The 144179-nt window shown below is 41.4% G+C and overlaps 1 protein-coding gene across 1 annotated transcript; it reads left to right on the forward strand.

Annotated features, from left to right (window-relative positions):
* Nucleotides 1–14757: 14757 nt before the first annotated feature.
* LOC118773304 (ephrin-A2-like) lies at nucleotides 14758–119117 on the forward strand. Its single transcript, XM_036522175.1, has 4 exons — nucleotides 14758–15609; nucleotides 110847–111139; nucleotides 115449–115514; nucleotides 118439–119117. Exons 1-4 carry the CDS (start codon nucleotides 15470–15472, stop codon nucleotides 118561–118563), a joined length of 624 nt encoding a protein of 207 aa, XP_036378068.1. The 5' UTR covers nucleotides 14758–15469; the 3' UTR covers nucleotides 118564–119117.
* The last annotated feature ends 25062 nt before the right edge of the window (nucleotides 119118–144179 follow it).

Consider the following 144179-nt stretch of genomic DNA (forward strand, 5'->3'; position numbering starts at 1 on the left):
TGCTTAAGGAAGATTGGCTTGTCTGAATTGACCGAGCTGAACGCGCGGACGGGAGGTGCTCCATCACGGAGGCAGCCGACAGAGGCAGCGGCGAGGAAACGGCCTCTTCATCTTTATTGATTTATTTATTTATTTATCGAGGGAATCGGCCATCATATGACAGATGATGGGAGAGTCTAGGTAACATCACTCAACCCTATGACACAAATGGTTGTGCGAGACTGTAATCGTCTTACTAAGGCAGAAGTTAACTAATTTGCAGCACTTCTCGTGTGAATAACGGGAGTGCCGTCATGGCAATGTCGCGCTTCCCGGGATCATCAATTTCTCATTTTCAATTCCTCTCTCATCCTCGACTTATCTTGGCCTGAAAATGGGAGGCACACGAGCTATGATCGCGGCTCTTCCTCATTTGCACAATGTGCATTTGCTCTCTCTCTCTCTCCTCCCATCCCACTTTGTAGAAAACACTTGTGATAGTCTCTGTAATGTAATTACCAGTGAAGAACTCTGTTTAATTATTGCTACAGAACATTTATGAATGGTGTTATGTGTGCCATCAGCGCTGAAATCAGCATGGCTAATTAAGAATGAAGGCACGAAGGCACACTTTAATGATTTAAACTACCAAGAACTGTTTTAGTCCATAATAGAAAAACTGACATCTGAAATTGACTGTACAAAGGTAAAATTTCTCTTACTTCCAGTATGAAAATGAAATATACTGTAATATACTGAGAAATATGTTAAGCTCAAGAATATATTGAAAATACAATCAAAATATATAATGCAAAAATATACTGCGATATAACAAAACAGCAATCATTTAAATATTGCCAATATATTTACTGAGTGAAAATATAGTATATATTCTCCATATATGTAGTTTATTATCGTTTATATAGTTACATAGTTTTTATTTATAGTAAGTTTTATATGGGTTTTGATGTTAACTTAGATTTCACTGTAGTTTCCAAAGAAAACCAGCAATAGACAGTGTGCTGATACAGGTTATGCTGCAGGAAAGTGCTGTACACCCACATGGAAATGAAATATATCACAATATATTGAGAAATATGTTGTACTGCCCAAGAATAATTGCCCATCTCTGCTTTTCAACATAGATTCCAGAGATCACACAGACAGAGGGACACAGACTCTTTCTATGTTGACACTGTTGAAAAGCAAGGGGTATAAGGTGGAGCAGGGAATTCTGGAATACTTTTCAGGCTGGAAAGAATGTTAGTCCATTACTGGGTAACCCTGGTAAAGTGGCCAAAGTGGTCAAAGTAGCTGGTGGAGGGTATACAGAATCCCATGTGGACGTGGTGAGAAGGTACAAACCGCACACAGAACGGGCTGGAAATCGAACCCTGGACCCATGACCTGTGGGTGAGAGACTGTGAATGAGTTTCTTGATTCAATTCTCAACCTCCATCCCTCTCTTCATCCCGGCTCTCTTTGAAACAATACCCTCCGTGGTTTTATGTCGCCAATGTCACAGTGACAACGCACAGGGCTTCCGCTGCAGCCAAGGAGACATCAAAGAGGGAGCTGCCTCCATTTAACCAACATCTGACTGCGGGAAGGGAAGCCCTGGAACGGCCCTGATTCCATCCAGCTGGGGTGAAGCAGGTCCAGGCCTCACCATGTCAATTATTTACTCAAATATCGAACCTTTAAATTAAATCCAAAGAAAAATATGCATACATATACAGGAAAACCACAAGCACGCAAGCTAGCTCTGGCATAATGAGTCAGGGAGGTGAACAGAAAGGAAGACGTCTTGGCACAGGTTTTTGTTTATTTGGGTAAAGCTGGACCAACTAGGAGTGCACAAGCAAGGGAGAATTTTGAGATCCTCTTACGGTCTTAAGATCCCCCTGGCAGGAGGACACACCTGCAGTTCTGAAATCGGCCCCTCTCTCTGTCTACTGAACGCTGTGCATCTGCCCTCTGCTGCTCACAGCCATTTATGGGCTCATCTGGAAAAGCGCTCAGACATAGCCAGCCTGGAGCCCCAGAAACACGCCACTGCGTCCTAAAGAGAAGACAGAGGAGAGGCCATTAAACTCATGCGGACCAAGGAGAAATGGAGCGCCGATTCTGATTTAAAGTTTGGCCCTCTGGTCGGCGGTGACAAATGCTCTAACTGGTCCTCTGGTCTTTTGAATCTTACCTGAGCTACTCATTACCTAATTGACCTCTGGGTTTGTTTAACCACGCCACATTAGGCTGTCCCTCTTAGGTCTGCAAAAGGCGATGATTTAAAGAGAACTATAAAGACCACTCGACCGCTGCCATCGAGAACCGAGGCGGGAAAATCCCCCGTTTATAGTAAATCAATCATTTTATCATGGGCTTCAGGAAACGAAATATAAGAAGACAAACATACACCAATTGGAACACTATTTTTCATTGTGGGACCTGGAAACCTTTCAGTGCAAATGGAGAACAGGAATGGAAATGAAAGTCTCACACAAACTCTTGAGAAGTTGGAACGGTTTGAGAGGCTGAGGCAGAAGTTTTAAAAGGGCAGCAGGGAGGATATTGGCTGAGTGCACAAGGTGAGGTAATGCCTGGTGGGCAAGTACTTTAAATGCTAATTTCTTCTCCACCCACACCTCACTATCCACCCCCCCCCCCACCGCCCCCCAAATACAGCCCCCCACACTTTACCCCTACGGTGCTAACTACTTATGAAACAATCTCTGTCTCTGCATCTTACAAACACTAAATGCTGTTCACATCACACTGCTCTGTTGAGTGATCACAGACGTTCCGCAGCTGTCTGAATGATTAATATAAAGTGCAGTCCACTGCCATTAAAGAGAGAGGAAGAGGGGAGTAAGGCAAGGAAAATAAATTTGATGTGTTTGTCTTGTAAGCAACAAGAGGGGATGAGCAGCCACGCATGGTTTGACATGTGAAAGAGAAAAAGGAAAAAAATAGTAAAAAAAAAAATAAAAATAAAGCTAATGGCATGGCCTCTTTGACAGGTACATCATGTTTTTATCCAGGTCTGAAGTTTGGATTTCTCTGACAGCTCAGTGCTTTTCCCTAAAAGCGGTATTATGCAAAGCTATGGTTCAACGCCTCCCGTCACAAGTGCCTCCTCTAACGGTCAGAATCGCCCCACCTGCCAGTTTGGGCCCATGCTGTTGTTTACCTCCCGGAGCCCCCCTCCTGTGCGGAGCTGATAGATAATTGCGCTGGCATGTGAGACGTAAATAATGGCCAATTTTCCCCCCTCTTCTGCCTTCCGCTAACTGCTTCCCATTGCGGCTGCTCTCTCCTTTTACCTATTAATTGGACACATCTTCTGTTTTCAATTACCCTAATTGGTTGCACTCGCAAGAAGGTGCATTTCCATGTCCAACCTGCTCTCTGCTGAGGCAGCGGAGGCCAGGCTGCCGCGGTCGTTGCTACAGATTCCCCTATCCTCCACTCAGATCTGAAGGGCTTTTTTGCAATTTTAAATGAGTGCCTGATCCTCTTTCAAAAAATATAATACAGTACGAGCCAATAAAGGGCTGATAGACACTCAGAGTGAATACTCCATTAAATGTGTGTGCCACTGTAGCGGACAGCTGCAGAGTGATGTGGCTCAGACAGTGGTCTAGCTGTTTCACTCAGAAATCTAAACGTGAATGACTCTCCGAATGCACCCCAGCCCTTGTCTCTTTGCCGCACAATACCATCTTCAGACCTTATTTATGAGATGTAAGACAAAAGCACTCGTGTTGCCTCAAGTGCCCTGTGTTACAAAGTTTTGCTGGATGAGTTACTTGATGATGCAGAAAACCTGGTTTTCTCACGCTTGAAATATGGGGTCTGCTCTTCCTGGGCTGTTGGAGGCGTGTTAGTATCTGAAGCGAATGGGTAGTGACGGCTGCATGCTTGTTGCCTGATGGCTGATGAGCAGATCAGTGACTGTCAGACACCTCTACAGGCCTGGTTCGGTGTGTGTCTCCCCATCAATATTCCTCCAGGTAACAACATCAATGTCGACAACAACAGCAGCAGCAGCACGCACAGCTTGCAGGGAAAAAAAAAAAAACAAAAAAAAAAAAAAAACGACATGCTGATGGTAGAGAGCCCAAATCAGAAAGCCTGATGGAGTGTACTTGATTCCAAGCTGGACGAATTTCCATGCAAAAGAATAATACAACAAATGCAACACAAAGGCGGTGAGGATGGTTTCATAAGCATTCAGGCACTGCATGCTCCAGCACTATCAGCCTTCTGTTGCTAACCATCCTGTTCTGACAGGGAAGGATTCTGGTTTTCCTCCACAGTCACATAACTGAATAAATAGTTCATCACCATCAGCACCATTACCCAGGTCTTAAACATACGGCACTGAGACTGTCTGGATCACAGCTCCATAAATCAGACGTTTAGATCCCTCTGATGAAGCACATGAAGAACATGTGTAACATGTGGTTATCACCATCATGCTCAATTAGTCACACAATCTTGGAAAGAGTCCTCCTCCACGGCACGTAGACACCCAGTCTCCACATTCTGAGAATTTGTACACTGAAATGAAAAAGAATTAGTTGTAAAAAGTACTAAGAAAAATGACAAAAATAAATAGACAAAATAGACCTTAATTCATGAATATCTGAGCGATCAGAAAAAGTGCAAATATTCCTCCTCCTCTTCCAATTTTTTTACTCAAAACTGACATGAGGACCGAAAACAGAATCACTTCAATGGTTTGAGGAATACAATGTGTGTATTTTTAAAATTGTAACAGAATATACAGTTTGTTGGTCTCTTTTTCTTTTCTCCGAGCTCCATGGATTGAAAGCATATGTAAAACAGTAAGTGGGTGTAAAAACTCCAAGTTATGTAAGTTGTTCTGGTTCCTGTGTAGATATAATTGTGGACTCAGACTTCTTACCCTCCTGAAATAATTACATTGGATTTCCTGTATGAAGCACAGTGCTATTCCCTTCTTGCATTATGTACAGTTGACACCCTGGAGTAAATAAGACCAAGACAAACAATAAATTCCAATTGTTTTGCCATGGACAGAAGCATGCAGTTATGGTCTGAAGAGCATTCATTTAGTACATTGAAGCTGCCATTGTCAAGGCACCATTGCATTTGTCCAATTAATGCACACCATGCCAGCTTGTAGCCCCTGTGGAATCAAAGGCATGGTGAAGCTTCCAGCTTACTGTTTTATGCAAAGGGGGAAGGTGTACCCTCTCCTGGCACAATGGGCAGTATCTGTGTCCACTATTGCTTGAACAAAACCCCTGTCATTTGTCTCTTTTCCTCATGCCAGCACCTCACTGTTTCTAATCATGCTGTCTGTGGTCATGTTCCCATCTGGTAGCAATTGTGCGCTGTTTTAATTCCCCCCACTGTGCCAAAAATGCTGCCACCCGGGCACCCAGAGCCAAACTTGATGATGTCATCACCTTTTTTTGCCTCTCCTCTCTTTCTTTGTGCCTGTAAGCAGAGACAGTCCATTAGTTCATCTTCCGTAACATAAAATCTGTCTTTGTGTATGCATGAAATATGTATCTCTGCTGAAAGCGCTTTTTTTTCGCTTTTTCTCCCACAGTGATCAAGAAAATGGGGAGGATTCCATCCTTTGTAGTTTTGAAAAAGAACACAATTTATTTATTTAGTCTTGTATGTGGGTGTGCCTGAGATCACAGTCATTATAGGGCTTGCAGAAAGCTATAGCAGCAGCAAAGCAGGAAGGCGTGGAACGTCAAAACAGCTGGCTTTGGGTCCCACCAGGACAATGCCCTTGCAATTAAAATTCATGGCTAGCAATCTGAGATAGAGCCAGTATTGTTTTCCCTGCGCTTATTTCTTCGTCTTCTTTGGATCACGGCCATAACAGCGGAATGCACAGAACCGACTCCACTTCATTACTCGGCCTGACGACAGAGTTGACATTTCTGATGCATACCTACGAAGACATTTCGAGCCCTTGGTAGGCTGCCGGGATCACTTTTGTGGGTCTGAAGAGGAGGAGGATGAGACAAGCTTCTAATATGGGGTTTTCACTGCAGCTCTGAATCAGAGGGTTTTCATGCTGACTCAGCAAGCCCTACTCTTTCCTGCTAGTGGAGGCTTTAAGATGAACCTGGCAATGCTGAGATGAACCAAGCAGATTTATTTCATTTCTCCCTCTATTCTTTTCTGGCTCCATGAAAATATTGACATCTGGCAATTGCAAAATCAATCCAATTCTACCTTATAAATAATAACCTTTTAAAAGAGAGGGAATGTGAGGTGGAAAAATATATGTCGTTGAGCTAGAACACATATATTAATAAATAGATGTCTTTGTATGTAAAGGATGTGTCCATTTCTTTTTGCTGTAGACTATATCATCTTCATTTGTCATAAAGCGAAATAAAAAATGTAGCCTATTTGTTGAGTCCCCCCCCCCATCCTGAGCAAAATGTTTCAGGCTATTATGCACATCAAAAAGAAAAAATTGTTATACAGTATACAGTTCAACGTAACCCAAGCTTTGAAACTTGACCTGTCAAGGTTTAGCTGCCAAAAACCACTGGAAAGGGGTTTTACAACTTCCAAGTGTAAAAATATTTATTACAGCCATTGAAAGGAGGATCTGAAGAACAGAGACTGGAAAAACAATGAAACGTCTGATGAACCTGAGAACTACCAATGGACAAATGGAAACAATCGGACTCTGGAAGTGATGAGTCCATAAAGAGGCAGTGCAGGCACACCTGGAGCCCAGATATGTATTGGTACCACCATAAATAAAATGCATTTCTTATTCTCCCTTTCTTTCTCCATCTCCCTCCTGCTCTATATCAACTAAAAATAACTCTGGGACTACATCTGGGCCCATTTTTCTCCCTTTTCTCTGCTTCTATAGCTGTCCTCTCCTTCTTGTCGACAGCAACATTCAACACACTTTCTAATCATTGTATCAGATTAGGGCCTTGGATCCCCTCCAGGAAAGCAGATCCTGGGCAGATAAGTGCTGTTGGGCTCTGTCTGTGCATCTAACACTGACAAATGGAGGAATTAAAAGGCCAAATGGTACAAAGCATTGGACTTTCCAAGCTATCACAAAATAACTTGGAGGGCATCAGCAGGACTGTATGTGTGTGTGTGTGTGTGTTTGGTTTTGTTTGTGTGATGAACAAACAGAGGAAGAGTAGTGGTAGATGTATATTTCTACAGTTTGTCAAATGACTGCCTGTTGTCCTCTGTGGACATGTCTTATTCTTAGCATGAACAGTCAGTAAAAACCTGGAAAGAGTGAGCTACTTAAGGGTTACCCCAGTTAACTAACCTATAGGCTCACCTGGAACTATGCAACAGAAGAGAGCAGACTGTGTAATTGAAACCTTTTTTTCTGAAGTTGCAAATGGATCTGTGGTTAGCTCAGATTTTGGCTGAGAGTCGGACAAACAGCAGCTGTCCATGCAGGCCAGAGACTACAAAAGAGCTGAATGCGGTGGCAGGTGGGCAAATCACCAGTGCACCTGGCCAGGGCCCTCTCTGGCCATCAGCTATGCAGGCAGCATATAGGCCACTAAAAATGACCCATTCATGTCTGTCTAACTGTACATGAACACCTTCTCTCCCTCTTTATTCTTCTAGTCTTTCTCAGCAGAAAGAGATGTTCCAGAGGTCAGATGAATTAGTGGTGAGGCATCAGGATGATTATAGATCAGGAAACTTTAAGAAGGTCTGCTGCTGCTGCTGTGCTGCCTGACATCTGCACAAGATGACCTTCAAATCCACTAGTATGCAGTGCCAGGCAGTTCCCAGCTGAGGGGCTGTGGAAGGCTCTAGCCTGACGGCATGAGCTGATGGGAGACCTGGCATAGATGCAAATTATTTTATATGTGCACAACTGGTGAAGGGCAATGCTACTTGTGATGACTAAACGGAGAACAGAAATGCACTGATGCGCTCAGGTGAAATTCAAAACAGATGTACCCATTGCACTGATGCATTAGGTGGCCCTGTAGTGAAGCCTGGGCACAGAGTTAGGAGGCATACAGATGGCTTACGTAGCACTGAACATTCAGACAGTTTAAAATTGCAGAGACCATTCGTGATTGCCTCGTCGTGTTTCAACGTCATTGCTTGCTCGCAGCCGATAGTGGAAACAATGAATCTAATTTCATTTAGTTTATACTACAGGGCTGAAGAGTTGATTTTAATGGTCCAGATTTTCCACTGTAAGAGCCCTGCCCCTCCTGTCCATTTATCAGGCGCTGGGCACTCTGCCTTTGATTCACTTGTGACTCAGGATGACTTACAGAGTGAATGTTTTCTCTTTTCGTTCCTGCCTCCTGCTTTGGGAAACAGGTTTTATTTGCTTGTTTGTTTGCGTTCACCAAATAAAATGTACCGTCGCTATGCTAATGCGCAGCAGGCCTGTAAAAGTCCTTGTGGGTGTCCTGCCGAACTGCCTCTGGAGCTGTACTGTGGGTGGTTCGCTTAAAAACAATTACACACAAGGCGGGGGGAAAAGAGGTTTGCATTTGGCAGTGTCTGCAGTGTTTCACTCATGGGGTTAAACTTCCAAAGAGGATAATCAGGAACAGAGATGCGGATGAAGGCGGAGGGGATCAGGCAATACAGTCATCATTATTAATGGCAGTCGGTGTCGATTTAGAAAAACACATGGCAAATTAAGCCTCGATTGGCATCATGATTTTTCTCTTAAACTTCCACTGAACCTCAATCCACCATTTCCCTCTCATGGGTTTCGCTCTTCATGAGCCTGTTTAGGACTTCCCTTTTTTACTGTTTGAACGAGGAGCCCTTGAAAGGAAAAAAAAAAGACAGAAAAACTGGACTACCAGCCCTAATGAAATGCAGGCACACACATACGCTGACAAAACGCGACACAACAGCAGAGCCCACACAGAACATGCTGCTTTTCTCGGGGCTTGTCTGTGATTATCTGCAATAAGATCTTCAAAGAGAGGCGAGCGCACCAGACTAAATGCGGCCGAAATATAGAGCACGCACAAATTCGATTGAGCCCACAATGATACTCATTACTAAGAGCTGCCTCTGGCTCTTGTCCCTCTGGTTGTGACTGAGCACGGTCCTGCAACTCAGAGCTGCCTAATCTAATGGTGTAACAATCGTGCCTCAGCCTCAGCTCATATGAGGAGGGCTAATGCAATCTGTGAAAGCCCCTGGAATCAGAGAGTAATTAGATTGCCCTGTTCTTGATGCACACCACACTGACTCATTCCCTGAAATTGAACTGTGCTGGAATGGGCCAGCTTAACCCCGTCTTCGCCACGGCTGTGCCCTTGAGTCCTGGGGCTTCAAAAGCTGAGAAGGCACCAGAAGACGAAATGAAAAATGCTAAAAACGATTAGAGTGGCATTAAATATTCATCGCAGCTTTATTTTTGAAATCAAAAAAGATATGCCACATACAGGGTCCTCAACAGATACCTGATTTTTGTTTCTCATGTATTTTCAAATACCCACAGGAGGTCTGTATTCTAGGCACCACTTCATCATTTTTGATGTGAAGAAAATCATTGTGTTTTGAGCTTTCCAATATTTGTATTCAGGAGTATTTCAAAAGCTGCTAAAAGGGGTTTGAGTAGAGCTTATCTCTTTTTTGTCTCAGTCTGAATTACTTTTGTGAATATAGTACATGGTTATGTATGAAAGGATGATAATGTGTAAGTATTGACAAAAAGAATGTATATTTATTCTGACTACGAGTTTCCACAATCTGGCATATGCTGAAGGATAATCTTGATTCTGGTATTAAAAAAAACTGTTATATTTGAAAATAATAGATAAATTATTGTGATTGTATGTAGTTTTAAAATATAACCCATTAATTAATTTTTTCATTGAATATTCAGAATTTTTCAACCAGTTACTGCTGCTGAACACTTTTAAATTCCTGCTATACCTCTGATGCTCAGCAGGGGGTGTGCAATGTTAAAAATACCCTTCAGTGACAAAAGAGGTTAAAATGTAAATTGATCTCATGCTAGAAAGCATAGGGGGCTATAGCCAGCCTTTTAGCTTATCTGAGATGAGCAGATATATTCAATTAATTTGCGAATATCAACCATTTTATTCTCAGTATCTATAATGCAATTCTCGATATCAACGATGGCAATGGCAGATATGTACAACTCAGTTGCCAAGATACAACTAATTTCACATCTATAACTTGAATGCAGATCACAAAAATCATAATTCCAGATATCTACAATGATTGTGGATATCTCTAATTCACCTAAAGATATATAAAATGACGAGTGCAATTTTAAACGGGACTGAGGCAAAGATATCTAAAAAACAATGGCTTGCTGTAGCTGTTCATATCTACTAACTGTAGACTTCAGCAAAACATGCACCAAGACAATTGAAGATGTATCTGAACTGATGAAATAATTACTACCTTCTTAATCCATCTTTAATTGCTGTAAATGCTTCAGTTATGCTAAACGAAGGGGAAACAGATGAAATTAATTAGTATGGCTGGCAGTTTGTGACCCGTGCAATAAATAAAAAGCATAAGGGATTGTTTGTCAGCACACTTCTTGACATGCTGTTTTTCTGAAGTACTCTATAATTATTTTCATAAACTATGATTTTCACTTAATCAACTGAGTTATTAACTCAGTGGCTAAATATTTGCCCATGAACAGTATTGTGTACATGTACTACGCTAATGGGTGCATAACAATTATGTCAAATTAAAAATGTAGTGTTAAAATGTCATAATATGGTTTTTACTTCTCCATAACATTTCTGTTTTAATTGGGATTTGGAGCAGCAATATGGGGTATTATATTTAAAATGCTTTAAAATTGTTCTCACTATAAAAAGACACTATAATTTTTTGAATGAAATTAATAGCAGGCAGTCTGTTTCTACACTTCTTGGTTGCAGTTCTCTATATCCAGTGGTGCCAACATGCGATTGAAGTTTACACCAAAGTGCTTCACCAGTGACTGTGACCCTAACACACAGTAACGCAGGGAAACTGCCCCGCATTGTACTGGAATGTTAAAACTGGGGCATGGTTAGTGTCAGTGGCACTTATGTTAACAAGAAACAGGGGATAGCAGTTTCTTTGGTTACAGTTCCTTTTAAGTACTTATGTGGAGACACGACACTAAAAGGACGGGTCAAGACTGCATTTGATTTCTTTCATAAAACCCAGATCAAAGCACCTGGTGCATAAATCTTTACACAAAATCCTGTGTCCAGTAGGTTTCAACATGCAATGTGTAGAAAAAGAAACAAACTAAGATGGAGTGCATAGAGTTATCCATGCTAGAGACAAAGATAGCTTGAGATACGAATGAAAGCTTTTTGCCCTGTTAGATCAGAGGCTTACATCAGATCCTTGAACAGCCTGTATGGTGAAGAAGTATTCTTGTAGGGTGTGTGCTCACTATCCCTCAGCAGACTCTTACCACTCTAGCACAACCCCTTCACCACACAACTAAACAATGACAAGCTTTTGTTTCTGCTTTTATTAAAAAGGTATGCGTGTTCCCTCCAGTATTGTTTTACACACTGCAGTTGCTGGCGTGTGTTGGATCGTTTTGGAAAGAAAAAACAGATGTGGCCTCCTGTCTCCCTGCTACCCATTTCTCTCATCAGGGCTATTTACATTTTAGACTTGCTGTTGCTGAGCAAGTGACCTATTAAGCTGCCAGTTTTTAAAATGATCATTGTTTAAAAATGTCAGTTTCACTGACACTTTGCATGCCAAAAAATACTTTAAAGTATACAGTCCATGATGGAGCTGTATACATCAGTTGCATACATCATGATAGAGCTTTCATCAATGTCTGAGAAAATGTACAGTGGGAAAAAAGATTTAAGGCTTTCAGTGTGCTTGTTTCAGTGCTAACTTGACCAAAGATTTTATGGAGAATAATAACATAAAATAATTAAGTACCTTTGCAGACTTTCAAGCCTGTCTGCACTTGCACATAATCAAGTAAGACCTACTAATCTATAGTACATTTGAATGTCATCCTACAAAAAGACCAGGTTTCCAGCCAATGGACTGGAAGTTAAATAAACATTTAAAAAAAAAGTACTCAGTAAGGCAAAATGTCATTTGAAGCTAATGTACCAATGTGGGCCACAGTGACCTCTGCTGGTCATCTGTTGACACACAGAGCCCCTTTAAACATAATTACCTTATCTGGTTTCATCAAACAGTATTTTACTTGTTAATGTGTTGACAAACCACTTGAAAGTTAGAGGTTTTGGGGGGAGACAGTTTACAGTTTAACAGTCACTTCAATTTGAAACCATTTTATACTATATCTGCTATTGATGGCTCTACTTGCCCTCCTCAACAGGTGGCGTTGTAGGAATTGAGATGGCTATCACATCAGGCTTTGAGAGGCCTTTTCCAGAGCAGGCCCCGGGGCAGAACAGCATGGGGGCCTCATTGGAAAATAATTTACAAAGCCACTGCCCCTTCAGCTCATGTAACCCCAGAACTGATGTAATTAGTCTCGTAAAGCCTTCAGGGCAAGGGAAGTGGTGGGGAGAAATACGACCTCCAACACAGACGCCTGCCCTCTGCTTCTGTTGTCGGTGTGCTGCAAGCCACAAAGACTCCATGTACCTGGGGCACTGTGCTCCCTCTGTGGCATAGTGTCACTTCTCAATATTCATTTGTCTGTTTGCCTAAAAACATCGAGACACCTGGAAGTAGAAAAACCTCTCCTTCGAAGAGCACAAAAGTCTGCTCTGCACCACTCCTCATGTCAGTCCCCAGACACTTTGCAGGGGATCTGGGCATGCTGGAGCTAGCCCTAGAGTGCCCTCACCTGAAGGCAAGAGTGTGACTCTACACTCCCTGGTTTTGCAAAAAAAAATGGGCCTTAGGTTCTTCTCCTTCTCCTGTAAGATTTCCAAGAGGAGCAGCTGCTGAATGATTTTGACTGGAAGTGGTATGATTACATTTTTTAAAGTAGTGGAACTGGTCATTTCAGGGGAACTGGCAGTATCTACTTGCTGTGACTGGAAGCAGCAGCCCTTGCATCAGCAGTGCCCCTCTGTGACTGATTAGAGAGTCAGTCGCTCCCTCCACAGTTGCTGCAGTACCTCCCTTTGCCACTAGATGGATGATGAAAATGGCAGCAAAGTAGTTGTACCCATTGAGCAAAATCTGTTCACTTTGGTTTAGTTATACAGTATTAACAGAAAAGGACAACCTTCTTTTCTCTCACTTCTGATGCCTATAATTACAGTAGCTGAATCATTTTGCCCACAAGTTAGTCTAGCACATTTCCTTGTTTCCTCTTCTGTAGCAAAACTACCTGCTAGAGGGTAATCACTCCTATAGCCTTGGCCACATTGCAAGAAGTAGACTGCCCAATGGTCCATGCATTTATGCATGAAAACCTCTGAATCTTTAATAAGTGTGCACCATTAATCTATGTGCCATCTTTAAAAGCGGGAATTAAAGTTTCATTTGTATTTTTCTTCCCACCCCCTCTCTTCTCCTGCCCCTGTCCACCACCCGCTTCGCCGGCCAGTTAAATATTTATCAGTGCTGAATCACACATCATGGAACGTTCAGTCTCTTTGCCCTCAGCACATCTGTGTTCGCTCTCTGATTCCTGTCGAGGGAGACCAGAGAAGGACGATAGGTTCAGGAGAACCAGATCCTGTTACTGGCAAAACAGCCCTGGGGATTAAACATCTGCCAGATACACACCTAATAAAAACACAATATCACTATTATCACTTTGAAAGAACACTGTTCACATTTGTCACACACACACTGTATATATATATATATATATATATATATATATATATATATATATATATATAAACCCCAAATGCATGTAAATGTATATTTGCATTCAAAACTCTAAAATATATCCTGAAATATACTATACAACATATAAACATTTTAACATTGAACCGAAACATCTACAACTTTAAGTCAAGCGCAATCTCGAACCGTTGAATACAGCTTATACAGAAAATGCAGAATGCAGCTGAGAATTCACAAACTTACAACTGGGAACGATAACGAATGCCCAAGAAGTGAAGTCCCCAAGACCTGAAAGGCGTGTGAAGATATCCCAGGGCCCTCGCGCACAGCCCCGCCCTGCTCCGCGGAGCACTGGCTGTGAATGGAAGACTACGCAGCCAGGGGGAGTGAGACATGCGGTGAAAGACGGAGAGGGCGCGCAAGAGAAAACCACCGTGTCTGAAAAAAATCATGTCAGCTCCATTGGGCTGTACACCACACACAGGGATGAGCGAGGAGCAACGCTAGGCATGGAACGAAATTGGCCTTCTCTCAGCGGCAGCAGCAAAAAACATCGGAACAGCAACAACTTTGCAATTGATGCCGTATCCCCTTATCACGCTGTGCTGTTTTAACGACGTTGCGAGGACACGGTTAAAAGAACGATATATTGCTAACTTTTTTCATCGAGACAGAGAAGAGGGAAAGGAAGAAATACGCAGGCTAAAGGGGGAAAATAAGGAGATTAATGTTGTATTGCTCTCGCGATGTGACTAAAGCAGAAGGAAAAGCCGGACATTTGCAAACCAATGATACCCACTGGCTTGGATGTCGTGCTGCGGAAATGCTGTAGCGCTGTTCTGAGTTTCAACCCTGAGGACAAGAAAGGAGCACAAGGATTCTGAAGACTTTAACAAAGCAGTTGTGTATCTGTAAAAAATAATAATAACAAACCTATACATTTCTTCTGAATGTGGCACTGAAGAAAGCCCGTGAGGTGTTTCAATGTGTGGGATACACTTGTATGATCTTAAGAGATTGCTGTTCCCAGTTTGAGGACAAACAACTGAATGGATGGATGGTAGCGTCGGCTGCTTTAGACGAAAGTTTTAGCAAGTTATGCAGGAGAGGAATGGATTTAAAAGGCAAACTGTTCCACCAGTGAATTATTCAGTGCATTTTCAAAAGGACCCGATAGACGTCTTGCTGTGTTTTTAGAAATGCCTTTATCAATCATTTCAGTCCGGGAGAATGGATTTTAATGGATATTGGAACCACTCACTGTGCAACAGTAGAGTACCGCGTTAGCTGAAATACCGTTTGAATGAACAGGGATTGTTGTTTACTTATTTGAGGTGCTGGCGTAGTATGCAAGGAGTGACATATAAACAAAACTGTTTTACGGGCTGCTACACTGTCATTTTTATTACTATTACTGGAAGAAAAACGGGTGAGATTTAACCACGTTGTGAATTAAAAGTTGAAGAGCACCCTTATCTCGCACAACCTGGAAAACTCGGATTCAATGACACATCTGGATTCAAATTGAGTGGACTGGAATTTCCCACCTTTTCAATCTGCAACGCATCATGATCATTTGAGAGCCGAAAAAATAAAAACACTGGCGAATAAATATAAAAGTTATCAATAACATCTCAAACTGATCTTTTTAACAACTAGAAATACCCTCTCCCCCTCGCTTAAGGTTACTATGGACAAGAACTGTATAGCTTACCAAATGGAGTTGTCACTTTTGGTGGTAGCCCTCATATCTTGGGTCTCGGTGTGGGCGGACGATAGCAAGGTGATTTCTGACAGATACGCGGTCTACTGGAACAGCACAAATCCCAGGTAAGAATAAAGTCGAAAACTATTGTTTCACAAAAAGCACAGGAAGACTCAGGATGTAAACATAGTTACCCTCATGTAAAGACATTTAGGCCTAACCATTACGTAAATGGGGATACTAATGTCATCCGAGAGACGGTTTAAGTCGCTTTAAATGCATGTCCAGTAACTGAATTCACTATAATTTGCACAGATTGACTCTAGTCCATATTTCCTCGGGCTTTCGGACGTTATTGTAATTTGCGAAGCTCTGGGGCAAGAATATGGTTGTCTGCACAATTCAGTCTGTATCTGTACTTATGATGCCCGTGTTCTAAAGTTTTACGACCTCCACGGTCCTCAGAAACGTTCACAAATTCATTCTGTTCCGGTGATTCGACACTCGACCTCCTTGTTTTGGGACTTAATGGTTTCGGTTGGACCACGATTTTCATCAGTTCAGTTATAGTTATACCCGAGTGTCAGCGCTATGCGCCCCGAAGGCAATATTTAGGTTTATGTCATTCTCCCAGACAACTTGGGTGCCTGCTGTTGCTCGTCTTCCTTTTAACGCCCAGCGTGTCTTTCACGGCACAAACACATTTCAGTTTAATTGCTCGCAACATTTATTGCGTTTTACTCCAATCAGTAAGAATCAGGGTCTAGTTCTAAAATCAGCCATGGAATCTCACACTGTGTTTTCCGGATCATGTCAGAGGTACAGTACGCTTATGGCAGTGACTGAACTCTACTGTTATCGGTAGTCGGTTGCTCCATGGTGGCACAGCGCTTAAGAGTTGTTTCAAAACTATTGCCGGTCAGATTACTTAAAATACAAGTCTTTATGGTATTCCACGATTTAACTAAAGCAGACTTTTAAATGAGTGTGTGTTCTCAGTGTATGTTCTCACTCTCAGTCTGCTTGAGACAGTCGTGGACACTAACGGTAACTGGAAAGCCTACTTCTTCTTCAGACAAGTATTATTGCAATAAGATAGACTCCTGAAACAAACAAATGAGACATAAATTACTGATAGAAATTTTCACAGTAACTTACACCTCTTAAGCTTGTGTTCAAGCCCTGCAAACTGTTGAAAAGCACCAACAATTTAAAGTACAATGTCGTTGAAAAGTCGTAAATACGAATGTAGGTCTGAGATTTATCAACTCTGTGGTCTGTTTTGGCTGTGATATTCAAGCCAAAAAGTACTGAAAAGATGCTCCACGTCCTGCAATGTCCTCTGTTGGTATTTCCTTGATGTTTGAAATAACAATAACAAAAATGTTACTGGAGTATTTCTCTAAATGGGAAATAATGTTTTGAGGCAACACTGGTGACAACTGTTGTCCATCTAACTACATATTAAGGATTTTTATTTTTTCTTTTAGCAAAAAAAAAAAAAAAAAAAACGTGTCAGATTGATACTGTTCATTGAGTTTTCACTTAAAATGTTGATATTGTTTAATGTTAGTGTTGTAAAATGTTCCTTCCGTGTAGGCTTTACTGTGAACTGCAGAGCTATTTTAAGTTGTTATTTTAAAAATTTGTGTTTGAATCACTTTGTTTTTTTCTGACAGTTATCATGAATATTGCAATCTATCTCTGCAATTGCTTATTTTCTAACTTTCAACATTAATAAGAATGACTCCATGAATAGATATTTGTTTTAGAAATTAAATGAGATATATGCAGAAGCAGGATAATTCCATACAAAGAAAAGACATTTCCTTTCACTCACTGGTCGTGGGACTGCCCTCTCTGAGTGTGGAATAATCTGTGTCCAATTTTAAGACAAACTGCACTGTAGTTTGACTGTTAGGATACGTTGAAAATTTATGGAGCGCATTATAAAGTGGAAGAGTTAGTGGGGCACGTGGATTTTCATTCTGTGGTGTCCATGTGAAAGATGGGCTTGGTAATTTTCTGTTTTAGCTTTGTCCATGCCAGTGAATGGCAAATGAGAAGAAAATGAGAAAATGTTAAAGGAGAGAAACAGGGATTGGCCTCTGTCCATTTTGCTTTATGTCAAGTGAAAGCTTGATGTCAACTTCATCCTTGGTTTTATTCATTTTTATTTTCTGACAAAACAACAAAATTAGTCACAATTGATTTTAAATGTTTCAGAATAAACCCTGTCTGTGCATTTATTGTGGACAGAACTGAATCTCTTTTGCATAAAATGAATTCATACTGATTCTGGTTCATGTCATAACAGAAAGTTTGTTATTTTCAATTTATTGGTATTTTACACTTTTTGTTCTGGCAGACACACAAGGGAACACAATATTTGCCTATGTGAGCAGCCTATAGCTTCCATTTTGATACTCTTTTACACGTCTCCTCTGTGATAAAAGTTGTCTGGAACTACACCGTGCCATTTTGGCACGTTATTTTATGCTGCAGATCATTTTCACCAAAGTTATTTGCAAAGTTCCTTAACTTGCAGATGACTCAAAGGGAGTGAGTGAAAGAGAGAGAGAGAGAGAGAAAAACACCAGTGTATAGAGTAAATTAGAAAAAAAAAGTCAGAATTATAGGTGCTTAGAAACAATCGGTCAGATTTTGTGCATGTTAAAAGGAAATTTACTTTGTTTTTCTCTAGCCAATAGACAATTAGGACACATTAAATGCAGGGAAGCGACTTGTGTTGGTGGTGGAAGAACAGCTGAACTGCACTGCATAGGAATGAACCTGAAGAGGAAAAGTTACTCACGACAGCGAATGGAGAGGGTTTAGATGGAGAGCAAAAGGAAGCCCACCTCTGGTTAACATCTGCACTGTAAAAACAAACAAACAAACATTGCAATACATTTGGAATTTTCATTTTACTTATATAACATTCTGCCATATTTGCATCCTTGACAGTGTGTGTTACAAACTGAGCTTTGAAATGCTTCTCACTGATCCTTCACAATACAACTGAAATAACGTCATGTGGGTAGAACAACTGCTGCAAAACATATCTTCTGTCAGTATATACCATACTCATTCTATTACTGATCTTATTCATGCAGTTTATTTTGGTGATACAGTGGCAAGGATGAAATAATAAGTGAATTGAATTGAATTTCATAAAGAAAATACCTGAAAGATTCTGAAAAGTTGAGATTTATTAGAAAGCTCCATGCATTTGTCTGCTGAATTCAAATATGCAAATGAACAGTCCCGCACAACAGTATTAATTTTCCCACGAAACATTTTTTTTTGTTGTTTGCTGCCTTGCATATTCAAAAGGTTAATTAGAAGGTTAATGGGATGAATATGATTACAATGTATATTTGGAAGTTATTATGCATAAAATTGCTTAATCTCATGACAAAACTGATGAAAAGCTGAATGTCATTGCACCAAATGGTTTGCTATCATGCTTGAGATTCGTAAAAGATTTATCTCATAAACAGTGCACAACCATTTTATATCAGCTATTGGACGGATGGCATGAAAGCACCACTATTATGCCAGGTTGTCTGTTTGTTTGGCTGTGTTAAAATGTGCTTGTATAATGAGATTTTTTTAAAAACAGAATAGCACATCATATGCTGTTAGTCGATGATGACCCATTTTAATGGAAGTTGTCAAATTGCAGTCAAATTCAGGGATATCCTGGGATATATGATAAAGCGTATTTTTATGATCATGTTAACTGTAATTTTACACTTGCACATACAGAACAATCTCTAGACAGACTTCATTCCATCACTGACCTACAAGAGAGAGAAATACGATAACCCAGACTCCTCCAAAGGTTCGAATTCGTCCATGAAGCCCAGCACTGTGATGTACTATATGGCTCCAGAGTACATATTAGTTCTAATATAGTTCAAGAGACTAGTTACAGAGACAACTTAAAATGTGTTTTTCTGTCAGCTAGTTTAAGCATAGAAAGTACTTTGTATTGACAAAAACTGTTTTTCTATTATTTATTTGAAGTATTCAAAGCACTCGTATTATGCTTTATATTGTCTTTCTTCAGGTTACTAGATACAAGATAGCATTGTTTCTGCTGATGCATACATTACATTTTTTTTAAGTATGCCAAGTGGTTACTGCAAAACCAATAGCCTGAAGATAGATTACTTGAAGTGAACTAAAATAGCTGTTTCAGTGGTCAACATCTTGCATAATATATGTATATATTACTTGCAAATCTTAATATATATATATATATATATATATATGTATATATATATATATGTATATATATATAGTAATAATTAATATATATGTCTGATCATGATCTAGGCCTCACTGCCTTTTCTTTACACTTCACATCTATTGTTGTAACAGCTTAGATTTAGAATTTGGACACTGAAAAATATGACAGTGCAGTTTTTGTGTTTTGATTTATATTTGAGGACTTCCACTGAAACCTTCATTCATGCATACAGGTTCTTGTATGGCCAGTGGATTCCTAGACCCTGTGTGATTTAAGAGCTCTCTAAAATAGAAGCAAAACAGGCCTCAGCCACCCTGTATGCAGGTTGAACTGATGTATGCTAATTAACTCTGTTTTGGCAGCAGAATACTTCCTTCTCCTTGTCCGCTTAGTATTTTTTACATTCACTCTATGTCTAGTTTTTCAGTTTTATCATTTTTGTTTCCTTCTGCAGTTCTTTCCTCTTTCTACCAACCCCATTTTATTGAGGTTACTGGAGAACAAGTAAGAATTTGGGAAGAGAGCATTGCAGAGGACAGTCTAAATGGTATTGTTCTCTGTGATGCAATTTTAGGGTGGCTGTGATGTCAGTTACTGAGGAAGAGGTTTTAAAATCATGACTTTAAAGAAGGTTGACCATGGTACTGAAAATTAGTGGAATAACGGCACGAACACATTTATTCGTATATAATTCTCCACTAGATGGCGTTGCATTGTTTTTACGTCAGCCTATGACCCCGTCCGCCATTTTCTGACTCTTGAAAAAGAGACGATCTTTTTTAGAGTATAGGTGTCCACATGCACGAATGAGATGGAAGACAGTTCCAGTGTTTAAGCTTTAATCGAACGATTTAGCTATGTCGTTTTCTTCAAATTTATTCCAGAAATCACTTAAATTAATGTTAGTGGATATGGGGTATCGCACAAATGACTTCAGTTTAGGAATAATTTTTAAAAAATGAACCGCCAAATTAATTTTTTAAATGACATTAGTTTGTTGAATGATGTGATCCTTAAATTGAAGAAAATACATGCATCGACCATAAGCATGATGCGTTGTCTCAGAACTGAAGTCAAAGATTTGGAGCGCTACAAACAAGCGCTCCAAATACAAGTAATATTATTGAAGTCTATTTGTAAAGCGTAAAGCATAAAGAAATATAAATAAGATGATAATGTTGCCAGAACTTTCAAAATGTTGTACTTTAATTCCTGGCAAATTCCTGGCTTGATAGGTTTTAGAGTAAACCATAAAGGCATAAGAAATCAACCTTTTGCTTATTATTTATATTTGATGCTGGTATGAATATGCAAAGCACTATGAAAATATGTATTATTTGCAAAAAGCAAAAATATCTGGTAATGTCATATAGAATCTATTTGACATGGTAATTTAGTGATAAATTTTTGAAGAAGTACTTTTGTCAGGGTTTTTGTAACACAAAGGGTGTAACCATCGCATAGCACAAAGTTAACTGTACCAGGCCCTGTAGTTTACTTAGTCTCTTGGCTGTGAAATGGAGATTCCTAGTACTGGAAGGAAGCACCGGATAGAAGACACTTGTGCACATAGCGACTTTGTTACATGTCTCTAATGGTACTTCTAATGGGTTGCAACCAGTCTGTATGTAGCGGGATTGCTCTCTGGGCTTGGGAGCAGCAAATTGTCATAAATTTGTTTCCTGTTTATCTGGCTGGGTGCATGACGTTAATTAATTTTTCAAATTCAAATGGCCTGCACTTTGGGGTCACTCAGCCTGTGTGTGTACAAATCAGCATTCCCCATATGCAAACTTGTAATTAATTTGATGCATCACGAGAGCAGCATCTCCAGTGTAATTTCTTTAGTGTAAAGCATTGTAAAATCGACCTCACTTGGAAAAACACAACACATTGGTTATTGTGTTTTTACTCTTTGTGTCCAGTGGGAGATCCAATGTCCTGAAGGTTAAAAATGCAGAAGTGTCTTTTTTATAAGCTTGCCCAGACACAAACATTAACTTGCAAACATGCTCACAGCTACACATTTGCTGAGCCTGTATTCAAAATTGTGCTCAAAAATGTTCTGTGACTTTTCAGACATTTTCTCTTAGTGAAGTTTGCTTTTAGCATTTGAAGTACAACACGAGCCTAGATTGAGTGATCGTAAAAGCAAGGTCATCGTTTTGTCCAATTCAGGCACCCCATAATTTCTTTTTTGTCTTTTAATAAGAAATCACTCCCCTTGTTAGACAGAGAAAAGCCACTTTAAATGACAGAGTGCAAGGCATTGCATATTTGTAAGTCAAGGAAATCAGATTAAGATAAAAAATATTTGCCCTCAGAGTCCACTTGCCAAAGACACTGCATCCTTTAACTGAAGCATAATGTGGAGCCATGGAGACTTTACCATTGATACTATTGAATTTCAGGCCATTCCTTTTTGTAAGAGTCTGCAAGAAATTGATTATCACAAATGTTAGGTTCCCTAATAATTTTGTATGTTCCTGTTAAAAGTGTTTCATGGAAGAAGGGGCTATCAAGGTTGCAAAAGGTTACTAAATTTTTGGTTAAATTCTTGACATAGTGTGAAGCTCTCATGCAGAGTTCTCCTTCAATTGTTGTAATTTTCTTATTATGTTGGGAAAAAAAAGATAATGAAACACAAAGTAACAATTTGGTCTTTTACGTTGAGTTGCCAATTAACAATCTAACATATTGTAGTATTAAATGACCTTAACATCTCATTAAACATTAAAGTTGGAGCATGGTATCTTCAAAAGCAGTTTGTATAAAAGGAGAGTGTTCTAACCAGTAATCTAGGTTCAAAGCTTCATTAAATAAAATGACCCGTAGGTTGTATGAGCCATGAGCCAGATTCTCATGTCAGGACACAGCGTTTCATTCCCAGAGTTAATCAAGGTTGTGCTAACGCCAAATAAAACAAATGGAACATTTACACTCCTCTTCCCTAGCCTTAAAAATGCATTGGATGGAGGTATGAAAAAGACTGACCACATTTTTGTCTGGAGCTGGTTGTTGTCTAAATCTAATTGCCTATTTCGACCATGTGATTACACCCCCTCCCGTAACGTTGTCTGGATTTCACATGACAGAAAACTATTATATAAATTGTTCACTGATGTATTTTGGAAACAAGATTTACTTTTCTATTTTCTGAATGTATTTTCAATATGGCATTCTTAACTTCTTATTGGGGAAAAGACAGTTGTATACGTATATAATGTGAGAAGGGCTACCTCTGTAGAGGAGAAATAGGTAAATAAAATGAACACTTTAAATGTATTTCACTGTAAATACACCATCAAGAATGTGAAAAGCCCACGATTGTACACAAAAAAATGAGGAACACTTTCTTGCCTAGGAAACTGTGAGAAGTGATAGTTTGTTAAAAAAATGTTAAACCAAGATTATCTTGAAACTTACTATGAAATGTAAAAAATGGAGTTAATCTGTGCAGTGTAGTTGCATTATTTATGTTTACATTAAGGAATGAGCAAGATTCATTTTTGTTTGAGTCTATATTAAGATTGTGAATTTAAAAAGAATGAACATTTTAGTAAGAGTAAATGGTCCTGTATTGATCCCATGCAATGCTACCTCCAAATTCTAATTCAGATTTGAAAAGGAAATTTTATTATTCCAGGTGCATTCTATAGAAGTCACACACCAAGCAATATGCTTAAAAACTAATTAAAATCAATAATTTATGCAAATTACCTAAAAACAATACCTACCTTGAGGGTTTCTAAATCTTTGAGAAACAGGAATTACATAGTTTTTTTTTTTTCATTTGAATGAGATTTTTATCAGAAAATGACAAGACAAGAAGGCATCCCATTCTGTATTAAGATAAAAATGCAAATTACAGTTCAGCACTGTTATATATTAATGTCTAGGCTGAAGACCTATGCCTGTGCATGTTCTATACAATGGCCTTCTTCAGTAATGATTTGGGTGGTAAAACAAAAAATTGTTTCAGGCAGCTCAGAAGAGTTTATTCATCTTGTTTTTCACCAAATGTATGTGAAGCACCTTTCTGTTGTTCTCACGTGTACACGGACACCGAGTGCCGTCATTGTCCTCTTGGACATGGGCATGTCAGTGTGCACTGACACCAGTTCTCTATCCTTATACCGCATAGGGCAGAGCAGACCATCTTGTTGGTGTGAGCATAAATGTTGAAAAGCAATGAGTAAGGTGTTTTTGTTTTGTTTTACTTATCTATTGCTCTCCAAAATTTGGAATTGTGAGGTGAATGGGGCACTTAGGATGTGTTCAGTTTTTGTTCATTTCAGTTTGATTTTACCCCCACCCCACCCCACCCCATCAACCATCTTCTGCATGCACTCCTTATGAATTTTAATGGCTGACCCACATTCACTTTGCTCAGGAACACAGGCTTTCACGTGTACAGCGAGTAGTCAAAACTTGGGAAACAGATAGCTTGGCGATGTGCTCCAAAACCAACAGCACTACCTTTTTATTTTGTCAAAAACTAGGAAAGAAAAGGATAACTCTAGCTTAGCTTTTCAGACTTGGATCAAGGGAGAGGACAGAAAAGCATTCAACCAGATATTTCTGAAAGACCTTCTCATATCCCTGATCAGATGCTACAGTTTTTACACCTCTTTCCGTATAGTTCTGATAGACATTCTATTTAGTATGGCTCACAAACCCTACATATACCAAGAATTCTTTTGCGGTTTTCTCGTCTTTATTGGATATTGGGTGTACCATCTTCTTTGTTGCATACTGCCTGTTTCAAATTGGGCAGAGCGAAGTACTCTGTGCCATCTTTTGTCCCGGCTGTCTGTCTTGGTATTGGACCATTAGGGGAAAAAAGTATAATCACCTGTTTAAGATTACTGTGATAAATTATGAGTTACCAGTGAGACTGGTGTGGATTCAGATATTTTAGTAAAGCTGGTGTCTTTTGGCTAGCAGATGGTTGTAAAAATATAGGATTTCTCTTTTGACATTTTTTTCCATGCAAAAAAATAATAGTTACAGGGTTTGTGTTTTTTAAAGCTTTGCGAGGTACATTAATCTGAAAGCACTGCTAATCATTGCAGTAACACATAATATAATGAAACAAATGCAGCTCAGATAATTGTCTAAACATCCTAATGGCTTGTTGCTTGTAAAAAAGGACAGCCAGCATTTGATAAATTGATTGCATCTAGATGTACTTGGATGATCGCTCATAAAAGTGACGATGGTGTGTCCTTAATTGATCCTGAGCAATAGTTTGCCTCCGCACACATGGTACATTAAATCATTGTCTCCCACTTCATTACTGCTTCATTGCATTCTGATTCGGCTTTTATCGGCATCAAAACATTAATCAAATTACCGTAATGGAGTGCAGACTTGCTTCTTCAGATAATAAAAAAGTTTTTCAGTGCATTTTGAGTGCAGGCTTTTTTTATTCATATTTTTTATGCAATACGAACTTTGCAATATTGTTTTGTAATGGCAAAATATTTTGCTTATATCTTCTGTCACCATAGCAAACTGTGGGTAATGCATGTCATTCATGTCTATGGGCTGCTTTGTTGTTGCTGTATTGAAAAAAGCGAAACAATAACAGTAGCTGTAACAGGTTAATTACAGTCAGGTTAATGGACAGTTGAAGTGACCGTGTATGACCTCAGCAATGGGCTAATATTTTCCATAAAAGTTTTAATGACGATACTTACGGAGACATCTCACAGAATGATTAAGGCCATAAGGAAATAATACCTCCTTTATGGTTTTGGATGGTGGACACTTCCACTTGGAAACATGGTTGCCCAGCTCCAAAAAAAAAAGAAAAGAAAAGGTTAAAATGCACTCATAGCTAAATTACTAAATTGGTAAACTTTAAAAGGAGTACCTGTAGGTCTTGCAATACATCATGTGGTACATACCCACTGTGGTTTGAAATATTTAACAAAATCTTTGAGCAGTGGGAGTTAGTTTGCTGCTTTCAAAGCTTAATTTTGGCTTGTATGTTATTTCTTTTCTTCACAGCTGGATTTAATCAGATGAACAATTCCTGCTCGAATAGCCCTGCACACTGTATGTCTTGTTGCGTTGATGATGGCGTGTGGGAAAGATGAGAAACAACCAATTAAAAAATCTTAAAACCGGTAGATTGACCTACATATTAGATGAACATTGGGAAGAGTAAACATTATTGTAGTGGTAGCAGTTTGGTGGAAATTTTGGAAAAAGATTTAGCAACAGTTTTCAACCAACACTTGAGGGCATCCAATTTTTATATACGTGGACATTTTGTTCAGGGGTAGGACAAGTACCCAAGGACAGTTGATACTGTTAATAGGCAATATGGGAGCCAATGACTTGGTGTGTACTTGGTATGTTTAAGTAAATACTTTCCCTGGTATTCAGTTACAATTACTTATTACTGCCTTCTCAGACAACTTAAATTTATTTTCTAGGTATTTATGATAATTTTAATGTTAACTTGTAATTATGTTTCTGAGGACAGGCCTTGATGTCTTTAAAGTGAAAGTACCGTTACTGTTGGAGAGAGTAAATGTTTGTCTTGATGTCAACGTAACTGCAACAAATAGTAGAAATAATAATTAAAATAATAACAATGTAGTTTCTCTTACAATCTGCTTTTATCACAATAAGAATTATTTATATTGGACATAAATATGGACAAATTTGTGGTCTCAAAAGTAAATAAATATTTTTGATAGACTGTTCTCAGGAAAAATACAAATTGATTAACTTTTACCATAAAATTTTACAAATGTAAACTTTAGCTGCAAAAAATTAATTAACAAATTCAGCTGCGAAAATGGTTGTCTGTATCTCTACTAAACACAATCACACACTCAACAAACATAAATGGGTCATTTTGTTGTATTTTAGGAAAACATCCTCCATGGTTTAATATTGTCAGTATTGAACCTAGCTAGCCAGCTTGGTTATAACCTGCCATTTAAGATCTGGGATGTACACATGCAAATGCAATTTAAGTGTTTCCTAGAAGAGTTCCACGGTTCTATTGCCACCACTCAAATTCTGACATTGGAAATTAAGCTGCCCTTGTGGAAGACACACATTTGGGGTGGAGTTCGACCAACTGAAGGGTGTGTCTCTTTTATTACTAAGATATATGTGTACGTATTCTGGCATAACACTTAAATCAGTTTTATTCCTGCAATGCTTGCGCTCATAAAAAGGTGGCCTAAAAATTGTGCTACAGTTGCATCATCATTGTTTGTAATTTAGACAGGGTATATGCAGTTAAATTAAAAATAGAGAACTGAGTTTTTATTTGAACACTGCATTTTAGATTTTAGTTCATCCCATTCTAGCCATATATAACTACCAATAAAATGTTCAACATTCCCTTTCTTTAAACAAGACAGAATATTTTCTCTGAGGCCTGAAACTATGATCACATACAGCAGATGAAATGTGTGTACCCCATGCATTAATGGATGCACAAAAATCATTTGACCAGTATCATCAATTAATTTGGCTACCATAAAATGTGCTCATTTGTTATACATGATACCACACACGTAAATAAACGAACTCATGTAACCTCTCATGTATGGTATTACAAATCAATTGATGAAAATGGCCAATGTGCTTTCAGTCTTCACCATGGGTGTTTCAAGGTTAGTGTATGGTGATATCATCAACTTAACCATCAATGCTGAATTGACAGACTTCATTGCAGTGACCTGTACCATTCAGACTGGTGAGTAATGTTAGATCAGTAATGTTCTGAGTGCAAGAAAATTGTGTCATGTCTCTCATAAGATGGTACCTTGTCTTCCTCACTGCTCTGATCAATTTAACACTTGTAGCTACTATATTACTGTGGTGTGATCATTAGTGTGAGTCTGGGTATGAAATTAATACAATTCTATTACTTTAAATGTTAACTAAAATATAGAAATATTCATGTATTTGTATTCAGATATGTGACAGTGATCACCAAAATCTCTGTAATTTATAATTAACATTTCCTAAGCATATTTATCTCTTTTTACAGTTCAATATGAATAGCTTGCTACACAGTTGGTCCAAACCACTAGCTAGGTAGGAGTTGCTATATCAGCTGTACTACTACTGGTGCCTTTATTAGCAGCTACAAATGTATTGTTTTTCCTTTTATCCTATATTATATCTATAGACCAATAAGGTTGTGGTCCAGACGACTCTTGCCACTGTTCTGGAGCAGGAAGTTTACTAGCTAGCTAGCTAGCTAGCTTGTGGGTTGGACCAGTTGTCCAGGTGTTTGGAGCAAGAAATAAATGGTTTGGCCCAGGTATAATTTACCCTTACCATTTTCTCAGAAAATACAATAACTAACTAGCTAATGAGCAAAAAGTATTTCATTGTAATAAATTATATTTTGTCACTGCTACGCTGGAAAAAAGGAAAGTGAAGGATCCACTCAGTTACATGTGCTATAATTGAAATCGATATTATTTAGCTACCTAGCTGGGCTATGTAGAATAAATTTAATATATCCATGCGCACTGAAGATCACAACAGGACCATTGTGTAATGGGTGGGTTGTTGGCATTGCACAGCAGTTTCCTGGTGCTTCCGCCAGTTCTGGTGTGGGATGCTGTGGTGCACAAATGCATTCATAGTATTCCTCTACACTCAATTTTAAATTGACCATTTCATAGAAAGTGCTCAACAATATGTTTGAAGATTTTGTACAGCTGGTATGCTTCCATATCTTAGATCGCTTTTGCTACAATAATTATCTACCCAGTGGTTACTGTTGTGTGTTTCTCATTTTTATTCAAGTGTTTGTTATTGACATTTTACCATTTTATGCAAAAATTTTGAAAAAAGCTCATCTCGGTGTCATGACTGGTATAATTTCTCTGAAATGTCCACTCGGCTTTCATAATTATAGTTGCCAGTGTCTGTGATCTGAAATAAGAGCACATGGCTGCTCTCTCAGAAAGAATATGCTCTCAGAAAGAAGGAGCGGATTCCAGGGGTGAATTAAATTTATTCACTTTAAGCAGTTTTGTTTCTACCATTTTAAAAGATATGTGTCTGCTAAGTCGACTCTGAATTCCAAAATATGAAATCCAAGTAATTATGTGGTAGTGAAACACTCAGCGCTCATGAGAAATGGTCCCATTATACTTTATGCCACTATTCGTCATAAACAGACGCATAGATGGAAAAGCAGTGTGTAGTTACTGCTTACAGATACATTTAATAACATGTAACATCACCATTCTAGCTACCAAGCTAATGTGTCAGGAAACAAAATTAAAGGCGCCGATGGGTAATTTAAACAAGCTAAGTTAATAAAAGGTAAAATTCTTTTCAAACTTTAGTCTCTTAGTAGAGATTTCTACTTGTACACCAAAATATTGTTGATTTAATAGCTAGCACAGTTTTTTTTTTTTTTTTTTTTTTAAATGATAGGAAAACACAGTCTGAAGGTGTAGTGATCCCTACCATTTTTTCTTCAGGGAGAAATTGAGGTCGTTCAAAAGAGGTGTTGAGTTAGTGAAGGTCAGGGTTTGTTCATATGCGCTGAACAACCTCCAAGTCCGGGCCTAACCCTCCATTTGCAGGTCTGTAAAATATGACCATTTATGAACTGTCCAGATGAAGGCTGTGGTTAATAGAACAAAGAGAATATGTTAGCAGGGAATATGTGTGTGTGTGTGTGTGTGCACATGTGTGTGGGGGTTTTTGACTTTTTACAAATTATTACTTTCGCTAGATATAGAAATTTTGGGCTGGCATTAATTTTGTTACGGTATAACAGAGAAGAAGAGCGGGCACAGTGTGTTTTCATACTATGTTGAATTTGTGTGGTAATGTTCAGGTAAAAGGATGTAGAATTTGCGGGTGTGTTCCCTCTTGATCTTCGACTCTGGAGTTGAAACACACTTTTTAGGAAGATCCAGCTTGACGATCCAAACTTCCTGTTGAACCCAGTGTTTTTTTTTTTAACCAGCCCCATTAGTAGCAGTAGCCCTTTACATCAAAGGTTGAATACACATCCACGTTTTCTTTTTGGCTAGTTAACAAACGAGTCCAGTCAGGGTATGTCTGCACACAGTTGTGGTGAAATATGGACAAAACCAAGGTTGACTACCTTTCTGAGCAGTGGGTATCGGCAGAAATTATGGTAAAATCAGATAGCATAGTACCAAAGATGGCTCACACTGATCTATCCACAAAAACACCCTCTTTCTACCTTGGCATATGTACAGTATATGGTTAATGATATATGATGCATGTGTCTGTAAAAGAAAAAAAAAAACACTTCTGCTATGACTCATATACAAGTGCTTGTATTATAACTAGATTAAGATGAAATGGTAAGCAAATATTAGTGTTTGATTTGTGTTTCAATTCATTCATAGTAAATAAAGTAAAATAAGCTTTGTATCTGTTTTCAGAAGCATAAATAAGAGAATGAAATTTTAATTAATAAAAATTAGGCCAATTTGCAACAGAAAATTAAGTAGCCACATTTTTACAATATTCTATTTAATGCATATCACATTATGAGTATTTATAATAATGTGACGAATTGTAATCCAAGATCCATTAAAAGTGAAAAATACAGATCAAATATTGCAGTAAAGATGAAGTTTAACACTGACTCAAATGACAGTGGTATTATGCAGCTTAGTAGCTTCTTTGAGATAATTTGTATTAAAGTGATCACAGTAGAACATAGAGAATTTTGATAATGGAAATTTTTCTCAAGGACCTTTTAACACTGAGAGCAATTTCATTCTAGTCATTTTCTCTTGGCTTTTCACTTTCCCACTCTCTCTGGCCCACAGTAAATCTTTTTTTCATTCCACACTTCCATATCTGTACATACTGTAACTGCATTGTTCATAAGGGCAAGTGAGATATCAGAGTGCTTTGATATGTGCAGAAGTATTCTTTGTGCAGGGTAAATTCAGTATATTTAAAATGTATTCATGAATTGACACAAAACCATTTGAAGTGAGAGAATATGCAGAAACTAAATGAATTTTGCCTGAGCCTGAAATATATTCAAGCACACAATGAGGATGGATGTTGTATATATTGTATGGCATGTCTTTCATAGAAGAGTTACACATTCCCATTTGATGTGAGTTGTGCATATCATGAGAAAAGTATATGTGACCTACATTTACAGACATTTGAATAGGATTGTATTTTCCCATATGAGTGTAATGCAATGGGCAACATCTCTATTTTTTCTAAATGAATCTCTCTTTCAGAAAATTTCATATAAATATGCATTGGACAACAATAACCCAAAATTGTGTACATTCTTTGGTATTTACATCAATTTTTAGGGTTTTAAGAAAGCGAAGATTACTCAGTGATGTAGCACAGAATTTTTTCTATGGTTTCCAGAGACTGTTTGCGATTTTTCTGAATAATTTTGTGATTAACCCTGGGGTCCTTTTTGGGTTGTTAGCATAATTCTGACAGTCTGTTGTCAATCTGGCAATCCATGCACATAATCATTCTGACCATGTGTCCCAGATTGCCTCACCTGTTTCCCCACAGTAAAGCTGGGGCTTTTTGACTGTCGACAAGCGGTGGCTCTGGCACACATGTTTCTGTCTTCAAGTGAAGAAGTAGAGGGTGGAGAGTTGCTTTACCACAGTGCACAGTAAGCTTTGACCTTCAAATAACTTGAGATTTGAAAAAAAGAAAGAAAAGAAAGAGAAGGAAAAGCTTGTGAAATGTGTAGCATTGCTCCCAAGTCATCTGGGAGCTTTCTTTCCTGAATTGCAGACATGTCAAACCTGTCATTCTCTTCTTGCTCAAAAAAGCCTTTTGTCTAGAGAGTTGGGGGCTGGTGGTTAGTTAGTGAGTTGGGGGCAGGGGGTTCAGGGTGGCTGGGGTTAGGAACAGTCTGAAACAGGGTTCACCAACCTCTTTCCTCATCACTTACAGTAAAAAGGCACTAATTCAGGGGTAGACTAATTTGATGCAGAAGAGGTTCACAAAACCACTTTAAACTCCATGCTGCTGTTTCCAGAAACGTGCCTTAGCTGTGTGTGTGGTGTTCAAAGGTGACCCACCATGGTGGTTTGCATTTCAGTATTTCAACTAGTCAAGGGTTTGTTTGTGCTGTTATGGCATCTTACTCTGTTGACTGAGCTCAGTATATCAGCCAGTGCCTACTCTATACATGATCAGTGCATATTTGCAGAATCCACATAGCAGTGGTCCTAAAAACAAGCCACTGCTGCTAACCTGAATCTTCAGAGTTCAGTTTTTCTACTGTCTGCACCCACTCATATTGCATCTGAAGAATAAATAAATGTAAATAAATGAGTGAAATCAGTCATCATATGTGTTTGTTTGCTGATTTGCTTATGGTAGAGGAATAAATCTTAATGCTTTTAATTTTTTCTTCTTGCTGTGGAATCTTGTAGCACATACACGGACAAGATCATGCTATATAGTTAAGTGTAAGCTCAGTTAAAGAGACTCAGGTTATGGTATTTTTGTATTGAACTGGGTGAACGTACTGTTGAACTGGGGGTTGGCCAGTATACTGCTGACCAGGGCTGTATAAGCTTCTAAACCTGGCCTCAGGTATATCTGACCTTGAGCTAGGACAGGTCAGTGGAATTGCTGATTATGGGGGTGCACATATAGTACTTCTGAGAGCCAAAAATGGGAAGATAATTAGTTATTCTTATAAAACATCTCTTTTACAGGATTAATTGGGGTTGTTTTAAGATCTGCAGCTGTAATTTTTCACACTCCGCTCAGATCCTAAAAAGTAGTCGTTAGTCTGTAACTTGTGACCCATTACCCTATATATCAATTTAATTCAAAACTGTAAGTGATATGCTGGCAGTCAAGTCTGCGTTAATGCAGAACAGGCAAAAATAGTCAAACCGTGTCAATTACATGCCATTCTTTGTAAAATTTCAGGAAATGTGATCAATTTAACTACACAATTTTCAACCAGATAGTTATAGACTTATATGTAGATTGTAAATGTAATTTGAAAGAGGCCCTTTGCCTTGATATGGTGAAGGTCTGAGTTATAGTTAAAAAGAACAGGAAAGCCTGATAAAAAGTCATCCATCACAGTATAGAAATTGTCAAGTTGAAAGTGGGGCCGGATGTAGCCTCAGGGCTAGCAGTTGCTGATCCCTGCCCTCATGCACCAGTTTAAGCACATGCCATTTTTTTTAAACTTGTGTTCTGCCAGCTTAGTGGCAGCTAGAATCAATGTTTCACCAGACCATGCACCCTTATGGTGTGTAAGAATTAAAATGTCTTTTTGAACGGTATATACAAATGGTTCAATAGGTTGAGTCCTACAACAATCTCTGGGGGGGTTGGGAAATCACTGAACATTTTGTCAGATTTCAAATGTTGTAGATCTTTCTTACATATTTAATTGACAAGAGTTTGGCATTTTAGTTCAGGATGTAAAAACAAACCATATTTCCAACATACTGTAATGATTTTGATACCTGTATGACTAAAATAAAATGATACATGAGATCTCTCATCTGCACAACATATCAAACCATCAGATACTAACAGGCTGGAGATTTAATTTGTTTGTTGTGTGGAGATGGACAGGATGTGGTTTGCAGAAATTACAACTTGGCTTTAGCAGAAGATAGAGATATTGGAGGTTGTTTGGTACAGTTGCACACAGTTTGTAAATTTCTGCTCTTGTTTTCTGTTGCAGCTAAGTATCTAGTTAGCAGGGGACTTCCATACCCCTTTTGCAAAAGCAATTGTGTAACAACTTGCGAAAACTTGACATTTCGGAGGCCCTCTGACACTAAAGTTCTGAATCATGGTGAGACTAATGGAAGTGACCCTTTGACTGGCACATGTTAGTGGGCTGTGTGCTGCATTGGAGAGAGAGAGAAAAGGTAGGCAGTTTGGAGGGATAGAGGCAGGAACAGGAAGAGGTACATGACCAGTGTGACAATGAGAATACAGCTGGAGCTTTGCGCATGCTCAGTTGTGTCCTAGCGCTGGGGACAAGGAGTTCTAAAAGTAGGTTACAAAGAGAAAGGGTAGACATGTGTTTGAATGGAGGTATACTTATGCATTTTTTTATGTCATGAGCTGGTAGAAAAAAAAAGCTGATGAATCTATGCTTGCATGCCTTTTTCGGCAGAAATCCATGGTTCTTACAGAAATTACGCTTCAGTCTCTGAGAAATAGTAGTAAATTAAAAAAACAATAAATCAAAAAGACGATGAAAGATGGTTACTCAAATAAATAGTTAAATAGTAATAGTTATTTAAAAAGATGTTGTGCATACATTCAATATTATAACAGAAAATGGTTTTTATAGAATCGCAATTTAACATGTTACCGATTTAAATTTGGTACATTCTCAATGACTTACAGTGTGATGCCCGCTCATTATTGATGTTGCCCTGATTATTGTTGTGGGTTTAACTTTACCGCAATTTTTATTTAGCGATTAGATAAGTTTCTTTGTTTCAATATGATTTGACTAATACTTTTTACTTTAAAGTGTGTGGAGAAGCTGGCTGACACAGAATTTACATAATATCTGCGTAAAACCTTTTATTTTGGTCTTGGTAAGTCATATCTACAACACACATAGTCATGTTCACACCCATACGGCTATGCATTTGTGGTTGGTATGAACAGGCGTAGATAAGTAAGAATCATGTATGCGTGTGGTGTATGCCTGTATATGTAGTCTTTTCTGCGTGGAGTACTCCAGGTAGAGGTGTGATTTATTCCAGCGGCCCTCGCTTCCGTGTGATGATAAACTGCAGTCTCACCTCGGGGCGGCGGTGAAGCGAGCTGAACATCGGGATAGGGGGAGATTACAGAGCCTGTGCAGTGAGTTTAAACAGGATTAGCGATTCCAGCTCAGGTGCTGCGGTAATAGGATTAGGGACTCCCTTTTCTTGTTCATTCCACTGTTAAGACGAATTACGGGGCGAAAACAAAAGAAGGTGTGCTTTTTGGACTGCGCGAGGATGCACGGGAGATGACGAGCCCTTGGGACTGTTTGCCAGGAATCGCCACACACCTCAGCCTCAGGTGTGACCACACTGCTTTAGAGAATACCTGGATCTCAACCTTGACACCAAGATTATTACAAGATATATTCAGTTTATATGTCATGAATTAAGTAAATAAACATTCAAATTTTAAGTCACCAGAACAGACGTAATTACCCAATTTTGTTGTTATTTGCAGGAGCCACTGGTATAAAAATCAGAGCTGCTGAGCAGTCCCAAGTCTGCTACATAGGGAATATGCATATGTAAAGTTACAGATGGGTACCTGAAAGGTATACCGATAAATTATTTTCAGTACTGAAATGCTTGTGGCTAAATTTACTGGCTTGGGCAGTACCTAGCTGCCTTTTATATCATCTATTTGATTTAAGAATAAACTTCACTATACATGACAGTAGCACACACAAACAGAGACTATTGCAGGAGTTTTAGTTTGGTATTTAAAGAGTTCATCTAACAAAGAAAAATAGGTCCACGGGATATCATATTCACGGCTTTTCCAAAAGTCACATTTGTTAGAGAATTTTTGTTAAACCACAAAAAGGGTTAAACCACCCTTTATAAGAAAATATGCACTGATTTTCAGCAATTTGTGGAAAGTTTTTATATTCATAAACATAAATATCTCAAAAAGAACATCAAAATCTCATTGTTGTAACATATCCAGTGTCCACAATGACAAAATATTGTCACTGCTTTTCACACTGATGATCTACCTCACCCTAAGCAGTGATCACTGCATACTGCACAAAAGAAGTGAAATTACAGCTCCTGTGTTTATAACAGTTTTAAGTGCTGTGGGATCTGCATTGCTGTCAGATTGTTCCTTTAAAAGTACATAATACTGTTTATGCACTATCACCTTTGCTTTTTTTCTGCATGATGGGGGCAGTTTTTGTAGTCAGCTGTGAAAAGAGGCAGATGTCTCCTCAGTACCAGTCTTGTGAGGGCCCACAGGAAAAACGCCTAGCTGTCTAACCCAAAGGGATCTGCTCCTAATCCCGGGGTTTATCCTTCAAAAGCCAGTCTCTTTGAGGTTCTTCACAGAACTCTGTGCTCCTCAGCCTTTTCTAATAGGGGGGTGAAAGTTACCAGGGGTGGGCAGGGCTTGTATGTTGGAGGGGGGCGCAGAGACGTTGGCTTAGTTTCGATTCTCATAAAGATCCTGAAAGGAGATTCCTGTGAGGGCTGCGTGTGAAGTATCAATGTAAGATTGCTGTTCATTGTAGGTAGAATGGGCCGTGAGGATCCCCTCGACAGCTGAAAAAATTTACTGCAAGGAAGCTGCCATCTGCCTCTCGAAATCTTGTCTTTGCAACTGCCCTCCCAGGGATGCGGGCCTTAAGCTCTGTATTTACTTTAGATACACAGTCTTGCTCTCTGAAAGCACTTAACATCAGTGTTCAATGAGGAGCTATTTGCGCTGCTGTTCAATACTTGACTTTCATTGCTCTACACATCATTGTCTGCTGTGCACATTGTGGATTTTTAAGGCCATGATACTACTGAGCTCTGATGGGTGAATCTCCCAGAGCTGTTAGTTACAATGAGTATGGACTTTATTGAGTTTCCAGGAGGCAATTTTCATAAAATGGAGTAGTGGTATTACCCCCACCCCCAAGATAAAGCCTATACTCTACAGCCTTATTTGTTGCCTGTCTGCTAGACCTTCAGTTCTTTTGGCTATTCTGACAATTTCTACCTTGCAGGCAGGACAGCCTTGGCTGGGTTCCCAGCAAATGCCATCATGACAAGCCTAAAGACCCTGACTTTCCATTCCAGCAGCACCTCAGAAGAATGATAGCCCATATGGTTTAACTTTATGCTGTCAGTCTTTTGGTACTTCCCAGCTGTTCTAGGGTTAATCTTCTCCATTTTGTCCCCCATCCACAGTCAATAAGTATCAAGATAAGCCCATTCCGCAAAACAGTCATCGACTTATGAGGAAACAACATTGACAAAAGAGACCCTGAATACACCGAAAAGCCAATTTGTTCAGAATACATTTCATTCTTGCTAATTTGAGATCTTTCCAGTTCTTTGGGGTCCTTAAATGTCTGCCTTCAGATAAATTGCTTCTTAATATATACATCCCTGTAGTTGTCTGAGGATAGTACAAAAAGAGATATGTGGTGAGTTCTTGTTCTTCTGTCTTGAAACATGTATGCAATCAAATATAAGTAAAGTTAGTGGATCTATCTTTTTCCTTCCTTTTTCGATTAAAGAAAAGTAAAATGGAGGTTTCTATCAATTCTATCAATGTTAGTTGTGACCTTTAAAGCTTCAGATTGTGGTATTTTTGCATAATATAACGTTTGGCTAATAGTGTGCAAGTAAAATGTCCTTTTCTGTAACATTTCCCCTTTTGGGTACCATAGTGCTTATTTCAGCATACCTGTTTTTGAGCTTAGGGACTGTACAGTATTTATTGGGGATGAGGGGCAGTTTTACAACAACATAGTTTCTTAAAAAAGATCACAACCCTCTTCCAAGCCATAAAAATTTTTACATGATCTTCTCTGCAACATTGAAAAAAAAAAATAACGGACATGGAACACCCTGCAATTCTGCAAATACTAAAAAAAAAATTAATAGTTACCATAGCAAACACACTAACATAGATTTAGCTACTGGTGAAATGTAATTTTATGTTCCTACCTGACTTTAAAATCATATTTACTTGGTCATAGGGAATAATTATTCCAAAATCGCTTTTCATACAATGTCATTCATTGTGTAATACCATAGACTAGTATTGCGCATGATGAACCATGCCTATGATTAACAGGCTTCATTGTTCTGTTACATTTGTGCACCTCTCATAATTCTGCTCAGAGGACCTCTCATAATTCACATGCTCACTGCTTCAGCAGTGTTGCATGTGAACTGATCATTCATTGAGTACAAGCTCTTCACCTGTTGTCCAGGTGTACAAAATTACGAGAATTCCATGTTTGCCCTTAAGCCGCGCATCACGGAACCATACTGTATTCAGGAAATCAATAAAAATTATGAAAACTATTAAAACATGATTATAATTCAACCATTCACATGGGTACTCACAGTTGAGCATCAAGATGTTTGTTTTACAGGTGTGACTCTATAGTACAGTGGTAGTTTAATGTTACTTGACAGCAGCTAGAGGTGCTGGTTTGAATTCTTGCCTTTTTTTTCCCACATTTCTATATTATAGTCATTTCTGCCATAGCAGCGCACAGTTTATAACAACGGGTGTGGAAACTGTTTTCTGTAGTCAGTCATAATTGTGTAGGAGCTAAGCTGCACAGGAAATATTCCACAGAACATTATTCTGTGCTACTAATCTCTAAATTAGATATTATCTAATTATTTTTGAGACACGCTCTTGAAATAATGTGTTTAGTAATAATAATGAGGTAATGCATACACAATCTGAAAAAACTGAACCTGGTTCATCTGTGCACCATACTAGCAACCTAACTACTACGTAGTGGATCTACACCTCTCAGTTCAGCAGCTGCTGCTAAATGTATATCTTTTAACCAACTGCCCCCGCTGCAACTAACAAAGGCCAATACAAGAGCAGTCACCTCTACCGCAAGCTCTCTATTATTTTCCATGACTAATTGCTCATAAAGTCATAAGTGGCCTGTAACTACATCTCAAAGATAAAAATAAAGAAATAATCCCAGATGAAAATACTTTCATATACGTCAACAATAATAAATTAATGAATACAATTAACATTACATAATTACATAATTAACATTTAGTCTTTATGTCATTTGATATTTATTTTTGTGTTTATTTCAATGTTTTTTTTTTTTTTTTTTTGGGTACAGTCTAATTTTCAGGTTTACTCAGGTACGTTGGCAAGTCTTACAGCAGCTATCAGTGATGTCACTACTTAAATACATGTCATTGCTATCCAGATGGGTTATGTGGATAGAGGTTGAGATGAATACAGAGATGATGTCATCATCTTTGCAAAAATAATTATGTGTATGAACAATTTCATACGTATAATTGCGTTCATATACAGACACCTCCCAGAAAATTAAAAATTGTTGAGAGGGACACAGGTTCCTTCAGAAGTTCAAAATAAATAATTGACCCTCCCCTTTTCTAAAATAAATTGCACAACATTATCATATTTGGAACCACCACCCATCCCCAAATAAATATTGTACATTGTTGTGGTGCTGCTATGGGAGATGGTATATCAAATTAAAAACACATACAGACACACATACACAAAACCATTTACGTATGTATGAAGTCATGATAAACAGCTGCTTATTTTATTTTCCCAACTCACAGCTCGTACAGATTATGAACATTGAACAGTGAGGCACATTGAACAGTGCCTCATTTGTTGTGACCTGCATTCCCTGGACTCTTAATTATAACAGTAACCCTTTCAGAACTATTCAAGACTTTATAAAGAGTAGACATGCTAGGCTTATTTTCTGGATTGACTAGATGGTTACAGTTTACTGAAAATGCTGTTGACTGTGTGGGATCCTTTCCCGTTGCTCTCCCCATCTCCTTCATTATCCCACAGAAAGGACTCTGCAGCTGGAATTACTGAGAGGAGGCCTAGCACCTAACCTCTGTCTGTGATCAAAATTCAATTAAATACTTCCCGCCCTCAGGTTGTGCAGATGACCTGTTTTTCTAATGTAGTAGCACAGTATATTTCTATGCTGATACTGCTGTTGTTATAGAACACTCTATAACAGTTGTAAGACTATGGTGCAATAGTATATCTAGCTACTTACCTTGTAGCTACTATATTTTATTATTAATATTTTCCTCAGGGGTGTGAACCACTGTAGCACTCATGCTAAAAACTAGACCATTTTCAAATCTGAACAAACGGTACCTCATACCTCAGAAGTATCATATCTACAGAAACAGTTGTGGCTTGAATTTTTATTAATACATGCTGTGAGAGATGCCAAACCTTCCCAAATTTTTTTTTTTTTTTTGGATATTCTTTCTTCTGTGGTCATACCGAAATATTAATATGAATGCTTCAGCTGGAACCGCTTCACTTGTGACAAACCCTGGGATTTATGGAAATGAATGTGCCAACACTTAAACAAGAAAGTGGTTATTAAGATGGACAGAAAGACCAAAGTAAATGTATCTAATACACTGGTATTGGAAATCTTTAAAATTCAGTGTAAAAGTATAGGTGGTGTATTTTTACGCTACATTTATTATATATGAGTTTGGTCGTTTTATGAATTTTCAGTCACTCAGAAATTGTATGATCATATTAATCCTTTTTTCTGCTATTTGGGAGATTCGTAAACTTCAAGTTGTTTGTAGACTTTATGTTGCTGGCAAAAATGGGAAAAATATGAATACGAAATTTTACAAGGGGAAACAGTTACTCACACTGTAAAACAAAGCCGCGGGATAGTTTCCATATGGTGGTTCCTGATGTATGAGTCTAGGGGTGAAGGAAATTTATTAGCACAGACAATATGAAGTGTAGTTGTTCCAAGAAATGAACGCACAAAGACAATAATCTTGTCCTCCCAAAATGTTTTTATACTTTATTAGATTTTTTCATTACAGAATCATGAAAATTAAACAAGTAGATACAGACACATGTGTGGTATACACACACACACACACACACACACACGCACATACACTTGAACACAAATACAAATTGTTGGACAACTTCCTGTTGTGAGAATTGTTTCTGGAATGGCTTATTAGAATATTACGCATAAAAATTGCAACCACATCCAGCTATGTTGGTAAAGATCAATAGGATGTTGCATGGTCATTACATACTCACTACACAGTTTGATTGAATAATATTTGTTTACTGGGTCAGTAAAAACCATTTCACCTTAAGTTGTACATGGTGAATTCCCACCATAAGAATGCATTTTAATGGGGCCTTTGTGTTTTGAGAGAATATTGAATTAGGTTGGGCTTCAACTTACTTCTAGAATGAGCAATGGACATGCTGGGACTGCCATCCTCTGCTTTTCTCCTGTGTTCCATTGCAAACTGAATTGTCTTACCAGAACCATTCATATTCGTGTGCATGCATGCTGTACAGAAAGTGGGAAGTCATCCATCCTTTTTGTGTGTTTCTTTCAATAGTACCTTCAGTTTTCTGAGTGGTAGAGGCAGTCCTTTAAGTAACTGTGCACCATGTGTCCAAGTACTTAGTATTTTTGAATTGCCACTGTATATTGCTTTCACGTACACATGTGCCTGAGAGAGAGAATTTCAGGGGTCGTTACCATCGCTCATAACCACGCCTAATGTAAAGGATTTTTCAAGATGTGATCTTCGGGGGACCCTGTGAGAGACTGTTTCCGTCCGAGGCACTGGCGGTTAGGCCCAATATGAGATGAGTTACGTTTTGAAAACAAAACACAGACATGGAGGAAATGGAGGAGGTTGCGGCTGAATTGCGAGGCATAAGTGTGTGATAATGGGGGAGCGTGCGGGAGAATGGGAGTCATCATTGTGTGGAAATAAACCGTAAGCATAACATAACTGAGGCAGAATCAGTCTGGTGAGGCGAAGCTCCCGTGTTCCTTGCTACCACATGATGCTGACTGAAGGTGAAGTTCAAAGCTGAAACTCCGGGCCTGCAGGTGGGGCAATGTGGACAGAGCCTTCTCAGAGGGGCAACCCTGTTCCCAATCTCCTCGTCTGAGGGGTGGAAAGGGGGATTTGATGGCCAAGACTGTTTTAATCTGTCTGTGGAACGGGCAATTAGGGAACCCTCGGAAGCACCGGGCCACTGAGCCTTTTATTGCGAAGTTCACTCCGCACACAGGGATTAAACTGGCCAAGAGGGACTCCGCTGGAAGGGTCTTTTCTGCCACATTAGCTTTAACAAAAAGGATTACTGTGGTCGAGGAAAAGCACCCCCCCTCGCCAATCCCTGCCAGTGTTCAGTGGTTGCAATTAACTGACGTTCCCAAAGAAAGTAAATTTGAGGGGTCAGTCGGTATGAGTATACCCCCATCCCACACCCACACCCTTCAGAGGTGTAATTAGAGGGAAGAAGACTCTGAGGGTGGGAGAGACAGAGAGGGGTAAAGGGTCTTTGTTCCATTTTTGTAGGAAATGAAGGCTTGTTAGTTGAACCAGGCCGCTTGGCTGATCAGCCTGAACGGACTGTGAAGGTAGGGCTTTGGGTGGGATGTGGGGGGTGGGGGGGCACCAATAAGATGCTCTGAGCACTCCAGTGAACTTGAATGCTAAAAGCCCACACTTGATGATCAGACTGTATCTAATATGGCAGTAAAAGAGAATAGCAGCCCATTATATAGATTTCACTTGAATAGACCACAGAGTCTATTTGACTTGAAATCTAGATGCTGCCAGCATCGGATTGCACGGCCAAGTGCTTGCTTGAACATTACAGGCCATGGAGAAGGGCTTTGGTGCTTTAGCCAGGTCAGATTTCAGACTTAGAAACTGCTTTACAGCACAGCCTGGCAGGGTCACTGATACTGGGTGGAAAGCAAAAACACAAATGAATATACAAGGTCCCATTCGTTTTTTTTTTTTTTTACAACACCAACATTCAAGCAGGCCCTTGCTCTGTAATGGCAGCAGGGTCTACATGAGTTTGGAGAGCTTATTGGAGGTCTTTGTAAAGTCATTGCTAGTAGCCCCCCACCCACCCTGTCACCGCCCCACCCCCACTCCCCAACACTACCACCACCACCCCCTCTCCCTGCTCTGCCGCAGAGTGTAAAACGTGTTAAACGGCACTGGCCTCTCTGGAGCCCGGGTGGATCACAGCGGCGCAGAGCGTTTGGCTTGTTAATGCTGCCCTTAATCCCAGCTTCTCTGGGGGGGATCCTGCCCGACTTCTTGCCTGCTGATAGAAGAATCTGCAGCCACAGCTTTCTCGTGGTCTGCCTGGATGGCGTGTCACGGGGCAGGCGCCCAATGCCCCAAGACTTCTGTCCCAGCCAAGGTCAGACCCAGTCTGAACTGGGACACAAGTGTTTGGTCTCTCCAAGCAGGGCAAACCAGGTCTGCTTTTGGTTGCTTTGCAGTTTCCCCCCTGCCCAGCAACTGTCCAATTTTGTGAGAATGATCATTGAGTATTGTAACAGATTCTAATTCCCTGGCTCTGCAGCACAAGCTTTTTACTGTTGAAAGAGGATATTTTGATGGTGGGCCTCCACTGTATTCAAAAAAATAAAATAATTTATTGTTGTTTTGCTCTAAACATGAAGAGGGACCTGGATGGTGGCCTTTCCTTTGTTTCTTTTTTTACACTAAAGGAAGTGCTTATTGAAGTGCCTTTTTTATAACGTTCATAAAAAACAAAATACATTTCTGTTGTTTGTGTTTTCAGCTGCCAGTGCTTTGATAGGCCTTTTATAAATCATCTGAGCAATGAGGAATGTGTTGAAGGCAGAGAACATTTTTTTTTCTCATCTTGCACTATTCATTATTGATTACTTTAAATTATTGTGTGTAGCCATTTCATAAATCATTGAAAATGTAATAATAATGGTTGTACATATCCTTTCTGGCCCTTTGGGGGCAAGGACTTAATACATTTTCAGGAAAAAATAATATTTTTTAAATAATATTAATTCAACCCCAGCACTTTACCTCATGGACACTTAAGGTGATCAAGCAGAATTTAAAATTTAATTTTTCACAGCAGCAATCACTCTAACCCCTGCACTTCAAGTCCATTACCTTGAGCTCCTCTACCACATTTAAGTGATTGATGAGTATCGATTGCAGTAAACGCATGTGTACTGTACAGTGTATCATCCAAACATGGACACATCCATCATATAAGTGGGAAAAAAATCAGTAACATGAACTTACTGCTTCGAACACACGACCACCGTTGCTTTCTAGCCCCGGCCAGAAATCAGTCATGAGTCAGGCTGCATGAATTCCCATTTCTGTAACCTGAAGCTATAGGACAACATTCCTCACCATACATTACACAGGTAGCAGTTACTCCTGCATCGGCCTGTTGTTCCCTGAGTTTCTCTACTGCTCACGGTGGCGCCCACAGGGAGTCTTTATTAGGAACATTTTCACAGAATAAAACCTTAACAGATTGCTTATTGATCGGTCCTGGAGCCAAACAGTACAAAAAAAAGAAAAGAAAAGAAAATCAGCCACTTTTCCCTGTAGCAACCCTGAACTACCTCACGCCACATTCTATCTCCCACTCCTCTGCAATATCCCAGTCCTGATACCCTTCATCCCATCATATCCACACACAGGTGGCAGAGAGGCTTTCTCATATATCACACCCTTCAAAGCATGACTCCTTTCTTGCTGTCCTGAGTTTTGTTCCTAATTTTGTTGGTCATTATATTCATGTTTTCCATTGTTCCAAGTGGTTTCTTTGTTGAGGTCCCATTTGTATTGACTGATGTTTGGTGGTTTCGATGTAAAGAGTGTGGTCATTGTTATTTGATTATTTACATCCTATACATTCAATAAAAATTAATATTAAAATGGGCCTTTTAAACTTTGGAGCTATATGTTGTACTCAATCCAGCACAAGAGCCCAGAACAATTCTGTGAAAGTAAGATTTTCTGGTACAGTACTTAACAGATACAGGTGCTTGGTCAGTTATTCTTGGAGGGCCACTATATTTATATTTCTACTTTTTCAGCAATATAGTAAATTTATGTTGTATACATTATATGATTAGGGACATCTTGGCTTTTTGAATACTGTAACTCACATGGTTTGTTCCAAACAGGTCAGCATTTTTACACTTTAATCTCTGTGTTGCAATGTTGTAGGAGAGAAAACAACCATTAAATGTTGGCAGGGATAGTACCATTGATGTCCAGCTGCTTTTGTTTGATGGGTGTTTTGCAATATTTGTTCTAGAAAATTAATTCTGGCTACATTCGTTATTATTCTTTGTTCCTCTACTCTACACTGTTCAGTGATCTCATTTTTTTCCTTTTGTCTTCATCTGTTTTCATTGTTCTTTGTGCATCAGACATGGTGCCTTCATTTAAATGGCTATGTATCTTTCTTCCAAACACATTGTCAGTGTCACTGGCTTTGCTGGCATTACCATTGAAAATGCAGCCTTAAGTTGTTTGGTTGTTTTTGTTTTGTTCCTCTCAAACATTCTGACTTGTACATCTGTAAGGCATAGCATGTTTTTTTGTTTTTTTTTTTTGACCTAAGAGGAAATTCTGGATGACCATTTGTACAATTCTGGTTATTTAAATGATGTCTTCCCTGTAGTGTTGCTGGTAGTGTTTGATATGATTGTACAGTAGTGTGACTCAGCTCCTGCCTGCATACTGTCCAAATACACTGGTTAAGTTTCATCTTCTGGAACACTTTAATTGGCTGAATACCTCCTTTGGGATCCAAGATTTAAATATCTTCCGCTGAAATCCATTCCTTATTGATTGCTCGATCTGTGATGGATTGTTTAATTTTTGGTCTGTGTTACTGATGAAAACCTGCAGTATTTCAATCATTTGGCAAGGGAAAAAGATAAATGCAGAAGAGAACATTTCCAAAAGTACAATATCAACACAGAGTATCAAATAACATGCACAGTAGCGTAGTGAGATTTAGTAAGATCGCAGCAAGATTCTAGCGCAAATCCCTCTTGGACAACAGAATTATTTTAGGTATGATTGTATATCTATGACAGCTTCCAATTCTGTAAGGAAACCAGGTCTGAGTATGGATGTAAATATTTAACTGAGTCAGCATTGTTAAAATAAATCAAACTAAGAGAAATAAAATCATACTCTCTGTGCTTTGCTTTTTTCCTTGCTTTTTTTTTACAGCAATCAGAATGGGATTTTCCCACAAAATATTATATACCTTATTCAGAACATTTTTACATTTTATTTCCGACTTTTGAAATGTATGGATTTTTCTGCGGTTGAAACCTGATGTACTTTTTGTCTCCTATCAAAATTTGTGAATTAGCTTTTGAAGACAATGGAGAGAAAGTCAACACTAATGGAAAACAGAGTTTGTCAGAGGAAGGAAGGAACTGCACAAAAATGAAATATTCAGTTGAAAAAAAAAAAAACATTGTAGATGTAGAGGGAACTATTGACATTTTACCTCTTTTGAGTCACACCCAAAAATCACAGAATTTCTTTTTACTCATCAAAGTCATAAATGTCCAGTTGCATTTCTGCATGTATAAGATTATTTCATACAAAAGAAATTCTTCTCTACAGTGTTGTCATTGCTTTTGCAGTGGCTCAAAATCTACCAAGTTCTTTTTCTCTTTTCTTTTTTTTCCTCTGTGCGCCGAGCAGAGGATTGTAGTAAAGGCAGTGCAATAACTGCAGAGTTAATGGGATTATGCAAATTGGAGCACTCTTAAAGGGCCCATTTGAAGTGGTTAATGGAGATTATGGAAATGGTCCGCTGGCTAAGACGCTTGGAGTGGAAATGAAAGGCAGAGGGAGGGTTTTGGGGGGGGAAAAAATAAATAAATAAAGCGGCTATCCTTGTCAGCAGTGGAAAGAGGGTGAAGGAAGGGATCGCAGTGAAGGGGGGGTGTCTGGGAAAGTCAGAAAGGTGGGACGGATGTCGGGTGTAGTTTGAGAGAGAGTTTGGCCGAGTATTTGCGCTGTGTCCATTTCTGTTTAGCTTATTAGCACCTCATTCAGCCACTCTGGCGATTATGTTTCTCTTTGTGCTCTGGCTCTTTGTCGCCGGGATTGGTTGACGTTGAGGGTCGCCAAATCTTTCTGTGGACAGTGTAGGATTGCAAAAGACGATCAGCTCTTCCATGTAATAATATGCCTACAATTTGGGATTATAATAGTTGAGGAGGTTTATATAAGAAATATTGGTGTGGTGACCATATTGAAGTACACCTTACACTGTTCCTGAAATCAAAGAAAAAAATGTAATATATTCAGTGATATATTCAGTTTGTAGTCAATATTCACAATGTCCACACTTGAAGGAGCCAATCATTTTTTAATAAAAAAACCAAGCAAAATTTCCAAGATGAAGTTGGACACGCCAAATGTTTAAAATGTTGTACTATTGAGAGTGTGGTGTACAAAAATGGCCAACCTACGTAGTCCACGCAGACATCAGTCTGTCGGTCAAATGAGAACAGGAGGCCTTTTTAAGGCAGAAGTGCTACTTCGTCAGAAATAAGTATCTTAGAAATAATTTTGATGTCTAAAATAAATTATAAGAAAGATAAATCGCAATATGGAAAAATTGAGCTTAATTGTTTTTCCATTGCAGTCGGTCATGCATATGAAAAATGCCGTAGTATCCTTGTTTTACGTAGTAATATTTCACTTGTAATAAATTGTATTGTGTCATATTTCCCATTAAGTTGATACCATTTTTTGGAATGATAAATCCATACCAGTTAACACAGTCACGTGGTTGCAGGTTTTCAAAAATAATATTAAGGGAGCATGAATGTAAATAAATAAATGACCATAAATGTAATAACAATATATACATATTGTCACTCGATAATGACATAGCATACCAAATATGCAGGGGCAAATAATGCCAGTTAACTTTACAGATGTACATTTAGATTTTAAAAATCAGTATCAACTGTTCAACGAAGCATAAAAAGCCTATTTGGCTGCAAAGAGGATAACATTTTCACATGAGGCTGTTATGTGAAAGCTTACATTAATTTGTTAAAATTGTCCTTCCTTGCATAGCTACTCTCAGAAAAATAAAATAGGCCTGAGTAATGTTTATACATCACTGTGTCCTACCTGTAGAATTATCAGCCAGGTGCTGAGACAAATGCTCTTGTTTACCCTGTCAGGGGATAATGCTGCTTGCTCATTCATGCAAAATGATACTAAAAATGATAAAAAGCCGCTTGCTGAGCACTGTTGTAGCAGGTGTTGCTGGCTAGCTAAGCATTTACACACCAGAGGTCCTACATTTTAGGCACTTTGGTCCATCAGCCATGTTTTTCCCTCATCCTGGTTCCAAATAACTAACAAAGCTAAAATGCATCAGCAGGAAATGAGCACAGTGGAGGACAGAGGGCCAAAATAGAGCAGACTCAGATTCATGCACACAAAGGTGTTTATTTTAAGCATTAAAACAAAATTACATTCCCTTCCTGACCTCACCTCATGATGGTGTTCTCACACACTCCTGGTGACCATTGTTACTTTGCAGGATTTTTATTGGATAGGACAGGATATTTTATTGAAATTTGCGCTGTTGTCCCACCTCCCTTTTAATCACATTGCCAATCTTTTACCAGTGTTGACTTTTCTTGATGCTCCCTTTTCAGAACTATTTTTGGCTTTTGTTTATCTTAAGTTGTCAGTGACAAAATGAGAGAATTTAGCTGTGAAAAATAACAAAATGATTTCACCCAAAAGTGTTGAGTGGTGGGAAAAAATCAATATACATTAAAACAAAGGAACAGGATGCTTGGTTTTTAATCAGTTTTTTAAGACTTCTAACTAGGAATAACATCCGATTGGCTTTTGTTGCTGATTGCTCCTGCCTCATTTCCAAAGTAAGCACGTTGTTAATGAGGTTTACTTTTGGAAAAGTTGACTTTGCAGTTAGGTCTTTTCTGCTTGGCTGTAACCATCTATTGAGCAAATCTCAATGAGAAGTCACTGGTTTGTTTTGCGTTAATGCAGAGCTGGAACTGACACTTCCAAATTACATGCTTCTTACATATTATAACTGCCAAGAAAAATATGGTCTCTGTTCTTTTGCTGTGAGTTAGGAGTGATTTAAGGACAGACTGCAAATGAAGTTACAGTCAGCTCCCTGTAAATGTGAACACTGCTCAGTCCTTATAACAGTAGTGAAGATTACACATTAAGAACATGACAAGACATATTGACAGCATTTCTACTGCCAAATTTTCTATAAGCAGGAGTATCCTGTGAACAGTACAGTACAGTAATATTTAATTTGGTTACATTTATGAGGTTGTTGTCATAAGTAGAAATAAAAGTGGAAGGTGTAACCTGCTTTACAGAGATAAGACTTGTGTAAGATTACTCTCTGGGTTAAAATATTTGCTTCTTGTATCCGCTTGAAAATGGTCATGCTGGATTTTGTATAAAGGATGGAAACGGCCGTTATATGGTAGATGTGAGGTAGACCTCATTGTCATGCACAGGTCGATTGCTCACTGGACTGGAGAAGCACAAACAATTGAACATGCTGCAAAGTTTAAAAAGCTTTGTATTTCATTTAATTAAAGAACTAGAGTGGGCACCACACACATTTGCAAGAGAACTGAGCTGACTTGGCAGAAGTACAAAGAAATACAGAGGGGGAAAAAGACCGGAAAAGGGATTGAGGTCTTATCTGTTCATTTATAGGTACGGCGAGGGAAACCTCTGGCCTGAATTTGGAAGCTGTGATTTAATTCAATCCAGGTGTCTGATCCTTCAGTTGATCCAATGGAGGGTTCACTGCAAAGGAACTGAGGATCTGGTTAAAGTAAAATCCAAACCTGGGATAAGATGTGAAAGGCAGAAGTATGTGTCGACCTACAAATACAGAGGTCAGTTATGGTGGCTCTGAAGCACATTTAGTTGCAGCGAACCCAGCATTTAAACGTCCTGCTTGCTGTTCGCGCAAATGGCAGGTTTTTTTCCCCCTCACCTGCTATGGAATCAGAGGAAAATGACTATTTAAACATCTTGAAAATGAGGCCATACTTGAAACCTAATAGGTCCACCAAGTTTTATTTTGGTTTCGTTCCCTGAAATTTTTAGTCTCCACAGAGGCTCTTTAATTCTAAATTGCTCCTTTTGGCACCTCAGAACACGGGGACATAAAGGAAATAGTGCATTTTATTTTTCCAGAAGTGGTCAATCTTCATAACCCCTGAAATCATTCACAGTAGTCCTTGGAAGAGGTATGTAAAAAGATTTATTAAAAATGTATTTTTCATGCATGCTATTGATAATTTTTATGTTATTTTTGATGAACCTGGCCAGAACATTTCAGGGGTAATTGCTTTAATGGTAGTGATAGACAGCAGAACAGCTCCTTAATCCTGTAATGTAAGCTGTAATATCACAGACTATAACATAAACATCATCGCGTGACCTTGTTTTATAGCTACCCACTTGCCCTTTTTAAGGGTCTACTCCTGATGTAGCCAGGACATTAAAATCAAGTACTGCAGAGTGGCCAGCTCTCCATTATGAAGAGACGGGTCAATGGGATCTCTGCTGGACCATGTGACACATTGTACTGTTTCATACCATTGAGCTCAGGGCAGAAAAAAAGAGAAACATTCTCTCTACTAAAGGAAAATTGCATCAGTAGCAAGTGAGTAAGCATTTTTAATTTGCCGGAGTATATTTATTAATTTAAAGGACTTTTGTAAATGATAATTAACCCAGCTCCGTTTGCTGCAACAACCAAATATATTAAGTCTGGGAGTTTTGTGGCTTTCTCTTAAAACAAGCAAGCTTCATTATAGACTCTTAGTGGTTTGTGTTTATTGTTATATTGGTTGAGTTCTATTAATTATGTAGGAGAATGCATTATTTACATTCATCCTGGTGCTGTGCTGGCATAATGGAAGGTATGTCGTATCTGAAGTCAGTGGACATCTTTCAGCGTTTACTGTACATCAGTTACGACTGGATTTTTCTGTAAGGCTTCAAAACTCAGAGCTTCAGAGCAGCAATCTAATGCAGCGTACCGAGTTTTCAAAATTGCAGATCCACTTATTCGTTCAGTTCTGTTGGATGAAAACGAAGGAATAAAATTACATATTTATAATTACATATACAGGGGGTTGACAAAATAATGGAAGCACCGAATGAAAATGGACAAAAAAGTATTTTGAAGTAACTAAATCACAAGAAAAAAAGAGCTTACACATGTGTTTCATTCTGATGTCAATACTAGCATTAGTATATAAAAGATATTTTAAAATCAGCACTTTAATATGTGACCTTCTGAAGCAACATGAGAGATCAATCAGATTTTGAACGAGGTAAAATAGTTGGTGAGACACTCTGCATGGGCCTGAACCTGAAACTTCAGTCTGACCTTACCCGTGTGCTTTAATACTCGAACCGAACCCGACTTGAAGATCATAACTTTCTCTGTTACCTGAGTGGCTGAACCTGACCTGACGAGGGGGTTGGGTTCATTTGTGCAAAAAGGCTAGTAATTACCAGCCCAGCTACTGGTAATAATAAAATCAAATCAAAATCACTGCAGCTTATCAAAATTATTTTACCAAACCTCTCCTTTTCAGTAAAATACAGAGCACACAGTGAATAAACGTCCACACATAAAATCCCGCTGTATGTAACATTCAGCATCTTAACAAATGAACACACTATAATCCATCATTGTTGGGAAAACAGTGCACTATACGGTGAATGGAGTCCGTTCAGGTTAACAAATAAAAATAGGAAAATTCAACTCATTCGTTCAACAAAATGAACAGTGCTTTTTGGGAGAACTTGGGCAAAAATAATTTCTTCTTGTCTAAATAAGCTTTATATGTTCCGTAGCCTAAAAAAGCGACTGGTTGGGTCTTATTATTACTCTGCATGGTAGAATCATGGCCAAGGAATACAAAACCATTTAGGTGAGCAGCTGCACCCTGTGGTGCAAACATTGTTTTCTCAAGATGTTCCCATATTCCAAAACAATAAGGCCCCGAACCACGCTGCTGAACAGATTCAAGAGTGGTCTCATGAACATCAGGATGAAGTCAGACACCTGAATGACCAAATCTAAACATCACTGAACCTTTATGGAAAGTTCTGGAATGTAGAGTGCAGAGTAGATTTCCACTTCCTTCATTTGTCAAAGAACTGGAGGCTTTCGTTACAGAAGAATGGTCCAATGTACCCAATAGAAATAGTTAAAAACTTTGATTACAGCATTCCAAGAAGGACTGAAGATGTTCTGACTGCAAAGGGTCAGCCATCTCCATATCAGTTAATAAATATTTGTATATTGATTGGCATTTCCATTACTTTGTCAATCACCTGTATATCCATGTGGAAATGTCAATGTTTTTAAATTAGATGACCAGGCTGGAGAACAAAGGAACTCCAGTTTAAATACTGGTCCATTTTCTGTTGAGAGATTTGAAAAATCAGTGCCCTCTGTACATGTGTGGTGGCATCAGTCAGATTACACTATGCTGTCCTAACTGCCATCCTAGTGTACAGAGCCTAGTGTACACGATAAGGCAGAAGCCTCTTCCTTTGTAAGCCTCAGGGTAGGGCAGTTCTGAGAGCAGGACACCGTGGGCGACTCTTTAGTGCTGTGATCCACCGCTTTTGATTTAACTGATGAACTGACCACATTACTGTTGAGCTGATGTAGCTTAAAGAGGCCTGGCCCCGAGTTTGTAAAGAGCAGGTTGGCTAGCATTTTGATTTTCAGCATGCCAAAAACTAGAAAGCGACCACTCAAAGTGCTGCTTGAAGTGGTAGTGTCGTGGTTTGTTTTTGTTGTCCCTCCCTCATCAGTTGAATTACTGCAGAAGAGGAAAGAAGCATGTGTTCTTTTCTCTCAGTATGTGCACAAGGTTTCAGTTTTTCTGGACCGCTGGTGCTCACACTCCCGTCTGTGTGATTTGGCTGTGAGCTGCTCTACACAGCCACAAATAATTAATTGAGGAGAGGAGAGAGAGAGAGAGAGAGAGCAGCAGCAGCACCAGCAGCAGCAGGCCCCAATAGGCTTGGGTTGTGCAGCCCCTTAAAGTGACAGTTTGCGCTGCTTCTCTGTTTCTCTGGCCTCTCCCTGTGCCCAATAAATTAACACTAATCTCTCTGAAGAGAATATCAATGGGCTGGACAATGCAGGCAGGACAGCGTTGCTGAGTTTAAGACTCTGAGCTGGGCTGTGTTGGTAATTTAAAACAGCTCCAGACACCTTGTTCTGTCAGCTTCACTTCAAAGCCACTGCCTGTAAAAACAGGAAGGGTGAATAATATTGAGTTCATGAAGTTTTCAATAGCAGTCCTGCAAATAAAATCCACCTTTCTTGCCTTAAGCCGAATTTGGATAATACCTCAAAGAGTGAGCTGGCGCACTGTAACGTTGTGTATTTTTTCGACACCTGTACAGTAGATTGGCTTCGGATTGACGGCTTAAAAAAAAAAAAATCACAGAACAATGGAGCGCCCGTCAGAGGTAGCTGCCTCTCCTGTCAGCCTTGTTAGTGGCAAACTGTGAAGTGCTATTTAAATAAATAAATGAGTCAGCTGAAAGACCCCTCCCCCCACCTTTGCTGTAGTTTTAGGCTTGTATTGCTCAGTGCCGTCAGCCTGGCTGTCAGTTGCAGGGGTGTTTCTCTCCAGTTGCAGGAGGCTCATTGCTCTTAGTCTCTAGCGGGTGGAGCAAGGGGAGCAGTGCACTGCCACTGTAGCCCACGCTCTCGCTCCAGGGACACACCTTGTTCATTTCTTATAATTAATATTGAAAGTAATGGGCTAGGTGAGTGGTCTTTTGAGACTTGTTCCCTCCACTCTACACCTTCTCCCAACTCCCTGACCTCTACAAATGAACAGCTGTTAGCTGGCCCAGCTGTGCCGCTGGACACTTTTAGTCTTATTTTAGATGCTGTCTCTGTGTCTCTGGCAAAGCTCATTCAAAGAATATTTAAATCCAGTATTCATTATAACTACCCCTACCTATTTATCTAAGGGCAGGAACTTAGTTCTTCTTATTTGTCCCCTGCTTTCTGTCACCATCATTGTAGCATCAGTTCCACTTGCATTGAGCTACAACCATCTTCTCTCTGCACTTCTGTGGCAGAAGTGAATGTATTTTTGCCTGTCTCGCTCCTTTCCCTACCTTCCCAACCTGTTGAGAGCACAAATGCGGGCTGAAACCATTCCATTTCAAGATATCCCTCTCACTCCCCCTCTCTCCTGCTCTCCGACTTCGTGTTAACAAGTGCTCCCAGGTGGTTGTTGCCATGGCGATTTCCCCATGGCTGCCGTGGCGATGAGCTTGGGGCGGAACGGGGAGCAGGTTTGCTGAAGACAGCTGAAGCCTTTTTCTTCCCCTCCAGCTCTTGTGACTTCTCATTTTCTCTCCTGATTTTTCCTGTGCAGGGCAAAGTTGCTTCCTTCAGGCAAATAATCCTCTGCATTTTGTCTCCATCTGCAAAGCTGTATCACTGGAGGGAAATTTCATTTGTGATTTACTGATAGCTATTTGTTGCCTTTAAGTGGCTACTCACCAGCTTTCCTGATTTAGGCTAGTGAACAATATTCTCATGCCAAGCAGTTATAGGTGTGCATGTATCCGCATTTCCAAAAGCTGCCACTTGGGCACCATTTACAGAAGTGATGGCCTTCAATCAAACTTTTTTTTTTATCAGAATAGCAGCTCTAAGGATTGGTAAGGTTTTCTAAATGAAAATGAGGACTGCCTTTGGCTTTTAATTGCGGAACATTGGTAAGTGTGCAAGTGTCAACAATACTGCAAAGACACACACCGACAATTTTCAGAAACAAGTCTTTTGTATAGAGACTCTGATTGGTGTATGTTCTGGTGCCCATGCATTTTCTACAGCATATACACTTAACATAAAGGAGTAAGAAGCTTTGTTTGTCTGCTTTTTTTTGACTGTTCTTCCTTCAGTGCTGTTAACATATCTTTAAGTGTAGTATTTATTCACCCATCCTTGTGAGTGTGTGTGTGCCTGCACGCATTTGTTTAACTGGGTGATTTGTTGTATAGACATCATCTTAAACGTATCAAAGGCAAAGCACCCACATGGTATGACCCATCAGATAGATAATTGGCTAACACAGATCTGCTGTGAAAGTCGGTCTTCCCGCACTCTCTGAATAACAGCTGCTGTGTACTGCCTCCCCAGTACGCTCCCCCCAGGAGGGTATTGCTACGAGGGAGAGAGAGAGAGAGAGAGCCTTCAGCACAAATCTGCGTCAGCACTGCTCACAGGAAGCCTCTATATGGGCATGACCCCCCCCACAGGTGAAGGAGACAGAAGAAGGGAGGAACGCTCCAGTGAGAGTGACATCCCCACTCAAGTCACACCCAAGTGGAGTGGAGTACAGATTCACTGAGCCCTGCAAAGTGAGAGCACCCAGAGAGCTTTTCGGCCCACCGAAAATATGAAGTTCTGGTGGGCTGTGGTAGGGCAAGAGCTTGTCTGAGACACCGGGGTGCATTCAGTCCCACGAACGTGTAGGTGTCACGACACAGCAAGAGAGGCAAGTCTGTGTGCGCCCTCTGCGTGGGTTGGGCACGTTCACGGGGCAATTTACATACTCCAGCGTTCATCCCCCCCCCATATGAGCACTGTAGGCCACCCACCTCCGTGGCTGGCTTAGAGGAGCAAGGGGACAGGAGATTGGATTGTGAAAGAGATGGATTTGTGCAGCAGCTAAAAGCTCTCACAGGAGAAAATTGCATCAGGCTTCCTTTTTAGCCAAGAGTGGCTGTACGTGTTTTCTGCAGGCCTTGGCCTGCGCGGTGCATCACAGCTTGCTAATACTCCTGCCCGGTGTTCTCGCTGCATTTGTTCCAATGTCTTTCTTCATCCGATTTGGTCAGGCAGAAGGCCGGTATTTTTAGGTGTAGATCATGTAATATCGCAGAATATGGGACTCACGCGGTATGGAAGGACTCTTTAGTAAATTGCTCATGGAGAAATATATGCTCACATATCATCTTCGCAGAATTGTTCGATAGCTGCGTCGCAAATGTGAGGTCTTTTCATACTAATTGCAGAACGAGGGCACGTCTTGAAAAGTGAGGTGTTCGGTTCTGTGCAGTGAATGTAATCTTTTCAGAGACATGCCCACTCAATTCACAGGGAGGGAAAATGGAGCTCAAGCTGTGGTGAAAAGCATTCTCTCCTGGAGAGGGGGCAGGAGTGTCTGGGGAGCTCTGAGTCACGGCCATCCTCTGTGCCTCCCCATCAGAGCTCTCTGCTCCAGCATTTGAAACTTTGAAAGACGCTCTCCCAATGGCTGTTTCTGTTTTCTGTTGTTGTTCCCCCCCCCCCTTTCCAGCCTTCTTATTCCTCACAGTGTGTGAGGTGGACCTGCTGGCCAGGGGAAATAGTTTTTATTCAATGCATACATAAGTAGGCCCCCTGTCTGTCCCCTTACCTCTCTCACACAGGCAGTCTCACATCATGCACACACGCACGCGCACACACACACACACACACACACACACACGCACACAAGCATGCAATTACACACCCACACACATGCACATTCATGCACATGAATTTGTACATGCATGTATACACACATGTGCACACGCGCACATACAATGACCCTTATTCGCTAAGATACAAAAGTAACACCACATATAGCATGTAGGCACACACTCTCACACCACATAGATTCATGCATTACAAATACAGTTATACAGAGTCATGTAAATTTAGAAACTATATACATAATCACAGTCATACACATAAACAGATTCATATACTACAAAAATGTTACATTCGCACACACACTCGCACACCCACCCACACACACACACACACAATCTGTCTTCACACTGACCAGGCTCACTGGTGGCCTCCTCTGTCTGAGTCTGCCTAATGGGCCGCTCTCTCAAGACCACATTCCCAGGATGCTTTTAGTTTATTCTGTATTTGTCTCTGTTCTTGTTTCTTGTTTCCTCTGAAAAGGGTATTTTCAATTGAGTTGGGGCCTGTGGTGACCATTTTCAGACTAAGCTGGGGATTTGAGTCCCCTCCCATTACATCACAGAATCACAGTGTTCCTCTTTCTAGTATTATCGCTCTTCCTTTACTTCAAAATGAGAAATCATCCCTTGCATTTTCTTATTCTGTGTGTTTTGTCCTCTGGTTATAAACATTTGTATAGACATGCATATTGTATATAGCACTATTTTCCTTTTGTACTATTAAGATTATCATTTTAATGTAATTTAAAGTAGAAAAATGATTCATTTAAAAAAAGTTACTGTGCATTAAAATGACATTTCAATTAAATAAAATGTTTATATTGCCAGTGTTAATTAACACACAAAGGGCAGGCAGTTTATAAATACTGATGCTGTAAATGCCAGATTGGTATTTCATATTTTAAAACAGTTGGCTGGTTTTTGAGAGTGGAAACAACCGAATGGCAAAACACAATTCAACAGAGATTTGATCTGCAGCGTAACTATGGTGAAAAGGCTAGAGCACCAGCTGCCTGTTCTCCCAAAGTCTGACATGGTATGGCTTATATCTTTTCAAAGCAACCAAGAAAAGTTATGTCAGTATTGGTGTACCTTTAAAAAATGCTCAGTAGTTTTCAAAGTTAATTCAGGGCAGACTTTCCGAAGCACTCTTGGTGAAGTGATGCAGAAGAGAGAAGTGCACAGAAACGGAAATGAATCTGGTTCTTTCTCTTTTTTTTGGAGAGCAAGAGACAAGAGGTTGGGTGGGGGTCACACTAAAAATGGAATGGGCTCCAAAAAAGAGTGGGTGCTGTGTCAGATATCTCCCCCCCCCCCCCAAAAAAAAAAAAAAAAAACAACACATCATCCAACCACATCCACCCAACACTAATTTTCACCCTTCACCACCATCCTACAAATCTCCCTGCCCTTCCCCAGACTCCCCTTACCCCCCACCCCCCGCCCTTCTCCGCACCCCTTTCTGACTCGCTCTCTCTGCACCCCTGAGCTGCCACATCCCTCTCTGTTTACGTGGTACAATGTGAGGCTTTCAGCCTGCATGGTTTAATGCTGAAAGACAGGCCTCTATAAATAATTCATCCCTCCTTCGCCAGCCTTCTTTCTGCATACGGTACGAGTGTTAGTGACGGTCTGGGAAGAGGGGGGGGGGGGGGGGGGGGGGGGGATTGTAAGCAGGCTACAAAAGCGAAACTAACGAAAGCTGGGGCTGAGCAGGGCCTGCTGCTTAGCATTGTAGATGCACACCTCTGGAGGGTTGCTCTGTGTGCGTGTGTGTGGGTGTGTGTGTGTGTGGGTGTGTGTGCATGAGTGTTTGTGTGCCTGCCTGTGTGTGCACACCCGTGTGTGTGTGTGTGTGTGTGTGAATGCATGCATGAGTGTGTGTATGTTTGGGGTTGGATACCAAAGCCTCGAGTGTGTGTGTGTGTGTGTGGTTAGTAAAAGGTTTCATGGGTGTTATCGTTCTCTTGTCTTGATGAAAGACACAGTGAAATGAATGGAAAGCAAGGGATCTTCCTATAGGACTGACATCATAGGATTGTAACATGATATTAAGACCAGGTTTTCCCAAGTTAGTTGAAATTTCAACAGACAAGGTGCAGATCAAAGATCAAAGTTAGCGGTTAGCTAGGCTTTCCACTGATCCTCAGCTGCTACTGCATAAATATGATACCCGTGTATGATGCATTGTTTTTGGACATGCAAGAATTTTATAGGGTATAGGGAAAATCTGATCGGTGACAGCCAGCCAACCAAAGGTTTGTTCCACCTTCTTTACAAACACAGGCAACGTGAAAAGGAGGTAAACATGGTAGTTGGTTGAATTTCGTTACCCCTGTTTATAGCTCTCAGTGAAAATACTTCTTAGTTTTATATAAAACCTCGTCAAACTACATCACACAAGTGACACCATTTGTGGCTTCTGAACATTATCCCAGAATTAATCATCACAATTAGAATTCTCCTAAACTGATAGCACTAAATTATATGCGGTGTCTACATATATTAAGTAGTTTTTAAATAATATTAAAAGTATGCAAACATGGCTATCTTACTTGAATTAATCATAGATGATATCAGAAGAAATATTACTGAAGTGCTCACTTAATGAGGATATGAGTGTGAATGTCATGTACAAGTTACAAAAAATGTGAGGTGAATTTCTTACATTCAGAGAAATTTTTCTCTGGTGTCCAAGAAGTCTTGTGCTGGGCAGTGGTAGTGAAATTGAGATTGCTTCGATCAGGATCCATTATTTTGTTCATTGCAATTTGAAATTCAGCGCACAGCTGGTACTGATCACAGGATCATTCCATGGCAATGCACTACTTTCAGTTGGGTGCAAAAGTATACAGATGATCAGATGAGAAGCTTTATGCTTAGTCTGTTGAATTTGCTTTTATGTATTTACTTTCACACTCATTCCTCTACGTTGCTACTTATGTATGTTGCTACCTATGTATTCGTTAGTCATTTTCATCATGCAGGCCTCATTTTCCTTGCAGCTGGAGATGATGTATGTCCTCAGAATCACACTGCAGTGAAGAATCAGTTTCTCTTGTCTTCACAGCATTCGATTAACTGTGTTGAAATAAAAAGTATGTCTGTAAATTCAGATGATGTTGCACTTTCCTGCACTGAATTTATAACATTAGTTAAAGAAACAAGACCATTCTAGAAAGAATCAACATGAATTTAACAGTGTCCATCTGGACCCTAAACTTGTCCTCCCTGAGCTGGAGTTTTTTATTTATTTATTTATTTTTTATGGTACAGACATAAAGGGGAAGGGAATTTGACCTGTAAATAAACTTACACTGGTTGGAAGTGGGAGGTAACACTATTACATCTAAAAATAGGAGGAAGGATTTTTGAGTTCACATAGCATGTTTGCTCAACTGAAACACTGGCCCCTGTGGACCTGAAAAAGAAAGGGGAGGGGGGATTTCGGTGTAATGGATCATTGGACAATAACACCAAGACATCAACATTCCTGTAGAATCAAGCTAGCTATTCCCAACAGGATAGGAATTGTCAAAAGAAAAAAGCTAAGTCCAGAAGAATCTTGCTTTTCAGGCACTCCATCAAGGAATAAAAACAAAACAAAACACCGCAATTTACGTTTAAGCACGCCTTTTATCTGGCTAATGGTAAGGAGGCAGACGTGAGTAATGGGCAGCAGTATATTCAGTAGCTCCGCGTGTTGGACCTGTGTATAGCACTGTGCTCAGAAAAACTGTGGCTCGGGTTTCTTCCTGATGTACAGCCACAGAAATGTGGGGGGTCTGCTGTGGCCTGCTCTGCTGTGTATGCCATTGTCCCTGTGTCACGCGTGGGAGAGAGCTGTGAGGACCAGGTGTCAAGGACAGCACGTGTGACACACCCACTGCTCCCAGCCCTGCTCACCAGTCCAGCAGCCGTCAGTGATTAGGAGTGCATTAGCATCCTCCCAAGAGCAGCATTAAGTACTGGAGCTAAATTGTGCCCAGTCCCTGGCCATGTTCTACAGAAACAGAAAAAAAAACTGTTTTGGAACACAGACCGAGTTCCTGCAATTACAGGATCTGGCCCTCGCTGCCGAGGAAAGAAGAAAAAAAAAAAGCAAAAGCCGTCTGTGATTTTGTTTTAGTCTTAAAAATGACTCACTGCAATGACTTCAAGGGCACTGCTAAATAGAGTCCCCCGGTGGATGGATTTTTGTTCTTCCCTTCTTTTTCATTTCCTGGCCTGACCGCAGACCCCGGGAGCTGCGCAGTTAGCGGCGCGGTCAGAGCGAAGGGGGCGTCGTTCAGAGTGCGTGGAGGTGTCAGTGTGTGCCAGGGGCTCTGCGGTCACTCTGTGACTCTGGAAGCCTGGATGTGGAGGCCCTCCCCTGCTCTAGGGCCCGGCTGTCTGATTATGAGCATCAGCACAGAGTTAGCCTCCCCTCTCGGGTTGATGCGCACCCATACATGATGTCAGTGCATGGGATCGTACACTTAATGGTTTGATCGTACAATTTCGGCTCATTACCAAAGCTCACGTTCACCCAGGAGAATTCTCTCTCTGGGGCAGTGTTAATTGCCTGCATATTAATCAGCGCCCACCCCTGTTTTTCATTGATTTGATAATGTTTGAGTAATGGTTTTGATGACCGTTTGATTACCAATGGTTCAGCGCACACACCCATGCATCTGTCTAATTGGTGTGTTCCTGTAAGGCTACGTTTTCCAGCTGGATCCACATGTGAAGTGTGGCACGATCATTTACATCTACACCACCAATTGTATACCCCTAAAAATGCGAATGGAAAGGTCAAACGAAATGATGAGTGTTGTAATGCATTTTAAGGTCTTGTTGCTTATGAAAATGGATGGGAAAATGAATGAGTTGCCGTGACTTTCTCAGTGAACTTTTGCGTTCGCATCAATGAAGTGATCACATTAAGCTCATAATAGTTTCCAAGATGGGATAATAACTAGGAACAGGGACTAACATTTTGCTGGGAGAAACGTGCAGGTCAGAGTTAAATTGTTTACGTCATTTGTTTTAATTTTATTGTGCGTTTTTTGTTTATTTACAAAAGGATTGTTTGCTGGCGTTGGTCTCTGACTCATTGCAGTATCTAGTTGTTTGTGGCTCGCTGTTCTTGCTTTCTCCTTGGATCCGTTCCACCAGCATTCTTGCCACACACAAACACAGTTGTGAAAATTTATGTCAAAGAAGCATCTAAAAGCATCTAATGCGTTGTAAGGAGAATGCAAAGACTGGCACTGACAAGTCTGACAAGTGACACTGCGCAAGAGTGTCAGTAGAGAAAATCCATTGGCACGGCATTAAAATCTATTGACTTTGTTGCACAGACATGTCACTGCTCATCTCCCTTTAATGTAACTGTTACATCTGGTCCTGCATCTACCTTGTGTATTTTGTAGACATTAGCAAATATATAGGCCTGGTGCATTTCAGACTGATTTTGTGTGTGTGTGTGTGTGTGTGTTCAAGTATACTCATGGGCTTATGTCTCTCCGTCAGAACGGTTATTGAATTTGAATACAACTAGCAGCGACCTCAGGTGAAGGGGTCTGTGTTTGTCATCAGGATGAGTTAATGATAAAGGCTGCAAGGTTCAGAGGCTGGAAACCTAGATTGGTTTCTAATCATGCGGTCCAAAGTGGTGCAGGACTCCTGGCGACAGACAGATTGTAAGTGAGGGAGTAGGCACAGCCAGCCTCTCGCTAACAAGATGTCAGTAGACAAACCCGAACTGTCAGGTTCAAGGCTTTGTTTTTTCTCCCCCCTAAGTTTTTAACGGCTTTTTGTGGCACTAACAAAACAAAATCAATCCTTTGCTACCATCACCCTTCCCACTTGTGAAAGAAGTATTGACAAGGCTCTGTAAAGAAAACAGCTCAAGTCAGCAACTTAAAACAACCAAATGTGGTGGGGTGTGTGGGAGGGGGGAGGTGGGAGTTATTTATTTCCAGACATTTAAAGCCATGTGTTTCTAAAAAAAAAAAAAAAAATGAAAGGCATCAGCCATCTTCAGGAAAGCAGACTTGATGAATGTCCTACCGGCTGGTGCATTAGTAATCTAGTATTGGCACATCAGATAACACCATACGCACATCATACATCTTAAAGTCCCATTTGTAGTTGTGGGGTATTGGACACTAATGCCTAATGTGCTCCCTTCCTACAGAACCTTCAAGGCAAATTTGTCATTGTGAAATACAGCCGCCACGTCACATGCTTTGCCATCTCTTGCAGCTGGAAAAGGGAAAGAAAAATACTAATCCTATAGGAAAGCCAAAATATTATGTGGTGTGAGGTCTGTGGGGATTACAAGGCTTTAATTTTCACATAATCCCTTAAAGTGAATTCACTAATGACATTAGCACCCCTTTCATATGATGTGGGGAATAAAAGGCAAGGGGACATCGCTTAGAATGTAACTGTGTCAACAGAATTAAAAAGGAGGTAAGGAGCAGCGTGTTTCGAGGGAGAATATAAGGGGATTTAGATATGCAGTGTTTAGGGGGGAAAAAAACCGAAATGTATATTGATTTCGGAATCTCAATTACTGTGCAGCGCGGTCCCGTCTCTCAGCACCCTTGATGCCACGGCGTCCTGAGGGCTTTTCATTAATAAGAGAACACGTGTTTGGTTTCTTATTAATTCACTTGCACGTGTCCCTGTCGCTGGCACAGGACCCCCACCCCCCACCCCTCCCCACCCTTTATTGCTTTTCCTTCCCAAGCCCGCTGTGTTAAGTTGTATGATTTATAAGTCGGGCTCTCCGGCAAACAGACTTTCACGGCCCCTGTCAGACATGACGGTGGGAGAAACGGTGGGTGATTAATGAACTTGAGTCTGTTACCGACTTCAAAACCATCTCTATCAAGACATGAGCGATGCATATGGACTGAAATGAGACACTCATCCGACTGCCTTTTCCCCTTGTTTCTGTCTCAGGGCAGCCATGTGCAAGCCAACGGCAGGCACCAGGCATCTCGCGTTTACCATATTTTTGTATGGTCAAACAAACACAGATCAGTCAGTGCTTCAGATTACCCCCGCCAAGCCTGAATCACAAACATTTCGTGGAATCTGTCTGTTCTCAAGATCACAGTGCTCCTTTCTTTCAGCCGTAGAAGCACCAGGAGGTTGTTTAGCCCGTACTAGACTTGGGTAATTGTTCCTGGATTCTGTAAGGGTGCTGGGGATGTCTCTTTAGATTAACTCTGCCTGCTGATTTTTTTTTTCTCCAGGAAGCAAATGGCAAGAAAAATGGCCTTCTTTAACCCTGCGCAGATTTTCCAGGCCTGCTAAAGTGCTCTAATAAAAGAGGCCCCGTCTGCCTTGCACATAGCTCTGTGCTAAGTTTATGGCTGCTTGTAGATATGGATGACTAGCTGCAAGTGGCCTTGTTATAACAGCACTTGCCAGCTCCATTTCACTGTGTTTTGGAAAGCCTTTACCTGCTTTTCCCCACCACCCTGCCAAGCAGTGAACTCCCATGGACCACAGACAGAGAGGAATAACTATCTTTCATGTTCTTATTATTTTTATGTGAGTTTTCAATTCATTTCCCTGAATGAGATTTTCCTCCCCTTATTGCCATTAAATGTAATAGCACAGCACAGGAAAGAAGTAGGCCCTGTTTTGTGTATGTACATATGTGGGTTTGTTTATTAGCACGGCAGCGCGATGTAAAATAAATTGCACCAAATAAGAGAAGTATTTGTCCCTTGGTGCTTGTTCAGGCTCACGTGTTTCCAGCTCTGTTCCGTTTCATCAGACTAAATTCTAGCTCCCATTTCTCGTGGACATCCCTCCCACACACATACGGCCCTTATTTCAGCAGGCTTGTTTTTCTCGGCAAGTAGTTCTTTCATCTAGCTCTGATAAGAGCCCAGTAAATCACCATTTGTAATAAAAAGTTTAGTGATCTGCTACCCTCCTGCCCTCCCCCTCTTTATGGTTAACAGTTCCTCCTTCCCCTTCAGAAAAAGACTCTACTGTTTGTCCTGTCTGTGTTGTGATTCGTTCGCATAGTTTTTGAATCCACAGTTTCTTTAATAGTGCTTCAGCCTGTTAATGCTAACATGTTAATATCAATGCCAATCTCTACCATAAAATGTCTGAAACCAGCACCCGAAACATAAAGGGCGAAGGTTTCACCCTGATCAAGAATGTGTTTTCTGTGTTCACCCCTCAATGTACTCTAGCTCCCCATTTACAGTATTTTTTTTAGGTTAGTGTGATCTGGTCACCATTTAATCCGTTCAGACCAAGGGAGCCTTTTTTCCACAGAATGTGTAAGAGTGTTTTCAGCAAAGGAGGGACAGAATTTTCAAAAGCTATTTGAGCTGTTGATTGTGATGACTATGAGAGGAATCCTTCCGTGCTTCCATTTTTAATCCATTGCTTTATAGATCCCCAGTGCTTTCACAGCGAAAGGAGAGCGAAAGCTGGGTGGAACAAATTACTAAGCCATGTTGCGGCTGATGATTCTCGGGGATCTGTCAGAAAAAAGGCCTAATGAGCTTCTTGAATCAATAAGCTCCTAAGGATGATGAGAACTCTCTGATGAGTCTGAATGGCATCTTCTCCTTCAGAATTTCCTCCCTCTTTCCTGTTATTCACCTGCTCTCTGAATTCATGAGAGCCTGAAATCATCCTCGCAGGAGACGTCTTTTCACCGATTTTAATCAATAAGTTACAAAAGAATTGATTTGCAAGTATTGACAAGTGCATTGAGGAAGTCAGGGTGAAATGTCTGTTCCAACAGAGAAGTAAGACCCTGTTTTTCTTTATTTTTCAGCATCTCGATTCAAAGCGCAGCGCATTTTGTTTGCATTTACTACATATTCCGTTGCTTTTTTTTACCAAATTGAACATAGAAGATAGATGTACACAAAGACTAAAACAAAAGAAGGACAGAAACAACAGCTGAAGCATAAGACAAAACACGACATAAACTACACCTTCGTTCTAATAAATATGTTGTAGACAATGTGAAATGCAAAATGTTTCCAATATCAATTTCTGATTGTGAAGAGTACATTTTTTGGGTGCAAAGACAAACTGTGTTTTTCTGAAAGCTTATAATATTCACTTCATTGTGACCACAGAAAAGTGCTGAGTTTTCAGTGTTTATCATATTTAATAAAACACAGACACCACCATTGATTTAGATGTTCAAAGTGATTAATCAGCTAAAAGCTTCCTGTCATCTGTGTGTGTATATATATATATATATAGATATGTATATATATATATATATATATATATAATTTATATTCATGGCCTGTTGTGAATGAAGAATTCAGAATTTAAAGAATGAGAATACAGGAATGAATCCGTGAGACAGGCTGTCAGTCAGCGAATGTGCTCTTGAGCTGGAGCAAGCTGTGGCCTTGCGTCTCAGGAACGTGTCAGCGTGACACTGCCTTTCACAACCCTGAGTAAGGTAGTGGATGAGCACCAACATAAGCACATTGCTTTTAAAGGGCAGTAAAATAAGTGCAGACATGTGGAAATTGAACACCGTAGAGATATGTGGCTCTGGGAGCAGCACAGTACCTAGTGCATCAATAAAGTCTGAATATTTCAAACCTTAATAAAACATTTAATGAGTAACCTGTTACAAGAAAGGGATTAGAATAACTGGGAAGAAAAACATAAATGTATTGAGCAAAGTGTAAAGAATAGCATTTGATGTGCTCTGGTTTGAATAACAAGAGAAAAATGCACTTAATGCAGTTAAATTCACAAGCAAGTGAATTTAAATGTACTTGGCAGAGGAAAAAAAAAACACCATGCTCAGTATGTCCACCCAAGTCAGTGGACAAAAGGACTAGTAAATATATGTTACATGGAGTGAAAATTTTACTGAGAGGGAAAAAGAAATGAGAGAGGGGAGTACACAGCATGCTACCTGTCTACCCCAAACAGCCACGTGCAAAGGTTCAGAGGAGGACCCAGAATGCCTTGCCCTTCTCTGTTGGGGTGGTATCTTCAGGGCTTCAGAAGGGGCCTGAGGGGCATGTTCCTGTCAAAAGGGGGGTCAGCCCTTCACAGAGCCAACTGCCACTCATGAGCAGGCCAACGTTGCCCGGGGCAACACAACAAAGCCAGCAGTGATGAGGTCATCGGAGGTTGGAGGGAGCACAGTTAGGCCTCACTGCAGACTTTTTTCTCCCTGTTTTATATGAAAGGCTGAAAGAGGAACGGGGGGGGTCAGGATTATGGGGGCTCGTCCTTTGGAAACCTTTTCATTTTTTTTCAAATCTGATTAGCCTTTGAGCTGCGTATGGAGAGAAAGGACGAGGAGGGAAGGGGATGGGGGGGTAGTTCCCCTCGTCCGCCGGCTTTTGTGCCCAGTTGAGTAGAGACCTCAATATATCACGGCAAATTAGGCTTTTACATTTTTTAAGCAAGAGAGGAGTCCACTGAAGAGAATGGCCATGTTTCTGTTTACCCGTATTGACCCACATCCCAGCCTTTTAAAACAGGGGTCCTCAGAGAGTGAGAGAGAGTGAGAGGAGAAGAAGAAAAGAGGTAGATGGAGACCAAGTGAAAGGCTGGGCACAGAAAATGTTTTTTGTCTGTGCCTCTTTGCTTGCCAGCTGCCAGTGCTCTCACAATCAAGGTCTGGGCGCTAGCAGATTAGTAGTACTCCTACCCTAACCTCAGCCATAAAGAGAACATACAGTCTCTTAGTTTCCACTGTGGATAAACTGGGCGCACAGCCTGCCCTACAGTAAATTCATGACATGGGCATTTGGCCTACAATTTCCCACTGCGGGGGAATCAGGTCCAGGAAGCTGTGGAAGGCCTTTGTTCTTTTTCCCCTTCTCTCTGAGGTCTTGCCGGAATGCGTTTCGGTCACATGGCACATGATATTGCTGATACGCATGCAAAAAAGAGAGAGTGAAAAGACGTGTGAAATTTTGCACGCATGACAGATAAAAGATGCTAGACAGCTGCGGCCCAAGCCCATTTGGGATTGATATTTTATAGGAATACCCATTAAAGGCTGCACCCATAAGTGATTTCACGTAGGGAAGTCATATGGGATGATATTTGAAACGGGTAGAGTTCCCAAGTATTTCTTGCAATAATACCAGGTCTTTAGTGCACATAAGGATTTCTCTTCTTTGGCTGTGATTACAGTGTGCCACATCCAGCATGCTGTCGAATGCTGTTGTGCAAGCGTAGAGTCTTTGTGTCTTCCGTCCCCTCTCCCACATCTGTATTTAATCTGTGCTTGATTTACTGTCCTCATCAAACTTCATATTTTATTGATTTATTTATTGTTCTTAACCAGTACACGTTGGCTGACTAGACGTATCGCTAATTTAATTACACTGATTTAGTGAAAATGCTGTTCATGCAGTTGTTCCTGGAACATATCAGAAATGGAGCCAGCAAGTGTGCTGTTTTTTACATTCCAAGCTAATCCATATGGAAAATGTGCTAGAACTGGACTGGGCAAGATGTCTAGAGCCTGCAGAGCTGTCAGTCACTCTGGGGGAGAAAGCCAGGGCAGAATCCCTCGCATTTGATGTTATTCTTAGTACCAGCATTTCCTGACATTGTTCTTTGGATTTGCATGTGTGCATGCCATATTTGTGATTTTTTTTTTTTTTTGGTGTTCAATGATCATCGTTTTGAAATTACATCTGTAATAAACAACAGAGTATAAATATAAAACACAAAACCACATTTAAAGTGGAAGGAGTAGTAATGTGAGAATGAGTAACACCACATATTTCCACAGAAGCAGCCCTTGGCTGAATGTGCATGAAAAAACTGTTGCTGCTTCAAACTGGAAAAAAACATCTTCACATAACTGCTGAGCTTTGTCATTGTTAACCCAGACCTACATTCCTGTCTTTCTCTCTTCTTTTTTTCTATGAAGAGTAAAAACAAACTCCTGTTTTTTTGTGGAGGGTTTCTTTTTTTGCATGGAGCCTCCCACTCTTCCAGCCATACTTCAAGTGATTGGGCTTCTCTGGGACAACAATGGAATTCTGGGAGAACTGAAGAGGTTCTGTCTGGGGAGATCCTTCTTCTTTGTTTCACAGGAGACGAGCTCTGTGACCAATTAGTGTTTTATTGGACAGAACAAAGTTGGAGTAGGCCCTGTCGTATATATGGCCTTTTAAGGATTTCACTTTGTAACGTTCCACCCTCTCTGCAGTTCTTTCCACTTTCACAAAAAGACATACTTTTTACAGCAAGAGAGGGCACATTATAGAGGTACATTAATGACCTTTAAAATAAAATTTCGATAGACGCTCTAATTGAATACACAAAACTAGTTAGTCACTCATTGCTTATGTTAAAAATGCATAATTGAAGAACACTGGAAACGGATGCATTTAGCTGTTTTGTATTACTTTGAACTTAATAACAATCTAAATTTCACCTCAGCGTAAAAATCAGCATAAATCTATGGTTAGTTTGCCGACATTGTCATGTCCAAAAAGCATTTTCTTATTGAATCAATTTAGATGGGCTGCTTAGACTGCTTGGCAAACAGAACCAAGCTGGTGGTTTAGTCTCTGGTCAGATATTTCCCATTCTACTGCTTATCTCTAAATCTCTTGCAAACTTTGTCCCACTTTGCCCAGTTTGTAAAATGTTGTTTGTCACTGAGCATTTGAAGTGATAAGTTCCCTGCGTAACTGATCGATGCGTCATCATGGGGGTGGGGGTGTGTAAGATGGGCAGAATTGAGCTTCTCAGAAATACTGAAACAACTACAAAAAGACGGCTTCAAAATGAATGCAGACTGACAGAGGTGTGGAGGTAGAAGACAGAGAAAGGGCCAAAACGCTTTTTGGTTGGATTACCTGCTGTGAAGTAAAAGAAAACAGGACATTGCAGGGATTTTGTGGCTTAAAATAGCTTTCTTAGTAGAACAACAGACTTTAGATATTGACACTGAAAAATGAAAGGAACCCTTTCCTAACCTACCATGTTTTTTATACTCTCATAATCAAATGAAACAATAAGAGTATGTAGATTGACAAACGCCATAAGAATCAAGGAGATAATGTAGCCATTGGAATGCAGGACCTTCAGACACTGTGGACTGAAAATGATTAGAAATCAGTCTAATACAGATAAGATTTGAATTTGAATCTGTCTAATCATAAAATATTTGAAAATTGATGTTTCTAATAATATCTTTCTTTCTTTTTCCGGTTTGCTGATGCACAATGTTACACATTTGAACAGGTAAGCCCTTTTTATATTGTCTATTTTACTTTTATATTTAATTACTTTTTTTCTGTAAATATAATCTATAGAAAAACATATTTGGACACATGGCATCAAATTATAACATGGTGAGAGCAGCAGCATCATTATGTTTTTCTTCAAAAAAAAAAAATCACCATGTCTGCACTGCAGGTAATTACTCACTTTTATGTCTTATTTGAAATGTAAGCTTGTGCCTGCCCTATCCTTGACTTTGAAACAAAGGCAGGTCTGGGAAAACCAGTGACATATGATAATTATGTATTTGATTACTGTCCATAATGGCTCAGTTTGAACAAGTGACGACAAGAGCATTTTGCTAATTCGGTCTGACCTCATTTTACCTTTGTCATAGATTGTGGTGAAGGCTGTATAATGTTGGGTAGGTTCACTACCCCTCATCGTCCTCTGCTAGCCTCCAGTGCACTCCATTGAGCAATGTGGTTAACGCATGGGTCTACAGCAACTCTAGTGTGACCGTTAAGAGGACTGTGGACTTGAAGTGGTTTGGGAAGGCTTTGATACATTATGGAAAGAGGGAACGCCATTCTCCCGCCTCCACAATCCAGCCATACCTCACACAGTATTGTTTACTTAAACAGACTCCAGTTCGCATACCCCTTGGTTTCCAGCCTGTTGGTTTCTCTGAAGATTAGCCATCAAATTCCACCATGAAACAATGGAAGTCTGTTGTTCTGTTGTAAATTCACTGATTTCCTCTTTAACATTCTAAATAGTGCAATGCATGTTTGTGTGTGTGTGTGTGTGTGTGTGTGTGTGTGTGCATCTTTGTAATTTAATGAATATTGGGCTGTAGCTCAGCTGATAAACAGATATCAGTCTTAAATTGTCTGGTGTGATTTGCCTTAAAGGGAAACAACAGCAAAACAGTTTATCCTCACGTTAGCAATGGCTTCATTTTGTTTACAACATCAAATGGAAAATGAAGACAAATGACTCATCCGCAGTTTTTTTTTTCCTCCTCGACTTGTTTATGAGTTTTTGACAGTTGCTGATGCATTAATAAACAAACAAACCAGCCAAATAAAATGGGAGGAAAAACACGGATGGGGGTCAAACTGCTTGCAAATATTCAGCCGTGAGAAAATACTCATCCTAATTCACGTTCGTTAATAGTGTTGAGGAAGTGAGCAGCTTGTCTCTTATGGGGAAACCCGTGACTGGATTAATGTATGGTGTAATAGAAACCCCCTATCCAGATTACAGGAGTATAAAATATGCTGTTGTGATAGCAGTCTAATGAGGGTCAGGTGCGGAAGTGTTTAAGGCATGCAGTAGCCCTCATTCCCTATTCTCTGTGTCATTTATGTAAAGTGGATGCTGACTCCCAGTGGGATAGGAACAGGTACTCGTATTAATGTAACATCAGTGCGAGGCTCAGTCGAGACAGTAATATCCAAAGACTAAATTAAAGTTCAATCATCAGTCCATCTGGCAATATGGGCGTCTTTTTTTAAAGAATTTTTTTTTGAAGGACAATCTCAGATTGCACAGTACCATCCAAAAGTGATACATTTCCCTGTTTTTGGTGTTCCACCAGAAATCCTTAGAATTAGCCCTTAGTTTCATCATTTTATAGAGTAGCAAGGCAACAGCACTTCCCCCATTATTTCTTGATTATGCAAGTGCTGTAGGTTTCAGCTAAGTTAAGGTTATCACATCACTCTGTGAGTCAGCTGGATCTATCTAGGGCCAATCCACCCATCAGAGGCTACGTGCACATTCACACCTTTTATGTTGAATGCCATGCCGTATTGGCTACAGGTGTGTTGGTACACAGTCTCATATGTAAGTGATATTGAAACAGTCGTAATTAATATCAGAGGACGTGAATTGTAACTGATCTGTAAAATTGCAAGATTCTCAACTTTATGTTTGGCTGCCATTTCCAACACTAAGTTAAAAAACTAAGCTATATTAATAGCCGTGTTCAATACCGACTCTGAGCAGGAATAATTTATGCTGGCTAGTGAACATGTACAATGTTGCATTTTGGAATAAAGAAATTGAAGGAAAGAGGTATATGAGAGAAAGTGAAGTCTCCTGTATGTCTCTTATTGGTATTGGTGAGTACATAAAGTCTCTCTTAGACTTTATGTATTCACTCAGGTAATATTAACTCAGGTTTCAGAAAAGTACCATTACATGGATGACAACGTAGAGTCAAGTAGTGGTCTGCTTAACCAGATGCTATCTTTCCATCCACCTCCAAACAAGTAATTACCTGTGCCAAGTTGAATGGGTCCCCCCAGCCCCACCTCCAAAGCTCACAGAAGTCTGTTCTGCTTTCATTATGCTGCTGAAGAAGGTGTGGTAGATCACCCTCCAGATAGGCCTACATAAGCTTCTCAGAGGCCATAAGTGACCCATGGCACCTCTGTGACCCTACCAGACACTGCCACTACCCAGCCCAGGATCTTTAGGCTGTTGTCACTTCAAGGATCAGTGGGTAGCGGTCATCTTTACTCAATTGTCCAGCTTGAACTCGAAACCCGAGCTACATCTGCCTGGGTCAGCCCGAAGGCTGGAGGCACAGTTGCTAAGAAGCAGGGGCACTCAACTGGAACTACCAGAGTCTTGAACAGATGCCTCAAGGAATTCCCACGTCTCTGAGACTAAAACCAGTCCCCCTCCCGCCTCCCCGCCTATTAAAACGCATTGTTAACCTTTCATTAGGAATGCCCAGCTGTTGGTGAATATTCTCACCCCTCCTTCCCCTCACACATACCCCTTCTCTGTTTGCACTAACAGATTTTTGTGTGTTGCTGTTTTAGAGAGAAATTATGAATTCAGATGATATCATGGGACCCATTTTGTGGGTTTGTATTAGATGTGCTTTTCAAAAAGACATAGACCACAAAAGAGAATGTTTCAGGCATAGAGGACACCTGAGCTATGCCTTTAGTATCAGGAGTTTGTGTATTAGGTTAAAGAAGCCTTGCTTCTAAGTGCCAGAGTCAGTTTCCACTGTATTATTTTTATCCTTTAAAAATCGTTACACTAAGAGCTTTTTTCCTGTTGATTGATGACCCACACAAAGTTTAAGTTAATTCATGTATGTCAGCTTTTATTCACCATGAAAAGTCTACAGTCTAATCTGCCTCCTCTGGGCTGTATTTTACTGCCTGCAGTAACTGTTGTGCGGTCATACAGTATATTGCTTACCTTATGTTTATAGAGTTTGCCAATGTGGACACTATGGACTCCATGGCACGTTTATTGTCTTTCAATTTATTAGGAGCTACAGTCAACCCAGAAACACTTCTGGGTTTGAAAATATGCTAAATTATTATAATGGAATTTCTCCTGAAGAATCTGCATCAGAAACGTTTATCTTGGTATTTGAGTTTGACGGGGAGGGTTTTTGTAACAATAGTGCAGAGGAGAATTACTCAGAGTGTTGTGGCACCGTGAACGATTTATCAAAAGTGAAGAAGACACGTTCCCAACAGTCTGTCAGTGTGACAGGTTGGCGCCGGTGCCAGTCCAGCAGAAAGGGATTGTGAAGGTGCAGTGAGCTGCTTCAATGCCCTGGGAAGATGGCTGCACACTGACAGTGGCAAAGATCCAGTGGAGCATCTTCTGTAGAAAGGTTAATCGTGGCAATCTCTTTACAGCCTCTGTCTCTGCAGGATTTGCATGAAATATTAATGAGTGATTAGATTAACATTACTGGGGCCTGCTCCCAGCAGGCTGTGGCATGTAATTCCTGCAGTGACAGTGCTTTGATAAGGGCAGCCATTGGCCCTGTCTGATGACAGACAAGTCCTGCCCAATAGGAAGAGTGGCAGGGAGCAGGCAAGAGAGAAGTAAATGTTGACAAAGGGGCGCCACCTCAAACTTCCGATGGATCTCCCCCGTCTAAGTTACATCATTTATCAGGGATTGGAGAGGATTTTGATGACAACAGTGCTGTAAGATATCTGCTATTTCTTGTGAAAATATGAGTCTGTTGAAATGATTGTAATGTTAATGGTCATTCTTGATTCTGTCTCAGAGGAGGAAATAAAGTGGTAGATAAATTGATGGCTACCAACTAAGTGTTAGAAAATCTGGCCTCAAGAACTGTAACCACTTTGAAAAGGTCTTCTTTTCTTGTTATGTGGACTTTTTGTTCCCTTTTCAAAAAGGTTCTGATGATTTTTGGAAATCACACCACCTTTTAGTTCACTGTGCTATTAGCACCATTTTCTCAGGAAAAAGGGGGATAATAAAAGACATATTGAAAGCTAAATCTGTCCATTTTCAGGGTATTAAAGTCTAGTTCAGAGCACTAGTGGATTTCATGATGGAGAAAGAAAATCTTTGCTCAGCTACAAAAGAAGTCTTCATACTTTGCTCTGTAACAATACTCTTCACAGAACTTACAGTAGACAATTTCAAGGGATATAGCAAGGTTTCACAAAACCCCAAAAAATGTGTTCAGTCCATAAGAATGTAGATTGCTGATCAATATATATGTACACACACATGATCAAACTTTATTTTCATCTGCTGTTTATATGCTTTGTAAACTTATCAGCTGTAAATAGTTTTTAAACAGACTTTCGACTTTCTCTCAGTTTGCACGTGGCTGGTGTGCAGAAAAAGCAAAGAAGGGATGAAAAATTAGTCTGACTCCCTGGGGTATGGCACCGTCATTCTGATACAGTATGTAAATTCTCCTTGGGAAAATCCTTGGCTCACTCGTAGGGAAGTTTTATTGTTGTCCAGCCTCTTTGATTTGTCTTCCATATCCAACATTGACAGCCCGCCACCTCAGGGGTTACCCGGACAAAGCAGCAGTGCGCCCAAGCAGAACAAATCCCCCACGCCTGCTGTTTGCCGTTTTTTTTTTTTCCCCTTCTCAAGGAATCATTGCAGTTAGAAACAGTTTAGAGGGCACTGGCCACTATACACTCCCAAGTCGCTTGAGCAAAAATAAACAATGATCATCCAAAGCAACAAAACTTTCTGGAGTATGGAATAGTGCCAAAATGGTCTTTTTTTAATCTAATCACTTACACTCAAAGTCTATTAAATACTCATTTTAAATTTTCAACAGTGTAATGTTGAAATTTCTTGTCATTGTGACAAGTAGCCCTTTATGAAATGTATTAGCATATTTTGTTATTTATTGCTCTCTGAATTTTAATTGTTACAATAACTCTGTAGGACTTCAGAGAATCACTTAAAGATAGTGTAGAGAAAAACATGATATTGACAGTATTATTTTTGTGTATTTTGCTTAGTAAAATTTAACTGGCTGCAGCATGTTTGTTAATGTGATTCTGTTGAGATTCTGCCATTTTACCATGTCCATTTAAGAATGTCAGTCCTAGACTTTCCTATTAATAGAGGACAAGTGGAGATGAAAAATAGTGCTATGTGATAGCTGTATACTGAAGCTATAAAACATTTCCATTCCCTGAATTTGAAATTTAATAAAGTTCACTGCGTGCGGTCAGCAGTCTGAATCCGTGTGAGTTTCACTCACAGCCATGAATTACCCTCCAGGAAGGTCTTCTGGGTTTGGGTTACTCAAGGTAGTCTGGCATGGCAAAATATTTCTTTATTCTAGACACATAAAGTGGTACCCCCTGTGTGTCTGAAGTTTCTTCGAAAACATAGTCATATATAAACGAGACAGTAACACATTGCACTCTCACGTCACACTCCCATTCCCCATACACCAACAGAAACAGCACAGGTACCCTTTCAAACCAAGCACTCTATAAAGACACGTGGCTCCAAGGTATAAGGAGTTAACGTTGGAACTGGAACCATCAGAGTTCCCTGGCTTGTATTTGAAAGGGATATGATCTCCGAACAGGAAAGTCAAAGACATTTTTGAATATATTTAGATTACATTTGATTTGTACGAAAGAAAAATGAGGGTGGTTAGACGTTCATGTCCTAGAAAACATTTGCTCACTTGGGACGATGTAGCTTAATCAAAAACATAATTTAGGCTTTAGAGTTGTTTTCATAAACCTTGGATAAAAAAGCCAAATCTACCTGCTTGAGTAAGATTTTTCATTTTTTCATTTTTCATAGAATATGATCTCTACAGTAAGTTCAGTACATGTTTCTTGGAGATGATGTTCATGCATTCCAAACCACTGACAGAACAAAACACAAGAAAACAAACACCAGCCCTTGCTTACAGCAGGAATTTACTAAGACTGGAAAATCCCCTGATTCTTCTGTAAAATGATACAGTCCTCTTTGTCACTCAGTATGGTGTTCAGTTTTGTTACAAAAACATTCAGGAAATTCTAGCATTGTTTCAGTCAGAGATAACCATTAGATTTGGCTTATGGCTTGCCAGGACACTTTTTTTTTAGCAAGAAGGATGGTGCCCGGGTCAGGCTAGTATGCAGTAGTGAGCTTTAATGTGCATTTGTAACATTGTTCATTTGTAACAGTGTTCTCAGCAGAGGGATAATAAACATTGAATTGCTTTACTATTGACCTGTGACTGTCATTACTAACTGAACTGAAGTGGGTCAAGTATTTTACACAGTGATATGTATCACTTCTGTTCATGTATCTGAATGGCTCTGATGCACCCGGTATCGTTTGCCCTGATGAGTTAATGAAATAGATAAAATCTCCCTCTGCTGGATATTCAATGTCGTGTGTGTTTGTATATAATTCCCTGAATGTTTTTGCTTCATCATTTTTAAGTAAGCAATGAATTGTTGGTTTCCTTTGCTCTCCTCCCAAACTGTGGATGTCTTTTCACACATAAAGCAGTGAGAAGATGCATGCATTTTGGTTATGTTAAAGTTTGCTCTCTACCAGTGTTGTAGAATTGAGATTAAGGGAACTCGCTGTCTGCATTGTTTTACCCCAGATTGAGAAGGACAAAAACTTTGTGAACTTTAGCTTGTGTTCTATACACTTAGATGTGATCAGTTGTGAATTTTTGCCCATAAGTGTTTGCCTTTGAGGCTTCATATCAAGTATGCTCACTTTAAAATAACTGAGTATGAGAGGGTTGATGTGGAACCTTTTTAAGTAATTAAATGTCATGACCAATAATGGTAGATGCTTTCACCCTTCTTATTTTTCCAAGTCACTTTGACATCCAGTATGGTAAAAACCCTTCTCCTTGTCACACATGTCAGAGTGCTGGAATGCGGAATGCCCCTTAATCAAGACCAAGTGGAGTTTTGTAAATATATTCTTTTCACTTTGGGATTGATTTTCGGCCTTTAGAAATGACAGGTGCCGGGTGTGTGCGCGGAACATTTCAAAGGGCTCAACAGGAGCGCATCTCTTCTCTCCCACCATCAGCACGTAGTTGAACCCTAAAGTCTCCCTCTACTTCACCCTTTAAAGGGTTTATGGGCAGTTCACCCCATTCAGACCTTCCTTTGCTATTCACAACTGTGGATGAAAAATAGAACAGAATGAGGACTGGACCGTTCCACTTGTTGGCTGTTCATTTATTTACACAAATAAACGGAGGAGGAGTGGGGGGAGGGGGCCCCGGAGTGAAAAGGACAGAGGAGGGAGTCCTGGCAAAGCCTTTAAGGCTACACAGAAGGGGAGCGTGGTTCAGGAGTAGGACTCCCCTCGCTGCACACTGGGCTGTTGAAAGGCACTTGTCCTCTAGATAAACTCCCCACCCCTCCTTTCCTCCCTGAACCACCCTCTGTGGGAGAGAGGGGAGCGGCCTGGCCTGGTCTAGCTGCCGGCGCAGCAATCGATTGGTCATGGGCGCTCTGCAGGTTAAACAGCAGCGTGGAGCTCTGTGCATGCCCGCCTCCATGACAGATGTCTGGGATTCGTGGCAATGGAACTGGTAGGGGAGAAATGGGCCGTGGTGATAAGTTACCGGCAATTTCTTTGGGAGAGTCGTTGACAGTCGAAGGCATCACCATTTCAGCTAATAAGTCCTTGGATGGCCATGAGCTCAGGTGGTAGAGTGGGAGGAGAAGAGTGCAGACACTCAATGGTCTGCTCACCACAGGTTGTCTGCTCTTCATTACTTTTGTTGGACTTAATTGAATCCCTTGTTGAATTAATGAACGCTTCAGCAATGTTTCTCACCATGTCAGGGTACAACCAACACCCAGAATACCACAGCATTGTCAAATGGCCGCTTGTACTTAGACATTGTAAAACTCACATGACACATACATTCTTGTGTATGTTACACATTTGCATTGATGGAACTGTCATTGCAACATGGTGAAGTAACATTATGGTGTGACTTAGAAATGTCACATGTTTGCAATGTTTATTCTGGATTTCAGCCTGTGAGAACAGAAAGTTTTTGGGAGCTATTATCAACAGAAAAACCTTCTAGTGAGACATAATTAGGCCTTGCAGTGCTGTGCCTTACTTTGCGCTGATGTAATACATGGTATATTTTCACTAGTTTTTTGGCTTTGAGTTTTCCCAGCCACTGTCACAAACGTGTCGAAATTGCTTTTTCTTTCCTTCGTGTGACCAAAATGCAGCTTTTAACACAAAGTGACTGCAAGGACGTTTTGTTTACTTGTGTGGCTATAGATGGGTTTAAGTTCACTTTAACCACAGCCCTGGAAATGAATACCAAGTGCACAGAGTAATGACAGTTTTTTGATAGAAGCTAAAGGGTCAGCATTGTGGGCCTGAGGTTTCATTGCAAGGCTAAAAGACTGGAGAATTCGAACATATTGCAGAGCTAGATGGGAAGGCTGGCATATTGAGTTTGGATGAGGAGATACTTAAAAAGAATAAGAGAAGAGCACCGTGTTTCATAAAAGGCGCAGGAGGTGGCAATGCCTGCCTCTAACTGCATAGAGAGTGGGAGGCTCAGTGAAGTGGCGTCAGATGAGGAAAACATGGACAGTGACCTAGTAAATCTCCTCCATTTTGAATGAGAACATTTTTCCTTTTCTCTGAGCTATTTCAGGACCTTAAGTACTGTACAGAGTACAATGCTGTAGCTTTTTAGTTCTGGAAATGGGGAGTACTGATGAGGTAGTTTTGTACTTGTAATTAAAGGAATAATCGTGATCCTTTCAACGTGTGCAAATGCATGTGGCGTGGACAGTGGAAAATAAGCACTCCAGAGAGCTTTTAGTAAAAATAAAACGAGTCACAGGACATACTGAATGCTGTTCCTTTTCCACTGTGTCCATTAACATACCTTTTCTAAAAGCTTTGTTTAGTGCATGTAGTGTTTATGTAGGGTGGTCGGTATAGTCTCTGTGTGTGTACATCAGACATAGCCACATTTTATAAAGAGATTAATTGTGAACTGACTTAAACAGACAGGGAAAAGTGTAAATCATTTGGTCTGCTCTCACGTTGTTGGCATACAACAGTCTGTTTTACTCAGACCTGTAATTGGGAAAACCTGGCCACAGTTAAGGCTTTCAAACACTAGTTCTCCCACACAGCACCCCTCTACCCCCGGCCTTAAAATCTCCCAAATCGAGCGTCCATGTCATTTCCACCAATTTGGCATCCGGTTTCACAGGAACAGGGCTTATGAAATCTGAAGCAGGGAGGAAAAAGTGTCTTGACAAGAAGTGAAACTGAGAGAGGGCTGAGGTATAAATTAAATTTCAGCTCTGGCTGGGAGTGAGCTACCACTATAAGCACCACCCTAGTGTCTGCTACAATTAGCGGCATTTTATAGCTTTTTTATGAATAATGTGTCATCAGGTTCATGGCTTCATGATATAATGTATGCATTTATAAATTAAACCAAGACTGAAATTGATCCTGAGATCATAGATGGAAAAAAAGGCTTTGTTACTCATCAGGGTTACATGAGGTATTCTGACAAGCCATTAGTCAACTCGGGACAAAAGCAATCGGAGCTGCAGCCGATCCCTACTGCTCTGGAGAGTGGCGACAGCCGACACATTTGTGAGCGCGCAGGAGGGGTGCATCGTTACCATGACACCTGTTTGGCGTTTGTAATGCTGGAGGCTTGCACTGGACCTTTTTGAAAGCGAGGGCCCCCTTCCCAGCAGGTGAGAGTTCATCATTAGCAGGGGGATAATTAATTGTCAGGCACACAATAGGCAGACCTTGGCCCCTCCAGGACCTCTTTAGGACCTCTCATCCTGGGGCACCTTGTAAATCACAAGGACTGTCAGGGTCAGCACAGCAGCACATTTTTTCTGTTAGCAGACTAAAGCCCGATTCATGCTAAGAAAGCAATCTTTCAACAGTCCGTAATACACGTTATATGTACTGCCTCGAAACAGGTTATCGCCCTGGTGGGTCAACTGGGTGTGAGCCCCCTGGTCAGATAAGACGCATATTTGTTTTCAACATGAATGATCAGGTTGTCAAACTGGACCTTCGGACACCTTCAGTGCACGCCCAATCTGCACTGAAACGACACTGAAAACAGTGATGCATGCATCACATGCATCACAGTTCACCCCATTCCCTATAAAACATGACCTTTTACAAAACAATGACTCCCTTTAAAATGTGCAATGTCTGAACCAGGCTGAACAAATCTCCAGGGGCAAGGATGTGAAATAGCTGCTTCGGTACCACAGCACTGGAGGAATTCCCTCTTTCAGCCGAGGGGAGGGTTCTGTGCAGCTTGAAGATTACTGTTTTTCTCCCTCTTTTCTGTCTCTCTCATTCTCTCAATTTCACACACACGCACACACACACACACACACACACACACACACACACACACACACAGGAGAGTAAGGATTCGGGAGTGTGGAGGCTGTGTTGGGCAGGGCAGATGGCAGAAGGCAGTGTGTCACCAGGCTCTCGAGGAGCCGGCATTGACAGGAGCCCAGGGAGTTGGGCTCTCCTCGGGCAGATGGGTCTTTCTTGTGTGAAGATCAGGACCGCACTCCCAGGGAGAGTCACGTTCGCCAGGTCTCTGCTGGGAGCGAATAAAAGGGAGCCATCAGAGTGGATCTGGAGGAGGCTGCGACAGAAGGCCAGGGCAGACAGCACAGTCTCATTAACCACTCTCATTACCTCACCTTCAAAAAGCCTATGATCCTGTGGCAAAAAAGCCAGGCTCTCTAAATACTGGAGACCTGTCGACTACTTAACTAACTCAACATGCAATAAATAAGTACAAAAAAAATCTTAGTTCATGTGCATAGCCACTTGGGAACAGCGTCTGAATTAGTACAGTGACATTTCTCCAACATTACCAGATGGCTGCTTAGATCCCTGCATCAAATCTTCATGTTTCATATAGTGAGAGCCAAAAAGAACTAATGAAAAAGCCAAACAAATTTCTGTGAAGTCATCTTTCCTAATGAAGACTAACTCATTTGAATTAGCACAGAAACCTTTAGAATGAACATCCATTTTTTGTTATTGTGGTGAATTTGTAGCTGTTGTATGTAACAGAAGCCTGTTAGATCTGCTGAAGGAGGCTGTATTGATGGTTCTTGGAGCCCAAGGGAAGGCATAGCTCAGGGAATCTGTATCTCACGTTTCAGCCTCTGCTTTCATCTTCTACTTGCAGAGAAACCCAGAGAGACTGGGAACTGCACAAACAGAATTCAGTGGAGGAGGCTGTCATTCCAGGGAGAATCTGTTTGTGTGTGTGTGTGTGTGTGTGTGTATGTGTGTGTGTGTGTGTGTGTGTGTGTGTGTGTGTGTGCATGCGCGTGTGTACGTGTGTGTGCGTGTCTGTGTGTATGTGTGTGTGTGCATGCGCGTGTGTACGTGTGTGCATTTCTCTGGGTATGTGTATATGCATGTGTATGCGTGTGTGTGTGTGTGACTGTTAGTCTGTACATCCGTTTGTGTGTTCAGGAGCTTCAGTGTTACTTGCCGGTTGTCCTTTGATATTTTTTCATTCTCAACGGAATAATGCAGTAACTGTAACTTTGCTTGACTTCGATTTGGGAAGGAGAGAGGAAGCGAGGCGCCTGGGCAATGGCTATTTCAGAAGAAAGTGAATGTTATTGGCTGATTTCAGAGGCCAGCGAAAGGTGGGAGGGTAAAAGGAAGCTGCAACAGTTATATAAAATAGTGAGGAGAAAAGAGGTCAAACACACCTTTTCCACTTGCGTGCTGTCGTGTGCCCAGGAGCTTTCAAGGTGAGCAGATCCCGGAAGAGTCTCCTTCTTCACACAATATGCATCTCCACCACAGGAGCTGTGAGCGTGGAGAGGAATTCATAGCTAGAGTAGAATGACACAGAAATGCCTGCCTACATTTAGTTACCAGAAACCAGTTACGTTCCACAGAGTGACGTAAATATGGATGGTTTATGGGTGTTTCCTTGTATTCACACTTCCACACATCACCGCCATACAGAAGGAAATAGAAGATCCCTTTGTGTCCCTAACATATTCAAGGGAAAGTAGACATTAGCTTTGGTGCTGTAGAAAGCGGTGAAGAAAAAAATCTGTGCTGCAAGGTGCAATAGCCACAGTTTTTCCACAAAAGCATTGGTGCAGCTTTTTTTTGTTTGTTTTTTTGGTAGTTATATATCTTCAGATTCATGGAAGAAATGTACAACAACTACAACCAACATGTAGCGATATGTCCTTCCTCAACTTTGCCCATGTTCTCAGTCAAAACTGAAATAATGGCAGATAAATTAGGGTCAGAAATTTCATGGATGAGCCAGATGAAGCATACGAAACTAATCAATGAGTGGATGGTGTGGCTTTTATTGTTTGTTTTTGCATTGCAGCTATTGAGACAGTATTTATGCCAGCATATTAAATTCACTTCTAAAGTTTTCTAAATTTGAAAAAGGCTCAATAACATCCAAAGCTCAATAACATCCATTCTGCCATTTGCAGTTTACAGCATAGGGTTTCTGTGAGATCAGAGAAAAATACGATTACTTGTTGATACCAAACAGAGCTGAACAAGCAAGACTTTAATCTATGTATCATTAGCTGGTTACGCCCTCTGAGTGCTCAGTTATGAATGTGGTATTTTCCACATGTATTATCTGCTTTCTTTTCAGAAATACAAAACTGTTTTGACTAGCGTATGTGTCATAGGTCCACTGTATTGTACAATTACAAAAAAAAGTTTATTTCTGGTCATTTGCAAAATAAGCAGAAGTCTTTATCAAACAATGTGTGTGTGTCTTTGTTACAGGTCAAAGAGTTTCTTACTGTATCTGTGTACATTTTGTTGCGTGAATGTTTTTTGCATTGCGTTGAATTCACAGCTAGTTGAAGATAGGCACAAAGTAAACCACTGTTGGACTTTCTTGTTAAGTTTAGTCAAGGGACAATATTTTATCTCTGTCTTCAAATCTATAAATATGTGCCAAATTGCACAGTGTACATATCAAATGCATATTAGATTTTTGGAGACTAATAATTTAATATAAATGTTTCACGCATTTGCAATTGTATATTGTTTCGTTAGTATTTTATCATCTATTTTATTATTATTTATTTTATTACCCTTTTATTTGCCAGATAGCCCTATCCATGGGATGTAAGAGCATTATTTCAAAGAAGAGTGCAATACAGATTACTAAATGGTAATGGCAATATATAGGGACAACAAAGCACTCTACCGACATTTTTCACAGGGAATAAATTAATTTATCCTTACATCCATACTCTTTCTTCCTTTCTATCCTTCCTACTTCAGTGGAACTTGTTTAATACTCCACAATTGTGTGTTATCAATAAGGGTGTTGTTTTCAGTAGGTATTTTGTCATCAAATTATGTACCAGTTGCTTAAAATAGTTTTTTGAAGTTCTGTAAAATCAGACATAAAACACATAACATTTTAAAAGGATATTGCTTAATTATGTTTATGCTAGTGTAACATTTAAGAACATTTCTTTATGCCTAGTACGTGTCTGCAAAATATTTATTAAATTGAGGAAAAAGCTACAGTATTATGAACTTTATGGGCAGTATTATATTACCTTATTTGTGTATTTTTCCATGTCATTACAAGTCATTCCAGTGTCAACAGTGGGCAGTTGGAACCTTCCTTACAGTGGCTCAGGTTGACTTCAGAGACGAATTGGTGTGGTTTACTTTCGGAGTGGGAAATACAACCATGCATGTATTTGGCCATGTGTTGTATGGGTTCCTTTTATATGAATAGAACTACAATACAGCAAACCTGTCTTAGCATTTTTGTGCATAATTGCCAGTTGTTATTTTAGACTTTAATCTTCACGAGTGGAATTCCTTTTTTGCCATGTCCACCACACACTTTAGCAGTTTTGCCCGTATTGTTTTTACACCCAAACAAACAACTTCCTTCCTCTCGTATCCACACCAACAAATATATCACAGTCTGTTGTGTATCCAGAACACTTCCCACCGACCAACACATTAGCCCAGATACTGGGCAACTCAGACGAAGTGCGCCAGGATTTGTCCCTCTATGATATGGTTTTGATTTCACATAGGCCAGGTTGGGCACATTAGCCTGTCAGTCATGCCCTAGCGCAAATTAAAAAAGGGATATGTGAAAGCACCCTCACAGACAGCTGCACCTTAAAACAAACAAGCTGTAGGGGAACCTCAGACATGGAACATAGATTTAAGAGAGTTAACCGCATTGACTGTGCAGCTAATAATAAAATCCTAGACAGTCAGCGGGCAGCGTGCAGAGAGTGCCAGTGTCAGTGATGGAGCCTCAGATAGACAGGGCAGACCCACCCCGGAGGGCATCCGCATATACCCACAGCGCTCATATGCCAATCTGTTTGCTCTCAGAATGTGCAGACTGGGGCTAATGTGAAACCTGAGCATATCGCAGGCATGCGATTGCTCGCCTGCTCCAGACGAGGTTTCTGGGCAGACAGATTCTGGGCAGGAGTAGTTGACTGCCCCTCCTTTTCTCCATTTCCCCTGTACCATTGTGATATTGTTACAGAAAAAAAAGAAATAAAAAAAAAATAATAATAATAAAAATAAATAAATAATAATAATTATCTGAATGTTGATAATATACTACGGATTTTAGCGTATTCCATTACTAAAAACATACAGTGCAAGTACATTTGTAATTGCACTATATGAACTAGCGTACATTTCCAACATTTAGTACCGTCTGCGAAGGGTTGTAGTGTGACTTTACAGATTTGTGCTGGCCCGGGTGCATGGAGCAGAGTGTTAGAAAAATTTTGACTGTGATTTCTCTGTTTTTGAACTTGTAGTCATTCCATTTATCAATAATGTAATCAATCTGCTCTCAAAAAGCAATGGGCTTTCACTTTCTCAGCATGTTATTGTGCATTACTGCCACTGAAATAAAGGGTCAGGGGGAGACCGCGTCATTTCTACAGGCATTTTTTTGTAAATTAAACAGATCCATGATGGCGCGATTTACACTGTGTATTTGCACGTTGGGAACTGAAGTTCAATATGGCAATTGCGTCACCCATCTCTAGGACGTCAGATGGATTGCGTTTAACCAATGTGAAATCAAACTTCTCGCACTTTGGTTTCCTGCTAAAGTGCTTCATCAGAAGGTTAAGGGATGGAATTGGAGTGCTGTTTATGAAAGGGATAGTGATGGAGTGCAGGCACATCCGAAGAGGAAGGTCACCAAAGTCAGTGAGTGACCTTTGATTTGTGACCATATGCTTGCTATGTTTACAACACACATCTAGCTCTGCAGTTACTGTAGGAAAAGTTGTTAATAATTCCAATGATTACTGCCGTGATAATTCTGCACTCAAAAATTGGTATGTGATGAGAAATAATATGAAAATGAACATCTCAATTAGGAGCTATATTGTCAGATTGGTATATTACTTTATTAATATCATATTGTCAGTCTATATGTGGTATGTGTCATCTATATATACCGTATTCGTAATTTATTGCTTCAAAGAGAGAAAAAAGCTTTTGTAATGTGCATTTAATATTGATTTATTATGAGTGCTTATTTATACACAGCTCATAAGTTATGCAGATTGATTTGATTTGGTTTATTTACTTTCATTTGGAGAGGCCCCGGGAGGCGGGCTTGCCCTGAGGAGCTCTAGACAACACTAATTATTGTAATGTATCCATTTCTGTTATTGTAACATTGTAACCCTGTCTGTTGTTGTATTTCAAAACAATGAAGGCTGGGAGAGCAAGGCTTGGGGGGGTGGGGGTGGGGGTGCAGAGATTGCAGCATTTCTAAAACATGCTCCCTTTACGAGGCCCCCGAGGTTTAGATTTAGATATTGCTCGGTAAAGAACAGTACCCTCCTGGACCAGGGACGCTGGAGATTGAGCTGTTTCCGGGGAAGCAGATGAAGACAGAGATACGAGCCATGTTGTGGTTGCCGTGTTGCTGACTGTCTCGTGTGGCTGTGGGTTTGGGGGGGGGGCGGACAGAGGCAGCTCAGGTACCTTCTGTAGCACTAATTGGCCACGGGTGAATAGTTGTGTCAAAGCAGAGAGCGTGTGGGAGCGGGAGAGGGCAGCATTAACATGGAGCACAGGCTACTGCATGGGGAAAGGGGGGGGGGGGGGGGGCGTGCTATATACTACAAAGTGTCCTCTCCTCCTTTTGACCCTTGTGGCTTAATATGTAAAGCAGATTTGTTTGGGATGCATCGTCATTAGAGTTGTTTTCGTTCTGCCACGAGATTACTGTCAATTAGCAGAGGCAGACATCACACACCCAGGTTGTTTTGCTAACTCATAGTGATATCTGTGAAAATTCAGGCCGTACTATTATTATAATTAAATGCAAATGAAAGAAAAGGAGGGTAATAAAAGTAACCTACTTTTGCTGGCTGTATCTTCAGGGTAAGGAAAGGACTGCCAGAAACTGTGCTCTGTGTTTTCTTGTATCGTTGTTTTGTTTTATCATTTTCCTGCCTTCTCCCTTGGCCTTGGCCCCTCTCCAGTGGGGAGTCGAAGGCCCTGTGTCTTTCATCGAGACTCTTATTGGTTAATACACTGCTCCCTGCTGCTTAACTGGTGTTCCCTTTCAAAGCTGCATTTGGCTTTTAACACCGAGGGTCTTTAGATATGCTTAAGAATGGCACCAGCTCCAGGAATATTAAAGACTTCCCTTTTGAAGCCTTTTCATAGCAAAACAGAGCTGGCTCTGACATACCGCAGGGAATCCGAATGAAATATGCATTAAAAGCAGCGTGGTTGCTATTAGGATATTGAATCGAAAATTACAGCCCCCTCTTCTCTTGTCTGTAAAAAAACTTTCCTCATCCCCAGCTCCTTGCACTTCTCTTTCTGTCCGGAGTTACCATGGAACCCACGGGTTGGATACGGTGACTAAATCCACTCTATCAGCAAAGCCATAAGTGTCCCCTTTTCAGACATGTGTATATATAATGTGCAGAGGCACTCATTTCCTGGTGTGGCCCTTACAACACTTCACCACAGTACCATGGAAATGGAGGGATGGAAGGTGACAAAGAGAGAGAAAGGAAAAGTCTGACACCCAGACATGTTTTCTCTACAGTTGGGGAGATCGGTTTGATTGTTCAGGAACATTAGGGATTCAAATAAGCAGCCGCAAAGCATTACCAAGCTGTTTCATAGATTTATGTTCTCATTTAACTTTTTCATGCTATTAAGGCTTCATTGGAGATTGGTCTGTTGTTGGTCTTAGAGGCAGACACATGTTGCTCTAACATTGTAGTAAGTGAGATTGTGTGAGAGAATGGCTGTATGTAATTTGTCCCATGTAACTGTTTTTGTTCTCTGGGAAAAGAGGAGTGAAAGAGGAGACACAGCTGTAGCAGAGGAAGAGGTAGTAATGTTGTATTTATGCGTGCTGATGCCCTCTGATGGTGCAGGAATGCCAAAAGGGAGTGCTTAAACAGAACGATGTCGCTAATCTAACCTGACTGGAATTAATCGCTGGTGACTGGAGCATGTGGAGTTTGTGAGCTTAGGAGCAGCAGGCGACGGGCGTGTCAGAGATGGGCACCCTACAGCCAGGCCCAAGGCTACACTCCCCTATGCCATCAGGGCTCAGGGGTTAACCAGCCCGGGCTCCTCTCTCCCCCCCCTGCACTCCCGTGTCCTCTCATCTCCATGATTGATCCAGACATTGAGTGCCCCATGCTGTCAATCACAACTCTCCCGCAAGGTGCTACCTGTCACTCCCTCTGCCCGCACAACCCCCCCCCCCCTCCCCCTCCCCTGTCTCCATGACGAGGCTGATCTCAGGATACAACGCTTTCTTTGCTGACTGTGCCTACTTGTCTCTGCCTTAGCCAGTCCCTGCGGGTTCATTTGAGCACTCTGTGTAAAAATGTAATTATATTTGCAGGGTGCAGAGTCCTGCCCGCTGTTAGTTATTTTTACAAGTCATGCTGTATGTGGATAGGGGAATATTCCATACGCACACACATGCATGCAAACATGCACACACATATACATAATATTGGGATACAGGAGTGGTCTGAGAGGGAAATTATAGTAATAAAAGATATCTTAATGTTCAAATGTTGCCTTAATTGAATCACTAAAGAGAGTCTTCTGTTACATAAAGTTAAAAAAAACTCTTGTTCTGTTGCATTAAGTAAAAAAGCAGCTTTCCACATTTTTAAATGGGAGGGCTTTCAATTATAGATGACACTCCAAACACAGAATGTGAGGAGGAAATATTATTAGATACTTAAAGTGTAGCACAGATTACTTCTTAAATGTAAAAAAAAATATTTGGAGTAGGCCAAAAAAAATTGTATGCACATATCCAACGCTGGTTGTATGCATATATCTGATGCTGTGTTCAGTCAAGAGTTTGTTAGAGAAAGTTCATTTCGCAAACAAACACAGTATCAGAAAGTAGCCCGAGCATGCTTTTGATTGCTCCCTTTAAGTTTCGTAATGAGGTGTCAACAGAGTAAACAGGTATGACTGATACAGATGGGATCTGACAGGAGGAGGGCAGGGATGGGAGAGCGGCCATGCTCCAAAAGTCAGGCATGACAGCGATCCATCTCGATACGCCCGCAGCCACGTCAAGCAGTCACTTCTCCACCAGGGCACTGCAGGCCCCTCTGTCTGCGGCACTGTCAGACAGGAGTCATCCCTCACTCTCCCCCGCTCCCCGCTGCCGGGGCTGACAGATACACCTGCTCGCTCTGATAGGAAGAGCCACTCCAGGCCTGTCACCCTGTCCGCCAGCCCCCCTCCCTGTTAGGTGTGCCACTCTTGGCTGCCCACAGCTGCGGGCGGCGACCACCGCCCCGTCACCCCCGGGCTCATCAATCCGTCTCGACTGGCGGGATCTGTCCGCGCACTGCCAGCCTTGACACATGCCCTTCTCCGGGGGCACCCCCCCCCCCCCCCACCCCCCCCAGCTGGGAGCTGTCAGTCCATCATGTCTCCCGGTCGCATCGGTCGGCACACCTTCCTCCTCTCCGTCCCGCCGCTCCTCTGCACATGAGCGCCCACAGTCGCCGCTGCGGGCGCCCCACGGGACCTGCGCGTGCCTCACTCCATTGGCTGTCCTCAGGCGGGCCGCCCTTATCCGCACTCAGCTCCTCTCATTGTTTACTGCCCGGATGCACTCCGCAACTGTTTCAAGGCTCTCCCGGCTTGTATTTATTTAATGTAAATGTTTTGCCTGAAGCCTGTTTGGGTTGAAAGAGCTGTATATTTTAGCGGCAGGCTTTCCCTCTGCCCACCTCTCCATCCTCTGCTATGGATTTTTTCCCGACTGAGGTCAAGGAAACACCTCTCAGCGATGGGGAGGTCACGCGTGTTTAGTGGATTCCACGCTGATTGATGCATGGTCATTCTGCGGCGCAAAGCTCCAGGGAGACGTGCTGCAGAGTGCACTCCCTCTCGCTCTGTTTGTGTGTTGTGACTGCACGGGCAACTCTCAGTGTGCTGCTACAAGGAAACGTGATCATGTCAACAGACATTGTTAACCTACGAAGGCCAACTAATAACATAAGCATTCTGCTGCAACATGCGGAGCAGGTGTCTTTCACTTCAGATCTGATTGAGATCCGGATGCAACACTCATGCCGTTTCCATGTGATGCTATACGAGCATCACGCTCACTAGATGGTAATGTCATTTCAAAATTGCAGGAGTTTAACACAAACTCAGGCCTACCCAGTGAGGTCAGGCATTTAGTAGGGCTTTACTTATGGAGTCAGAGGGAAATCAGGAAAGTAGGGAAGAAGGTCACAAAACTTCCAGAAGGTCATTCAAGCTCCAGTTTAGAACCTCATTAGGGACCCAATCGAAAGATGGTCTCATTTACAAAAAAAAAAAAAAAATCAGCCAAGGCAAGTTTTTTTTCTTTTCTTTTTTTAGTAGTAGATGAAAAGAGGAAACCTTTCAATATCTCTCTTATCGGCAAGTTTAACCTACACAACACTTAACATGCCACTTTCCTAGCGAGGACTTGCGACTGGGCGCGCTTTGATGTGGAAATGAGTGTTTTTTATTCTTTGACAGTGTGAGTCGGGTGTTTACATAACGCAGAGCGGCAGAACCCCGCGAGAGACGGCATGCCGGCGCTGCCAGGAGAGGTCTGATAGATCTCACCGTCTGATCCTCGCTTAGCCACAGGCACTGAGAGGCAGAAGGAGAGCCAGCCCAGGAATACATTATCCACTCCGGGCCTTTTCAAACGAGAAGAGGGAGAGGGAGAGAGAGGGAAAGAGAAGGTTCCCACAGACTAGCCACCCACCCACTTTCATTCAGCTTTGCTCTCGAGTAGGTGACGTAGACGGCCCATCGTCCGCATACGCACATCTATGTCTGTGTAAGTGTGTGCATGGGTGTGTGTGTGTGTGTGTGTTTGTGAGCGAGATATGCACATGCACTTATGCAGGTGGAATTTTCTGCCATCGTTTGAACTGCTTTTCAGTTGTTATGTAGACCGCTGTCACATTTCTTTTGTTTAGTCCAAAATGAACACAGAAAAATTCTCCGTACCATGGCTCAGTAGAACTCGTTCACATCAAGGTCGAATCCTGTAAACTGTCTGCCTCTCCCTTTATTCTGCTCTGATAAATTACCCACCCCGAGTTTCAAATGCCGGCCATGAGGAGTGAATTTCCAAGCTGCATGCGTACTTGACTGACTGTGTAGAGTGTAGTTTTCAGGTGCAGAAGTTGTGAAAAAAAATTATGAACTAGCTCCTGGCTCATGAGAATGCAGCTACAAGTCGTTAACAGCCCAAGTGAAAAGATGAGATTTCACAGACTACAGGAAAAACACATACAGTATACAGCATCTAAACCACAGACAAGCTAAATAAAATCTGGAAACCCAACACAAAGTGGTTATGACATCTTATACTCCCACTTCCCCCCGATGCAAAAAAAAAAACAGGATGAATTTAATTTTGTGACAGTTTTGGATTGCCGATAAGTCTTGGAAACCCTTGGCGGCGAGCCAACAGAACAGACAGATAGAACGTAAAAGACTGTGAATTAGAGCGCCTTGTGTGTGACATTGCTGAAATGAGAGGTGAAGGAAGCCTGAGTCATTTCTGTGAGCCAAGGCTCTTGAGTGGTGCAGCCCAGACAGGTTAACTGACGGGAACAGAACCGCCGAACACAGAGTAAATAAGGGGTGACGGGATCTATTCAGAATAAAATAAATGAATAAGATAATGGAATAACGGACCGCCATGAAACAGGGAAATAAGAAAGCAAACAATCAGCAGTTTTAGCGTTGGCCTGTCTGTAAGCAGGAAAAAAAACCCTCCGCTCAGAAAAAAATCTGTATATTTCAAAATCAATTGTAAATATTTAAAATGTCTTGCAGCGTGTGACACAAATACCAAAATTGTTAAAATGAAAATTGCACACGGTGCACAAGCTTAAATGAACTGGACAGCAATTACTGTTAGGTAGCGCCTGTGAGATTGTAGTGGATGTTTGTGATTCTGGCCTTCAATGCCTGGATAAGTGACTGGCCCCAGCCCAATCCCCCCATGCCAGCACTGTGCCTACGAGTTAATTGTAGTGATAAACTGCACACCATCTGCCATGGGAGAGCTTTTCCGACTGAAACCCTACCCGCCAAGGCTTATCGATCCAGGTTAATTCCGCGGGAGATATTATTAGGGAGCACTGCAGTATCTGGGCAGTCGCAACGGTAATGGGAAAAGATGCGTAATGCAGAAACATTTCATCCTCATCACTTTCTGCCTTCCAGAGTCTATCAGTCTCCCGATGCAAGTCAGACCTCGGCTTCCCTCTCTGTCAAGAAATGAGCTTCGACATCTCACTTTAGTGGGTGTCTCTGAGTGGATTGACCCAAACAAACCGCTTGTTCCCTGCTGTACATTTCATTTTTCATCTTTCCCTCTGTATCATCCAGTCTCGCGGCTGAGCCTCTGTTGTCAGACCCGAAGTATGGCATGGCTTTTCGATTGAATCACCCCCTCAGATCCCCATTTCCTCAAAACAAGCACGAGGAACAGAGCCGCACGCCTTACACTACAAGTGTTCCATCAGATGGAAGCGGGGCTTTTGAGGCTTTGCGATAATTCAGCTCAAGCTGACAATTTCCTGTCAAACCTCAATCATTGACGATGCTGAGCACACAAAGCCAGCGACCTCCTCTAAAAAAAGCGAAGGCTGTTTACCCTTGATCACTGACGTGGCACATAGTTAATTATCTTAATTTACACCAGAAGTAAACACACAAGTGCTGGAAAGCATTAAAAGATGCAAAGGAATTCAAATCAGGATACGTTCTTGTGCTCGAGCGGGAGCGGTTTATTTGTTCTGCTTTCCACAGCCTCTCTTTGTTTGATTTCACCCCTAAAGAAGCTGTTTCTTGTTTCTCTCTCTGCACCGAGGTTTTATCTTTGTGCTGTGTTTGTGTACTGGGGTATTCAGCGCTGTGTGTGCGGCTTAAGCATAGCGGCACAGAGAGAGAGTGGTCCTTTCAGATAGGGCCCTTTTATCCCTTCCTAAAACACAGAAAGACACTGTTGCGGCTCTGTTGCGTTTCCATCGCTGCATTTAATCAACGTTTCCGTTTTTTCGGTTGGGTTTTACCAACAAACTAATTGTATCACCGTCGTTCCTTCTACAATATGTTAACAGAGGGAACTCCTCCTCGTGCAGCTCTGAAGCTCTCAACCTTGCTGATGTGATTCGGGGTCGCCAGCTCTGATATGGCAGTATGACAGTACAGTATTCTGTCTTGAGCCTGTCTGATGTGGAGGACCATGGCCTCTGTTTCACACCAGTAGTGTCATACCACTACCCCATACCTCCCCCCCTCCCTACCCCTGGAAGCCAATTAGAGATCTATGTACTGTCCATTACTGGTAAGTGAAAAATTATGTTCTACTTTGCATGTGTCAGTTGTCTGAGTTCACTTTCTTGCTTCCTAAGCATGCCAGGTGTCAGGCTCGGTTTCCCATGAGCTCCCTTAGATTGGGCAGATGCATGGGTGGACATGACAATGCTGCTCTTCCCTGGATTTCTGGAACTCCAGAAATATCGCACTCCTGTGGCAGTGGGGGTTTGTGAGCCCTAATGCTGGTAGTGGACAGACACCTGCCCCTGCTGAGGGGTCAGAGTGAAAGCTACAGGTTTGTCTGTTGGGAGCAGTAGTCCAGAGATTTATCGCGGTCCCAAACAAGACAGTAATTTTGCCTCCAGCTGCTCCGGATGAGGTCATCTTAGCTGTCGGCTATGCAGGGCCCCCAGCAAGACGAACGTGAAACCCTCTTAATTCAGCTCAACCTTCCACCCTCATCAAAATTACCAGCTCGTTAGGCCAGCCACTGAGACCAATCAATACAACCATTAACCGAGTGCAGCAAATGAATGAATTTAACTGGCCTTGACTGCCCAGCACTGCTGCTTTCAGAAGCGTACCTGTCTTCCTCTCTCCCCTACTCCCTTTTGTATTTTATTATTAATTTTATTAAGTGAAAACACTTAAATTAGTGACTTAGTGACATCACCACCATCTTAATTCCTCCATAGTAAGTATGACATCATTGTGACATCTTGTGGCTCGATATGTATTTTGGGGTATCTCAAATAATATGTCCCACTGGCTGTTGCTGAATAACATAGAATTAAAGGAAGCTGTTCTTAAGAGCAACAAGCAGATACTGATGAATAAAATGCATATATATTTTATATTTGCACACACACACACACACACACACACACACACACACACACACACACACACACACAGACACACACACATACACAATCACACCTTTCCAGCCCTCTCAATCACTTTAACCTTCTACCTTCCAAATAGCTGTCAGAGCAAGAGCAGAGCCCTCACATGAATGTCTTTGATTAGGCAGGGTTCCCCCCTCTTTTATTTTAATTAGCTAATTCCACATTACATGAGAGTGAGGGGAAAAGAAAGGAAAAAAGGCCTTTTTAAAAACCGCAGTGCTTGCAAACCTCATTAACACACTTCAAAAGGACATATAAAAAATTAATAAGGGAGCAACAGTTTGGGTAAATTAAATAATTTAGTTGCTGTGCTCATCCACAATCCCCTAAGATTCTATTAACAGCAGAGAAGAAATTCTCTTTTTTATATGCCCCTTCTTACACATTGTAGTTTACGCATTGTCTTTTTTATTGGGATGCTGTAAGCTTTGTGCATTTTTTGTGTGAGCAGTAGTGGCAGTAGGAGGGGCGAGGGTGGAGAGGGTTGTTCTCTGAGAGGCATGGCCAAAGCCAGAAACAGAACAGAATCTGTGTGGTCACGTGGAGTGGGGCAGGGCAGGGCCAGATTAGAGAGAGTGTGCAGCGGTGGGGAGGAGTCCCACCGCTCTGATTGACAGTGAGGCGTTCATTCTTCTGTGCGTTTGTGTGTGAAAGGAAACCCAGGAGGCCGGCGAGCAGACAGCCGTGGTGAGTGCCACAGACCCAGTGGCTTAACGGGAGCGCATAATCCCTGATTGATGTTAATGAGCGCATTGATTGTGCTGAGGTTTTTGGGCGTGGGGTGTTGTGTTGTTGTGTTTTGGCCTGAACCTCCCGCAACCTGACCCGCCATAGCGGAACGGCCCCCACAATAGGACTATTGGAGGGATAGGGCCCGGGCCCTGGCATTGTGGCCGGGGCTATAACAAATGGGGACAGAGGGAAGGGCGGGGAAGGGAGCCAGGTTGATGGATTTTTGACAGACTGCAAAGTACAGCAGCCTGACTCTTGACAAGCCTCTGTAGACCAGAACCCCCGCCCTCTTTGTCTTCCTTCACTTCTGTGACAAAGAGGGGAGGAGTGTCAGGTTCCAGCCGAGGCCTGTGGGCAAAACTACAAATTCTCTTTCATTCTTCTCAAAAAGAGAAAGCGGGAGACTTTTTTTTTTTTCCAAGGATACGGCTAAAAGCGCAAGCGTGCGACAGCCAATAGAAATTCATGCGAGCCAGGTGCGCGTTTGTTCGTTGTGAAAAAGGACTACAGTGGAGGAGCAGATTGAAAACGTGTCACTCAACATAATGTGAAAGTGCATTATGGAAAGTATTTAGTTACTTTAGCAATGAGAAACATGCAAAACAATGGCAGGGAACAATGATGCAATCCTGTGGTATGCCTGAGCTCTTGCACATGTGGAGCGCATATTTCTGGGAAACTAATGTAAACAGTATGCAGTCACGTTCATTATTATTATTTCAGTAAGTACTGTGCCTGATGCATAGTTTTCTTTGATCTGCAAGGAAGACGCAGGGCTTTTTGTTAATTCAACATTGCAAGTGGTATATTACATCAGATGGCTTCCTGGGTCGTGCATACTGTGTCTCATCTGTGGAAATTGTTTTGATTTGTCTGGTATGATTAGATCTACTTTATTCTTTTTTTTTGCTTTCTTTCAGAATCGTATTATTAGTTAAGTCCCATTATCCAGTTCTTCATTGTCCAAACCTGTTGGTATTTCTACCGTAGGCTTCTAATGTAAACTGAGCTATCGTTACAATGAAGTATGCATTACAGGGTTGAGCGCGGGTTTCTGTAGTCCTCTGTAGTGTCAACTGGGGAACAGACAGAAGCTGCTCTAGATGGGAGAAAAAAAAGAAGAAAAAAGCCTGGCGTTGCCTCTGAAATATTTAACCCAAACTAATTGGAGAGCACTTCCCATTTCAGGATTCCTCAACCTCTGAAAAAGCAAGACCAGATCAAAGGCTTCTGTACTTGCCCTCGGGAGACTGATGAGAGGGAGAGAGCGAAATAGTGAGAAAGAGGGGGCGAAGGGGGAAAGCGAGGCGAGAGGGAGGTAGCACGCAGAGAATTGGGGATGACGAGTGGTGGGGCGGATGGATGTGAGGGATACGGAGGAGGCGCTAGGGCGAGGGCTGGCAGGAGCGGAAAGGAGGAGGGAACAGAGCAGATTAGATTTTGCAGCAGCACGGCACCAGCTACGGCGGCGCACAGAAGCAGAACGAAGCGCGGTGATGAGCGGAGTGTGTTTGTCTGAGTCCATATTCCTCTCCCCCCGTTCGCTCTCCTCATTACTGGAGCCGTTTTTATTCACTCGCTCACAGCTGGTCGTTCTCTCAGAGTACCATTGGGGGGGGGTCAGGGGTCACTGTTATGCCCGCTCTGTGACTTGTTGGAACCTCCCCCTCCGTAAAGAGGAATTTCTTCCAAGTTGGAAGGCAGGGGAGACCTGTGTTTTTTGAGCTATTTTGAAAAGGGCCTCTAGCTGCCTCGGCGTTCCGCTCGAGCCTCCGGTCCTTCCGGATGCCCCCTTCCTGTCTCAAATCCCTACCCCAGGCCACCCTCCCGACGTGATGTTTTTTCCATCAACATTTTGTGATTGACAGCTTTTGCTCATTTCATAATCTGGCCTGACCGCCCTCCCTTCTCTCTCCCACTCCACTCCAGTCAATTAAAAATCAATACAATGCTCATCTCTAATCTGCCTCCTGTGGTCCTTTGATCCACGCCTCATTAGAAGCAGGCTGGATCTACCTTTCCTGCCAGAAAAACAGCACAGTGGTGCTACAGCACTTGTACTTCCCCCCTCCTCATGCTCCCCTGCTTGTCTTACTCACAAACAGCTCCACTGCTGCCCTACTCAAAGCAGAAATTACATTTCATTGTAATGTATTTGTGAATTTTCATTTAAAGCATTAAAAACGTGGCCACTGCCTGACTCCATCCACAGCCAGCTGGATAGTTTGTGTGACCTTTGTTAGTTCAGCGGCCCCGCAGCCGAAGGGCGACAAGTTCAGTCCCCCCGCTGAATCATAGCAAAGGCTTTAAACATGGTGCTGTTTTCTTCTCTTTGCGTCACTCAGCACTCAGCAATAAAGAGATGGGTCAGTGTATAAGGGCGCAGCGATGGGCAGGTGCGTGTCCTCGTGTCCTTGTTCATCTCGCTCTAGTGAGCTAAAGCCACAGCAGTGCGGAGGATGACCTGGTGAGACAGGGCACGCCTGGAGCCCAGGGAGCAGGTGTGCTCAGGTTCCTCCTGAGCTGATTTTCTGTGACAAATGATGGGAAAACGGAAGAGACACGTCTGGTGTGGGAGTCTGGAGGCGATCTTTCATTCTTTTTTTTTTTCTTCTAGGTGCAAAATTAGGGTACCACTGAGCTGTGCATTTCCCTCAAGGAGGCATTTATTTCCAGATCTATTTAGGGGTTAAGGTTCAGTCAGAGAAAAAAAAAGAGTTTAGACCAATCTACACTTCCTGTGTGGGGAAATAGTGCTCTTACCCCCCCCCCCCCCATTCTCACCCTTTCTGGGGGCTCAGCAGCAGACGGATACTGTGGAGTGCCCTCTGTCATTGGACCCTTTTAATGCTCCGTATGTGCACCTGCCTCCATGTTTTTGCTGGCTGCTTTACTGCACTGTAGAAAGTAAAGTTTGTTTTAACTATGTAGCACTATCTCATTTTCACAGGAATTATTTTAAATTGCCAGTGCTAGCTTAGTAGAGGCAGGTGGAGCATTAAAATTGGAGCTAATTATTAGCATTTCACAGCTGTACATTATTCATGTCCTTTCAGGCATCCTGTTGCGGTTCTGTTTGGTGGGCATGCTTGCGCATGTGCTGCCGGTCCTTTTTCCAGGCACACTGTCTGCAGAAGGCCCCGACATTGTGCCTCGTCACGGGGGCAGATTGAGATGTTTGAAAGAATGGGACGTCACCCAACAGTGTATTAAAAATGAGCTGGGGGAAGGAAAAAAAAAAAGTGTTAAAGTTGGAGCAGTGACTTCTTAATGAGGCTCAGTGTGTGGACGGAGCAGGGAGGCTGACTCATGCAGACTGGACCTGGCACACAGTGCACCATGTGAGTGGCTGTCTCCTGTGGCTGCCTCTACCCATCCACATGATTCAGCTCCGCTGCCAAACATGCTGCTTTTGTTGCTTATCTAACGGCACACAGAGCCGCTTTCTTCTCCCTCAGTGCCAGGGACCTGGGAAAAAAAAAGGAAAACAACACAAACCTGTAATAAAAACGGGAAACAGAACTGTGGTTGTCACTGTATTACTGATTTTTTTTTGTCCATTATGAAAGAATATTTCTTAATTGTATCCCAGTATCTCTGTGTGTGCTGGTAACCTCACCATGTTAGCTACACCTCTAACATAGCTGTTGCCATCCCTATTTGCCCCCATGTGGCCCCATTGCCCTATGATAGATTGAGCTGTCCATGGAAAGCGCACTAGCCACTTCCAGGCTGAAACAAGGCATGTAACAGCAGCTGTCTTGATTCAGCAAGAAGAGACACTTCATTAAATCCAATCAGGAGGGGAGAGGGAATGAGAGATAGGGAGAGAGAGCTTTATTGAGAGTTAAGTGAGAGAGGAGCTTTTTTGAAGCACTTCAGCCATATGGAGTGTAATTTGCTGTTGTTTTGTATTTGGTACATGCTTCAGCCTGTTTGGCCATCACTCCATCTCAACACTCATAGATTGATCACTTTGGTTGCGGTACTGACATTCGGTGGATTGAGGAGGTCATTCTGGCATTACAGTTATGATATGGAAAAAGAAAGGAAAAAGTTTTCAGTATATTAAAAGATTCTTGGCTCTAAAATGAAGACAGAGGGAAATGCATCAGCATATTCAGTGTTTTCATAATTTTTTCTGCATTTATACATGTCTAAGGGTAAAATCTTTGAGAAGGTGGAGACCAGCTTGCGCTGAGCTCAGAGTGACAGTCGGTTCGATCTGAGAAAGCCAACAGATGGAGTGCTTTGGTACTGTCAGGGCAATTAGAGCACATTTCAACTCATTGCTGATATTGACTGCAGCCAGTCATAACCTTTATAGCTGCAGGGGACAGAAAAATGAACATGGCCAGGACAGAGGTGGAATTGGTGCAATCCAGCGTCTGGCAGTGAAGCGAAAGAGCACGGCCTCCTGGTGCTGGAGCAGCACTGCCCGGTAATGAAGAGCGCAGTAATTATGGTAAACCCGGCTGGCACGGAGGACTGAGCCGCAGTCAGGAGAGAATCCCCCACGTCCCCTTGCTGCTACGTGTAGATGGCTGATAAGTGGAGGTCAGAGGCTGCGCTGTGCCGATCCCTGAGCTGAGAATGAATGGCCTCATTGAGAGCTTGTTATTGAGATTGGAGCGGCGTGAGTATTTTAACCCTTGTCATTAATTTGTCGCTGCTGCAGCTAGGGGGAAGCAGGGGCTCCAGGGTTTTCAGTACTGGCTAATAACCGCGCAGCAGGGAAATGGAGTGTCTCGCGCCCATGACCCCACAGCCCCACATGGCTGTGCCCTTGTCTCTCCTTGATTAACACAGCGGCTAAACGCCACCCCCCTTCCTTCCATCGCCTCCAGCCCCCTACCCCCCCGGTCCTTTGCAGACCGTCCAGATCGATGGTCCAATCACGACTGTCTCTCTGCAGTGCGGACTGTGAGGGCTGAGGGTCGCGACCTCCCATTGATCCACTCAGCAGGACCCGTCTGGCCTGGTGATGGATTCCGTCCCGCGGCCCGGCCTGACGATTCCGTCAGAGCCATAGATTCATCTTAAAACATCAGGTTTCCGGCCTGCCACATTGGCCCCCAGCTTGTCCCAGTGCTCTCTGCATATGCAGTATCAGGGTCAATTAAGCATCACTTTAACTCTTCTGATCACCTTGGATCTGAATATAACGTGGTAAGATGCAGTGCGCTGCAAACAAGCTCTGCAAAGTACATATGAGGAAGGGGTATAAATTATGTTTATAACTATTTATAGTTCATTGATTAACATTTTAACGTTGTAATAGCTGGTCATCTTGCAGATCTTGTCACTTAAGTGTACATCGGTCACTTATTTCATTATACTTTTTATCTCAACAGATTTCAGCATATATTTGATTTTCTGGTCTTAATGTCTGACCTTTAGAATGTATTCCCAGAGTCCTTTCAGTAAATAGAGCAAACAGTATGTAGCATTTAGAATGTAATTTGACTGCACTGTTGCTTTGTGTAGGTACTTCAAACAGAAGTTCACCAGGAGTTCACATGAGGTCAGGGGTAATTGGAGACTGTAAAAGTGTGTGTTCAGGGTACATGCCGTATCAAGCACTGAACAATCAGCTCCAGCTAAATTAGGGTAGAGATCTAACAAAACAAAAATCTAACTTTAGCTAACATCCCTTGAGCACGAACTAGTCCACTCATGTGAAATGTTCAATTTCCACTGGTGGCAGAGCTGCACATGAACAGGCATGAGATTAGACTGTGGACGGTTGGTTTCTCTGCAGGCCTGACCCCTAAACTAGACTGTGAATTGAAGCAGGACTGGGAGGTGGATGAGGATGGACAGGGTGTTCATTGCCTTGGTGTAAAGCTGCTTAACCCTTGAATGGACTGGGTTCAGGCAGGGGGTGGAGAGCTGCTACAAGGGATACTCACTGCTACCGTTCCTGCTAAACATCGAAAATTACCAGTGAAGGAAAGATCTGAGAGCCAGGGGCAGCGACTCCAAGGCTGTTGTTAAGATGAGGTAGAATGGCTGCAGTTAGCTTGCTGTTTTCCTCTTCCTCTTTTTTTTTGTTCCTGTTCTGTCAGTGCCGCATGTCCCCCTTCGCGCGATATTGCGAGAGAGGTCCTCTTTGATCAGGCACATCTTTGATTCTCCGGCCCCCTGGAGCTGCGGATGCAACCAGGGGAGAGGGCAGGACTGTGGCAGACGGTGCTGCTGGGCTGACGGTCAGGGCCGAGGCACTGCCGCCACCTCTCCCAGCTCTTTGGCTTTTTAACGAAGCCAGGAGAAACGATCATCCCGCCTAATTGATTACTGGGCCTCTCAGAGCTGGGGAGGGGTCACCATAAAGAGCTGTGATTAAAGTCTGTAGAAGCCATGTCTTGATTAAAAATGCGTCACCTCTGTTCAGGCACTTCTTACTGTGCCCAAAAAGAAGGGACTGTCATACATCAGAAAATCTCAATATTGCTGACAGGGACGCGTGTGTCTCAGATATGGCCAGGAAACCATAATCCCGTGAAAACCAACATAATACCCGATGCGTTTCTTTGAGAATTCTGTCATCCCGTCACTATAGGAGAGAGTCCCAGACAGATACCTGACAAGGGTTCGTTGGGGGGAGAGCCTGGGAAATGTGCAGTAGGAGCAGCTTGAGTTACCTGTGCGTTGTAGCTGTCAGCCCAGGGGGGCCGGGCCATTCCGCCACTGTCTGCTGCCCCCGTGGGCGGTTGAGACACACCACCCCGGCCGCCACAATAGGATCCAGTTTCCAGGCCCCCACTGGCTGATGCAGGCAGCAGATAACTTTGTCCCTCTGCTTGTATCTTTTATCTCACATCTGGGAGCCATGCCTGGGAGCTTTGCACTGACAACACAGCCTCCATTGTCCTTACCCTTGTCAAGACAAGGATCCAGTTTCGGGCGGAGCGGGCGGTCCTCAAACATTACAACCTCCCCCCCTCCCCCCAACCTCCTCCCCTCCACTCTCCACTGACAATCCCCACCTGGGTGCACAGCATCACCTATGACAACCATCACCTGACGTGGTGGGCGGGATCTGACCCGCATTCACAGGCAGCTCGCCCAACTTCTTGCAGTGGTTCGGCTGTAGGGGGAGAGAAGAATGGCCTACGATGACAGTATATGTTCTCTGCTAGTCAAACTACAGAGATTTCATGACCAGGACCTGTGGAACTCTGGAATTGAGAAATACATTTTTAATCTCTTTTCCTGCCAATGTGCCCCCATGCCTTTAACATTATCAGCACAGTGTGATGCCTGTTGATAATGTATTAGATAGTGGCAAACATCAGATTTCTATGCCAAGATTGCTTTTGTTACAGCATGTGTGTTCTGCAGCAAAATTAGGATCTGCAGAGTCACTCTTTATCATTCACTAACAAATTGCAGTCTGTGTACCACCATTTTTTTGTGTTTCAACATCCCATCCTGGAGCTTCAGCTACAAATAGTCTCACATTTAACATCCTGGTCTTATTGGTGGTGCCTCAACAAATATTGATAGCAATTCATCAAAATGCAATTGTAAGAGTGAAAATCCCCACCCTATATATGATCCGTATGGCAAATTGACTAATGACACAGAAGCATCCCCAGTTTGTTGAAATATATAATTTAATCAATACGTCCAACTCTGCGCTCAGATTGCACCATAAATCACAGAACAGCAAGCAGGGTGCTGCAAGCTACCTGTTTGCTGACGGTCACAAGATCTGGGAGAAACTGTGATATCTCCTCTATTCATGAGGCAAAATCACAGCTTCCTGACGTGCCTCAGAGAAGCATCAGTCTTTCTATACAAATGTGGCTTTAGGAAGTGTTAACTGACCACCAGTTCTCTGTTCAGTACTTGTCTAGTGCCGTTTCATTGAACATTCTGTGAGGTGGCTGCTTCGGTAGCCATTTGTTTTGTGTGACATTTTGTGTCATTTAGGATTGGCCATAGATGTCATCTGTTTTCTAAGACAAGAATAGCACATGCTGGCATCCAAAAAGGATCTCATGCTCTTATGTTTAAGTGTTTACTAAGGTGAAACATTGCTGGACTCATATAAAATAATGTTAATTGTATGACAAGGGCCTCATCTGAGACACGTGAATTGTTACAGTGGGTGAATAATTGTTTCAGTTTTGTAAGTAATATCACCACTCATCAAGTGTCCTATATATGGTTCCTTTGAGAGATAGGGCAGCCACCACAGAGATTGCTTGCTTGAAACATTTCTCTGTTTAAATTTTTCCAACACTTTTGGGAGCATCACTTGCAAGTTTGTATAATTTCTTGTGATCGGTTTCCCACCCATTGATTTCACACTTTAGAGTTTAAATCCATTTGAGGTCCCCTGAGCTACGGAATTTGTATGTACAGAGAACAGCCTAAACAAAGAGATATTAGCAAAGCATTATGCTGTCTTAGCACTGGTCAAAACTGTAGCTGTGTGAAGCATGCTGTGTGCATAGAGACATAGCAAGGATTGTGGGCTTTGAGTTTGGGAGCAGAGAAGGAAAATGACTGTGCTCTCAAAATGAATTCCCTTTATACAACAGGGAAATGGAAGGGTAGAAAATGCCTGTGGAAGTTTTGAAGATCCCCAACTGAATTCAGAATGGCGGTGAATGCTGTACGGGCATTATGGCAGAAACAGATAGGTGTAGTGCTCTTTGCTGGGAATATGGAAGTTTTGGAAGCCATCTTCACGAGTGTAATGGAGTGCAAGCCAAAGAGAGCACAGCAGGTTGACCAGAGACAAAATGCAAGAAACTGCAGTGAGCATCATCCTAGCCCTGGCCACTGAACTGTGCTACTTCACTAATACTATTACTCAGCACTTTGCTAATGGTGTTAAAAAAGATGGAAATGACACGCCAAAGAGAGCAGTGGAAAGGGGGGAATTCACTTAGCTCTGGAGTGCATGGCATCATTATTATTTTAATTTTTTACTTTTATGCTTTTTCCCCCTTATGGAGCAAAGAGCCCACAGAAACCCGAGATGAAAAACGGAATTGGTTAGCGGGGCTTGCAGATCCCTCGGAGGGGCTTCATGTGATGTTTGTTTCCTATTCCATAGTGGGGTTTTTTTTGTGTTAACCTAATGATCGCCTCTGTGAATTCCCATTTTGCAGTGACTAATGCATGACCTAACTTTGCTGGTGGAGAACTGTTTGCCGGGGGCGGTGTCTTCCACATGTCTGGCAGCAAGGTGTGTATAATATAGGTGGGCAAGTAAAATGGTGTCCTGAAGTGTGGCTGCACTGTGCACAGTGAGATATCTGCACAACCCCCCGGCAGAAAATCTGGAGACAAGGTGTACTCTGTTGTCTTTTTCCTCTGTAATCTACTTAATCTGCTAAATTGCCATGAAATGCTCAACTTTGTAAAACACGAAAATAAGTAAATGCATATGGCATGGCTTGGGAAATTCTAATATGGTTTTGAACCTTTTCAATGTATTGTTTCTTTTGTAGTGGAACTGTGCCATGTCATGCATATAAATATTTTCAGAAATCTATACGTGTTTTGACAAATTAAAAGGAAAAAAAGAACTCCCCTGAGTACGTGATTAATCAAGATCAAGGACATGTTTCCACCATTAGTCAAACTGTGGTCTACTCAGAGCAGAGACGTGTTTTTGCAATTTGCCAATAGTCAAAACTCATTTTGTGGGTTTGCCTCTAAATTCCCTACTTACACAGTTTATGAATTGCAAGGCATTTGTCTGTATCAACAATTTCTTTTGTATGTCATGTCTATAAAATCTCCAGGCAATATTATCGGTAACAATGAAAAAGGCATGCACATGTTAGTCAAGCCTATCATATCAAAAAACAAAAATCAAAAAGATATCAAAAACAGGGTGGGTCCGCCAACATTTCCTCACTTGCTTGTGTAGCCTACCCCTCTCTCTGTTTTTATGCCAAACTTTGCTTCCCTTTTCAGCCCAATCTTGCTGTAGATTTTTATCATAACTCATGTTTTTTCCTATGCCACCACGAGAGGAATATCTGATCACTTATACATGCACAAATGAAGCTGGCTAATATTACCTTGCTTGACCTAACACAGCCTGCTTGGTTTTATCGTTAAAAAATCATTAATGTTTTTGTTAGGTGTCCCCTGTTGGTATCACAGCTTGCGTAATATCATGCTTTCTACCAGTGTTCATTAGTATAATCCATTTTTCTGCCAGCTTTTTATGCTTTTTTTCCCTTTAAACAACCCTATTTTGGGAATACCAATTGCTCCTTAGGTTTGTCTGACTGTGACAACCTGCAGCCGTGCACGAGCTGAAAGACGATGAATACAGGCCTCTGTTACTCTTGCACACAGCCAATGGCTCTTTTTCATATTTTTACAAGTTACACAGTGCACCACAGGGAAGTGGGAGCCAATTGAAGGATAGATGCTGCTCCACTGATGTCATCAGAGCGACATGGAAGTGCCTGACAACCCGCAAGGTGCCTGAGAGGAGCAAGATGAGGAAACTCGGCCATTGTCAGCTGTCATGGCCGTAGGGCTCAGTCTGCACTTGAGATGAATGCCTTTGTCGATTGAACCACCTAGGGCCCCCTGGCAACTTTTTTGATAGGATCAGTACCATTTGGAAGCCTTTGCAAGAACATCCTTTAAAGGACCATTGTATTCTGGGAAAATATTCTTTGAAATCCTAGTTGTGATGTAGTAGAGGTTCTTAAATGTCTTTCCTTTTTGTAATCAACTTTTTATTGATTTTTCACATGTGTGTGTGTGTGTGGGGGGGGGGGGTTATGAAAGACAATTCTCCTTTGCACCAATAAATCAGGAATTAGCAGAATTGGCAAATAATTTTGCATGTATGCAATCTACCATCTGTTCTAATACATGTTCTGTATTCGATTTTAGATATAAACGAGTTTCGCATATTAAGTCTTGTGGTGCAGTACATGCTTATAGGGATGGTCTTTACCTGTACAGTTCAGCTGTTCAGATGTGAGTAGAGGAGGGATTTAGCAGTTGTATCTCTGAGCTTTATCAGCAGGCAGTACAAAAGCAGTAGACATTGTGGAAATACCGAATAACTCTGAGAGTAATTTATCACTGCTCTGCCAATACCCATCGGCTTTCATTTGTACACCACCTGCAAGTAACATTCCTGCGTGTGTGTGTCCTCTTACCTTCTCTTTCAATTATTCACAACTGTGGAAGGTATTGATGAAACCCGCTCCGTGAGAAGAACAGACTCATAGGCTTGAAAGGCATGGATTACAATTGCCAGTTAAATTCTGCTTAGCGCTAAATCACCTGTGTTTCGGCAGAGATGCAGAGGGGGGTGAGACATGAAATGAATGTGTGTGTTCCTGCCCCCTGTGAAGGTGTGTGCTCAAGCATTTCCAATTAGTCTCCAACCCTCCTTTGTTTCACAGACCACTCCCAACTTGTAAAATGCAGTCACAGATGTGCTGTAGTTTCTTGCAGTGTTTTTGTTGTTATTGCTGTTGCTGCTGTTGTTACGGCGTGAGGTTTGGGAGAAAATAAATAGTTTGATATCAAAAGCGGTATAATTATTCCCCACTTTTTTTTGGAAAGCCCTAGTAAAAAAATGTCTCCCTGGTTTCTCAACAGACACCAGCAGGTAATTTGAACAAGTCTTCCTCCAACCAAATAATTTAGAAACAAAGACTCGTTTCATGTGCAATTAGCACCCCGTCATTCAGGTTTTAATCAGAGATTTGTCACACAAGTGCAGGAGAATGGAAACGTGAAAGGGAAGACGGTGCTCTTTTTTCAGCTTTTGAATGTTAAACGAACTATTTCATGGCAATATTTGTGTGGCTTGAAAAATAAATTGCCTTCGTGAATGTCCTCTTCAGATCTCACCACCTGTTCGTGTCATGAAAAGGCACTCAGCTGCAGCTTTTTTCTGGCCTCGCGTATTAATGTAAAGTAGAGCATAACCCAGCACCACAGTCAGTAGCCTCTCAAGGCCTTGTTTTCATTGTGCGGTGGTTATATTTTCAAGTACTGTATGTGTTTTGGTGATATATTTCCAGACCACAACGCAAATTGATGTAAAAAGTGAGAGAGTTCAGAGAGTCTGGATATCAGTACTCTCAACAAACCTGCTGCAGGTTAATAATAATCAGCATAGTAAGGAAAGTCTCAATTGCAATTAATACAGGGTCAGTGTGGGATGACTAGATTTCCACTCTGTTTTATGCTTGTCCAGTGATCACCCAATAAGAGACAAGGAAAAAATACCCAGTTCTTTCATCTCTCCGCAGTCATGGGCATTCCCTCCCCGAGGGCTTCGTTCAGCGATTTTGTTGTTTGTTTTGTTTTGTTTTTCAGTTGATTTTTTTTTTTTTTTATTGACCAAACATCAACCGGAGGTTAAGTTTATGTAAACGCCCTGATAGGAAAATTGTTCACGCGGAGTTGAAATAACAAGGCGAATTTGCTTGGATACAGGGGGGTGGGGAACTGGGGGTCCCTGCGTCTGTTTGACACAAAGAACAATAAACACGTTCCACATGGGGAGAGGTGGCCTCCAGATGAGGCTGTCCAACTAACACATGGAAATGGCTTCCAGACAGACCAACACACAATGAGTTCTTCTCACATGCTGCTCCCCTACACAATCCTGTTCTCTCTCTTCATTCTTTCAGTTTCAGCCAAGGGGGAGAGCTGGCTTGCCTGGGAAGACGCCCCACATGTCCTGCGTTAATTCACTTGAAAAGTTAAATTAAAAAATGCAAGTTACCTGAACTTTTCAGTGATATTTCTTGAATAGAGAAATTTTCACTTATACAGAACCCCATGGACATGTGGAACAAAAAAATCAAATTGAAGTGTTTGACAGGTCCATGTCAAGTTATCCTCTGGAGTTGTTTGTTACAAGTGTACTTTTCCCAGGTCATCGGTTAATTGCAGAATAAATTCCCCCGTTTGTTTTGACCATGTGTCAGCATTACCAAATTAAAAAACGAGGTGGGGTGGGGGCGTGGGGGTATAAAAGGTGACATATCCAACACTGGGGCGCAGGCAACCTCTGACATATTTTAACATTTGCCTGAAGCCAGAGATGTAAACGGACGAGCCTGCCTTTAAGTTTACTCTGGAATTCCTTGTACAATGACAGTGATGAACACAGCGCTCTGTAACCACATCGGGATCCAGGGGGGCACATGTTGTCTGCAGGGAAGTGAGGCTCCCCCTTGACTGAGAGAGCTCTATGCTCACAGGGCAGGGACGGGGGGAGAGTAATGTTCTCCCCGGTCCCCCTGGACGCTGCACAGTGATTTATTCCACCTCGATGGTGGTTTATCTTGTAAAGTGTGTTGCACAGACAAACAACCAGCTGGAGTCCTGTGTTGGAGGGCAGAGCAGGTGGTGTGGAGAGAGCGGGCCTCCTCTGGGTGGGGTGCGCTGACCGCGCTGACATGCACACACAGGGATTCCTGGGAAAAGAGAGAGAAAGAGAGAGAGAGAGAGAGGGAAAAAAAAACATGTGCTCTCTCATGCAGCTCCACTCTCCGCTCCCCCATTCTCCAGGTGTCGGACAGATTCGAACATTCGGCTGGGTTTGCGCCTTGTTTATAAAGAGGTTTGCACTTCCCGAGTCATGCCGGATCGTTAAGCCGGAGGATTTGCTGTATAATTCCTAATGGCAGACAGCCGGCCGTTTCCAACGGAGGAAGAACGCTGAACGGTGTTATAATTCACCGATTCCATCCCATCAGATTTGCTTGTTTGGTTTTGACATCTTGCTTTGCAGATGCTTCCTGCACTGGCTTCAAATGCAGAGAGCGTCACGGACAAACATTTACCCCATGAAGAAATAAAGGGAAGCGCTGAACCATATTTCAGGCCCGGCGCGCACTGACAAGACAGTAAATCAGTGGTCTTCAAAATACTGGGAAGTCCACGGAAGTTTAAAAGTTCACCCGTAAATCACCCATCTATAAACAATCACAGTGCAAACAGTTTGCCTGATTAATTAAGGTGCTGTGGCGAGCTGAGCCACTCCAGAGAGTTTATTTGTCCTGAAGTCCTCTGCAACTTTCAAGGACCAGGATCCCTTTCATTTCCCAGGTTTAATCACTTTGTGAGCTTTATTGATCAATCAACAGCACGTGCTGGTGGTCTTCAGCAACCGGCGTTTTATCTGGGTGGTGGCGATGCCGGACCCAGTGATAAGGGTTGTGTTTGGAGCCCTCAGTGGAGAGGGGGGGTGTGAGCAGCACTGTCATGCTGAAGCATCAGGGTGGAAACTGTCTCATCTCAGACCACCGGTTACAGTGTGAGGGATGATATTTCATTTGCAGCTCATGGCGTCTGGGGAAATGGAAAGGAAGAGATCACTGTAGATGCAGGGGCCTCCACGGCAGGGTAGGGGCGGAGATGGAACAGGAGAGGGGATGGGTGGGGTGTGTGATTGATTGCAGACCTCACATATTTGCATGCATTAGCTTTTCTAAATACACTTGGCTTGTTTATTGACACCTTGTTCCTCCGCCGTCCTTTTCCTCCTCAGAACCCACCCCCACCACCACCACCTCCACCACCAAAACACAGCAGTGTCTCACAAGGTCATTTTTTACAACATGTTACAGGTCGCAGTCAGAAGACGCATACATTGCTGCGTCAAGCTGTTCAGCAATCTCCTTAAGCCATAATGGTATACAGCAAAGACAGAAAAAGGGAATTCAGCAGAATTCAGTGGTGCTGATTTATTGAATCGTAATGTACAATTGTAATGTAAAAATGAGATGTTCCAAGCCACTGCACGTGAGGAAACGATGTGCTGTGTCTGTTAAAGAGTTCCTGACATGGTCCACCTCAGAAATATTCCACTTAATTTGTTGGTCTTGCCAAGATTGGCCACTATTTTAGTGACATTTTATGGGCCTCTAGAAGTCTTGCTGGCGTAAGAGTTGTTTAAACTGCAACAGCATGCAAATTTAACACAAAAGGGAAACTAACAAAATTTTGAAAAAAAAAAATTCCTACCCTTGTGCCCTCTCTGCTCTCTCAGATCAGTGTTCTGTTACTGACACAAAATATGAGCTTTTCCACTCTGCCAACAAAATAATAGGGAATGCTCCCAAACGAAATGGGATGAAGTTTTCTTTTCTGAAAGAGGATAATCTCGGGCGCCAGCATTGGGCCAATTTATATTTTATTTAGGTCCTTTTTCTGTGCAGTGGCGTTGGGGTGCAGAGATGGGAGAAGACAGCGATGGCGCTCGCAGAATGAGTGGTTTTAAGTGCAGGCATGGTGGAAGGAGACAAAAGTGGCACGCTGAAAAGGAGAAAACAGCCGAACCGAGCGAGGATTGATCTCTGCACTACAGCGATAAGGGGGGGAGGAGGAGGTGTCTGGAGAGGATCCCCCAGCGGCAGCTGGGGCCCGGCTCAGCCCCCTGACAGTAATTCCACACCCAGATTAGCTGTCATCTGATGCCGCGCCTGCCTTCAAACCCCACACAGTGCCCCATACCCCCTGCCCCCTGTTCTCGCCCTTTCACACAACAGAAAAGCCGGAAGGGGTCTTTGCGTTCTTGTAAACATAACCTGCGAGGGCCAAATACAGTAGGTGGCCTTGTCCTCGTCCGGAGGCTTTTTATGGAACCGTTCCATGGGTAGTTTCATTTATTTATGGGCCGTCATTCATGGTGCATTTTTTAACATATAGAGATGTGTAGCAACAGTGGACACATAATGCTGCCTTGTAAGACGCCAGCAAAAAGGAATTCTCTCTGTGTCTTTGACTGTGTGCACTTGTCTTCGAAACATTAGCCATACCCACACCACAATTCTATGTGACAGACATGAAGCACTCTCTCCTACACCCCAGCTGTTCACAAATAGCCATCAATTTTGTTGTACCATGTTGTTGTGGCTATTGATATTTATTTCATATTTTTGTTTTGCATTGCATATTTAAATACACATTTTTTCCACAGACATAGGCTAACCATGTTAAAGGAGGAGCAGGTGTTGGGAACAAACCATTTTAGATCTCTCAGTTGTAGCCGTCACATTTCATTCGACTAATGCGCGCAAGGTGGAAGAGATAAAAATGGTACAAGTGGAAGGAACAGGACTTGTCACTTTTCCAGGTCTGGGTGAGAAACGGTGTAAAAATATAATGCATGCAGTGTGCCGAGATCAAGAATACGTTTTAGGAGGAACCCGCGTATATGAGCACAATCATCTTGCCACCATGCACTGGGACAGTGTTCAGCTGGCCCATGTTATGAGTTAATAGCCATTGCAGCAGCTCCTGTAAACCTCATGCACTCCTGGGGATTCTGCAGTGGGCAGATCTATGCCACCATGCAGGTGCTCAATTTGTGTCTAAATTGCCCCGACCAGCAAACTCATTTCACCGGAGCTGGGTGAGAGCCAGACCCTGTGAAACCACTTAATGAAGCTGCTCTCACTCTGTGAACTCCTGTCAATCTCCCCTTGTCCTGCTCCACATTCTAGTTCAGTCGCTTCAGTATCCACAGAGCATCAGCGGCTCTGCCTTACTTTTTCTTCATGTCTGTGTTAGGACCGTGTGCACTGAATATCTACTGTATGGATGATATAAGGAATGACAGTGGACAGTGTGCCGGGGCTGCGCGTTTCACTGGTTGTCTTGGGGGGATAAAAAGCCTTTGCACACAGAGACTGTGTGTTTGAACCAAAGAGAGTGTTCTGGAAGCTTATTTACAGGGATCCTGAGAGGTCTCGTTCAAGTCCGCGGATCGATCAGCAGCTCGGCAGTCAAAACACACGCTGGGCCTCTCGTTCCTCCCCAAACATGTCACTCAGCATTTGCCATCTTTGTGTTTCTGTGCCCTCCCGCCACCTCTCTAACAGCATGCTCTCTGTGTCCGTTTGGCCCCTCTGCAGGTTCCTGCGTGGAGAGTACACAGTAGAGGTGAGCATCAATGACTACCTGGACATCTACTGCCCGCACTACGAGGACCCCCTGCCCCAGGAGCGCATGGAGCGCTACATCCTCTTCATGGTTAACTACGACGGCTACACCACCTGCGACCACCGCATGAAGGGGTTCAAGCGCTGGGAGTGCAACCGGCCTCAGAGCCCTAACGGACCCCTCAAGTTCTCTGAGAAGTTCCAGCTCTTCACCCCCTTCTCGCTTGGGTTCGAGTTCCGTCCAGGCCACGAGTACTACTACATCTGTGAGTACCCACAATCGTCCCTCCACTGGTCCACACCCTGCTCCAGACACCATTGCGCATGTCCATTTGCATTAAGTAATGGTACTCATCCTAGAGAACGCATTTTTGCTCCCTCTTGGTTGAAGAGGGGCGATTTGGAAAGCAGCAAGAATATGCAGGTCTTTTATTTGCTTGGTTTTTTGTAGGAAAATCCAAACATTGTGTGTGGAGAGTGGGAGAGTAAGCCACAGTATCAGTTTGGGTTTGATTAATAGGCTTTACTCCGCAGTTCCATTTGGCACTTGAGACACTCCCACGTTCAGGCAAAAAAAAAAAAAAAAAAAAACAGAAGCTCTTCAAAGTATAATCCATTCTACAGAACCCTCCAAAACATGTATGAATTGTGCAGAATCACACATCTCAGCATGTTGAAGGATATTTCATGAATAAAACAATAAGCAGTAGTGGATGGATCAAAAATATGTCATTTGCTGTAATTTTTCATTTCATTTTTTTCTCCTTCTTGGCGTGAAACATAGAGAGCCATGAGTCCTTTGTTAACACATCCACCCTGCCCTCCAAAAAAAAAACACAAAAGAGCCTCCGCACTCACTGACTGGTGCTTGGTACTTTATTCAGTGGAGAAAACACAGTGTATATGAGTGAATTAGTAAAACTTCCAGCAAGTTGGAGTAACAGCACCCACCACCTGTGCGTGTAGCTTCTACTGTCGGGAGCATGGCGGGAGCCGTGCTCTCCCCAGAGAGTGGTGCTCTTTTAGCTAAACTCAGGAGGGCACTGCTTTTGGCATTCTACTGCAAGCCACTTCAATATGTCAAGTGTTAGAAGTCTGAGGTGCCTGGAACTAATCACAGATCTCGGGGACAGATGAGAGGAGAACAGGGCCAAAATGCTTATCTCTGGCTCCTTGGCAGCTCCTGTGTGTGTGTGTGTGCGCGCGCGCGTGTGTGTGTATACAAGTGACCTGCCGTCCTTTGTCTTGAGGACGGTGCATCCCATCTCTTTCCCCTTGATGAAAATGTCAATTTGTCAAATGGCAAGCATGTCATTAGCTGGGTGCTTAGCTTCACAGGGTGAGATCGGTGCAAAACCAGTTAGCGGCGCCCTCATGCGGAACGCACCAAATTATGCTGATTGGCCAAATCATATTTAGCAGAGGGAACCTGATGGAGGCAATTGTGTCCTCCTGGCTTTGCATTCATTATTACTACTTTTTTGTGTTTTAACAACCAAAATCCATTAACCTCAAAGAGTTTTTCGCAGGGTGTGTTTTTTTTACCCAGACAGCCCTGACATTTTTTCCCCTGGATGCTCCACGCCCACTGTCTCAAGGTCGCAGCGCACAATACTCCCCATTTCAGGTTGTTGGATTTTTTTTTTTTTGCCCTCCTCTGTATTTCCACGCGCATGATGGGAGTGAATTTGCCAGGGCGCATCTGTCCCTGTTTTGCTAATGGCCCTGTGAAAGGTGTCCTTTGGCCTGATAAAAAGGTCTCCCGCTGGGCTGAGGCAGGAGAGGGCTCGGGGCGGCCTGCCGGATGCATTAATGAGGCAATTTCAGCTCTTTTTTGTTTTTCCCTTTTCCTCCCCTTTTTTTGCACTGTTTTCAGGAAAGTTTAGAGAAATTGAGGGGGGGGGGGGGGGGGGAGTTCAGAGAAAACCGAATAAGGCTTTTCATCTTAAATGAATACAGCTCATTAACTGGGTCGGTGTGACTCCCTCTCCCCTGTCCCTACGTTGCTAGGATATCACCGTTCAGCTGACAGCGTAGGAGCAGACATGACACCATCCCACTGAGTGACACATGACACGTGAGTCTTCAGCAGCACAAATGAAAGTGACACATACAGGATGTTTAAAAAAAAACACAGTTTCTTAGGAGATTGGAAATGAAATTCCTAGTCTGTAAACTGTAAGTGAATCAAGCATATTCTTGCACAGGAAGTGGTTTTGACATTTGTTCATTCATAGACGCTCACTGCCATCTGTTGTTGGGAAGGCCGAACACTTGTGTTTGTGAACTGACAAACAAGGCCATTATTCTTCCTCTAAACATTCTAATAAAAAAGAAACAATGTCATGCCTCGCATTTTACCCTCTCCATCAAACACACTACTTCCTTCAAAACAACTGGGGAGGGCCATGCTTGGCATTTCAGCGCATCGGCACGTCACCTGCTTGACAACAAGTGTGTTTCCAGTCGTTCTGCATCCCTCCACTATTTTATTGAGACAGCAATGTATAAGCAGTGTATAAAGTGCATATTTTAGATCCCTTTTCTGTGACTGGGAAGTCTCAGGGAGTCACAAGAGCAGAGGCAGAGGACTGCAGCTTAGGGCGGTAATGTGACAAGTCCCCCATGTGGACAATGCTGGGAGCCTTTGCTCCTTCACAGACAAGGGCCCAGGGAAGGAGTCTGCAGGGACCACGCTTCTGTTAGCATGGCAGCATGTCTCCTTGGCCAGTTGGAGGAATCCCGCCTCATCACTCCAGTGTCTATGGACACTAATGCCTTTTTTTTTATACGGGGCACGTATTTAAATGCTGATAGTCTTTGGGCTGACAGAAAGGTTACTTAGGCTGGGAAAAAGATGAGGGCAACAGAATGCTCCTCTAACCAGCAGGGTGTTGAGCAACTTATTATGCACGCCGGGGCGTTGTCAGTCCAGAAAGGAGGAGAAGAGGAAGATGGAGAAGAGGAAACAAAAAGAAAAGAGAGTTCAAAGTTAGCATTCAGCGTTGGCGATTCTTCCCTGTCCTGAGCTGTTTTTAATGCACTCCGCCCCGTAGCTCCCAGTCAGACCCTGCATTGTTTGGCCTTTTGTCCCAGACAGCAGCCAGGGCTGGGAAGCAGTTTGCCCTGCTATTCAGGGCTCTTTTTTTCTCTCCTCCCTCAGAAGATTGTTTGGCTACTACCAATATTGTAGCTGTCACAGCCCCTGGGGTGTTGGGGCAAGGGGGATACTGGAGAAGGATGGATATGCGGGGTTATAAGGGGAGAGGGGGCCTGGATCGGTTATCTGCTGACAAAAGAGCGTGTCCATCACCCCTCTCTGACGCCACTCCCAGCTTCCCGCTTTGATTGATTGGTGGTAATAGCATTATGACAGCCTCTTCTGCACAGATGCTGCCAGTTGATTTTAGGTCTGCCCCCATGCTGAGTCTTTGGCTCGATGGGGAGTCCCACCAGGGGGTGATGGGAAAAGTGGGGGTGCAAGGGTGTGAACATACGAAGGCTTACAGTCACCTCCAATGTGGTGATAATGGTGTGTCTGCATGTGTATGTATGCACATGTTGAGTGTGTGTATGTGTGTGTGTGTGTGTGTTTGTGTCTCACTAGTTTTGTTGCATTGTACATCTTTTTATTTTATCTTGACATTGTTGCGCACACACCTTATTGCCAAATTGCTTCCATTCCAAAAGGGAGCACTTGTTAAAAAGCCCATTACTGGGAAGACTATCATTAGCAAACAGGCTTTTATGTGCCTGTTTTGTATTTGCAGCAGCAAAGTGCCTTGTTACTTTATGGATCAGAAAAAAATAACAAAACAATGCACCACAGTGAAATTATGATTAAGCTTCCATTAGGGTAAAAAAGCAATCCTTGAGTCAAAAGTGCTCTTTGTTTTTTTTTCAAGGTTAAGAATAAAGCTCTATTAATGGAGACATTTTCCATCCACTACTTTCCTCCCTGTAATGTTATTACCATTTCAGAGGTGGATTGAATTAGCTTTTCTTCATGGTGCCATATGGTGTGTGAGTGTGCTTGGTGACTTGGACCATGGAGTGGTGGAGTTCTGTTCTTTGCACTCCAGTCACAGTACAGCCTGCAAAGTGATTAGCGACGTGAACATTTCCGCAGAGCACCTGGTCAGCGCCCGTTCCAGCTCGGGTGGTAGTGTCAGAGGACCGGGCCTGATCATCATGGGTGACTGGGTTGGAACCTAGAGGGCAGAGAGGAGAGGGGGGGGGGGGGGGTTGGGGGGGTGTGGCTCTAATACAGGCTTTGAGTCCATGTAGCTGTGGAGTCACACTGACAGATTAATATCTCAAAGTATGGAATGCAGAAGTGCCTGCATAGGGTTCATGGATCTCATATCTTCCATTTCAAAGAATCCAAATGCAGACCACGACAACTGTAAATAAAAAGCAATCATACTATCTTTCCTATGTCTGTTTATAGTAGTGGTACTCACTGTGAAAAGTCATGTCTGTCATCACTCATGAAGCATTCTGTTTTAGAACCACAGTGTCTCAGAATGCCATTGTGTTTAAAAGCTCTTTAAAATCTTCCCCTTTTCTTCCCAGCTTCTCCTCACCCCAACCTTGTCGGGAAGCCTTGCTTGAAGCTGAAGGTGTATGTCAAGCCTACAAGTAAGTCATTGCCTAATTGCCTTCTGCACATGGAGGGCAGACTAACTCATCATGTTGCACTGATTGCAGTTGTTTCAGAAATCATTGCCAAAATATCCTTGTTACAGGATCTGTAACCTGTGACCCTTAACTGACCCAAACCTAGGATCGCAGAAATAGAACAGGCATACCTGCATGCCATGTTTCCATGCTACACAAGCCAGTGCTGTTGTTGATATATGAAGCAAACCCCCCATTCTGTCACTGTCTGCGCTCTGCACGCCATGAACATACAAAGGTCTCTTCAGGAGCAAGGCAACGCAACTCATTACAGGAGCACAGACTTCCCAGATGGACAGCACAAATAGAAGTAGATAATGCCGCCCTCAGGGCGCATTGGGGAGGAAATTATTCATCTGTAAGTGGCCAGATAAAATCAAAACTTTTGACCTACCAACTAATCATAAAGTCTAAACCAAGATGCCGGGTTCCCACAGGGGCAAAAACAAAGCCTCTCTTACATGAAGAAGCCACTAGTAGCAGGACTGGCATTTGTGAATTAAATGGGGGGGGGTTAAGGCTTATTTAACCCCAGTCCCGTATAAGCAATTGTATGTGTTGTGCTCTTATCCAAAGCCTTGACATTTCTCACTTGGCTTTTTGCGGCTGCTGTTATATTGGACTGTGAGTCACAGGAGATGCACATTATACATTTGAGAAACTAAGCTAAGGTAAAACAAGGGAAAAATGATAAATGATCTGCTCCCTCGCTCCTCTGTTTTGACTTTACATTTTATGGTATGATTTGCATTGTGGTTGTATTTGTTTATACATTTATTTTTTTTGTTCATTCATTCAGGTTTCCACACTCTATAATGAGGTTGACAATGGAAAACTTGCTTAGGGCAGAAATGAAACAGTAATCATCCTCCAGCTGTAGTTTCTGTGCAGCTCAGACAAGCTGCTCACTAATTTCAAGCTATTTGTACAAAACCTGTAGAGAAAAGGAATGTATTAAACTGCCTTCACAGTTCAGATGACTGTGTCAATATTTAGAACAGTGTCATTTGCAGAATAATATCCCCAAGCCTTATTCCAGTGCTATTTATTTCCTATATGGGCTGGCTGACTGATTGTGTCATCCCATTATCTCTGTATAATTATGAATAAATATGACTAGCACTGAAAACATCAATTCCACAGAACAGTTAAGACAATCACATGTAAATTGAAATTTATTTATTCCTCCCAAGTAGAGATGCATATTTCGTAGGTTCTCAATGATCTGTTTACTGAAGTACCAAAGAAAAATCGACTTGATATGGTTCTTCATGTGAATCCTAATGCATTCCGCTCTGCGCTGTAATTTCATCATTAAGGACTTATTGTTTAAACTCTAGTGAGATGTAATTTAGATTGATATGTTAATAGTACTTTGTGTGATGTCTTGGACCACTTCAGCTCGGCTTTTATGAATAGTTTCGAGATTGACCCACGTGCCGTAAAAAGGCATTAATTGATGGATAGATTAAAAATGTAAATTTTAATTGTGATTTAGGACTCTGGGGCTTTATTTAAAGCATAAACCCTAGAGAGAGAATGTCAAATAAAATCATGCAAGTTCCTTTTCTGCCAAGACTGATTTTTAAATAAACGTGGAATGTTCTCAATGGACCTTACAATTAAATATCATAGAGCTTAGTTATTGTAATCAGTTTATTATCATTTAATTAAGATACAACTATGAAGCATCAGAAAAAAGTGTCTCAAGGTGACTCCGATGGGACAGATAATGGCCAAATCCATCCACCCCTAAGACTCATACACTGAATTGTACAGTGGTTTAAAAGCCACCATCTGAAACATAGCTGCAGTACGTGCAGATCCTTAAAACATATTTCTAGTCCAAACAAATAATCTGATCGGCTTTCTCACTCATTGAGTAGTTGGAGGGGAACACATTTAACGGATTCCACAATGTATTTAGGATTTATGAGATTTCAGGGTGTGTTCGGCCAGCAGATTGATTTCAGTTTTCCCTCTCTTCAGGGTGTAAACTCTGTGGGATTTTGATTGTGAAACACACATATATATATATATATATATATATATATATATATATATGTGTGTGTGTGTGTGTGTGTGTGTGTATGTTTACAACTGGGGCATGGTAAAGAATGTGAGTCTGTCTGTTAGGGGCTTTATTATACATAACAACTTGATCTGCCCCCTTTTCAGCTCTGTCCAAGCCATTACCATAATTCTCCCTCCCAAAGTCTGGTATGTGACTGTTTATTTTCATGCTCACAGTGAGGTCTAAAATCCTAATCTTGTTTGGGAGACAGGGGTTAACCTTGGCTGTCCCAGACCCCCTTCTTAATGTCTTTTGGAAATGGAAACAGTCTAGTCTGAGACTGTTGTCCTAAAAAAAGTCTGTTTAAAACATTGAGGGGGGTGGGGATCTAAAATCAGAGGCTAATTTGTGGGATGGCTAATGGACATACCCATGTGTACTGGAGGAGTGAGATGGAGGTAATGTAACTGACAGAGAGGACAAGGTTTGGACATCGCGTTCAGCCGTGTCTCAGGGCAGCTGGCTTCATCAGATCAGGCTCTCTCGCGGAGTGCTGTCATCTGACAGTGGCTGTTCTCCCTCTGATCTCATCTTCGCAGTAAATATCACAGCGAAGCTGAGAGGCGTTAACAACTCAGCACCACTTCAATAAGTTTCTGCGCAGGATTGGCTGAAATGGTGTCAGAAGCTTCAACTTTTTTTTCTTTTCCTTTTCCACCCTGCCATTGATCCAATCGTTTTAATTTTACCTGCCGCAAAGTTACATTATGATAGCGTGATTCATTAAGGAGCCTGTGACGCATTCCTCTAACGCTTGTGTGCCACTGGTGCTCTCTCCCTCTCTTTTCCTGTCTGTCTGTCTGTGTCTCAGATGACTCTGTGTACGAGTCCCCGGAGCCCTTCCTGACAGATGACAGCACAGGCGGCTGCTGTGTGGCTGCCCCATGCCTCTCGCTCATGCTGGCCATGCTGCTGATGCTGCTGGCCTCCTCATAGCATCGTTGCCCTATAACCCCCCCTCCCCCCCTCTATGGCCCCTGCACTGCGCCCTCCCACCCGCTCTGCCTCCCCCCTTCCTCCCGCCTTGGGGACATCCCTCCAGTCACCCTCACTCCACAGCAAGCCCACACTGCTCATACTCACCAGAGCCCTGCCGCCAGACTGCTGATGCTGATGCTCCCGTCGACCTCCAACCTCCACACGCAGCTCAACCCCAGCGGGCCATTATGGACAGCAGCCATCAGGGGCAGCGCGAGACGGCCTGTTGAAGACGCTCCCCACATCCCTGCTCTCGCGTTTTTGATGGATAGCTGTGCAGTGCAGCTAGAAGAAATTATCGATTTCAGAGCCCCACCCAACACACTCCATATAGCCTGTGTTTTATTCCTTTGAATCCTCTCCACTTCTACTCCTCTGAAGGCCCTCTCTCGTGAGCACCTTCTTTTCATTTTAGTTTTTAAAGTTGTCATTCATTTCAGTCTTGGACTGTGTCCACACGTACAACAGTGTTCTGTAATTGTGTGTTGTACCTTTACTTTTCAGCAGTCACTGTGCAGGCAGGTACTTTCTCTCTCTCTCTCTCTCTCTCTCTATATATATATATATATATATATATATATATATAAAAATTCATGTTCCTGTCTGCCACAGTCCTATTACATTAACCATTCAGAGTACAAGAGGCATTTCTCTGTAAATCTGCCAAAGACACCATTCAAGTTTTCCTTTTTTACTGTGGGTGGGGGAAGCGTCAGGCATTGGACAGTAATCATACGCAGCCGGAGAGCTCTGTGTAAAACTGCTGAATCAACGCAAGGGGGGGTCTCAAAACCGAAAGGACAATGATGTTGTTTTTTTTAATAATAATCTTTTTTCACAAAAAGAATGTTTAGTAAAAAAGCAAATGAACATATAAAAATTGCCTTTTTTCACTGGTGCTGAAAAAGATATGAATCTACTGGTCAGAAGCAACAGCGCTGAGTGGAAGGAGAGGATCCCATGGTGATGAAGTATTTTGTGAATTACCAGTCTTGCTTCTCTTCCTCTTTCTATTTCTCTCGCTCTCTCCTTTCTCTGCCTCTCTTTCCCTCTCTCACTCCCTTTGTCCTTTTCTTTCCTTTGCTGTCTGTTCTCCGTCCATCGTTCTGTCTCTCTCTCTCTCTCTCTCTCTCTCTCTCTCTCTCTCTCTCTCTCTCTCTCTCTCTCTCTCTCTGTTGATGTGGAGTTTTGTCTGACGCGCTGTGTCGCCACACGCCCCCTGCCCAAAAGCTGGCCAAGTCAACCCTGTTGAGTGGAAAAGTCAGGAGAGGGAAGACCTTGCGATCAGCACAGGATGGACAGTGCAGGAGGTTCTCCCCAGCCTGTGCCCATTAGCTCCAAGGCAATCTACAAGACTGTGCAATGGACTCAGCCCTCACTCGAGGATGCAACAAGCAAGCAAACAAAAAAAAGCGCAGCAAAAATCGCGTTTGAGTTTTGACTCTGTAGCACTTCTGCTTATCTAATGGATACTCATTTCGCAACCTGATTAAATGACTGGGCGGGGGGGGGCCAGGGGCAAGGGGCTAACGCTGTGACTCTTTTTAACTGAACACTCCTCTCTGATATGGGAGTCATAAAAATATGATTTCGTTGAGAGCCAACGTGAACTACAACAAAAAAGAACACAAACATTTTAAAAAGTTACCTAAATACAATTTTTATATTTTACTTTATTCCATGTTATTTTTTACTTTTTACTTTTCAAAAAAGCAGCAGAAATTATTCATATGTGATATGAAATTATAATGTAGACCCTTGAATGACTAGAGTGATGATGGTACCAGTCTCTGCAGTCAAACAAGCATAGAAAAGTCAGCTGTTTGCTATTGTTGTTGTTGTTTTCCTGCTTGTATCACAATGCATTCTGGTACTCGTAGTCCTGTAATGATTTTTTCAAAGGTGAAAAGCATCTTATGGTGTGATTATCAGATCAATTCATCTTTGGTTTGTTTTTCATGTGGAAAAAACATGTTTTCAGTTCCTATAAAATGTTCTTGTTTTGGCAAAGGAAAGCTACAGGAAAAAAGGAAAAAACACAAATAAAGCTTTTTGTCTATAGCAAAAAAAACTCTGGCTTGCACCATGTACCTAGAAAATACACAATAACTATATACAATGTCAGAATATTTTTAACAGCTGCTATCAACCACAAGATATGTGTCAGTTTGGGTGTGAACTTACCTGAATTAAGATGCAAGACAAACTGATTATGTAATTTCAAAATATCAGTATTGTTTGAAAACAAATCTGAAAATGAAGTACATATTTTAGAAGTTCAGATTCACAACACATGTCATGCATTTAAACAGTTTTGAGAAACTGGACAGAGACCTGGATGGATTGAAGAACTAGGCTAAATCCACATGTGACCATACACAATGGTCCACAGTTTAACCACTGATGGATCTGTCACTTCTCTGACACAGTCCTGCCATGTCATAGAGGATAATGAAAGATTTTGCCAGAGATTAAACATAACATTTTCATTCAAGAACATACTTTCAGACGTGTGCTGATTGCTCCTTGTGAGTGATCACAGGGGAGCCAACATCAGGAATGTATCTATACGTGTGTGTGAAAAACCCGTAACAAATAAAGCTGCCACTTAGAGAACCACAGTATAAGACTACCATTCAATTCACACCATGTCACTCCATCATTGCCTCCAAAAGAGGTTGAGTATTGGTGATTCGATTGGAGATGATCTTAGTAAATATAGTAGAGTGTGTGTATATATATATATATATATATATATATATATATATATATATATATATATATATAATATCAAACTGTCAGTTGAAATGAGAATCTGCAGCAGCTTGTGGAAGCGATTTCAGCCAATCAATATTTTCCTATGGCAGCTGGTGCAGGTTCTGCTGATAAGGTGGCAGGTTGTGAGAATGATGACAAAAAAGTGAAAATAAAATATAAAATGGACATGGAGAATTTTTTACTGCAACACCACTTTCAAGCCCTGGCTCATGTGCACTGAGGGAGACTGGGATGTTTGTCATTTGAAAAGGTGCCAGAGTCAAGATCAGGAAATGGTGTTTGATAGCTCTGAATGCACCAGGTACCCCATGCAGGGACAGCACCTGAAACCTGGAGTGCCTGATAAAGCAGAGATGGGATAATTGAGGGGTTTATGTGATATTTTCTTTCCACAATTTCTGTTATTTTCTTCTCCCTCCAATTCCCTGATGGAAACAGCGCTGGGTGTTTCTTGCCGCTGTTTGTGTTCTAGAAAAAGCGACATGGCTCAGCTGAACTGTTAATGGTGCTGCTGATGACCAGCAGCGAGTGAAAGCACAAGACGACCATGGGGGCGATGCCTATAATCAAAGGTCCTTTACAACCTTCATTTCCTACAAAACATAATTTCTCGCATCACTGTGGGAACACTTGCGTGGACTTCCTAAAATACACACAGAAGTTTTGTATCCTGTCAATTTCCTTCGTATTTGTCACATAGTCATGTAGAGTCTGCATAAATATTCCATTACTGCAGTAGTCACTCAAATTGAGCATGTACGTTTCATCTTCAATTTTTAATTGAATTGAATTGAATTGATTTGGGAAATTTGAGAAAATTGTTTGGGAAATTGTGACGACAGATATGTATTCTGTTGAGGCTGGGTTGATCCTTTTGACATGTCACTAGAAATATGATGGTGAAGACAACAATGAAATGTATCCTGTCATTGTGTGACCGGCACTTATGAATCTGTAGTAGTATCTGTACTTATTTTTGGATATTCAAATGACATTGATTGACAGGACGCACTTCCTGAAAATAGGAAACAAACAGCAGTAGTACCCTTTATTCTCTGCTGTTCACTTTCATTACATTACATTATTGACATTTAGAAAACACTCTCATCCAGGGTGAGTTACATAGGTTACAGTTTTTTTACATGTTACTCATACAGCTGGATATTTACTGAGGCAGTTCTGGGTTAGGCACCTTGCCCAAAGGTACAACAGCAGTGCCCCAGCAGGGAATCAAACCAGCAACCTTCTGGTTGAGTCCTGCTCTTTAACACTATGCTACACTGCCACTGTGCTTTCATCTCTGAATACATCAGTTTGGCCCATCTTCAAATTCAAATTTAAGTATTTCTGTCAGTTACAGAACATAAACTTGTATATTGGATATTGTATATTTGTGTGGTGTGGAATGCACAGAATGTAGCAAACAATACAAAGGAAACACAATTAACAGGAGATATTAATACGTTTGTCCACTGCAGTACATATCTCTATAACTGTTATCTGTACATATATGATTCTTTAAAAAAAAATAAGGATGAAGATCAAATTCAGATAGTATGCTCCATCGTAGGTCTTTGTACCTATTTAACTTTTGATGTGTGTTTCTGATCTTTTCCTTGTATCTGTGGAATAAACTGGCCTTTAGAAATTGACGCAGTTGACTTTGACACATGTCATTCTTTTAATACAAAGAATGGCAGGATTGAAATAATAACAATCACCCTCATCATACTAACTCAATTAGAGGACATTAACCCAGTTCTTTCGGGGCAAATGGCAACTTCTCAATGGCTTACTGTCTCTGGCTATTTGCTTAATTGGACAGCATAACCATTTTCCCCCTGGTCTTTCATCTGTTCCTAATTAAATGATATTTAGATTTTTTTTTTAAATCTGCTGAACTGGTCCCTTCAGGTCTAGCTCAATGATAATGTTCATTGATTTTATAATTATGTGCTCTAATTCAAAATGCATCGTCATGGTTCTGTCAACCACAAGAGGAATAGGAACTAAGTACACAAATACATTCATTCACACACGTGCATGCACACACACCCCCCTCTCCCAGCCAATTGGGATGTAAGGAGCTGTTGCACTCTAATGGCACTCCAACTGAAGGATCCAGGGTGGTTTATATGGAAAAAAACATGCACTTATTAGAATTCATTCTTCCTCTGCCATTCCCTTGTGTCTCCCTAGTCTGCACTTTTTTTGTGTTGCTTGGTTACATTCCCCCCTCTATGCTCCAGCAGCAGGACCTTTTTGAGGTACACCACCACTAGGCTTGGCTTGACCTTTTCACAATCAAAACTCCAGCAGCTGAGCCCCATTGGGCACCTGATGTGAAGTGCTTCTATTGCAGGGGGCTTCCAGGAGATTGCACCACAGGCACCGCTTAATAAGATAAAACAGGACCGCTACCACAGCTTCTTCCGTACAAACTGCGGCTCACAATCACAACAGCAAACCTGCTGAGTGCTTCTCAACATGACACAGCTAAATAGTGTGCCGCGCTTCAAATAGCACAGGTGGCAAAATAGTTTGGATTCCTGATTACCGGTTTCGGTTTTCTTGTGGAAGTCTTTGAAGCGACATCGCATCCAATGCTACGGGATTTTGAAAAAGTCCCTCAGACATTCAGTGGTGCTGAGGATGAGAGTAGATGGAGAAGAGATGGCTGTTGAGTCATTGGGTAATAAAAATCACTTGTCATGTGATCTGCTGAATGTGTACTGTGTAGATCCGGATGAGGTCTGTTTGAGCCTCCACCCTCTGACATTTAGGGGCAGGTTCTGCCAAGGACTTGATACAGGAAACATGAGGTCACTGTGTGGGTATAAAATATATAAGTGTTCAAAACAGTCTTCACATTCTGATTCTACAGTGCAGAGTTCTGTCATAAGTATTCATCAAGTGTTCATGAAGTGTTTCAGGCCGTATTATAAAATACTTTATTTGAAGGTGCAGCAGCAGAACAAGCAGGCATCAACACAAAATGTGCTTGGAAGTTGCTTTTTTGTATGTGATGCGTGCACGATTTAGGTCATTTGCTCTGTTGCGCTCACACAGTCTATCTCAACTAGTGTATTCTAACAGCGATAGGAAATTCAAGGAGGGTGCTCAAACCTGATGTAAACATCACCACAGTCAAGTGCTGAAAGAGCAAGAGGAGAATTCACAACACAAAGACTGCCACGATTACATAGCCAATGTCTGCTTTATCGGTGGGGTTCTTTCCTCTCTTGGTGACAGTCCAGCATTCACTTCCACTCTCTCCACTAATAAAAAAAAATCAATTTAAAAAACAAAATAAGGGTAACTCAAATGTTAATGAAGTAAAATTTCAAGCTGAAAAACTTAATTGTTAGAAAGTTATCATTTAATAAAGGCTGGAAACTGAAACAAACTGAAGAGTGTAAAACACAATAAATAAGGAATTGGCCATCACTTTCAATTAGCTGCCTGTAGGTGAGTAATGTATCCAAAATTGACAGTTCTACTTAAAAAAAAAGTTTTAAAGCAATTTGAAAGGGCTGGAAATAGATTGATTTGTGGTGATTGTGTTGTTTATTATGAGGAAAAACCTTAATGAAGACCTCAACAAAAATATTGCTTACCAAATTTCAGATCTACTCGTCTGAGTCTGCACTGAAAAAATTGCTAATAATTTTCTTATTAAAAAATCATTTTTATTTGTTTTATTTTCTGTTGTTGTTTAAGGACAACAGAACAACAAATATGGTCATCAATATCAGATAGACTGATACAGCCAACGGTATACTGTAAACTGATTTCCATAAGGCAGCCATTTTGTTCAATGCATGCGCTTTCTTTAAATTCACTTTAAAGAGGAGTGCTCAAAGAACAAATTAATCGAAGCTGTATGTCAATATGCCAAAGGTTCTAGGAAAATATCATTGAAGTGTTTTTGTAAAATTAAGATGGCAGAAGATCTGTTATTGATTACATTGTATGCAAAAATGATAAAAATCTGTGTTGTGATACAAGAAGCATGGGTGCTGCATTTCACAACACTGCTTCAAGAAGAATCTGCTTTAATAATGTAAAAAATTACTACAAAATCTGAAATGCCAGCCATAGGACAGCATGGGTACACAGTTGTTTGGGGGCACACAGCCCACAGCCTCGTTCTGTCCTACCAAGGTTCATCAAAATCAAGCAGTCTGGGTTTTAAGGGCATTTTAATAAACTGACATAATGGAAAAGGAAACATCAGTATGATATTTGAAGAAGAAAGACAAGAAAGAAAAACAAAAGGAAGACTTGCTCAGTCAATGCATTGACTCTGCACTGAAGCTGCAATCAGCAATATATAGTACATATATTGGCATTTGGTTAGGTCATGTTAGCTTTTTACACAATGTGGTTGCTGCCCCTAGCTCCATCTTCAGGCTAAATCTTGAAGCAGAGGTACAGTAGGCCACGTTCCTCAACAAACATCCGTCCTGTGCCATTTGTGTTATCATGCTCTGCTAATGGTGGCCTTCGTAAACTGGAGCCATTAAAATGCAGCACTAGAATGGATAATGATGTAATGTACCATTCATACCAAGAGTCACAGTAAAATCTCTGTTCTTAAGCCCTTTCTTGTCTTTCAACCCATGCTTTTGGGAATTTTGGTCTGTACCGTTTTTACTAGTAATAAATTCTAAGAAAGGTTCTAGAAACAAAGCCTGCCAATCAATACATGTGAACACCACTGCTGATTTAACAAAATACAAAAATAACACTTAAGGTTAGCAGCAACTGTCTGTGAAATACATAATGCAACAGTTGTTTTATTGTTTAAAAATTCTGCATTTTCCTCTACCAGCACAGTAGATATAAATTTTATTATGTACAGTACATTTTATATATGTACTGTAAATGGTAGGACCAAAATAAATGTGCACATAGCTACATTCATTAGTACTGGGATATATGCTGAGAGCAAAGGCACCTAGTGCTCGAGTCATTAAATTCGTCTGGTCTAGGCATGCTGGACAGGAAGAAATAAAAGGTTAATGGTTTGCTTGTTTTTTTTCCACAACTATCTTATTTGCTTGTCGGTAACAAGCCCTCCGACGCAACCCTTATTTCATAAATCCCACCTTTCTTTAACTTCAGGACACGTATCGCAGTGGTAAACAGTTACAATACATTCTGTTTGCAATGTTAATTTCCTTCGTTTAACACATATTTTAGCATAATTAACAGGAGCGAGACAATCTGCTGCTAATTGATTCTGCGTTCGGGCAGCTGATTCGCATTCACTGGAGCTTTTTTCCACTCACTCTTTTTCTCTCTCCCAAACACAAGAGGGTGAAGGGCTGGCTTTCTTTATTAATGAGCACCATCTGTGCTGAAGCGGGGAGGGGAGACGTGGGCATGGAGAGTTGAAGAAGAGAACGGGGTACGAAAAACAAAAATGAGAAGCCAGGAACCGTCGCGTTCAAATGTCAGGGCTGCCCGTAAGTGTCATTATGTGACCATGATGGCTGCATCGTCCCGTAAAAATCTGGGGCTGGGTGCAATACACTTCCATCCTCTTTTGAAAGCTTTTTTACATTCCCTTTCCCCCGACTGTTTCTTTTGTCCACAAATTCTACCATTTATTTCTGTATCTTTTTATGCGAACTGAAGAACTCGTTCATAAGTGCAAGCAGATGTCCCCCCTCCCCCCTTTAATGAATAAGGGCGCTTCAGGCGCAGAAACTCGATCCTTGGGTTGAATGTTAGCAGCGCAAAACAGGTTTTCATTTTTTAAGATATAATCCAAACTATACGAATGGGCTACATGACATGTTTAAAGGAAAAGTGTCAAGATCGTTCACATATGGTTACTAAGCTCTAAAATTGAGACAACACGCCATACATGGCGATGAGTTTTCTCTCTTATCCAAAACCGACTAGGTCAGGTACAATATATGGTATGCTCTTCATACCATTTATTCACATGTCCTTGAAAGTGCTCAAATGAAAATGTTTTCATTGTTAATGAAAAACAGAAGAGTAAGTTTCATTAATCTGGGAGGTAAGTCCATTAAATGCTGTGCTCTGGGCCAAATAAAAGAGGATAGGTATTGGTTAGTATGAATGAAATGAATAAAAGTTGGGGTTTCCGGCTGTATATTGTACATTTAGTGTTTCAATACACTACATGTCATCTAAATTCACATTATTTTTTTTAAACCAGATATGTACATGTACTGAGAAATATGGAGACTTGGGGGCATATTATGCAATTTTGTGTTGTGTAATTGTACTTTTCTATATACATAGGTAGATGGATAGGTGAGCACACACACTCAATTCTAGTAATGTTTCAATGCAAGCAGTGCTCTAATGTATGCATGATAGATTCTCTATGTACAGGATCTCTATGCAGAGTGGGAAGTCAGAGGTCTGGAGTATGCATTACAGATTTGTATAATAAAGAACAGCAGTGGCCTGCATTAATAAATGCTTCAGCTTAGACTTCAAAACAGGTAACTGTTAAATGGGTAAAGTAGGCATGCATGGACTACAGCAGAGATCAACAGTCACTGGCAAAATTAAAGAGGAAAGTAGACCTCATTGAAGAGCACTGAAGGAAGGGGATGACTCATTTACATTTAAATAGATGCACATTGAGGAGATGCAGGGAGAATAAAACAAATATTTGCATCTGATTTGGATTAGATTAAAATACCCCCTGAAAAAGCAATACATCCACTTTTTAAAAGTTCTAAAACCAAGTCCTTTTCTTAACAGCTTAACAAGGAACTTGAAAGTCAAATTGACTGTGTGTGTGTTTTTTTTAATTATGCCCTGCCTTCCTACAGAGGCATGGTCTGTTATTAGATATGTACACAGAGCCTCAGAAAATTATGTGCAAATAAACATTCTTGTCATTTTTCAATCCCAAACTTGAAAGTTTGGCACAGAACAAGACCTACACAATGACTGCATAAAGAAACTTCCTCCTTCACTTGCTTTTATCTGTTAGTCATTTCTAACATGTGTACTTCAATCATATGATATTTTCACAGTGGTAATATCCTGCCACCGAACAATCAAAGCTGAGAGCAGAGACCTGCCTTCAAAGATATTTCTGCACAAGAAAGAGCTTCCAATTTCCACGATCGTACCAGCCACCTTCTGCTAGACTACACAATAACAAGCCACCCTTTTATGTTTCCTTATTACTTGTTTTATTGGAGGAGTTCCATTATGTGTTCCCTCACTTTTCGGCTTAGCATGGACTGAAACTGGACATTGGTCATTACTGTGTAAAATGTCAAAGATCAAGGCCTAATAACGTGATGACTCCTACAGTTGGACACGGTGGACATCACTCTAAATGTAATGAAATTACCTCCCCCCCTCCCCCCCTACAAAGCTCACCTATATTTTAAAACCAGGTTTGCCCATTTTTAAATTTCATTTTATTATCTTATCATTTTTTTAACAATTTATTAGCATGTTGTTCATTATCATTTCATTAACATATTACATCCCATTGTGTGTTTTTCTCTCTGGAGAGAAATCATGATCAAGTTTGATAAGCATAGAGTCCAGTCAACATTGGTTTACTCCACTTCTGAGTCCCAGTGTTCCTTGTCCCTTGTCCTGCTGGTTCACCCAGGAGATGTTCACAGGTTCTGTGTTCGAGATGCCATTCATTATGTTATTTTGCCTTTCACATGTACTGACTGAGAGATGCGGAAAGCTGAAAAGCAGAAACATCCTAGGCACTCTTGTGCCAATGTGAGCATACACAGTCATTGACAGAAATGAGTCGTCCCTGCTGGAATTTTTTTCACCCGCTGTGCGACGCTGTGGACAGAGCAAAAAAAAAGAGAATCCCTGTCAGCTACAAAACATAAACTGCTAATGGAACTGCAGTGCAGGTTCAGATGCTATAAACTATTACTAATTGCTAATGTGTAATGATGAAATATTTATGACCACTTGTACTCCCCCATGTCTGAGTTCCTTCACTAGCTCAGCAGCATTAAAATTGGCCTGAGAGCTCCTTAGGAAATGTGTAAGGTAGTGCATACGTCTACTGCAGCTGGCAGAAATGGACCATTAGCAAGCCTTATTCGATTTTTCCCCCTTAAAATCCAATTAGAGTAATTATAGTCACTTTGGAATTTCTGTAATTGTTCCACACTGTTTGGCAAGCGAAGTCGTTAAACGGAGATTGTGATCTTTCACAAGCAGGACAGCCATGCATAACAGATAGAATAGAAGGATACCTTTTTTTTAAAGAAGGACAATGATTCAAATTCCTAAACACGCAACTTCGTTCATAATGACCCCTATCCCTTCCCAGTTTCTCCTGAACATGCTTCACCATGAATAGGAGATTAAATTAATAATTTATTTTGGATATAAGAGAGACAGGCTCTTGGAATCAAGTGTTTTGACATTTGTCTCCTGTAATGTAGAGTACTCGGTGATTGAGTGTTTGAAGTGGCAGTGAATATGCAGAAATGTAGGAAAGTGCCCCCCGGCTGTGTGTTGGAATCACATGCACTTTACATGTTGATGATGATGATGATGATTTTTTTTTGTCACAAAAAAACCCATTGAATCTCCAATCACCTCTCCAGTGACAAGGAGAGCCTGTTGGGCTGATTACCATTCTGATCAGGACCAGAGGGACATCTTCCACAACTCTGCAGCACATCTCTCGCCTACGTGTGCATACCACCGTAACTGAAGTCCCAACACTACACCCCCCCACCCCCAACCCCCCTTGGAAAAAAATGGGTTGGAGTCATTTTTGTCCATCATGTTCGCTAACTGATGAAAGCTCTCGAGATAACCCCCCCCCCCCCCCCCCCCCCCCCGCACTTGGCAGCTCTGGGTGATAAAGAGAATTAACAGACTGTGAACAGACGTCGTTATGGGCCGATAGCTAACCTTGGTGAAAGACAAACCCAATGGTACAGACTGAATTGCAACGGGTGCTGGGTTTGCATGGGAGGGAGGGCGCGAGGCGGGTGCGCTTTGACTTCGATTTCGCCATTATCGAGTCATGTATGGTGTAGATGATGAGGTTAAGAAGAGAGCTCAGAGGGAAAAAAAATTATCTGGACTGATTATGTCAGAGAATTTAGGAGAAGTGTTTGAGTGCTGTGGTAATGACGTTTTACATAGATCTAACTGAAATTTTGAGTGTGTTAGTGATTTATTTGATAGAATTGTTTGTTAACTTGAAATTCTATTCTGCTACACGTTACTGTTGGCATAAGCTGTTCTACCTTTATATCATCATTTTACTGTCATTTACTTTTTTATTGTCAGAATTTCTTGTCCTGCAATTTTGTTATTCACTCTGCTCATTTTATTCACTTAGGCCTGGAGTCAGTCTAACTGCATCATATTTTTTCCTTTAACTGAATTAAATGAATTTAAGCAAGTGTAACTTTTTGCTACTTCCACAGCACTTTTCATCCATTATACTCACCAGCAAACTCACAATATGTAGCACTTAAGTAAAGAATCTTTCAAAGTAATGATAAACAGGACTGCGGCCAAGCCAAGTTCTACTTTTTGTATTACATTGTCTTCACATTTCATTGTTGTTGTCTACATTTACATGGCTGTGCGCTATACTAACTGAAAGGCTGATTTGCTTATTTTTCCTTTAGGTATATCTTCACCCCTTGGAAGAATATTATACCTCTAAATTGGCATATATTAATTTCACACATTATGAATAAAGGGTTGTAAATACAGGATTGAAATTAAGTTCTGATTCAATCAAAATTGTATTAATCATTTGCTCAGCAATAATTAAGTGATTTTATGTTGGTTTTTTTACATCATAACATTTAATTGTCTTTACTGAAATTTATACAAAAACTGTTACTGTCATTGTTACAAAAATATTTAAAGTATCCCAAGAAACCCATCTCTTACATGCAGCTAATGAACAAAGTTACTATAACACTTAAAACACTTTAAAACATTTACTGGCATCATACTGAGCAGACATGACACGGGTAACTCCATTATGCTGATGAATATTTGTCATTCAAGAGGCTTGATCAAAGGTGAGCCTACTATGAAAGTCACAGATTAGCAGTTTGGCCACCATTGGAAGCAGCACCTATAGCGCCTGCTTTGCGCCTTGATGCAGTTGCTGTGTTATGGGACTCTGTGACAGTTCATTTTTCTCCAGGCCTGGTTGTTGCCTAAGATCATCAGACAAATATTCAGTGTGGCCCCAGTGTGGGAGACAGAATGAAAACTAAAATATGTAATACAATTTTGTTAAATGCCAGAGGTAACTGTAACTTGTGCCTGTAACTTATTTACAGAGTATTATCTTCACACTGCACAATAAAAGTGTCATCTTACTTGACATCAGTATTGCTGGGAAAACATTAATACTAAACCTTTATATGTCATACCAGGCACCTGTAAATGTCATAGTTTTTAAGTGATTCCAACAAGTAGCTGTCACCAAAAGGTTTGAAAAGAACTCAAATGTAAAAAGGTTATGACTAATACACCATAATTAGACATCCTTGAATTACTGCACTACATGTTTGTCAAACTTTGATACCTCTGCAATCATAACTTATGAGTTACAGCATTTGCTATAAGATCCGTCAGAGTTAGTGGCTTGTTATGCTAGTATCTGCACATTAAGTCAACATGTCATTTTGGGCATTATAGATTGCAGTATGGTTTGGTCCCTTTAACCTAGCAGCCATACTGATCTGTGCAACCAAGTTGCTATTCCTTCTTAATGAACCCACTTTAAAATAGTTTGCTAGTTCTCCCCTCTGGTGCAAACACCCAGTTAAAATCACGGCTGTCATACAGAAGTTCTTACTAGTAAGCGCTGTAAAACTGTGTAAGCCTGTACCCAGCACATTTCCAGCCTCCTGATGCAGGGCCTCAAAATCTAATTTGAATTCCGGATAACTGTGGAGTCGGTCGGAGTCAAGTCAGTGAAACCAATGAAATCCTTGTGAATGGCGTAATTGTCATCTACTCAGCAAAATAATGTGACCAGCTGTTCTCTGTTGGCAATATCCTGTGATTTGTTGGCGGTCAATGCTGTACAGCCATTGCAGTGAGATGAATTAATTCATTATTAATATTGCAGAATATGTATATTCTAAGAGCGAGACAGCCACCGAGGTCGGATCAATCCTCAAAGTTAATAACTGACTAAGATAGCAATAACTGATTAAGATATGAAGTTAATAAGAAATTGTGCTTCTCACCCTGTAGTCCTTCACCAATTGAGATCAAAAAGGTAAAAGCTGTTAAATCACATCTCGCAGTAGTATTTTGGTAAATTTGTAAATCTAGCTGCCTAAATGCTGCATCGGTTGGATTTAGAAACAGAAAGGTTTACATTTGTGAGCAAACATCACAATGACATTTCGTTCTCTCTTGTTTTCAAAATGACTATGAAAAAATGACAAGATGAGTAGTATTTGTACATTTTGAAACCCAAAAACAGCAGCTGGGGTTTCTGGCATTTTACAATGGTGGAGGTAGTGGAGTGGAGGAGTGCCCTGCACAGAAGAATAACATTACACTATTGGCATTTAGCAGATGCTCTTATCCAGAGCGACATACATGGGTTATAATTTTTTTACATGTTACCCATTTCTACAGCTGGATATTTACCTGGAAGGTATTTCCAGGTGAAGTACCTTGCTGAAGGGTACAGCAGCAGTGACTCAGCGGGGAATCAAACCAGCAACCTTTCAGTTACAAGTCCTGCTCCTTACCACTATCCTACACTGCCACCCGACAGCGTGATAACACTGATTCACACCTATCTTACCCAAGGCTATCCAGTTACATTCTTTTTACCGGATCAAGAGACCTAGTTCATGCATAATCCAGTGCCCAGTCCAGTCCCCATAGTCCAGTAGCTATCACGCTAGTGGAGCAACAGTGCTACCGGCTCTGCAGGTTGACAGGGTCATGTGAAATCTACGCTGTAGTCATTCACACACATGAGGAAGACCTGAGGGTGCAGAGGGAATGGGCACGCTGATAGTCTCTCCCTGCACAGTTGGATAATTTGTTGTTGACTCCAGGGCTAATGGTGCCAATGTTTGTAATTCATTATGAGTGTTGTTTCCTTTGCATCGGAAAAAATGGTGATATTTGTTGTGCTTAATTTCACATGCATTCCAGAGTTACTTAGCCCACTGAAATGTTTGTTCCAATAGAGATTGATCAGAATATAAAACTAGCTGTTACATGGAAGAGCCTTCAACAAGCACATGCTCTTATAAGGCAGCCACACCACATCAACGGAACACAATAGTGTAAACTGGTATGGGGGCAAAGTATTAATGCTCACCGCCCAATTATTGTTTAAATCTGTCGTACTGTGAACATACTGATGAAACATTAACTTAAACAGTTGTCTTAAACTCTTAACAACTCTTAATGAACACATCTGACAGTGCATTGTTCACTCTGAGCTGCACATAACATTAGAAATGAAAAACAAGAAAACACAGAGACGGGTAATATAGACAAGAAAATAAATAAAATGGACAACATGGACAAAATTGGACAAGACCAACGTGAAATAAATACCGTTGTTGTTGTGCTGATATTATGTTACACTACATAAAATACTGCTCAGTGTTCTTGGTGAGCCAATCACCAGTTAATGCACCCATTCTTTATCCACTGAGTAGAGTGACAACCAAGAGTGTAAGATGCATATTTATTGTAATAATAATAATAATAATAATAATAATAAATTTTGTATTCTGTATCAGTGAGCTGAAAACAGGTGGGGGCATCACCCTAGTGTCCTTCAGCATGACCATGGTGATAATACATGAATGTATTATGATCAGATTTAAACAAAAAACATTGATTCTGTCTGTTTATTTTTTCTGGAGCTATGTGACACCAGAGCCATTTTATGTCCCAATGGCATAGTTAACCCATCTCTTTCATCTCTGTAGGGTCTTTGTTATGTGTTTCTGTCATGATTTACAGCTGTAGCCATTTCTTGTTTTGGTTTCCACATACATACCCAGAATAACTTCAGAGGGTCTGACCACCATGATGTGTTGAAATTATTTGCCATCGCTAATCCTTAACAACATCTTGAATATGTCATGAAATTATTTTACCTCAACAGCCTATTTTTGTTTGGTCTTGGCAAGTTTCTTCAGTTTTTAGCAGCGGTACCATTTATATATATATATATATATATATGTAAAAACACCTGCACTGTAGCCTTGAAAAGAAAATAGAACTGTATTTTGTGTTTTCAAAATCACAACTGGCCATACAAACCTGCAAATGATAACATTGTATTAAATTAACAAAGTAGATTCACCTATTCACTGAATAAATGTCAAAACAGGACAGTTTTGGATGCAGGCAACAGTAACTTGGTCATGAACAGGAACATAAGTGGTTAAAGTCAACCTAAATTTTGTGTAGTGAGAAAATATAAAAATAGAAATAGAAAAGATAAATATAAAAAACAACAGAAAGGAACAAATAAAAAATAGTAGTTAAACCAATATAAATGATGGGCTCATAGATAACTTCTCCGTTTTAGATAATTGATTATGGTTGTACAGCTTTTTAAATTAATGTTCTTGTAGATTGATGTTGCCACACTGGCTCCCTGGACATGGGAGCCTAATAAACAGGAATCAGTCGGCTATTACACAGTGGTTTAAAAATCCTGTTATGTGTAATAAAGGTGGGACAAAGAAAGAGAAACTCAAAACATATTAACATTAATGTAACATTATAATAGCATTTTGTGTACTAAGGTACCAGCATAATTTATAACTTGTAATTTTTATTCAGTAATAGTAATATTTGACAATAGTACTGGCAAATTTTGAATAAAGCTAAAAAACAAACACTCATCATTTAGGACCGCATGGAAAGTCAGATATTGACACTTTTATATTATATTGATATTTTTTGGTGAAACCACTCCTCATGCCTTGTAATACAGTATAACATTTAAATTCACCTAGCAACCATTCACGTGGCAAGCAGCTTGGTAGAACACTATTGGATTACCATGACAACTACAATTATAAAAAAGCAATGTTATGTAACGTTTAAGAAGTCCTTAATGTGCTGTTAATTTGAACAAATGTTAGAAGTTACCAATAAATTGCACGTGTAATTCTAATATGAATTATTTTTAAGCCAATCATAAGATATCTGTGGAAAGGTCCACAACAATCTTCACTTTTGTGTTTTATTCCATTCATAGTATGGATGAGGATTTTTTTCAATATGCCACAGACTAGACCTGTAGAAAGAATGCATTGATACAACACAAAGTATATTGTTTGTTTTGACAAAGCGTGTTCTCAGCACATGGTTCATGGGCTATAATTACCAGGCATTGGTCTGGCATTTCCCTCCTGCTGTGGACTGGGAAGGGGGGATAGGGGCATTACGGGGTATCGTGGGTGAAGGGGGCACTGGGTTGCTGTGACAAGTTGTCTGTCTCAGCTGAAGTGTTCACAAACCCCCAAAATCAGGTTCAAGCCCAGCTCAGAGTAATGACTCACAGATGTGCAGGCAATCTCCTACCAAGGACAAGCCAAGACTTTAAAGGAAACCCAATTAATCTTAAGACCTGTCTTCCCTCATTACCATTATTTTTCTGCAGGGACAGATGAAAAGGCCAATTACACTTTGAAGTTGTGATTAAACACTGACGGGGGAGTTTGGGGATGCGTTTTTTTTTGTTCTTACATTTACATTTTTTCTCTTAAATTCTTTTCTTATAGTGAAAAAATTGTCACATATTATTTTTGGGCCATGACATACATGCACAGTCCTATGAGTGGCTTTTTTATGTTTTTCGCCAGGTTTATCCTCCTTGTGCCTGCTCACTCTGTGTTGTAAGATTGGGGCACTAGCGTGGTGTAGTGCTTGAGATGCGCGCCTTGTTAACCAAAGGCTGCGAGTTGTATTCCCAGGTGGGGCACTGATGTTGTACCCTTGAGCAAGGCACTTAACCTGAATTACTTCAGTAAAATATCTTTGTGTATAAGTGAATAATTTATAAATAGTGAATCTGCAAGCAAAAAATTATTAATTAGAAATAATGATAATAATAATAATAATAATAATAATAATAGTGTGTCACAAGCAAACTGGAAGGGGACAAGCCCTATGAGGAAATGGCTTCAATACGATGTCACCTATGGCTGCCATATTCAAAGGGGGAAAAATTATGCCAGTGAAGCTACACCCATCCTCCAGTTGGTGCTGAGCTCATTGTTGCTGTGTTCAGTAGAATACTGTTGTAATGTTTTTCTACACTGGGACACACATGCTTTGTAATATTCTTATTATTTTTTCTTTTTCTCTTTCTTACAAAACTGTGTGTGTGTGTGTGTGTGTGTGTATGTGTGTGGGTGTGTGTGTGTAGGGTCTGTTCAGTGTAAATAGTATCTTCTACACATGAACTTCCTGTCTCCATCAAAAGAGTCAAAATTCAACTTGTGGAAATATTTGAAATGAAGTGTATGTGTATGTTAACTACATGTGAAACAACATGTGAAAAGGTAGCAAAATTCAAGCTGATGCAAAAAAAAAAAAAGAAAAAATGATGAAAAAAAAATCTAACAACCAGATAGATGGCTAATAATAAAGTAGAAATTAATAGAAATGTAGTATCTATTTAAAATATATGCTATTATGTTTGAAGTAACTCACCATCATCCATTTCCTTAAATTTACTGTTTGATTCAAAGAATTTTGGAAGCAGAATTGACTCTTTTTTTAAACACGATTAATATAAATAAAAAACACATAGTTACAAAATATTTTAGCTATACCTTATTTTTAAAAGCTTTCAAATGTTCTCTACATTGCAGCAATGTTATGAAAACATTTGTGCCAGCTAGCCATTCACGAATACCTTGTTGACTAAATTAACTTTCTGAAATGTGAATGTAACTTTGTATATCTTTACGAATCTATATATTGCTTTCCAAAATATCTAAAGGTATTTTATATAGTGTAGTTAGCTATAACTAAGGAGAAAGTCAAAAGGTAATTATTAGATTATTTTATATAATTTATATACTGAGCATGGAAGAGTTTGCAAGAGCTTGACAGTAGCACATAAATAGCATAGAGATATGTCTGCCTTGCTCTTCAAACCCAGAGATACACAGGTACTTTCATTGTTTGCTTGAAGTTTGCGTCTAAACAGTGAAAAATGCACTACTCTTGGTAAAGTATTATAGTCTATGTTCTTCTGTCTCTGGGAGTTATTTTGTGGAGTGCTAAGCCGTGTACATTATTGCTTGGATTTTACTGCATAGTTTTACATAAGGGGAAACCACACTGCAGAATGAAATCACAGCATGATTAAATGTGTACGCTTTCATTGCCTACAGAAACACTTTTGGAAGTGTATTGAAAAATGTATGCCAGCTTTTCATGACACAGGTTTCTGAAACGAATATGTGTAAGTATTCACCACTGTTTCTACTGCGAAACTCCCAAATACCATGCCATTTCTGCATATCAATACATTGATCTGTTTATTCTCTGCTTCTGAACTGAAGTGTAGACATCAGGTGTCCAAGGGGGGCTTTGATATCCTTTGCCGGTCTATCGATCAGTGGGAGTCTGGGACTAAACAAAGTTCAAACCCCAAGGACTCTGCCCCATTGCGGCAGTGAGTGCCGATGGTGCTGATTATTGGCAGGTCCATCCTGCTGTTTACAGAGCAGCTGTAGTTCACAAGCAGCCAGGACGAGGTGTGAATGAGGAGAGCGCAGCCCACCCACTGTTTTGGCTCAGACCAGTGTGCATTGTTCATCAGGGCCATCCAGACAATTACCCAGCCCCCCTTCATCATCCCCTCTGTGCTCATATGTACTGCTTTTTTAATGGATATTTTCTCAGCTGTTAGTGTAGATTTGTGTTCTAATCTGTTTTGAAATTTGCTGGCCTTTGCTGCCGTCCCCCCACCCCCACTTAACTGGTTAAACTGTTGCAGAAACTTTCCTTAATTTGGTGTGCTCCAGGGCCATTGATGAAGTCACTAGCACTGAAATGTCCACAAAAATAAAATATAAATAGGCGAAAATCCCACAGATCGATAGATAGACAGATCAGAAACTCGGCTTGATTTCTATGTAACCCACTTCTGAGACAGCAAGCCTCAGAAGACAAGGTCGTTTAACCTTGACGTTTAGCACTAAATATCCAATTTGTGTTAGCTGGGGAGAGCATCAGTGGGGTGTCATAATCCCGTCTATCTGGGAGATAAATGGAGTGCAGGGGTGGGGGTTTAGCGAGGGTTCAGGGGTAGAGGAATGAAGTAAAATTCAAATTTCTTTTTTTTTTAGATATATCTTATCCCTTTATAGAGCCCTGACGTGTTTGAAGCCAACAGGATAGGGAAAAAAACACAGGGTGTCAATCACCTGCCTAATTACGTCCGCTGGGAGGGGAGTTTTGATAAAGCGGACAGGGTCGTTATTTATTCTGTATGACAGTGCCTGGGAGATGCCTTGGTGTTAAAAACACGGGGCTAGAGGGTGGGGCAGGGGGGAGGGCTTGGAGGCTGTGAGGCAGAGATGAAGAGGTGCACACGAGCTGCTCCGACACCTGGTTTCGCCAGCCATGCTTGTACCCCATTAGCAATAGCTGACAAGCCTGCTGCCGAGGAGCATGTCAAAGATTATAGCTCTGAAGCCACTGTCACCACTTACCGGCCGCCCCGCGGAAATGATACAATAAAAAGACAACCTTGACTCCCTAAATATGGCGCAGCACAGCGGCTGTCCGGTTTCTGCTATGCCTCAGTGTTTTCATTGCCATTTATGTCAAGTGTGCAATGTGTGGCTGCCTTTTACAGAAGCCATTTTCGCTTCTGCTATGAGCCAGTGGGAGGTTAAATTTTAAAAGATATCAATTAGCATTGGTGGAAAGAACAATATTCAGGGAGAGAATGTTTATTGTTTTACATACTGTGAACACATGTTTATTATCTTATTCAAGGTAGTCTTCAATTCGGTTTTTTTATGTATGATCCTAAAGCACAATATGGTCTAATATGGATATATTAATTATATATTTTTTCATTTAATTAATTCTTATCTCATTTTATTTATCTGAACTTAAATCGTGGTACATAAGCTATGCTATAATTAACGGAATTTCATAAAGCTGTTTCTCAGAGACTGTAACTCTATAAGTGGCAGTATAGAAACTCTAGGTCTGAAAGAGGGGACTGTGCAAGAGAAACGGAGGGGGAAATACAGGAGAGTAATGCTCCTTAATGGTTCGAGCTCTGGGACTGAGAAACCATGTAACCTAATTGAGGGTGCTGAGGGACAGAACACAATGCAACTTTATAAGCCCGGGGACTCGGGGGGGAAGGAGGGAGCGTTTCTGGCACTGTTGAAGCAAGAGGAAACGCAGGAGGGAGGCAGTCTGACCTGCTGGTTAGCAGTGAGGGTCTGGGAAGGAGAGGAAGGAAGAGGTGTGGCTTCGGCAGAGAGAACCTTTTACTAGGAAGATCTGCAGGAGGAGTATTGTCCAGGGAAGATGAAAAAATGGGTGGCCTGGCTCTTTGGCCCAGTGGTCTGAGGTGGATTATTGAGGGGCTGGCATTGTGGCCTGGTGGTTTAGATCCAAGAGATTAGAGAGTGGCTGAATGAATAATGTGTTGTTCACACCTTTTTTGGAACCGATGGAGTTGATGATGGTTAGCTAGCAGTGCGGAGCCGCGTAGCAGGCTGGAGCTCAAGGCAGAGGATCAGGGATTTGATTTGACCTGACAGACTGGGAGAGGAGGAGAGGATGTCAGTGTGTCAGCTTGTCCAGCTTGGAGAGTCAGAGCCAGAGCCTAAGATGTGATGCGCTTTGGTAGAAACCAGAGCTACTCTTGTGGTTGTGTCTTGCTCAGAGCTTAGTGGTACTGGAAGCAGGGCTGAGCCTCAATGTGCTTACTGCGGGCTCTGGCTGCGGAAGCTCCAAAGAGACCCATCATAAATCTTTCATTGGCTTTAGTGACACGAGGCAAGAAGCTTAGAAACAAAAAAGGAGTGTCAAACAAATATGATCAAAGAAGGATGCAAATGTCACTGTAAAATTAATATTTAAGAAGGGATTAATATTTATACCGGCACGTTTGTTGTTGAGTTGGATTTTTTTGGCATTCCAATGGGTTGCTCCATAGAAACGCAGCCAAGATTTTTGGCCACACTCCCTAGCGTCCCCTATTTTTACACTGAGGGGCGACATGCAGTCTCATCATCTCTGAATTCCAGCATTTTACTGCAGTAGGTAAAGCATGCTTACACGGAGGATGGGGAATTCTTGTCACTTCTAACATTTATATGATTTATTTTTATTTTATTCATGTCCGTAAGATGTCCAGCAGTAAGTACAAAATCATGTAGAACAAAAAAAAAGACCTGTTGTTGTGCTGCTGTTGGCTTCAGGGACAAAGGCTGTGAAAGTGTAAAAAAAAAAAACACGAGTATTTACAATCTTTACTCTAAAATAGTCACAATTGTCCGATGCCATGAGTGAAAGCAGATGCTCTGACAAACAAGTTGTGCAACATTATGTGTAAGCAAAGTGCCTTTTAATAGAAAGTGAGATGTATTTCCGCTCTCACAGACCCAGCCTTGAACCCCAGGCTGGATGTTTGGAGCGCCAGTCCCCCCCTCAGGTCACTCTTTACTCTCTCCACATCCCTCTACTTCGACCGCAAGGCCGCACCGCATTCTTTTTGGTCCCTGTGCTCTCACCACAAGCCGACACTGCTGCACCCCCCCCAAAGGAACCGACCCCCCTTCCCCCCACCGCCACCCTCTCCGTCTCCCTGTCTCTCCTCGGTCTCCTCTCCAGATGGGCTTCGTTTGAGGTCATATTTATTTATTTTTATTAGTTGCCTGACTCGGGACCGGACTTTGATCGCCCCACACGCTGTAAAGCGTTCCTGCGCCGCTCAGGTGCTGAGTGAAGCCATTTCCTCTGGGCCTAATGGCGGGCCCACACAGTCTCCTTTGTTGAGACTGGACACAAAACCCACCTCTGCACAGAGGGCCTGAGTGCACGCCAGCCAGAGAAGAACAGGGGGATTTATGTTTGAAAGGAACATTTGGCTAAAATTGCGCATGGACATTGAGACCACTTAAAGTAGTCTGAGGAGCAGAGGGCAGCAGAGGAGGCTCCTGGCCAGGATTGGACACAGGCATGTCATCGGTTTTGGGTAATTATGATCCATATGTAATTCCCATAAGTCATTGGTGAGGCAATGGGCTTCAGATGTGCTCATAAAAAGCTGTGGCTCAGTCTATATTCTGCAGGACAGCTGTTGGTCCCAAAGACGGTTTTCTTCTAAAATATCTCAGTTGACTTCCATATATATGAAGTGTGATTCTCCAAAACATCATAATTCATAACTCATGCCTTTTGTGATGTGTGTGAAATCACATACCAATCTCAATATGAATTATGCAGTTTTCTGAGAACATGCCTCTTTTTGGAGAACAGAATGTCAGGGTTTCATAAACACCGGTGAGCTCTGTATCTCCCTGCACATTTTGGCAGTTATTACAAGGTGCACACACACTCCGGAATGAAAGCTGACCAGATTTCTTGACTGCATTATAGTCTGTGATTTCACAGGCTTATACAACCTGAATGTGTTAGCTTCTCTTCAGATTAAGGTCAAGGTTCCTCCATGCTGTCGTCTCCTGCCCATCCATGATATACATGTTTAGAGTCAGAAATGAGGACTGTGGAAAATTTACTGCAGGGCTGTTCGTGTGTGTGAATACTGTACATATGTAACCTAAAGAATAGCGCACTGCACCATTTGGGGAAATTGTATGAAAGAGTACCGAAATATAATTACATAATACAATTAATATGTATTCCTTGAAGAATATGAAAAATGTGCCATTAGGGGGAAAAAACAGCAAATCTCCTGAACGTGTCACATGCAATCATCTTAAAACACGTTTGTAATTTAGAAATGAACTCTGCTCTTTTTCTAACATCTCGGGAGAGGTCTTTTGTTCTACATTATTGAGGACTTTGACGTGTGTGAAAACGAATATGTGGAAGGCAGTGAAATGAATGCCAAGGCCAGTCTCGCACAGGCCGTCTCACAGTGAGACCACCGAGCTGGGGCCCTGCCAGGCTGCTAACTCCATCAGCAAGGGCTGGGGCTGTGAGCAGGGTTCACCCGGAGCAGAGCGGGACCCCAGTCTGTTTTTACTGCCGCTCGCACCTCAGGGAGACTTACTGTACGTGTCTTTTACTGTTCCACCTTGGCTTCAGTTACAGACTTCTTTTTTTTTTTGGGACGGCTTCTCTGTAGATGTTATCTTTTGATCCCAGGTTCTTTTTTTCCAGCTGCAAAAGTGTTTATATTACAGCATATGGGGACCCCTCCCGCGGGTGTTGTAATAACACTGCATTACAAAGGAACGAGAGGGGATTTAATAGCCAAAAAGAGAGAAAAGGACAAGGAAAACATGAAGGTAGAGCTGTGTGATCAAGTGCAGCAAGAAAGGTGTTAAGTTTTCCTCCGGGCAAGTTAATGGAGGAGACACCCTCCAATACTGGGCTTTTTATTGACCCTGCCATGACCATTTCTGGGAAATAATAAAAATCAGATAAAACAGAATGACACTCTGGGTAGCCCTTTCTTAGAATAAACCAGCGAGGAATAAAATCGTTGCTATTTCTGTTGTTACTTACGTACTTAATTGTAGAATTGCAGTTCTTAATAAGGAAATTTTTGAGCACCAATTCTTGTGCTGTTATTTCCAAGTGGGACACATAATTAACTGTTAGTTTTAAGATGTTTCTGACAACAAAATATGGCTTTGCAGATTCTGGCTAACTGAATAATCTAACAGCATTCCTTATCTGAGGTGTCCACTATTCTGTTCATTATGATATTGTGTTAAATGACTGACTTGTCAATTGAAAAGCTCCAAAAATAGTTAAATACAGACGTCACAAATGCAAAAAAAATATATAATAATGTGCTTAAATTTTTACGTAGGAAGATACACTATCAACATTACATCTTTGCAAAGATTGTAAAAATATCAGAGTACCCACCCTTGCAACACTTCAGAATAGATACATTTTAGTACAATGCAGACATCCTGCAATAATGAAGAGCAAGGACATGTTGAAGACTTTCCAGTAATACAGTTCCTTTGTTCAATCCCAGCTCAATAAAAATAATCCTTTTATGGCACATGTTCAACAAATGCTTCTCTTAAGAGAACAATCAGCTCAAGGAACAGAATATCAGTAGATTCAGCTTTGATGTTTTCATTCAGGGAAAAATCACACTTCAGCAGAAAGCGTGAGTGAAATCAACAAAATAGGAATAGTCTGTCTTGATGTTTATATTTACTGAAAATTGCAGCTCGACACAAAAGAGGCCAACCGTATCAGCATCCACTAGTTTCGCCTTGTCATTGTGGATGTTTTTAATTCAAAGCTCCACACGCCAGTGAGGATGCATCTTCCCTCGTAGGTGCCCTCCAAATACTGTGCGATTGTTGTTGGTTGTGCGAGTGAATAGCAGATTGACTCACACTGAGTGAATATGAGAACCCAGGGCACAGGGAAGCAATCCTATTAAAATAGCTTTGGAATGCTGTTCTGCTCGGACTACGCCTCCTCCTTATGCATCTGTTCTCGGTTTGATTGACAGGTGCTGGGCCCTCTTGCACCGAAGTGCTTCCTGCTGTCAGTCAAATATTCATTTAGCCCAAGGTCTCTCCCTGTCTCCCTTATCTCCAATG

The sequence above is a fragment of the Megalops cyprinoides genome, chromosome 2 (genome assembly GCF_013368585.1).
Source record: "Megalops cyprinoides isolate fMegCyp1 chromosome 2, fMegCyp1.pri, whole genome shotgun sequence".
Lineage (NCBI taxonomy): Eukaryota > Metazoa > Chordata > Actinopteri > Elopiformes > Megalopidae > Megalops > Megalops cyprinoides.

Excerpts from the sequence above, each read along its gene's own strand:
- LOC118773304 (XM_036522175.1), top strand. The coding sequence starts at position 15,470 with ATGGACAAGAACTGTATAGCTTACCAAATGGAGTTGTCACTTTTGGTG. Across the intron at positions 111,140-115,448 it reads CCACGAGTACTACTACATCT|CTTCTCCTCACCCCAACCTT; the intron begins GTGAGTACCCAC and ends TTTTCTTCCCAG. Across the intron at positions 115,515-118,438 it reads GGTGTATGTCAAGCCTACAA|ATGACTCTGTGTACGAGTCC; the intron begins GTAAGTCATTGC and ends TCTGTGTCTCAG.